The sequence below is a fragment of the Macrotis lagotis genome, chromosome 2 (assembly GCF_037893015.1).
Source record: "Macrotis lagotis isolate mMagLag1 chromosome 2, bilby.v1.9.chrom.fasta, whole genome shotgun sequence".
Lineage (NCBI taxonomy): Eukaryota > Metazoa > Chordata > Mammalia > Peramelemorphia > Peramelidae > Macrotis > Macrotis lagotis.
Genome location: NC_133659.1, coordinates 241,362,049 through 241,504,855, shown reverse-complemented (window position 1 = coordinate 241,504,855; position 142,807 = coordinate 241,362,049). Strand labels below are relative to the sequence as shown.

Sequence of the window (142,807 nt, the reverse complement as noted above, 5' to 3'; positions counted from 1 at the left end):
GGCTTTGGAAGTTCATCCCATCAGAGAGGATATTCTGTCAAGGGCACTTTTCTAATCAAGGCTGAGTTGTGACATCTCAGGACTTTCCCAGTCAGATTTCCAGGTTTGTTGAAGCCTCCTCAGCTGGGTGACTACTCTTTCTCTTTTATCTCATCTCTCCTTTACCTATGCTGATGTTTTACATATATATATATATATATATATATATGTATATATATGTATATATACATATATATATATATGTAAGTGTGTATATTCTTGGGTTATAAGCATATTAATCATTAAAATTCTGATTTAAAAACTTAAAAGAGAATGCATATCATTTTGGTACAGATTCAGACCAATTAAATTAAAAGTCTGTACAGAGCATAACCCTTTCTGTTACAGAATGTAATTTGGTTATTCATAATAGTCAAAATGCTTTGATCAAATAAAGTTTTTCTTAAAATAACATTGTTGCTACTGTATACAATATTCTCCTGGTTCTGCTTGTTTCACTTTTCATTATGTCTTTTCATATTTTTCTAAAATCATTGATCTTATCATTTCATATACTGCAGTAGTATTCCATCAAAATCATATACCACAATTTGTTTAGTCATTCCCCAATTGATAGGCATCTCAAAATTTCCAGTTCTTGGTCATCATAGGAGAGCTGCTATAATTATTTCAGGACATATTGTTTCTATTCCTTTCCCTCTAATCATTTTGGGTAACAGATATAACAGTGGTATTGTTGGTTCAAGGTTTTGAGCAGTTTTAGAACTTTTCCAGCCTATTTCCAAACTAGTCTTCAAAACTGTTCCACCAACAGTGAAGTAGTGCCCTAACTTTTCCACAATCCCTTCAACATTTGTTGCCTTTCCTCTCTATAATTTTAGCTAGCCTGAAAGGTATAAAATGTTATCTCAAAGTTGTTTTGATTTTCATTTCTCTAATCAGTAATGACTTAGAGCAGTCAATCAATAAACAATTTCCCCCCATTTTTCTGCTTTCCTTCTGATCTTGGCTACATTGCTTTTAATTGTACAAAAATTTTGCTCTCTTGTTTATTCATAAATTTTTAGTCTATTCCTAAATTTAATGAGTAATACATTCCATGTTCTTCAGATTTTCTTCTAATATCTCCCTTTATATCTAGATCAGGTATATTATTCATTTTGACCTTAACTTAAATGGTGTAAGATATTGGTCTATACTAACCAGTGTCTTTACACTTGTCAAACACAAGGTTGCATTTGCTGCTTTAGATTGTTTGTCTACTCAGTTCTATTGATCTACCTTTCTATTTCTTAGCCAATTCCAGATAGTTTTGATAGTTACTGTCTTATATTATGGTTTAGGATCTGGTATGGATAAATCTTCCTTTACAATATTTTATTTATCTTTTTACAAATGATATGAACTTTTGTTCTTCCAAATGAATTTTATTATGTTTTCTAATTCAGTAAAATAATTTTTGATAATTTAATTAGGATGGCATTGAATATATATATTAGGTAAAATTGTCATTTTTATTAATTGGTCTTGCCTACTTACACACACTAAATATATCTTCAATTACATAAATCTGATTTTGAGTAAAAAGTTTTTTTATAATTTTATTCATATGGCTCCTGTGTTTGTTTTAGAAGGTATACCCCGAGGTATTTTATACTGTCTAGAGTTATTTTATTTTAATTTTGGGGGTTTTTTTGCAAGTAAGTGACTTGCTCAAGGTCACACAGCTAAGTAATTGTCTGAGGTCACATTTGAACTCAAGTCCTCCTGACTCTAGGGCCAGTACACTATACCACCTAACTGTCCCCTATCTAGAGTTATTGCAAATGGGTATCTCTTACTAACTTCTTGCAGAATTTTGTTAGTGATGATTATATGGGCTTATTATATATAGCTACTTTGCTAAAATTATTAATTTTTTCAATTAACTTTTTAATTGAGAGTCTTTAGGATTTTCCAAGTCATCATATCATTTGTAAAAAAGACATGGTTTTATTACCTTTTTGCCTAGTCTGATTATTTCTATTTCTCTTTTCTCTTTTTGCTAGGATTTCCAGTAATAAATATTGAATAATACTGGTGACAGTTGGCATACTGTTTCTTGCCTGATCTTACTGGAAAGTCTTCTAGCTTATCCCCATTACAAATAATATTTGCTGATAGCTTTAGGTAAATGCTTCTTGTCAATTTAATGAAAAATCTCTTTATCTATACTTTTAAATGTTTTTTTTTTGTTTTTGTTTTTTGCAAGGCAAATGGGGTTAAGTGGCTTGCCCAAGGCCACACAGCTAGGTAATTACTAAGTGTCTGAGACTGGATTTGAACCCAGATACTCCTGACTCCAAGGCCGGTGCTTTATCCACTATGCCACCTAGCCACCCCATTTAAATGTTTTTAATAGAAATGAATACTATACTTTATCAAAAGCCTTTTCTGCATCTATTGATATAAGATGTTTGTTACTTTTATTAACAATATGATCAGTTATATTAATAGTTTTCCTTATGTTAAACAATCCCTGCATCCCTGTTACAATGTACAATCTTTGTAAGATATTATATTCTCCTAGCTAGAATTCTATTTAGGATTTTTGTATCCACAGTCATTAATGTGTGGATATGTATCAATATTATATTTGTTTCATAAAAGGAGTTTATTGAGACACTTAATAATTACCTAGCTGTGTGGCCTTGGGCAAGCCACTTAACCCCATTGCCTTTCAAAAACTAAAAAAAAAAAAAAAAAAAAAAAAGGAGTTTATAAACCCCCCACTTTGCCTATTAATTCAAATAATTTTTTTATTTAATATTGGAATTTGTTGTTTAAGTATTTGATAGAATTCCCTTATATATTTGTCTGGTCCTGTTTTCATAAGAAGCTCATTTCAGGTGCTTCCCAAACTTTTGAATATTATTGGGACATCCCCACAAGGACTTCAGATCCTTCAAGGCCTTATGAGAGGCTCTGACCACTCTCCTGGTCTGTGGGCTCTGGTCTTTGGATGACCGCAAAGCATTCCCTTCTACCCTGGAATTGTGAGGATGGTCTCTGTTCTGCTGTTGCAGTAGGAGTTCCCAGACTGCAACTGGGGTCTGATCAGAGTCCTGACCCAGGGATAGCAGAGAGACCTCTACGGTCTCCCCCCAACCACCTTACTTGTCATGGGCGCTCTGGAAGCAGCTGCCAGACAATTGCCCCTGTTGGGTGACTCCACAGGTGTGCTTCTGTTTTCCCAGCAAGGGCTGCACTAAGGGCCACACTGACCTGGGCTCCATGATCACTCTGGCAGAAGCTTCTCACTGATCTTCCAAATTATGCTTGGTGATCCCTGGGTTGGGAGGTCTGTAAAGCACTTCTGCTGTCCCAAACCCAGGTGCCCTAAGGGATCCAGATGTCTGTGGACTGTTCCTGGAAGGCTGGAGCTTGTTTGCTCAGGCACAGTGTGACCTTAGCTATACTGCTATCCCTTCTGACCCCAGTGGAACAGAGCCTTCCCATGGATTTTCCAAGTTACCTTGGGCTGGAGAATTGATTCACTGCATCTTTCTATGGATTCTGTCTCTCTAAAATTTAGTTTGTCATAATAAGAATTTGGAGTATTTTATTAGACCATTTGGAAAATCCTGCATTCATGCTGTCATCTTGGCTCCACTCCTGAGTTTGTTACATTTCAATTCAAAATGTTTTCATATTGTTTTCTTTGAAACTGAAGTTTCACCTTTGGTTTGGGGGATTCTCACAGTATGGTGAGAATTGCCTGGTTTTTAAGAAGCTGGATGGGTGCTGAATACTTATTCCTAGATTTAAGTATAGCATTTCTTTGGTGAAATAGTCTATTCGATCTCTGGCATTTTTGGTGAAGTGCAAAAAATTTGTCTGGCATCCCGGTCATATCTCCATTGTCTAATATATGGGGGATTTTTGCTTAATGTCTTATTGTGTCTTTTGGTGTTTGGTTTGGTGCATAGTTTTTGCTGTTTAATTGATTTTTGTATCTGATCTTGGGACAACCTAAATCTAGGATTAGAAATCCAGAAGAAAGGATACCCATTTTTTATATGACTAAGCATTATGCTCTAATGAGCATGTATTTTGTCAGCATTGGGATAAATTAACTAAGCAATGAGCCTAAATTATTTTGGCCCAGCTCAAATTGAACTATCTTAAAACAAAATTAATTTAAAAAACTATTAAGACTTCCAAAAAGGAACAGGAATGTTTCCATCACTGGTTTAATAAGATGCCTTAAAGAGAGCACAAAGCTGAAATTTCTTCATTAAAGGCTTGTAAAAAAGTTTCTTCTCCATCAACCACCCCTCCCCCGAGAAGATGGCTATTTTGCAAAACCTCCCTTCTGTTTCAATTTATTTTTCTCCTCTTGTCTCAACTCCTCCCGCTACTGAGCCACCAGAGCTTTCATCTTATCTACCTCCTTCAGCTTCTGTCCCTTCCCCTTATTCATTGCCTTCTTTACCTTTCTTTCCTCATCAAAATTATGGTTTTAGGGATCCATTCCATTTGTAAACCTGAGCCCTTCTCTACATCTCTTTCTGGAGTGGTTCTATGGATTCTTTTTTTTTTTTTTTTTTGGCAAGGCAAATGGAGTTAAGTGGCTTGCCCAAGGCCACATGGCTAGGTAATTATTAAATGTCTGAGACCAGATTTGAACCCAGGTACTCCTGACTCTAGGGTTGGTGCTTTATCCACTACGCCACCTAGATGCCCCCCTAAATATCAGTCTTAAAAAGACATTGAGATTTCTTAGGAACTTAATCTTATACATGATTTTCAAAATACTAATATAACTCTTACCTATGCCATGGAATGGTAACAAATTTAGATCAAAAGAGCAAAAAACTTTTCTACTTGCAAACAATTGCAATCATTTCAAAAAATTATCTTATAAATTTGGAAACTTAGTGAACCTTATAAAAATCAGATAGACTTTTACAAAAGTCTTTTTCTGAGTTGTTTTTAAAAAAAACAGGAATAAATATTCCTGATGTTAAAAAGACAATACATTAATTGGAAACTTATAAAGTAATAGCCAACTCTTATTCAATCTTAAAGCAAAAATAAATCTTAAAATTAGAATTTATCAGACCTAAATTTTGGGTATTATAAATTAATCCCACAAAGTTTTTCACATGTAATAAATATTAATTACCACAGAACTTCTAAATTCACTGAATTCAAAGGTATTTACAAAGGGAAGGGTCTATGGTTTAGGACAAAGAGAATATACCTAAATTACTCTTATCACAAATGACAAAGTTTACCACAGTCTTAAGATTTTTTCCAAATACAATTTTTCTTTAACCACAAAAATGGTTTATTTTAATAGCACTGACAAATTTGCTATCTTCCAACTGGCAGATTGATTTTTTTTTTTTTTTAGGTTCTTCAAAGCAAATGAGGTTAAGTGGCTTGCCCAAGGCCACACAGCTAGGTAATTATTAAGTGTCTGAGGCTGAATTTGAAATCAGGTACTCCTGACTCCAGGGCCAGTGCTCTATCCACTGTGCCACCTAGCCATCCTTGAATCTATCTTTTTAAGGTGATAAATAGACCCTGTCCTCAGATTGTTTCAACTACAGATGGAGAAGGAGGAGTTAGATCTGATATTAAGCTTTAGTATAAATTTAAGCCATTGGACAAAGGTGAATTACAGGCTCTAAAAAAAAGATTTCCCCGAATCCCATCAGAATCCAATAGGCTTTAGTGATCAATTTAAAATTACTCTGCAACCCTTTTGCCAGTTAACTATAGCCTTAGTTGGAAAAGTAGAGGAAAAGAACTTGTTCAGAAAGGTCATCATTAGAGCTACATTTGAAGAGGAAACAGTTTGAGTGGCTAATGCAGATTGGCAAAGGCACTATATTGATGCATGAGCTTGAGGGTATGCTTTAATAAACCTATTCTACTTGTTTTGCCCTGACCAGTGGATTTTTCAAAAACCAAAACTGTTATTCAAAAACAAGATGAAACAGCATTTTCAACTTTTTAATTGTCTAGCAAAGGTTTCTGATGTATATTCTGATCTAAAGCATGATCAGGAAAGAGGACAGACTCTCTCTTTTACTTTGTTAACAATCTTCAACCTTCTCTGTCATGAAATATTAAGATTACCCATCTAGAATCACAAACTAAACATCCCCAGTTCATAGTTGAACTAGCTGCTCAGTACAGAAGGAACAATTTAAACATATTTTCCTCTCCAAATTTCCTCAAATTTTCTCCAATAACTCAAATTATCAGTCACAATCTTCATTTAGACAAACAACCTTATGTCATATGCCTTTCAAGTATTGACTTTAAAGAGTAACATAACATAACATGATTAACCCATTCATATGCAATTAAGTTAATTAAAATTACCAAAATCATGTAGCTAAAATTGTTAAATGCCCATCTCAGACTTCCTTACAGAAAATTCTTGATAAAGATTTATTATCAGATGGTTCAAAATATCCCATTATTATGATTACAAGATTTTCTTTATACTTAACAATCTTATGAAATGCATAAATCAAAGTTAAAAAAAATTTTGTAGAGATTTAGTTTTTCTTCATTCATTCTGTTTACAGTACAATTTTAAACTCCCAATTATTGACCAAATTTTCTTAATATTTGATCATTCATGAAAATCATCAATAGCATAATCCAAATTATGCATTTTCAACTTAAAAACCTTTTAAGTTAATATTAAATATTTATATATTTAATATATTGCTTAATATACACCCCTATCCCCATCCCAGTTTTCAGGTTTTTGAGTTGAGGTCAATCAACTTTTAGGTCCTTAATTACCTCATCTCTGCATTCTCATTTTAAGGGTTCTTCAGAAGGAACAGAATTAAAAAGTCTAACCCTTTTGCAAGAATATCAGTGTTGTAAAATTCTGGCAAAATCCTTGCACAAAATGAGGAGTAAGTGTAATTTAAATCATCAAACTTCTGAGAATATATTTATATAAGTTTAAGTTGGAAGATAGCAAATTTGTCAGTGCTATTAAAATAAACCATTTTTGTGGCTAAAGAAAAATTGTATTTGGAAAAAATCTTAAGACTGTGGTAAACTTTGTCATTTGTGATAAGAGTAATTTAGGTATATTCTCTTTGTCCTAAACCATAGACCCTTCCCTTTGAATTCAATGAATTTAGAAGTTCTGTGGTAATTAATATTTATTACATGTGAAAAACTTTGTGGGATTAATTTATAATGCCCCAAATTTAGGTCTGATAAATTCTAATTTTAAGATTTATTTTTGCTTTAAGATTGAATAAGAGTTGGCTATTACTTTATAAGTTTCCAATTAATGTATTGTCTTTTTAACATCAGGAATATTTATTCCTGTTTTTTTTAAAAACAACTCAGAAAAAGACTTTTGTAAAAGTCTATCTGATTTTTATAAGGTTCACTAAATTTCCAAATTTATAAGATAATTTTTTGAAATGATTGCAATTGTTTGCAAGTAGAAAAATTTTTTGCTCTTTTGATCTAAATTTGTTACCATTCCATGGCATAGGTAAGAGTTATATTAGTATTTTGAAAATCATGTATAAGATTAAGTTCCTAAGAAATCTCAATGTCTTTAAGACTGATATTTAGTGGGGCCGCTAGGTGGTGTAGTGGATAAAGCACCAGCCCTGGAGTCAGGAGTACCTGGGTTCAAATCTGGTCTCAGACACTTAATAATTACCTAGCTGTGTGGCCTTGGGCAAGCCACTTAACCCTGTTTGCCTTGTAAAAACCTAAAAAAAAAAGACTTATATTTAGGGAGAAGTGAATAAACTTATGGAATAGAAATGTTCTATTAGCCTGTTGAGTAAGATAATGATATCTATAGTCACATTCCATCAAAATAGTGGAAATGGCTACCTCCTGATCAAATGAGGAATATTTTAAAGAGGTTCCAATTTCTGCCCTCTGAATATGAAGTTTCAAACCCCCCCCACCCCATTTTTCTTTTGGTTGGTATGTGCCCCATTTGACTTAAAATGGGAGATTGGTTTAAGACTTGGTATGATTTTTGATATAATTTTGTAAAAATTGTTTTGTATTTTTAAAATATAATGATAGTAATTTTGTGATAATTAAACATATTATTATAGATAATGTTCTCAACTGTGTGTGTGTGTGTGTGTGTGTTGGATTTACTATAAAAATTTTTTTATTTTATTACTTTTTCTCTCTCCATTTTCTACAATGATATCTAGATATTACCATTGTATGTGTGTTATAGTTTAAATTCAAAACATCTGAAGAAATGTAAGCAATATTTAAAAATCAACTTCTAAAAGGATTTTGGAAGCAATGTATGTGCATCAATCATATTTATTTGAACATGGATAATAAATGAGCCATATGAAAGTTGTTTTTATAACTTATGTTTCAAATCTTTTGTTGTGAAATCACCTTGTGCAATATGGATAAAATTTTGTGACTTTTCTATGATTTTTTTTATTGCTAATACTATATGATTATAATCACATGTGACATTTTCTGATCCTTTAAAGTTTAAAATTGAAACTATGTGATTATAGGAAATTTCTATTTAAAGATTTCATAGAACTGAAAATTGGCCTATCTTGAGTCTAAAATCCAGGTATCAGAGAAATACTGGTCACTCATAGTCTATAGAAACCAGAAAACCTAAGGCAGAGAGATTTGAACACTGCAGGTAACAGGCTCATTGGGATAATATTTGAGTGATTTTCAACAAGTTTTGAAATTGAACTCTTTCTGACTCAGTTTTCTAAATGTGACATTTGGAAAATATCTCACTTGGTAGACTTAAGGTCTACCAAGTTTAAGGCATTTGGCTACTTACATGACCTACCTGGAACAAACATCTAAATACATAAGGAAACATGTCCTTTTATGCCCCTGATCTTTATGGTAAATTGCTATGATCAAGTCAGGTGATCCATATTAAAATTAGTATAGAAATTTAAGTCATTTGGCTTACATATATCTAAATTCTAATAGCCAGACAGGCTAGAGTATGGTTTGGCATCACTTCTGTAGTGGAATACTCATTTTAAAGGAAGTTTATTTTTTTTAAGTGAAATAATATCCTCTAAATAGGGGAATAAGAATAATAATAATGATGATAATAATAATTCCAATTAAACTCTATTTGTAACTAATTTTCTGCGAATATCAACAAGGTAATTGGCAAATCAAATTGTAAATCATCATGATCAAAGGCAGGGCTATCCAAAATGTGGCTTGAAGGGCAATTTTATACAGCTGCCTGTAGGTTTACTAAATACTTTAGAAAATGAAGCTGAACTACCATAGAGCTCTCACTAAAAATTGCAAAATCAAAATATCTTGTCTAGACCTCCAGGTGGAGCCAAGATGGCAACATGAAGCTAACATGCTCCCAGAGCTTTTCCCTACCAAAAATAAATGAAGCCTCTACTCTGACATTCAAAGTACAGATCCCACCAAGAAAAAGACAAGATTCAAAGAAGTTTTCAACTGTAGACATCATGAAGGATCTTCAGTCAAGGTCTGTCTCTTGGGGGGGGGGGGGGGGGGGGGGGGGGAAGGGGAAGTAAGTCCAGGAAGCAGAAGAGCAGGAAAGCCAGCAGGAGGCTTTTAGTCAGAGTGCAATCCATGTCCTGACAGCTTAGCAACAGCAGAGGTCCTGGAAACTAGATAGCAAGCCAGCAGGGAGGACTCCAGTCCCAAAATCTGAATCCTGAGAACAATGGGGTAAAAGAAAGCACTGGGTTGGGAACAAACCACTGTTAAGTCAGAACCTGGAAATAAAGGAGGGGGGGAAACCTCTGCAAAGGCAAGGCCTAGACTGTGTCATGGCCAATGGCAAACCAGGGATCAGACCCCAGCCCCAGCAAAAAAAAAAAAAAAAAAAAAAAAAGCTTGGATCTATACTCCCTGAACTCCAGGAGCAGAACTAAAAACAACAAAGATACAAAGATGAGCAAAAAAGCTAAAGGTGTGCTCACTACAGAAAAAACTATTTTACAAACAAAAATGACAACAATGTCAACTGAAGAAGAAATCGGTGAAAATCACTCACAGGGGAAGTATCAAAACAGTCTAAAAGTTGGGCTCAAATACAAAAGCTCATTGAAGAGATTAAAAAATAATTTAAAAACCAAAGAATAGAGGAAGAAAAAAATGGAAAAAAGAAATGAAAGTCATGCAGGTAAATTATGGAAAATTCACCTAAGAAATCAACTCTGATAAAAGTAAAAATAACTAAGTGGAAAAGGAAACACAGAAGCTAATTGAAGAAAATAAAACTCTAAAAATTAGAATTGAACAAATAGAAACCAATGAATCTATAAAACTTCAAGTTTCTATCAAACAAAATAAAAAGGCTGAAAAAATTGAAGAAAATATAAATTACCTTTTAGGGAAAACAAATGATGTGGAAAATAGATCCAAGAGAGATAATATATGAATCACTGGACTACTAGAAAACTTGGATCAAGAAAAGAAGCTGCAAAACATGTAGGAAATTATAAGAGAAATCTGTCCAAATCTACTAGAACAAGATGATAATATAACCGGCTAGGAGTGGATAAAATGGATAAAATAGTGGATAAATCACAGGCCCTGGAGTCAGGAGTACCTGGGTTCAAATCTCATCTCAGATACTTGATAATTAGCTAGCTGTGTGGCCTTGGGCAAGCCACTTAACTCCATTTGCCTTGCAAAAAAAAAAAAAAGAATCCATAGAACCACTCCAGAAAGAGACCCCAGGATAAAAACTTCAAGGAATGTAATAGCCAAATTTCAGAACTCTCAAAGGAGAGAATATTTCAAGCAGCAAAAAGAAAACAATTCAAATACAAAGGAAACACAATCAGACTCACAGAGGACCTCAACACTGAAAGATCAGAAGACCTGGCTGGAATAGCATATTTTGGAAAGCAAAGGACCTGGGATTACAACCCAGAATGTACTACCCTGCAAAATTCAGCATATATTGTCAGGGGAAAAGATGGATGTTCAGTGAAATACAGGACTTCCATAATTTCCTGGCACAAAGACCAGAATTGAACAGAGAATTTAACCACCAAATACCCAACTCATGAGTTACACTTAAAAAAGGTAAATGAAAAATCAAAACCAAAAAAAAAAACTGTTGGTCAACACCATCAAATTGTATATAACCCTAAAAGGGAAGATAAAACACTATTAATTCTTTAGAACTTTACTTCTCTTAAGGTAATTAAAGGATAGAATATAATTGAAGAGAATGAACCCAAAGGATATGGGTACATTTGGGTCTTTCTCTAAATTGAAGAGGTCCAAGATGACATCACTATGTTTGAGACAAAAAGCCCTGAAGAAAAGGAGGGTGTTAACATTAAACTTAAGTGTCTCATTATCCTTTCCACAGTGCTTAGCACCTTGTCTAAGTTCATCAAACTGTGAGGACCTGAGTCAGTGTCTTTGTAACTTATAACAATTTGTAAAGTTCTCAGGTGAGACCTCCAGAGCCTCCCAGTGCTTAGAGATGATCAGGGCTTGACTTAATTGGTTAAGTTAACTTAACAAGGGGTTAAGTATCCTGGGGGGGGGGGGGGGGGGGGGGGGGGGGGGTGTAAAGTGGGAGAAAAAACAGGCCTTGCTTCACATAACAAGGCATTAAAATACCCTGGGTGGGAAAGGGGGGAGGGGGGGAGGGGGGGGAGGTAAAGTGTGAAAGGAAACAGGTCTTGCTTCACTTAACAAGGGATTAATTACCCTGACTCTGGATGGAGGAGGGTGAGTAAAGTGTGAGAGAAAATAGGCCTGTGGGGATGGACACACATAGTTCAAGAACTAATATAGCTTTGGATGATACTTTAGCTTGTCAAGAGGATTCTGTGTAATTGAAAAGGGGGTAAGGTAAAAAAATGATTTTAATTATAACTTGCTGGAATTTGAGTTAATGCTGCTTAGCAAGCAATCAAGTAAACAATCTGTGATATCTTGATAACTATGATCTTATCAAGCAATCAAATAATCAAACTGTGATTGGCAATAGCTGATTAATAATATTAGAGCAATAAATAACACCAAAGTTATTTATTTACCTAGGGAAGAGGCACAAAGCTTTGTAACTGTAGAGGGAAAGAAGGGAGAATGTGAATGCTGAATAAATGCTATTCAATAGATTTAGTGCAGTGAAGGAATAAGATACATTCCCACTTGGGTTTAAAAAATCTAACTTAATCTACAGGGCAGGGAGGGACTGGGAAAGGAAAAGATAAAGGAAGAAGGGACTGACAAAAGGGAAAGGAAGGTATAAAGTGAAAATAAACTGAAAGTTAAATTTTTTTAAAAGAAAAGTCAAGGGGAAAGGTAGTAAAATTTTGGTAAGGAAGAATAAGAGAAAAGGAAAGAAGAAAATATAAATGGAGAAATATAGCATGGAGGAAAATACGGAATTAGTCATCTTAACTGTAAATGTGAATGGAATGAACTGTCCCATAAAATGGAAGCAGAAAGCATAATGATTAAAAACCAGTATCCTACAATATATTTACAAGAAACACATCTAAAGCAGAGAGATACACACAGGGGAAAAATAAAAGGTTGGAACAAAATATATTATGCCATTCTACCAAAACTCAACTACCTGTTTAGTGCTCTACCAATCAAAATTCCAAAAAATTACTTTAATGTTAGAAAAAGTTGTAAGTAAATTCATATGGAGAAAAAAAAAAGTCAAGAATTTCCAGGGATTTAATGGGGGGGGGAGTATAAAAGGGGGCTTAGCCCTACCCAATCTAAAATTATATTATAGCATCAGTCATCAAAACTATCTGGTATTGGCTAAGAAATAGTGGTAGACCAGTGGAGTGGACTAGGTGGAACAGACTAAGTGCAATAGCAGGAAACGATTATAGTAATCTGCTGCTTGATAAACCTAAAGAGTCCAGCTATTGGGATAAAAGCTCTCTCTTGCTGGGGAAAATTGGAAGTTAGTATGGAAGAAACTTAGATTAGACCAACACCTCACACCCTTTACCAAGATCCAAATGGATACAGGATTTAGACATAAAAAACAATACTATAAGCAAATTAGAAGATCAAGGACTAGTCTACCTGTCAGATCTATGAAAAGAGAAGCAGTTTATGACTAAGGAAGAGATGGAGAACATCACCTAAAAAAAAAAAACTAGATGATTTTGATTAAATTAAAAGGCTCTTGCACAGACAAAATCACTGTAACTAAGATCAAAAGAAATGTAGTAAAGTGGGAAACAATCCTTACAACTAATGTTTCTGACAAAGGACTCATTTTTAAAATATACAGAGAACTGAATCAAATTTAAAATAAAAAAAAGTCATTCCCCATTTGACAAACGGTCAAAGGATATGCAAAGCAATTTACAGTTGAAGAGATCAAAGCAATCCATAGCCATATGAAAAATTGCTCTAAATCATTAATTATTAGAGAAATGCAAATTAAAGCTTCTCTGAGGTACCACCTTACACCTCTCAGGCTGGCCAATATGACCAGAAAGGATAATGATCATTGTTGGAAGGGTTGTGGGAAATCTGGGACACTACTACACTGTTGGTGGAGCTGTGAACTCATCCAACCTTTCTGGAGAGTTATTTGGAACTATGCCCAAAGGGCAACAAAAATGAGCATACCCTTTGATGCAGCAATACCACTACTGGGTCTATACCCTGAAGAGATGATGAAAAAGGGTAAAAACATTACTTGTACAAAAATATTCATAGTAGCCCTGTTTGTGGTGGCAAAGAATTAGAAATCAAGTAAATGTCCTTCGATTGGGGAATGGCTTAGCAAACTGTGGTATATGTATGTGATGGAACACTATTGTTCTATTAGAAACCAGGAGGAATGAGAATTCAGGGAAGCCTGGAGGGATTTGCATGGACTGCTGAGTGAGATGAGCATAACCAGAAAAACACTGTATACCCTAACAGCAACATGGAGGTGATGATCAACCTTGACAGACTCCCTCATTCCATCAGTGCACAATTTTGGGCTGTCTGCAATGGAGAATACCATCTGTATCCAGAGAAAGAACCGTGGAGTTTGAACAAAGACCAAGGATTATTAACTTTAATTTAGAAAAAAAAAACTGATATCTTATCATCTGATCTTGCGATCTCTTATACTTTGTTTCTTCCTTAAGGATATTTCTCTCTCTTCACATTCAATTTGAATCGACGTGTACCATGGAAACAATGTAAAGACTGGCAAATTGCCTTCTGTGGGGGATGGGGGGAGGGAAGTAAGATTGGGAGAAAATTGTAAAACTCAAAATAAATAAAATCTTTAAGTAGAGATATTTCTCTCTGCTACCACAAATATATATATGTATATATGTGCATGTGTGTATATATACACATATGTATACATATGTGCATAACATTCTAATCTCAGATAAATTAAAAGCAAAAATCAATCTCATTAAAAGGGATAAGAAACTACATTTTTTTTTTTGCAAGGCAAATGGGGTTAAGTGGCTTGCCCAAGGCCACACAGCTAGATAATTATTAAGTGTCTGAGACCAGATTTGAACCCAAGTACTCCTGACTCCTGGGCCGGTGGATAGGGTGCTCTATCCACTGCATCACCTAGCCACCTCCGAAACCACATCTTCTTAAAAGGCACCATTGGTAACGAAGCGTATCATTACTAAACAGGTATGCACCAAATATAGCATCCAAATTCCTAGCGGAAAAGCTGAATGAATTAAAAGGAGATATAGTGAAACTTTAATAATGAGAGACTTCATTCTACCTCTGTCAGAATTAGGCAAATCTAACAACAAAATAAACAGGAAGGAAGTTAAAAAGGTGAATGAAATCTTAGAAAACTTAAATATTGTCATATCCCTCTGGAGAAAACTTAATGGGGATAGAAAAGAACATACTTTTTTCTCAGCAATACATGGGACCTACACCAAAATTGACCATGTGCTAGACAAAACCCTTATAATTGAATGCAGAAGGGCAGAAATAATAACTATACACTAATCAGACCATGATGCAATAAAAATCACATGTAAAAGGGTCATAAGGAAGGTAAACCAGGAACTAATTAGAAATTAAATAACTTTATCTTAAATAATGGGTAGGGGCAGCTAGGTGGCGCAGCAGATAAAGCACCGGCCCTGGAGTCAGGAGTACGTGGGTCCAAATCTGGTCTCAGACACTTAATAATTACCTAGCTGTGTGGCCTTGGGCAAGCTACTTAACCCCATTTGCCTTGCAAAAAAAAAAAAAAAACTAAAAAAAATAAAAATAAAAATAATGGGTGGATCAAACAGCAAATAGGAATAACCAATAATTACATCTAAGAAAATGATAGTGAGACATCATACCAAAATTTATGGGATGCAGCCAAAGTAGTTTTGAGGGGAAACTTTGTCTAAATGCCTATATGAATAAAATAGAGAAAGAGATCAATGAATTGGATATGAAACTAAAAATGTTAAAAAAAAACAACTTAAAGATCCCCAATTAAATATCAGATTAGAAATTCTGAAAATCAAAGGAGATATTAATAAAATTGAAAGCAAGAAAAAAAATTGATCTCAAATAAAAGTAAGAATTGATCTTATTAAAAAAAGCCAATTAAATACACAAACCTCTAGTTAATTTGGTTCTCTTTTTTTTAAACCAGATTATCAGAATCAAAAATGAAAAGCATGAACTAACCACCCAATGAGGAGGAAATTAAAGAAATAATTAGGAGCTACTTTGCTGAACTGTATGCCAATAAATTAGCCTGAGAGAAATGGATGAATATTTATAAAAATACAAACTGCCCAGATTTACAGAAGAGGAAATAAATTACTTAACCTCATTTCAGAAAAAAATGAAGAAACCATTAATGAAAAAGTCTCTAGGTTCAGATGGATTTACAAGTGAATTCTACCAAACATTTAAAGAACAATTAATTCTTATTCTATATAAACTATTTTTAAAAATAGGAGAAGGAGTTCTGCCAAATTCTTTGACACCAACATGATGCTGATACCTAAACCAGGAAACACTAAAACAAAGAAAATTATAGACCAATATCCCTAATTAATATTGATGCAAAATTCTTAAATAAAATTTTAATAAGGCTCTAGCAAGTAATTATTATTATTATTATTATTATTGCTATTGCTATTACTTGAGTAATACACCTTGATCAAGTTGGATTTATACCAAGAAGGCAAAGATGGTTCAACATTAGGAAAACACTCAACATAATTAAACATATCAATAGCAAAACCAATAGAAATTATATGATCTCAAGAGATGCTGGAAAAGTCTTTGATAAAGGGGCGGCTAGGTGGCCCAGTGGATAGAGCACCAGCCCTGGAGTCAGGAGTACCTGAGTTCAAATCTGACCTCAGACACTTAATAATTACCTAGCTGTGTGGCCTTGGGCAAGCCACTTAACCCCATTTGCCTTGCAAAAAAACTAAAAAAAAAAGGTCTTTGATAAAATACAACATCCTTTCCTATTAAAAACCCTAGAACATTTGGGAATAAATGGAGTTTTCCTTAAAATAATAAGCAGTATCTATCTAAAACCATCAACAAATATATATAATGGGTATAAACTCAGAGCATTTCCAATAAAATCAGGGGTGAAACAAGGATGACCATCATCACCATTACTATTCAATATAGTATTAGAAATGCTAGCAGTAGCAATAAGAGAAGAAAAAGAAATTGAAGAAATCAGAATTGGCAATGAGGAAGCAAAACTTTCACTCTTTGCAGATGATATGATGGTATACCAAGAGAACCAGAGAAAATCACCTAAAAAGCTCCTTGAAACAATTAACAAATTCAGCAAAGTAGCAGAATATAAAATAAACCCACATAAATCAGCAGCATTTCTATATATGAACAAAGTCCTACAGCAAGAGATAGAGAAATTCCATTTAAAATAACTATAGACAACATTAAATACTTGGGAGTCTACCTCCCAAGACAAACCCAGAACTATATGAGCACAATTATAAAGCACTCCATACCCAAATAAAGTCAGATCTAAATAATTGGAAGAATGTCAAATGTTCATGGTTAGGTTGAGCTAATATAATAAAAATGACAATTCTACACAAATTATTCAGTGCCATACCAATCAAACTACCAAATAACTACTTTACCAAGCTAGAAAAAAAAATAACAAAATTCATCTGGAGCAACAAAAGGGCAAGAATAGCAAAGGAATTGATTTAAATAAATGTAAAGGAAGGTGGTCTAGCTCTACCAAAATCTAAAACTATACTATAAGGCAGCAGTTGTCAAAATTTCCTGGTACTGATTAAGAAATAGATTAGTGGATCAGTAGATTAGGACAGGTTCAAAAGAAACTGCAGTAAATGACTACAGCAATCTACAATTTGACAAACCCAAAGATATCAGCTTCTGGGATACCCCCCATTCTCTTGAAGGGAAACAAAACAGGCTCTCTTAAAGTTAACCTTATAATGAAGTATCTTTTACACACAAGCCTAAATTTGTGCTTTATAAGCTTATTTATCTCTTCTTCCAAATACACTTCTATTTTTTTTTTTAGGTTTTTTTGCAAGGTAAATGGGGTTAAGTGGCTTGCCCAAGGCCACACAGCTAGGTAATTATTAAGTGTCTGAGACTGGATTTGAACCCAGGTACTCCTGACTCCAGGGCTGGTGCTTTATCCACTGCACCACCTAGCCGCCCCTATACTTCTATTTTCAAAACAAAAAAAAAAGTCTCATTAATATCCAGTAAATAGTCTTATACATATGATAATTTCAAAAGCCCAATGTATACTTTTACCCATGCCAGTATTACATTTACATATATAATTTCTTCAGAAGAAGAAATAACAGATAATAAATAAGCTACATTGATCTTACATATAGATATTCCCTTTTATAAACATGAGGTAAAAAAAAAGTTCACAAATTCTCTGGGCCAAAAAAAGACCTTGAGAGACCTAACAAGGTATACTTTAGCTTTCTCATAACAAATCTTTACAGAGGTGATAGGTTAAACCTCAATTCATTGTTCATTATTGTAACACAATTTTAAATTCTCAAAAAAAAAGTTGTTTAAATCTGTTCTTATACAAAGTTTACTAATTATTCACTACATATTTCAATTTCATGTATATTCCCTTTACTCCCTAGAATTTTGCAATACAGAAAAATTCTTAAGACCAGTTGTTGCTAAAAATCCCTTTTTGTAATTACAAGATTTTCTTTATACTTCTCTTAAATTCTAAAAGTCATATTCAAAATAACCTTAAATCATTTTCTTTTCAAAGCCTAAAAAATGTTTGCAAAGTCTTTTTATCTTTATCAGTGCAATTCTAACTTCTCAATGCTTTAACTTACAAGAGTTTTATATCCTTACTGACCAACATTTCTTAATATTAGAACATTTTATGTTCTGGAAATTGGAGATTCCCCTCAATTTGAGATATTAAAGTAATATGTACTAATTCTTTATTGTCTATCATTAGTCACTCACCCCAGATTTTTTTCCAGATACATGAACCCCAAACATAGTTTGAATTGGTGTAAAATTTTACCTTCTCCTTGTTTAGTAATTCTAAAACTTGATTAAGAGCACATAATTCAGTCTATCCTGACAATAGTTTTGGCAGACTCTTTAGCCTCCACCAAGGCCATTCTGTCCCTATCTATTACAGCATTTCCATTCATTCTTATTTAAGCATCTCATTCCCCTTAGAACAAAAGTAAAATGCTAAACAATGTTAATACATTTTATTATTTTCAAATAACTGATGTTAAGTAGATTTTATTTTAGTCATATATTTATACATACATATATATATTCCCTTCCATAAACATGTGATAAGAGACAAAGATTATTACAAACTTTCTTCCTTTACCAACAAAAGACCTTGTGAGATTGTCAATGTATTATTAATATTGATTTAACATCAAAACAAATCAGATTACAAAATTTAATACAATATTTCTCTTCCCCAAAAGATATCAGTAAATATATAAACATATATTTTATATATATATGATTCAGTATTCCCAAATTCCATGACATACAATTTATTCCAATTATATTTGCCTTCTTAATAACACATATAAATTCTCAAGACTTGTTACAGAACTTTCAAAGGTGACTAAATTACTCTCATTTAGCTCTCAGTTTCCTTTTTTTAAACACTTGGTGGTGACTTTTTCCTATCAAAGGTCTTCCCGCCCTCTTTTCAAAGTCTCTAGAGGGCAGAAAGTCTACATTTACTAAACCTTAAAGTCTCAATTAACCTAAATTGAATACAATCAAGATTAGGTTAAACAAAAACTTAGCTCACAGTGGAGATCATTTCACAAAATTTGCCACTTAGGTGATAGGCTCTGATTCCAACTTCATTAATTACTTAATTTTAAATTATACCTTTTTAAGCAATTAAATTCAAAACCCACACTAAAAGGAGCAACATTTAACTTAGGTATCTGTAACTATTTCAGATCTGAATTACACACACACACACACACACCAACTCTTTCAAATTTCGGACTGCGAATTTACCAAAGTGAGATTTTTGGATACCCTGGCCAGCACCAAAAATCTCAAAATTTAGAAACATTTTCCCACCTCTCCAGGTCAGTGGATTTTTAAATATACACACATATATAAATATACACATATAGTTACATTATTTTTTAATGTATCAATTAAGACCAGTCAAAAAATAATGTTTAGAATCAATCTGAATTTCTTGAGAAACCATATATATCTTCATTAAGATTTTTGAAATAATAGTTAAAATTGAATGTATTCTTTTTTTTTTTTTGCAAGGCAATGGGGTTAAGTGGCTTGCCCAAGGCCACACAGCTAGGTAATTATTAAGTGTCTGAGACTGGATTTGAACCCAGGTACTGCTTTATCCACTGTGCCACCTAGCCACCCCTAAATTAAAAGTATTCTTAAGTAACTTTATAAAGTTCAGATCCACTTATTCTTTTACAAAGATATTAGTTTAGATATTAATTTAGTACAGGCTTAATTAAAAGATGAAATCTGGATTTCCTAGTCCCAGATAGTTATCTAATTATTTTTCTTTTTCTTAACTAATTGACCACAAGGCTTCTCGAAAATCAATCTGCAGGGCCACTAGGTGGGGTAGTGGATAGAGCACTGGCCCAGGAGTCAGGACTATCTGAGTTCAAATTCAGCCTCAGACACTTAATAATTACCTAGCTGTGTGGCCTTGGGCAAGCCACTTAACCCCATTTGCCTGGAAAAACCTAAAAAAAAAAATCAATCTGCCCATTTCCCTTACCCCTCCCAAGGGTGGGACTTTCTCAGCCCAGCTAAAAGGGGCTTGGAATAGATAAAATGTGTAGCCTAAGAAAAACGTGGTCCTTGCCCAACCCTCCTCCTTCACAAACCCTGAAGAAGGCATAGGGTTTCCCTTAAACAATGGGGCTAAAACAAGTTATGGGGGGATCTTACCCTTCTGCAATGAAGCATGCATTCCATCTGAGACATAGGTTTGATTTTCAAAGTTCTAAAAAGGAAGATTTTCTTTCTCCCTCCCTCCTCCTCTGCAGAGGGTGAGGGCAACAGAGAATGAGAGAGAGAGCATTTCAAAGAGAAAGAGAGTTACACCCAAAGATAATTTCCAGGAGCTCAGGTATTTTGCTTTTGTCAAATCTAATTCCTTCCAAGGAGCTAGCATGCAGCTGGGGGTGGGGGGGGGGGGGTGTCTTTGATACAAAATTTTCCCCTTGTTTTAATTCTCCTAAACTTCTAGATTAGGGAACAACACATCAGTTGGACATATGCCAAACATCCTTCCTTAACAACCCTCCACTCCACACGCCTCAGGGTTGCCATCATGTCAGCCTGAACAGAACACAGGGCAGGCCCACATAAGGGCTACTGCAAAAACACAACAAAGGAGGGCTAGAGCTTCAATAATTTTCCTACTTTTGTAAAAATCTAGGATCTAAAAAAGGAGTGTGCTTCTCATCTATGGAGCTGGATCCAGTTTCCCAAGTCTGGGCAGAGAATTTCTCCCAGCTGGCTCTCCATTATATGTAGTCACTGGCTACTTGAGTTCAGTTCTGCCTATGAGGAATCATTTATTCAGACTCAGGAAAGCAAGGTTGGAAAGAAAATAAAAATTATTAAAAGCAGTTACAACACATAAGAAAAATGGTAGGTAAAGAAAGACAGAGACAAAAGAGCAGGCAAGCAGAGTTGACTGGGCCAGAAAATCAGAGGAGACTCGGGTGCTGTGGAGAGGTCCCACCCAAATTTTTATAGTCTTGTCCTTATCCAGAAGGCAAAAGGTGGATTCCCTTTCCCTTTTGGACCTGGAATTAGGTAGAGCCTAAGGAGGTCAAGATACAAATTTTACATTAAACATTTAAACTAGGTAGTTGCTTTACATCTCAAGAGTGGGAGAGGGGTGGCTAGGTGGCTCAGTAACTCAGTGGATAGAGCACTGGCTCTGGGGTCAGGAGTACCCGAGTTCAAATCCAGCCTCAGACACTTAATAATTACCCAGTTGTGTAGCTTTGGGCAAGCCACTTAAAGTCCATTGCCTTGCAAAAAAAAAACCTTGTAAACAAACAAAAAAGAGTGGGAGACTTCCGCCAAATGTAACAAGATTTAACAGCCTTTAAAGTTACAAATTTTGTTTCTGCTACATTCATAATTCTCTTCATCTTCTGCAAAAGGCAGTGTTAGAGTTAGGATTCAAGCACAGATCTCACTCCAAACCTAGTGTCTTTAATCAATAAATAAGCATTTCTTAAGTTCATATTAAATACCAGGCAATGTACTGAGGATTGACACTACAAAAAGGCAAAAGATAAAGAAGCTAACACTAAAGAAGATGGCATTTTTAAATGGGACTTGAAAAAAAACCAGGGAAACCAGAAGGTGGAGATATGGAGAGCATTCCAGGCCTGGGGTACAGTCAGAAAATTTCAGGAGACTGGTGGTGGAATAACTTGTTTGTGAAATGGCCAAGAGGTCGGGGGGGGGGGGGGGGGGGGGGGCTAAGTCGGGCAAGATTTTATTGTCAAATAGGAAGTTTTTTTTTAAATTTGATCCTGAAGGTGATAAAGAGATATTAGGGTTTTTGGAGTAGTGGGGTAGGGTCACATGGTGGAACCTGAGCTTAAGAAAATCACTTTTGCTACTGAATGGAGGATAGATTGCAATAGGAAGAAACTTTCATACTATACTTTGAGGGTTTGACCAGTTTCTGGTCCTCAACCTGAACCCCACATTTCCTCACCTGAGCTCGACCTATGCCTTGTGGATATTGGTTTAAGTGATCCTCACCATATCCTGTTCACATCCTTTGTTTTGGGTAGGAGTCATAGGTGTAGTACCTGGGGCATAAGAATCCAAACATAGAGCGGAGTCTAGAATCATTCAAAGTTTCTGTCCACTTTAATCCACAGGCAAATCTTGATTTCATCCCTTTTCCATCTTAGTAAGTGTAAATCTAAGAGACTTAATAAGCCCCTGATGAATAAAGGAGTGCTGATATAGATGACCCCAAAACAGTAAAGCTCAGTCCTGGAATAGAAGGATAGTGAAACCTAGAAGATATGAAAAAAAAGGAAAAGAAGAGAAGATGGGGTTATGGCAGGGACACAGATATAACAACTTGTTGAAATCTTGGGGTTATTCTAGGTGCTTTGGATTTGGAGGAAAATTAGGAATCATGATGGGGAGAGTGAGTTCTTGAATTCAAGACATTCTGCCTATGGATGAGGGGGTTCTGAAAAGGAGTTTTTTTAGAACTGTCTACTCTATACACACACTCTCACTCCACAGAATATTAGAATAATCTTCTTCACAATCTGAGATGCCCCTGATCCCCAACATCCTAATTATAAAAGGTTTGATCCCTAGACATACAGAAGCAGTAAAGTAAAATATAAAGTCTCATTGGCTGGTAGATCTTGATTTTGACCCTCTGGAGGACCAGCAATGATGTCTCAGCAGAATGGACAAAGCACAGATCATCTCTGCTGATTAAGTGATCATGTGTTTCTTCTCATGTTTGGCAAGAGAGGGTAATCCAAAGATACAAAAATAAGTTGGGGAATTTTATATAACATGCCAAAGCATTATACCCATGTTGTCACAGTGATTGTAGCAAAATAGAGTGGAAATACCTTGGTCACTATTCTTGGGGTCACACAAGTGAACTTTATAACAGATAAATAAGTGATAAAGACTAAAATAATTTTAAGTTTAAAGTCTACTATAAGAATGAATCTATCTTAGTTCTTCTACATTGTATATGTGAAATATTCACTAATATGTTACTCCTATACAAATATTAGTTGACTAGTCTGAACAAATATTACTAAGTTAATATATCACTAATAATTGCTTATAATAATTACCCCTATGAGAATCACACTGAACAAATTAATATTGATTGGAATAAAATAGGGGTCCAATAAATCATTTCTCTCATCTCCTTTTCAACTAGCACTCAAGTATCCAGCTTTTTCTTGAATATTTTCAGTTACAGCAAACCCAGCTCTTTTGAAGATAGCACATTACACACATTAGGAAGTTATCCATTCCATTAGGTCTAAATTAATTTCTTTGCTGCTTTCATCCTTTCCTTCTAATTCTGCTGCTGCTTATTCAAGCAGAATAAATCTAATCTCTGTTTGGAAATGTCAGCACTTCAGACACTCAAGAGTGAAGCACATTCACGTCTTCCTTGGTCTCCTATTCTACAGACATTATGTTCCAGTTCTATTAACTGATCATTATCTGACTTGGTCTTGAGGTCTTTCATCATAATTAATTACTTTCTAGTTTGCCTGCATTGAATAGGAACACAGTATATAGAAGGACTTTCATCTGCTTGGTTCTGGTTACTCTGCTTTTCTTCCTTGGCCTAAAATCACCTTAGCCCTTCTAGCTACCATGTTATCCTTTTGGTCTCATACTGCGTTAACTGATCATGTTTACGGTAAAACTATCCATAGCTCCCGAGTCTGGAGCTTGCACACCAGGCATTTGAGCTCCCCCAACTCTCAGATGCCCTGGACACCCTCAGGATGGAAGCCTGAACTGAGTCACCTTTTCTGGTAAACCATCACTTCTGGGGAAAACTGCCTGCTTTGAAAAAATTAAAGGCAAATTAAGTACTTGAGCCTGTACACTCTCTCAAACTTCCTTGGCACAGCCTCAAACCTTTTTAATGGAGGAGCTCTCCCCATAACTTTCTATATTACTTCACAGTCCCCACCCTTCTCAGATTTTAAGAGCTTCTCCTTTCTCCACCTAGGTCTCAATGGGCTGGGAAGAATCTTCTGGGGATTTTCTGGAGTTGGGTAGATGGACTATCTGGGTGGGAAATAAAAGCCTTGGGGCATTTTGGAGACAAGAAAGTGGTTTTGCTTGTGGTTTGGGGGCACAAATATTGTTGTTGCCCTCTCATCTACATTGGGCCAAGTGCCAGAAAATAAGTAGCCTGTGTTCCTCTTTTCCTTTTCAGGGTTAATTTCCAGAATTAATCTAAGTGACTTCTATAAGCATTTATCTTAAAGATAAAGATGTTCCTCTTAGGACATGATTTCTAATCCTCCTTTCAGCTCAGACATACTATGTTTTATAACATAACTCACATAATTCTAAAGTTTTTAAGGTTTCCTCACAACCTTCCTGTAATTATTCCCATTAGCCTAAATAAAGTCACACAGCTAGTGTGGCTGTCAGCCAACTCAAGTCTAATGTTCATTTCAGTTTACCAAAAGTTGTATGTCTCTGTCCCTTCCCATCAGCCTAAAGCCTTGAGGAGTGAACTCTCAAACCCTATAGAGCATGCTTCAGGGAGAAGTCTGAGATTTTCAGATTGGGTGTTCAGGGATCCAGGTGAGCCTGAGAAGTTATGATGAGAGAAGCTGGCTGTTTTGAAAAGAGTAATTTGGGGGCAACTAGGTGGCATATAGTGGATAAAGCATCAGCCCTGGAGTCAGGAGTACCTGGGTTCAAATCTGGTCTCAGACACTTAATAATTACCTAGCTGTGTGGCCTTGGGCAAGCCACTTAACCCCATCTGCTTTGCAAAAACCTTAAAAAAAAAAGAGTAATTGGAAAGTTGCTCAAAGTCTGCCCACTGCTGTCCTGTAAGTCTCGTCAAGGCAGACTCAAGTCTCTTAGTAGAAGAATTGGAAATTGTAGGGCTACCCATTAAGTGGGGCCTGGCTAAACAAGATGTGGTCAGTGGTCATAATGGAATACTGCCATGCTGTAATTAATGATGAGCAGGTTTATTTTTAGAAAGACACTTTTCAGATGAGGAAATTAAAGTTATCTATAGTTATATGAACAAATGTTCTAAATCATTATTGATTAAAGAAATGCAAATTAAAACAACACTTCACATTTGGCTAAAATAACTAAAAAGGAAAATGAACAATGTTGGAAGGGATGTGGAAAAACTAGAACACTCATGCACTATTTGTGGAATTGTGAATTGATCCAACCATTCTGGAGGGGAATTTGCAACTATGCCCCAAGAGCAATAAACTGTGCAATACCACTATTAGGTCTGTATCCAAAAAAAAAAATCATAAAAAGGGGGAAAAGACTCACATGTACAAAAATATAGTGGTTTTTTTTGCAATAGCAAAGACTTAGAAGTTGAGGGGTTGCCAATTAATTGGGGAATAGCTGAACAAGTTATGGTATATGAATGATATATGAATATGGAATAATATTGTACTGTAAGAAATTATAAGTGGGCAGACTTCAGAAAAACCTGGAAAGACTTACACGAATTGATGCTAAGTGAGCAGAACAAGGAAAACATTGTAAACATTAACAGCAACAAAATGTGATGATCAATTATGATAGACTTAGTTCCTCTCAGTGGTAATCATGAAAAATTTCAAAAGACTTGTGTTAGAAAATGCCATCCACAACACACAGAGAAAAAAACTATAGCATCTGAATGTGACCAAAACATACTATTTTCACTTTTTAAAACTTATTTTGTTATTTTTCCTTTTTTTTCCCCTATAGTCCTGATTCTTCTTTCACAACTTGATTAATATGGAAATGTTTTTCTTTTAATTTTTTTTAGGTTTTTGCAAGGCAGTGGGGTTAAGTGGCTTGCCCAAGGCCACACAGCTAGGTAATTAGTAAGTGTATGAGGTAAGATTTGAACTCAGGTACTCCTGACTCCAGGGCCAGTGCTCTATCTACTGCGCCACCTAGCTGCCCAGTATGGAAATATGTTAAACATATTTGTATATGTATAACCTATATCAGATTTCTCACTGTCATGGGAAGGAAGGGGAGAAGTGAAGTATGAAGAAAATTATGGAACTCAAAAGTCTAAAGAAATGAATATTAAAAACTATCTTTGGGCAGCTAGGTGGCGTAGTGGATAAAGAACCCAGAAGTACCTGGGTTCAAATCCGGTCTCAGACACTTAATAATTACCTAGCTGTGTGGCCTTGGGCAAGCCACTTAACCCCATTGCCTTGCAAAAAAAAAAAAAACTTAAAAAAACCCATCTTTGCATGTAATTGGAAAAATAAAATAGCATTAAAAAAACAACTATAAATGACTTTTTCTAATTATTATAAATATTCAGATCAACTACAAAGGGCCTATGAAGGAAGTGCTATCCACCTCCAGAGAAAGAACTGAAGCATGCATAAGTATAATTTTACATGCATACCTGGACACACTGACAAAGACAGACAGACACATACACATACACACACACACACACACACACACACACACACGTGTGCAAAATGGTAGTCCTTTAGCTGTGGGATAGACTGTAAGGGAGGGAGGAAAAAAACAAAGCTTTGATGTAACTAAGTGACTTCTTTCTACTTTCTTTTCCTTAAAATGAAACCTTTCATGATAGGACAATATTTCTAATCACCTTTCTAGTTCAGACCGATAAAGTTTTGTTCCTCATTCTTGAAAAAAGACCAAGATGTCAGATCAGGCTTGTCATGACAAGCAAGGGAATTGGATTTGAGTGGAGGGGAGCTGTGCTAAGTCACCAGCCTCACTTTCCCCTCTGGAGCCATCTGGGTCCAGTGGCTACATATGGACACCTGGATGTGAGGCAATCAGGGTTAAGAGATTTGGCCAAGGTCACACAGCTTCTAAGTGTAAAATGTCTGAGGCAACATTTGAACTCAGGTCCTCCTGACTCCAGACTTGATATTATATCTGCTGCATGACCTAGCTTCCCACAGTCTAGTTCAGACTATGTTCTCAATAATATTCTACATAATTCTAGTTTTAAGATTTATCTAGTGCTTTCCTCACAATCCTTCTATAAGTTGCAATATTTCCATTTTTACAGAAGAGATGACTGAGACCCAGAGAGAACAAAATGACTCATCTAAAATCAGAGAACTAGTAAATAGTTGTTAGATTCCATCCTCCTGACTCAAGTCTAGTATTCATTTCAGTGCTGCAAAAGCTTTATTTATCTTTCCCTCCAACCTGAGGGCTTTAAGGAAAGGGCTCAGAAATGAGAGAGCTCAGAAATGAGAGAGGGAATGCTCAGAGAGGGCTAGGACTTAAGTAAAGGTGTCAAAGTGATGCTGGTGAACTTGAGAAAGCTGGTTGGGAGGGGCAGGAGGGCTCAGATGGTGACACTGTTCTCCACTCGGCTTGGCTGCAGGTATTCATAGGGTAGGTCCAGCTTAGCATTCCTCTCTATGATCTCCTGTTCTAAGATGGCCAAATCTTCCCTAAAACGACTCAGCACAGCCTTGGGTCCAGATTCTGAGAAGTACTCTTCTTTGTGCTGTCCCAGGGAAATCTGAGTCAAGCAAAACAAAATGTTTCAGCCCAAAGACCAAAGAAGAGATCCTCAAGTAACTCTAATGGGATCATAGATTTAGAGTTTAGAAGGAACTGTTCCGAAGGCTGCTTGTAATCCAATTCCCTTCTCAATTCCCCCATTTTATAGAAGAGATTCAGATTCAGAGAGACTGAGGTCATAAAGGTCATGTCAGAATTGAGAGTCAAGCCCAGATCTTCTCCCAATCTAGTATTTTTTGTTACTGCAACAACTTCAACCCAAGTTGAGGTCCAGTTACTACACCCCAACTTTAACCTGTACCCCTCACCATGTTTGGTTGAGCTCTACCCAGCTGCCATGTTAAAGACATCTGGAGGGATGCCTGGTGGACGTTGGGCAGAGTGGCCATCACCATCTCCAGTGTCACATCCTTTGTATTGGGTGGGGGCTTACGCATAGTGCATGGTGCATTAGGAACCCAGGCATACCAGTCCAGCTAGAAGGAGGAAACACAGGGAAGACTCAAGTCACTGAGAGAACCAGGCAGATGGTCTCTCAGTTTCCTGTCCAACCCCACTCTAGCCCCATCTCGACCCACAAGCAAATCCAGACTCATCCCTTTTTTCCCAGACTGGCTTCGTAATAGAGTAAGTGTACCTGTCCTTGGTGAACAGAGGAGTGCTGACCAGTACAAGTGAAGATGCACATGGTCACAAAGAAACAGAGATCATCCCTGGAATGGAAGGAGGTGGGGAAACCTAGAAGGAATGAAAAAAAAGGAAGAGGAGAGTGGGTGGAGTTGTGGCAGTCACAAACCTCTTTAGGTTTAGAGAAACTTGGACAGAATTGATGTGGGTGGGGTATGCTTTAATGAAACATCTGGGAAGGGGACAGATCTAGTCTTTTGGTGATTATCATTCATTCAATAAATATTAATTCAGATCCTTTTCTGTTCTCTATCTTTGATACATTAGGTACTAGGGGCTGGTTATTTCAATATTTAAATCTTTGTAATTTCATCTGTGTGAATAGACTCTTCAGCATTGTAGCTTGTAGCTGCCTTGTAACTTAATAGATGGTTTTCAAGAATTGACCTGGTCAAAAAAATTCACTGTTCAAAAAAAGAAAGAAAAGATAAAAAAAAATCACTGTTCAGCAGCCCAAATAGCTACTTAGGCTGGATCTCCTATGACACTTATTTAATACTGGAAGCCTTCCTCAACAAGTAGAACCTGTCAGAGCCTGGGCTCTGTCAGCGGAATTATATAGAACCTGGGCTGAAAAAGATGAGATAGCTGAGGAATGATTTAGAGGAGCTGGCAAATAATCAAGCTATGAAGCAAGTGTGCCTGCCCCCAAAGGGCTTACAAACAAAATAAAGAAAATAATCGGCCTGACCCTGTCATTTCATTGATATAGTGAGATATAGTAAGGAAAGCTTCCTCTTTTATTGCAGATCTCCTACTCTTCTAGGTATAGTTTTAGTTATCTGGGGCAGTGAGAAGAGAAATGACTTGCCCAGGGTCAGGAATCCAAGTCTTTCTGGTTCTGAAGTCCACTATTCCAACTAATCTCCTGCAGCTGCCTCCCAGGAGAAAGGATAAAATACCTAAAAGTACAAATCTTCTAGAACAACTTGCCTGGCTCTCCTTCCTAAAGCATCCACCATTTAAGAAGTATATTGATAAATTGGAAAGTATTAGGGAGAAAGCAACAAGGATGGTGAAAGGCCTTCAGTCCATTTTCTATGAACCTGAGTTGAACAAGGATCTCTTTGGGTGGCTAGGTGGTGCAGTGGATAGAGCACTGGCCTGGAGTCAGGAGTATCTGAGTTCAAATCCAGCTTCAGACACTTAATAATTGCCTAACTGTGTGGCTTTGGGCAAGCCACTTAACCCAATTTGCCTTGCAAAAACCTTAAAAAAAAAAAAAAAGGATCTGTCATGTAGAGGGAGGGTTACCTTGTTTGGTCCCAGGGATCAGAACTGAGGATGATACAAAATTGGCAAGGGGAAAAAAAATTCTTTCCTAACAATTAGAGCTGTCCAGAAGTTGAATGAGTGTGACCATTTGTTGGATGAGATAGAGTGGGGATTCCTTTTGAATAAAGGTTGGATTAAATTTCATCTAAAGTCCCTTTCAACTCAAATTCTGTGATTTCTTTATTCTTATCACTCTCCCTTCTTATCTGTTCATAATTCATATCCTTCCTTGTAGACTATAAGCTCCTTTTAGGTAGAGATCATTTAAATTTTTTATCTTTTCTATTCTATGCCCTACATCCAGTGTTTAATGTTTGTTGCATTGAATTGAGGACATGTAATTACCTTGTCACAAAGGTCCATATTCTCAAAACAATGGTTTTTCCAGGAGCAATGTGAGAATGAGACTAGAAGGAAAGCTGAGCACACAGAATCAACAATGTTGAATTATAGTAGAATTGAATTATAGTTGAATTTTCCTAGACTAGTAGATAGGTTGAAGGAGATATCTGACTGAAGAAATATGAGGTAGGTAGTTAGGAATTGATGGGGTGACAAAGAGAGTTCCTAAGGGGAGGAGATGGGGGAGGTAGGTCATAGGGAGGAGGTAGGACTTAGGGAAGATTATATGTTTTACCACGGTCCTGAGCTCCATGAAGTCCAATCTCAGTAATTTCTTTGCACCAAGCCTGTAGCTCAGGATCATTTCCCACAGCCTCATCCTCTGGATAGTAGAGATGGACTATCCCCTCCACATACCTGCCCACCAAGGAAGAATATAGCCACGAACGAGATGTTAATTATGGGTAGAGGAAAGGGATAGTTCCAAACCCTAACCACTCTTCCCACAAATACATTCCTATTCATCCCTCCTTGGCTCCTTATCTTCAATCAGAAAGGTTTACCTTTTGATGATCTCCCAGAGCCGGAGGGCATCATGAGCATAATAGCAAGATGGCACCCCTAGCAGCTTTCGATCAGCCAAGTCATGGGGTGGACACAGTGATCTATAGGTCAGAGAATTCCCTGCTTTCTGGAGTACAGTGACATGTCCTCCACCTCCAGTACTTACTACCTGAGGAAAGGGTAGGGATGAGCCTGAGGCAAGGAGTGATAAATCAGAAGGAAATTATTGATTAAACTAAGTTTAGGGGGTCTTTAAACCATTAGAAAATTACATAAGATTCAAATTCAAACAAGAAGGAATCTTGAGATCAATTAGAAGGAAAGAAATCTGGAAAGGGTATGAACTAGAGCAGAGTCAGTGAGATTGGGGGAACATCCCTTAATTCATTGAACACTGGAATTCAGAAAAATATCAGCCCTCTTTGAAGTTTTCCCATTATATCCCCAAAGTATAGACTGAATCCTTAATATAACTTCTGCATATATTTCCCTGAATTCACACTTCAGGATTTAAAGCAAATCTCCAGTTTGCAAAGAAAAAATGGAGGAAAAAAAGACTTGTTTTTCTCCCACAACTTGCCCTTTTCCCCCTCTTACCTGATCAGATAATTCCCCATTCATCCTCATACCTGGTCAAATACTCCCCCATCAGAGACAAGCCCTGTCCGGGCTCTAATGTTGATCTCCAATGTGTACCGAAGATGAGGGATCAGGATCTATTTATGTATAAAGGGTACATGTTAATGGAGAAGAGAGAGGAATGGATGTTTAGATCCCAGAGAAGTAACAGGCTGACAGAACTGTGGTCTTTCTGAAAAGGAGTACTAAGGAGAAGTAATTTGTGATAAGATGAACAAGATCACTCAAGAATAAAGGAATCTAAGTTTCTTAGTATGGTCACTTTTGATTATTTTCAATAAATCTTTTTTGTCCAGACTTTCAAGCTTATTTAAAACATGTCTATTTCATTTGAATGTATCCCTAGAATCAGGTGAAAAAACTCTACCTAATTCTACCCTCTGTTGTTTGTTTATTTCCTCTCTCCCCCACTCCCCTACCTTTTGTAGGCAAAGTCTCCACTGGAATTATATAATCAAAAACATTAGAATATTAAAGTTATAAGTGATGCAGAAAACATTTAGTCCAATTTCCTCAAAAAACAGGCTTCCTTCTCTGGCCTCAGCTTCCTCACTTCTAAATGAAGAATGAAGAGGTATAAGACTTCCCAGAGAAAGAAGCCTATGTTTATTTTCTGTTTTCATGGTTCCTTCTAATTGTGCAGAGTGCCTTAAAACATTTATTGTTCATTTATTTCTATAAGATGTAGCATCACATTGTGGATAGAGATTCCATCCCAGAGATAGGGCTGAGCCCTCCCTCTGATTGGTCCTGATTGTGAGACTCTAGGCAAGTCCTAAGCTCTCAGTGCCTCAGGGAACCCTGGGAAAGATTACAAGTGAGACAATTGGTATTTATCTGCACCTTGCTTTCTCCAGAGCTTCCTCACAGCAGTGGTCTCCACATTTTTTTAAACGTTGCATCTATGGGTTAAAGCATGTTTGAGCCAACACCCCTTGGTTCATGCAATCTTTAGCTTGAGTACTACCTTGAGCATGAAACCTTTCCTGATTACCCCCCACCATCTGCTAGTGTTATCTCCAAATTATTTTGTACCTTATTGTATAAAATTATATGTACAAAAAAATATTTATAGCAGCCCTGTTTGTGGTGGCAAAGAATTGGAAATCAAGTAAATGTCCTTCAATTGGGGAATGGCTTAGCAAACTGTGGTATATGTATGTCATGGAACACTATTGTTCTATTAGAAACTAGGAGGGACGGGATTTCAGGGAAGTCTGGAGGGATTTACATGAACTGATGCTGAGTGAGATGAGCAGAACCAGAAAAACACTGTATATCTAACAGCAACATGGGAGTGATGATCAACCTTGAAGGACTTGCTCATTCCATCAGTGCAACAAGCGAGAGCAATTTTGGGCTGTCTGCAAAGGAGAGTACCATCTGTATCCAGATAAGGAGATGTGGAGTTTGAACAAAGTTCAAGGACTATTCCCTTTAATTTAGGAAAAAAACAGATATCTTATTGTCTGATCTTGTTACCTCTTAGACTTCTTGTCTCTTCCTTAAGGATATGATTTCTCTCTCATCACACTCAATTTGGATCAAGGTACAACATGGAAACAAACTAAAGACTGACAGATTGCTTTCCGTGGGGGGGGGGGGGATTGTAAAACTCAAATAATATCTTTAATAAAAATAAATTTAAAAAACATATGTACATATTGTCTCCACAGACAAGGATTGTTTCATTTCTGTATTTATATTCCTAGTGCCAGCACAATGCTTGGAACAATGTAGGCAATTATTATTTGTTGATTGATTTTCACCTCCTATCAGCCCACCAGGTCCTGCAGCATAGCCATTGCTGCTTCCTCTATTATTGTTCTCTCACAGTAATCTTGGCCCTTGCTCTGCCTTCATCTCTTTCCATCACCACCATTATCCCCATCCCCCAGGACATGGAGATAGGGAGGTGGGGTCAGAAGGGAGGGAGAAGGTAGGGAGAGAGAAGAAAACCAACAGGACCCATGATTCACACTGTCTCCTTGACCTCCCTTCTGCAGAAGCTGAAACCCCTGGACAATTGGGTCTGGGTCTGGTAGGGCAGCTGCCACTCACTACCCAGGCCTTTCAATCAGCATCAGTCTTTCTCTGATGCCAGTGCTACAGTTTTTGGAGGGAGCTGGTAGAAAAGAGGGATCAGAAGCCAACCAAAAAAGAGAGACACATATCAGAAATCTGCTGTGCTGTGTGGGCCTTCATTTCAGAGACTACCCTCTACTAATGAAATGATAAATAGTATTCAAAACAAAGCAGAAAACAACAACAAAACCCATAAGGTTCAGATAGTAATCTCCAGTTGCTTCTTTGAAAACATTAAATGAATCTCCTTATAAAGATGCTTACATATAATGTATAGTGAATGCTCACTCTTTCCACCTAACTGTGTAAAACTGGGCAGTATCTCCTGAGAGTTGCATGAAGGTGAGATACCTTGAAGATGGGATGCAGTGTTGGGAGGCATCTCATAGTGGCCACTGAGATCACCTCAGCCATCAGATGTCCTCTCAGGAGGTGGTACTGTAGCTGGTGAAGTTGGAAGTCTGAGCTCCTGACCCAGGCTTTGGCAAGGAGCCATGCCATGGGGGGATCAGAGGGCAGGAACACTGGTGGTGTTGGTGAGCTTGAGGAAGGTAACTGAATCTGGAACAAAAGGAATATTCTGAAAGCCCTAAAGTGGTGAGGTTAGAGGAAAACAGGGAATAAGTGGCCTTTGTGTGTATGTGGCTAGGAGAATGCAGTCACATGGGATCTAACTTCATCAAAGCCTTTCTCTCTATTTAGCAGTTGTTTTAGTTAGCTCTTGTGGATTGTTTAAGGCATTTTTCATGCTGGCTATTACATATTTTTCCCTTCTCAAGTCTCCCATCCCTTCCTTGATCTACTTTCCCAATTTAGGGTGAACATCAAGGCCAGTCGGTTGGGCAGTTATTCATTTATCTGAAAATCTCTTTTTATCTTTGCCTATCCTCAACTCTAACCCTCCTTTTCTAGAGAAAGAATTTTTCCTCCAGAGGAGGAGATCTAAATAAATCTTTCCCATGTGCCCTTGATTCTACATCTCCCTGCCTTTTTAAAAGCACTGGTGGTGCTCAAAGACAGGATGGTGTAGCTAATAGAGAATTGGCCTCAAAGCCAGGAAGGTTGAGTTTAGTTGAGTTCATGCTGGGCAAGTCATTTAACTAATTTAGTCGCTCTCACCCTCTAACTAAAATTTTCAGAGAGGTGCTCACTTTTATGAATAGAAGGAGTTTCTTTGCCAAGGATATCACTATATTAGTGAAATCACAGATCTATTCCTTATCCCTATTTTCTTCTTTTCTCCTGGCTTTTTCCCCCTCTGCTTATAAGAAGAATTGACACAGTAGAAATGAAAAGAGAGCATCTGAGTTTGAATCTAGCTTCTACCACTCAATATCTTTATCTGCAAAATGAAAGGGTTGAACCAGATGATCTAAAAGGGCATCTCCAACTCTGAATCTATGATCCTATGAAACTGAGATTGAAAAGATCTTTTTTATATTCTATTGATCTATGCAAATTGAAATGATAACAGAGTAGGATGGGAGATTTGCTTTCTGTCTCAATGAAAGAAGGTCTGGGTCTTCTTACTTGGATGGCTATGGGCATCAGATTCCCATCTGGATCCAACTTCAGCATGACTAGAGGAGCTGCCAAGTATTGCTGGCAACAGAGAATTACATTGCTCTGAATCCCATTCAGGAGAGAGAAATCAGCTTCAAAAAGTGAGCCTATCTGTAAGTGGTAGAGAAGAGAAGATGGTAAGGTGGAGGTTAAAAGCGAGTACTGGAATCTTCTAGTTCTGCTTTATGGAGCCCTCTGATCTACTCTCCCTCCTGAAAACCCAGTCTCTCATTTCAAACATAATCCCAGTTTCTACTTGCAGTTACCAAGACCCTAGTTTGTGCTCTATATTTGATCCTTTTACCCCGAGTATCAGTGAATGGGGGATACCCCCCCCCCATCAAAAATGGGCTTATCTTCTTCTTCTAGGTCCCCTCAGGGCCAATTACAAGGACTGTAGCCATGAACTGCAGATTTTTTACAGACCAGATCCATAGTTCCTCCTGCCCTAATTTCCACTGACTCTTGATGTATCTCCATTTCTGTTTCCTCTGCTCTATTCTTCAGATGTGTGTGTGTGCATAATATATATATATATATATATATATATATATATATATATAATATATGATCTTAGCATCAGAAGGGACCCAAAAGACTGTCTTAGGCAGCCTATAATCTCACTCTTTAAAACCTCCCTAAAAGTGGTCATTTATAGATTTCAAGACTTTAAGTGAGGAAAAACCACTACTTTTCCATGGTGGCCCATTCCATGTTGAGATATCTCCATTTATGGGTGGCTAGGTGGCAGTGGATAGAGCACTGGCCCTGGAGTCAGGAGTACCTGAGTTCAAATCCGGCCTCAGACGCTTAATAATTACCTAGCTGTGTGGCCTTGGGCAAGCCACTTAACCCCATTGCCTTAACCAAAAAAACTAAAAATAAAAAAAGAGATATCTCCATTTATTAGGATTTTTTTTCTTCCTTACATTGGGCATAAATCTGCCTCTCTGCCACATCATTCATTACTCCTTGTTTTGCCCCTTGGTGAGTATCAGAACAAATCTAACACCTCCTTGAAACTCCTGTATTCAAATGTCTGAAGATACCAAACATATCTCTCTCCCTCAAGCTAAACATTCCTGGAGTTCAGTCTTTAAATGGCATGATCTTCAGACACATTATCAAACTGGCTGTCCAACTCTGTATCCTTTCCAGTTTAGCAATTTCCTCCTTAAAGCATGGCACTCAGAACTCAACAGAATAGTTCAGATGAATAACCTGAGCAGAAGAGAGTCCAGTTAAATGTTCTAAAACACTTGCTTAATACAATCTAAGAGTGAATTAGTTTCTTCTGGTTGCTGTCACAACAGCTTTAATTACCAATCACTGAGCATTGTATTACTACTATGTTTCAGGCACTTTGCTAGAACAAGGTGAACAATAGTGAAATAATTCCTGTCTTCAAGAAACTTATAAATAAATTTAACTGCATAAATTTAAAGATACATTTTTATATATGTGTGTGTATTATTATATGTATATATGTGTGTGTCACACACATAGACACAAACACAAATGTGAGGACAGAGGAATTCTAATATTTGCAAGCATCAGGAAAGGCTTCATGTTGAAGGTATTACTTGAGCTTGGAGCCTTGAAGGAAACTGGGGATCCTAAGAGGCAATGGCAAAGAGGGTAATATTAAAGGCAATGGTAAAGAGGCATCCTAAAGGGGTGGTCACCTCAGCCAAGTCAAGAAGACAGGAAATGGAGTACCCTATGCCGATTAGAGAAGCATGCTATCAGTGGCTTCAACTAAGTAATAGGTGAAACTGTTAAATATCACAGGGTCAAAGAAAGATCCTTGGGGATACTCCACTGGAGACTTCATTTTGAGTTAATTTTAATTTAACAACTATTCTTTGGGATTAGAGAAATGCAAATTAAAACAACTCTGAGGTACCACCTCATATCTATCAGATTGATCTCAAAAAGAGAAAATGATCAGTGTTGGAGAAGATATTGGAAAACTAGGACACTAATGCACTATTGGTGGAGTTGTGAACTGATCTAGCCTTTCTGGAGAGTAATTTGGAACTATGCCCAAAGGGCAATAAAACTGGGCATAACCTTTGACTCAAAAATACCACTACTAGGTCTGTATCCCAAAGAAATCATAAAAAAGAAGGAAAAAAACTCACATGTACAAAAATATTTCTAGCAGATTTTTTTGTAATAGCAAAGAAATTGAGGGGTTGTCATAGGTTGGGAAGTGGCTGAACAAATTGTGGGATATGAATGTGACAGAGTAGTACTGAAGTAGTACTCACAAGTGGGCAGACTTTCAGAAAAGCCTGGAAAGACTTACATGAACTGATGCTGAATAAAGTGGTTAGAACTAGGAGCAGCATTGTATGATGAACAAGTATGACAGACTTAGCTCTTTTCAATCAGTACAATAATCAAAGATAGTTCTAAAGGACTTGTGATGGAAAATATTATCTACATCCAGAGGAAAAAAAACAAAGCATATAATTTTCAATTTTTAAAATTTGTTTTGTTTTTCCCTTTTCCGCTTCTTCCACAATATGACTAAGAAATATGTTTAACATAGTTATACATGTATAACTTATATCAGATTACTGATGTAAAAAGGGAAGGGAGGGAGAAAGGAAAATGTGGAACTCAAAATCTTACAAAAATGAATGTAGAAGACTATTTTGTATGTAGTTGGAAAAAATTAATTAATTAAAAAAAAACTATTCTTTGGGTCCAGCTATTCAAGTATTTCCAAACTCACCTGACCTGTTCTATTTTCCAGCCCTCTCTCCTTTTATCTTGTTTATAAGAGTAACATGAAAGAGTCCATTCACTATCACCTTCAAGTCATTTGCTTCACTTAGTTTAAAGGTTTTACTAACTGGAATCCAAGAAGCCCAGGCTTTCCCTTTTTATTTCATAGCAGGGAGTGAAAAATCATAGACTAGTTATAAAAAAAAAAAAGGTATGATAAAAGAAGGTATGTACTTGGAGATGTCTTTCTAGCTCTGCTTGAAGCTCCTCTGAGCCAGGAGGCAGCTTTAGTCGGGATGGGAGTTCAGTAGATCGTCTCAAGATCATAGGATTAGCACCATTCAGGAACTGGTACCCAAAGAATGCATCCTCCTTCCAGGAATCCCGAACTTTCTCTGTGGAGAAATGGAGAGATGATTCACAGCCCAGTTTCTGAGGGGATGGGGAGCATGAATTTGCAATCAGAAGATCCCAGTTGGGGCGGCTAGGTGGTGCAGTGGATAAAGCACTAGCCCTGGAGTCAGGAGTACCTGGGTTCAAATACCATCTCAGAACCTCAATAATTACCTAGCTGTGTGGCCTTGGGCAAGCCACTTAACCCCATTTGCCTTGCAAAAAACCTAAAAAAAAAAAAAGATCCTAGGTATACCATTTATTGGTGTTGCAACTTAAGCAAGGAACTCACTTTCCCTCTATAGGCTCCCAAAATGGACAAGAATTTGAGATAATTAGAATGAGCACTGGGATTTTTATCACTAGATATATGTTTAAATCTAGGCCCTCAAAATTTAAGTATAAATAGTGTCAATTCTTTGAGAAAGAATTTTCAGTCAGGCTGACATAATAAAAAGAACATTGGATTTAGAGTAAGGAAGTCAATCCTGTGACTGTGTAATGGTCACTTTTTTTATTGTGAGCAAGACACATCATGTCTCTGGGGCCATCACTTACAGTTGAAAACTAATCATTTGATTAACAAGAATACTGTTCACTTCACAAACTTGTTTTAAGGATCAATTGAAATAATTCATGTAAAAATGTTTGGTAAATTAAGATGATGATGATAATGAAGATGATGTTGATGATGATGTGAGGTCCTTAAGGAAGTGGTAGGTGTCACTGACCTGCCAGCCTACTCTGACCAGACCAGAAAATTCGGTTGAAATCTTCTAGGCTCTTCCAGGAACTCAGGATGTTTAAAGTATCCTTGATAGCAAGGTCTTTAAGCCTGCGAGTGAGGGTGGGGGGGGGGGGGGTAGGGGTGGAGAAAGAGGGTTAAGGGAAAGGTGAGAAGGGAGAAAAAAGAAGTTGAGGGAAGGGGTCAAGAAAAGACAGTATCTCCTGTTCCTGAGATTGAGGGCATCAGAACCCAGTTTTCTCCCAACCTGGAAAACTATAATTTCAATTCACTCACCCCTTGGCCAGGGAGCATTCAAAGTCAATTCTCTTTTCCTCATGAAACCTCTCATCCAAAGGAAGATCAGATAGAGTAGCCCCAGAAACTGTCCGGATTACATTGTCCTTCCAGGAGTGCCAACTATGGTGGTTGAGATGAAGGTTCAAGGGTTAAGGCTTGGAACAGTTTGGCTAACTGAGTGGTTAGGATCAAATGGGTTAGGATTGAGGCTTAGTCCAGAATAGTAGTGACTGGTCAGCAATGAGAAATCAGAATAGGGAAGGATCTGAGCTCATTGACAGGCTCAAAGTGTCTTGGGTGAGGTGGGTGAGTGGGAAGTTGGAGAAGAAAATTCAGGACTGAAAGTAGGAGGTCCCCTGAAGGGAAGGTGAGGTTTTAAGCATCACAGTTGAAGAGCCTGCCCTTTTTCACCTGTATTGCTTCTTTCTCTCCTTCAGCTCTTCCTCCCTGTATGCCTTGAAGAATCCTTGGGGATCATCCTTGACTGTCCGGGCTTAGAGGACAAAAGAAGGCCTTTATTTAAAATCTGTGTCTTGACCCAGCTTCCTCCCCAGCACTCTCCTGTCTCCTTTTTCCCCTCTCCCCCTGTCCACCCACACACGGTTCCATCTCTATTATTGCTCTCAACAACTCTTCATCTCTTCCCAATAGGATTCAATTTCTCTTAAATGCCTACTAGATGAAGAAACATTTTGCTTGGCGATGGAAGTGAAAGAAGAGATAGTCTCTGCGTTTGAGAAGTTTGCAGTCCACTGGATTTTAAAATACAGAGTGTGCTAGAAGCAAAGGGGAGATGCAGAGAAAGTTCTAAGGTGGCAAAATAGCTTTCATCTTACTGCAAGTGGTCTCAATCCACAGAAAAAGGTCCGAAATGCATCGTGGCAAAAAGATAAGAGCAGGTGTTGAGGGCAGCCTCGCAGGAAAGTCTGAGAGCAGTAAAAGGCAGGTCTAGAGTGGGAAACTTTATTGTTGTTTTGTCCTTTCTTCTCGAAGGAGACCTTGACATCAGGGAGGTGATGCCACCACAAGTGCCAAGTGAGTTAGAATTAAGTGAGGGAGGCTGTGCCAAGTCACCAGCCTCACCTTCTCCATTTGGGTCCGGTGGCCAGAGAGGGATCAGGAAGACTGGGGGGGGGGGGGGTAGCCCTGGATGCAGTGGGGGACTGCCAGGTCTTCCCAGGCCCGTTCAGTGATTAAGGTAAGAGAGGGATAAAGCAAAGCGAGCCGACCACTCCCGAGACAGAAAAAGGAGACAAGTGTCGTGGGAAGGGAGAAGCTACGGTGGCGGTGTAAAGGCGCAGCCGCGGAGCGGGCGGCCTCACCGGTGCCTTCGGGGAGGTGCACGGGGCCCCCGCTCCGCACCCAGCGGTAGCACGGGAAGGCGGCTTCCAGGCCGCTGTCCCCGGGGCCCTGCACGGTGACGCCTTCACAAAACCAGCTGTCCTCCGTGAGGAGGCGGCGCTTGCACACCTTCACGAACAGGAGGGGCCCCAGGATCTTCTTAACGTCCACGCTGAATTCCTCTACCTGAAGGGGAGGAGGCGGGGGAGGTCGGCGCGCCCGCCGCGCGGGGAGTGGGGGGGGGCCTCGAGGGAAACGTAAAAAGGGAAGGGGGCCAGGAAGGCAACTGGGTTCTCGGGGCTGCGGCAAAGCCCCAAGGGCGGGGGGCCGGAGACCCCGGCCGGGGCTTCCAGGGGAGACGCGGCCCCCGCCCTGCTCCGACTGCCCCGAGGCTGGGGTCGCCCGGGCGCACCCCGAATCTGGGAGACCGGAAGCCCCGCGCCCCCCGGGGCAGGGCCCGCGGCCCGTGGTGGTCCACTGTGGGTTTGGTTTGGGGACCGCCGTAGGAGGGCGACGTTGGAAAAGGCCGCCCCGAAGCTCCGCCCGGGCGCCTGACCCTAGCCCCTCCGGCTCCAGGCAGCCCCGCGCCCCAGACCTTTCCCCGCGAGGGTCGCAGCCGCAGCTCCAGCGCCTCCTCCGCGAGCTCTCCGACCAGCCACAGCTGCACCTGGTTGTTGGAGCCCGCGAAGGCGGAGCCGCCCGTGGCCACGCGGACCCGGTAGCGGCCCATCGCGAGCGGCGCCCGCGAGCCGCGCGAGCCGCGGTTTAATAGGGCTCGAGCGGGCGGGGTCCGGAAGACCCTGCGGGACGGCGGGGCTCGGCCCCGGAGTCGTCTCTTAAAAATGAAGGGTTGGCGGCTGCACTGAGAGCGCGGCGCGGGGCCCGCAGCCAGGACCCAGCCCCATCTCCGCGCTGACCCCGCCGCTTTCCTCCATCACAACCCCGCCCCCTTCAGCCCTAACTGCGGAGAGGAGGGAAAGGGGGAGGCTGAAAGATTCAAGAAGAAAAGAAAGAAAAGGGGGACAGGGAAAAATAAAGAGGAAGGCAAAACAGGCAGGGGGAGACCAGAGACGGGCAAAAGATGACGCGAGGAAGGAGAGATAAGGAAGCAGAGGAAGGAAAAAACCAGGGCAAGGGAAGGGGATGAGACACATGAGAGATGGGCAGAGACATCAGGAGACAAAGGGAGGCAAAAGGACAGAGATGGGGAAGTGAAGGGGAACAAAGGAGAGGGGAAAAGGATTCTATAGCATCATAAATCTTAGAAGGAAACGAGACCTCAGGCCGTGTGGTTTATCCCCTTGTGGAAGCATTACTAACGTCCAGAGGCCAGGGTTAAGGAAAATAAAACCTAGCAATGATAAACATTTAGCATTTAGTCAAGCTCTAAGGATACAAACAGAAGTGGTTTCGAGGAAGTTGAAAAAGAGGGAAAGAAGTTGGGTAAAAATAGGAGGAAAAGTCACATCTCTATTGTGATATCTATCTTAACCAAAAAGTAATATACATGATCCGGCAAGAACATTACTTATCAAAAGTTAATTCATTTTTCAAAATTGATGTTTGGGGAAATCTGGGTCACATAGTCATCATTTTTAATCCAGTTTTTTAATCCAATCTTGGTAAATTTCATGATATCATTTCACATTTGTCCCTTTCTATTCCCCATAACTAACTCTTGAGTCTACACCCACTTCTACCTTATGCCAAGTTTGCTGAAATAATTGGTTGTCTTCTTTCCAGTCTTTCTCATTCTTTCATTCTCAGGACATCAATTTTTTTCTTTTTTAAAGTTATTTTATTTTTTGCAAGTACACGCAAAGATTAGTATTCAACATTCATCTTTTTGTAAGTTTTTGAATTCCACATTTTTTACCACCCTCCCTTCCCTACCCCCTCCTCCTCATGGCAGTGAATAATCTGATGTTATACCATCTTGTTTAACATATTTCTATATTACTTATATTGTGAAAAGAAAATTAGAACAAAAGGGGAAAATGAGAAAGAGAAATATCAAAGGAAGTTTTAAAAAGTGAACATACCTTGCTTTGGTCCACAATCAGAATCCATAGTATTTTCCTCTGGATACAGATGGCATTTCCCATCACAAGTCTTTTAGGATTGTCCTTGATCACTGTACTGCTAGGAGGAGTGTATCATCATAGTTGACCATCTTTCAGTGATGCTGTTAGTGTGGATGATGTTTTTCTGATTCTGTTCACTTCACTCAGTTTAGTTCATGCAAGTCTTTCTAGGCTTTTCTGAAGTCTGCCCACCCATGATTTCCTACAGAACAATATTACTCTATCACATCCATATACCATTATTTGTTCAGATTTCCAAATAAAAGAAAATCTACTAATTAATATTTTTGTACATGTGAGTCTTCCTCTTTTTTATGATCTCTTTAGGATACAGACTTAGGAATGGTATTGCTGGATCAAAGGGTAAAGCAGACCTTTATAGCTCTTTGGGCATAGTTATAAATTACTCTTCAGAATGGCTGGATCAGTGCAATAGTGTAGGACATAAATATTTCTAAAACATTATTCTCTGTTTATCAGGTAGAAATTACACTTTAGTTTGAACATGCCTTTATAATTTCATGCTATCTTTGTTTCCCACCATCCCAAACACATATCAGAAAACAGTAACAACTGTGCTTCAGTTAAAGAAGTCCTAGAATTGTTATATCCCATAAATTGCCATATAAAAGAGCAATGATAAAAAATACTTGGCATTGGATTAAAAGGAAAGCAGAAAACTGGAAAAAAAATTATAGCAAGTTTCTTCTGATAATGGTCTCAGTTCTCAAATAGAGAATTGAGTTAAATTTATAAGTCATTCCCCAATTGATAGTCAAAGGAAATCAATAGGCAATTTTTTTTAGTTTTGTTTTTTTTTTTAGTTTTTGCAAGACAATGCAGCTAGGTAATTATTAAGTGTCTGAAGCTGGATTTGAACTCAGGTGTTCTATCCACTGTGCCACCTAGCTGCCCCAATAGCAATTTTCAAAAGAAGATATCAAGTCTTATATGGTTATATAAAAACTTGCTCTAAAATCACTCTTAGAGAAATGTAAACTAAAACAATTCTGAGGTACCATTTTATACCTATCAGATTGGTCAATTCGACAGAAAAGAAAAATGATAAATGTTGGAGATGATATGGGAAAACTGGGACACTATTGCACTTTTTGTGAAATTATGAACAGATCCAACCATTCTGGAGAGCAATTTGGAACTATACCCAAAGGACTATCAAACTGTGTATACCTTCTAATCCAGCAATACCACTACTGGGCTTGTATCCTAGAAATTTTAAAAAAAGAAGAAAAGTAAAAGAGATACAAAAATATTCATAGCACTGTTTGTGGAAGCAAAGAATTTAGAGGATGCCTATCAGTTAGGAATGACTGAACAAATTGGTATATCATTGTGATGGAATGTTATTGTGCCAAATAATAATGAACTGGATGCTTATAGAAAAACCTGAAAAGACTTACATGAAGTGAGCAAAGTGAAGTGAGCAGAATTGGAACAGTATTCCCAGTAATTTTGTATTGTAAGATGTATTGCATTGTATGATGATCAGCTTGAATGATTTAACTATTCTAAGCAATTCAATGATCCAAAACAGTTCTGAAGGAACAGTTCTGAAAAATGCTATCCACCTTCAGAGAAAAACTGATGAGTCTGAATGCAGACTTTATTAAACTTTATTTTTGTTTTTTTTTTCTTTTGAACATGGCTAATATGGAATTATGTTTTACATGATTGCACATGAATAACCTATATAAAATTACTTGCCTTCTCAACTGAAAGGTAGGGAAGGGAGAATTTGGAGCTCAAAATTTTAAAAAACATTAAAAATCATTTTTACATGTAATTAAGAAAAAGTTTTTTTTTTTACACATAAGCTGATTTCAAATAAAAGACTGACACTGTTTAAAAAATAGAAAAGTAAGGGAGGCGGCTAGGTGGTGCAGTGGATAGAGCACCGGCCCTGGAGTCAGGAGTACCTGAGTTCAAATTCAGCCTCAGACATAACTGTGTGGCCTTGGGCAAGCCACTTAACCCCATTGCCTTGCAAACACCTTAAAAAAAAATAGAAAAGTAGATCACACTAGCCAAGCCTATCCAAAAGCAATCTATTATAGTAGCTTAGAGTTTGAGTAAACCTAAACTCAAGATCACAAATTACTAGGATAAGAATTCTGCATTTTACAAGAACTCATGTGAAAACTGGAAAATAATTTGGCAGAAATTAGAGTTAGACTAAATCTTACACCACATACTTCAACTACAAATGAAGTTATCTTTTTTTAAGGCTTTTTTTTTGCAAGGCAATCAGGGGTTAAGTGGCTTGCCCAAGGCCACACAGCTGGATTTGAACTCAGGTCCTCCTGACTCCAGGGTCGGTGCTTTATCCACTACGCTACCTAGCCGCCCCTTGAAGTTATCACTTAATAAAAAAATTAGAGGAGAATTAACTTGCACAACTATTGCTAGGGGAGAATTTTTAACCAAAGGGATAGATATGATCAAAAAAGATAAAATATAAAAATCATGATTAAATAAAATTTAGAAGCTTTTGCACAAACAAAATTAACGTAGTTAGAATGGGAAAAGAAATTGAAATTGATTTGGAGAAATCTTCACATCAATATCTCTAACAAAGGTCTGCTATTCAGGATACATAGGGAATTAATAAAAACAGATAAGATCAAAATTCAGGCAGTTTTTAAAAGACAAAATATAAACTATCAATAACCATATGAGGAACATTTGAAATAATAACAATAAATACAAGTTAAAACATCTTGGAGATTTTACTTTACCTCTCTCATCCTGATAAAGGTGACAAAAAATAATGATAAATTTGGAGAGGCTGTGTAAATTTGTCCAGTGTGGAAAACAATTTGTTTACTAGAAGTCACCAAACTCTATATACCCCTTAATCCAGAGATATCACTATTACACAGATATACCAAGGAGACCAAAAACAGAGGAAGTCCCATATATATAAAAATATCTATTACAGCATTTGCTATGCTAACCAAAAAGAGGAAATGATGTTCCCAAGCACTCCAGAAATAGATTTGTTAGGATATCAAATATTTAACTTGTAGTTAATTCAGGCAGAGTTGATCAAGAGAACCTCTGATGAATTTCTCTCTCTCTCCTGTTCTCTCTCTCTCTCTCTCTCTCTCTCTCTCTCTCTCTCTCTCACACACACACACACACACACACACACACACAACCCTTGATAAGGTTAGTATGAATTAGACATTTGACCTTGTTCAAATTAAACTATTGGTTCTCATTGATAAATATTTTGAGCATGATTTGCCATTCAGAATCAGGCAAGGACTTAAACTTTGTATTTGAGATTTTGGGGTTTAAGACCATGGAATAAATGAACCAAAGAAAGGGAACATAACTCCCTTGATGGGAAGTGAGGCCACTAGGATTGATCTTGGGTCCATATGAAGCTAGTAAGAGTACCCTGGGTTAAAAGTGACCAAAAAATTCAGAGAAACTTGGGAAAGACTTTTGTGCCTTCAAAGGATTGATGATCCACTTCTCAAAAGAGAGGGTTTGGACTATATTCATAAAAAATGAGGCAAACAAAATCAGATAGGGCCAGTGGGTGGATTTGTTTTGTAACCAGGGAGAATTCTAAGTGGGGATGGAGTCACTGGGAATGCTTTCTTATGAGTTGTGAGGAATGTCTACACCAAGCATGTGAGGTCTTCTACTGGTGGAATGGGTAGAAGAGAACACTTTATTCCATGACCATGAAGACAGCTGAAGCAAGTGCTTGGAGTGCTTGGAGTTTGGTTAGACATCGAAGACACCAAAGTTAACCACTGCATCTAGAACCATCACCAGTTGTCTTCACTGTGTCTTGCCATGCTGGATCATGTTGACTTTGGAAGAGAGTGAGATAGATGACTTCATGCAACTCTACATCACTTAAATCCAATTTACTCATGCATCAAAAGACATCAACTATACTACTTCAAAGTCCCATGGCAACAGGCAGATACAGCAGATACAGCAGATACAGATACACTGAGAGCTGCAGCCACAACCCTGCACAAAGATGGCCCAGGTCATTACATCATTTCCCCATTCAGCAGTAAGATTTAGCAGCCCCCTGGGTGACTGAACAGCCCTTTTAAGGACTGCACTGCTTATCTCCTGATGTGAGGAGGAAAGGGCTAAAAAAGGTAGACTAAAAACTGTCTGCTTACCTAATCCTAACCTGATTACCACAGCAGGGAAGGATCCCACAGTACAGTTGAGACAAAAAAAAAATCTACAAAAACTTCTTCAAAGAACATTTCAGGGGGCAGCTAGGTGATAGAGCACCAGCCCTGGAGTCAGGAGTACCTGAGTTCAAATCCAACCTCAGACACTTAATAATTACCTAGCTGTGTGGCCTTGGTCAAGCCACTTAACCCCACTGCCTTGAAAAATAAAAAAGAGAGAACATTCCATCACCATCAGTGCATGAAATGCATGCACACTCATAAACACAAGATCCAACAGACTTGAAAGAGTAACAGCTTTTATTTCAAGAGAACTCAGAAAGTATCATATCCAAATAGCAGCCCTGAGTGAAACAAAGCTGGTACATGAAGGTCAGCTAACTGAAGTCAGAGAAGGATACTCAGTTTTCTGGAGTGAAGAGAAATTCATGAAGCTGGGATAGGTTTTGCAATCAAAACTAATCTAGTCAGCGCTCTTGAATGTCTACCAAAAGGAGTGAACTGTTAACAGGCTTATAACAATGAGATTGCCACTTCCAGGAAAACACCATGCCAACATCATCAGTGCCTATGTTTCCACTATGACAAACCTTGATGAAGTCAAAGAAAAATTTTATGAAGACCTGGAGACCCTCATCATTAATGTACCCCAAAAAAGGATAAGCTTATAATTCTGGGTGATTTAATGCTAGAGTAGGCTCCGACTAGGGCAACTAGGTGGTACAATGGATAGTGCACTGGCCTTGGAGTCAGAAGGATGGGAGTTTGAATCCAGCCTCAGACACTTGCCACTTAATAGCTGTGACCTTGGGTAAGTCACTTCACTCAGACTGCCTCTCATCCAGGGTCAGCTACAGTTGTTCTGATTTATATCTGGCCATTGGACCCAGATGGCTTTGCAAGAAAAAACAAGACTGACAACTCAGCACAACACCCTCTCATTCATGGCATGGCATGGCATGGCATGGCATGGCATCAAACGACCCTGATGTCAGGGTCGTCTTTGAGAACAAAGGACGAATGTCATAACCCTCAGATCACCAAACATGACAGGTAGTCCTTGGGAGGAATGGAGGTGGAAAGAGCAACAGCAACAGTCACCTACTACTGAAGATTTGCACATCTCATAACCTTATCATAAATAGTCTTCTGTTTATTTAAATGTAATAAAACTTCCTGGATGCACTCCCATAGCAAACATTGGCATCTAATATTCTATTGATTACAAGGAGAAGAGACAGACAGGCTATGAGAGTGACAAAGGCAATGTATGGTACAGAGTGCTGTACTGATCACAGACTCCTCTCTAATCTAAACATTCACATTCAACCAAAGCTGCAGCCCCAAGGCAAAATGACTGTCAAGAGATTAGTATCACTGAACAGAACCAATTTGTTGCTAACTTGTAGGGAAAACTGAGCCAACACATATTGGTAACAGTGGAGCAGAAAATGTGTGGACAGCTTTCATAGATCTGGTGTACAGCACTGCATATGCTCATTTGAACACTCAGAGCATCAGAACACTTGCAAATATCAAAACTGATTAAAATGATGGAGAAATACAGAAGCTGCTAAGTGAAAAATGAGAGCTCTATGCACATAATTTACCAGCAGGACAATTTCTAAGAAGGCAGCATTTAATTCCATCAAGAGTAAAGTACAATCAAAGCTTAGAGAGATGCATGACTCTTGCCTCAGTAAGAAGGGAGATAAAATTCAGTTTGGTGCAGAGAGTAATAAACCAAAGTGCTCTGATGATGCCTTGAAGGCTATTTATGGGCCAAAGACCCATGGTTCATCTCAACTACTCAGTGCTAATGACCTTAGAAAGAAGGGCTGAACACTTCCATAGTGTTCTTAACAGACCATCATCAGTCAATGCAGAAGCCATTGTCCATTTACCTCAAGTTGAAGTCAATTCCACACCTAGCTGAAGTTCCAGCTGAAGAAGAGGTCTTGAATGCCATTAGTTCCTTTCAAGGGACAAAGCACCTGATGCGGATTCTATTCCAGATGAGAGCTACAAGATGGGAGGTCCATTGCTCATCCAAAAGCTGACTAAAATTTTCCAGAAGGTTATCCCCAAGAATTCAAGAATGCCTACGTTGTCCATCTCTAAATTGTCCTTTGACAATCACAGGGGTATTTCTTTTTTAGTCATTGCTAGTAACATCCCTGAGAGTCAGTGTGGCTTCAGAAAGTATAGTGTCAATATGTTGTTTGCTGCCCAACAACTCCAGGAAAAATGTCAGGAACAGAACAGTATATAGAACATTTGGAGATCTGACCAAGACCTTTGATACTGTCAGTTGTGGGGCTTATGGAAAATTAAGTCAAAATTTGGTTGCCCAGAGAAGTTCATCAGTACTGTACTTCAATTTCATGATGAAGGGCTTGGATAGTAGATGATGCTCTAAAGATTTCCCAGTCATAAATAGAGTGAAATAAGGATGTGTCCTTGCTCCCATGCTTTTTAGCATGATGTTTTCAGCTATGATGTCAAACTTCACTAAGAATGAAAACAGCCAGCACCACACCATTCATATGTGGAACCATAAATTACAGCAAATGGAGAAGTTTTGAGTACTGTCCTTTCCAGAGAGGTACACATTGACAATAAGGTTGCCAGTGTGGGAAAGAAGAGGTAGTACACTAAACTACCAAATTGAAAGTCTACAGAAGCAATGTGCTGACCTCATTGCTATATGCCTGTAAAACCTGGACAGTCTACCAGCACCATGTCAGGAAACTAAATTGCTTCCATTTAAATTGTCTTAGGAAGATTCTGAAGATCACCTGGAAGAAGATAGCAGACAATGAGGTTCTTTCTCAAGCTAAATTGGGACTAGCATTTCCACATTACTACAGAGAGTGCAACTACAGTGGGCTGGGCATATTGTTAGAATGCCAGAAGTGTGCTTGCCAAAAAGACCATTTTATGGAGAACTCATACAGGGCAAGCACTCACAAGGAGGTCAGAAGAAGCAATACCAGGACACCCTGAAGATCTTTCTTAAGAACTTTAGAATTGATTGTACAGCATGGAAGACACTGGCACAGGACTGCCCAGCATGACTCACCTCACTAGTGAGGGTGCTGCACTCTATGAGGAAGGCAAAATTGAAGCACCTCAAAGGAAACATGACATTCGTTAAGTTTAAAGCACTCCAGGTGTTCACATGAACTATTTGTGCCAAATCTGTGGTAGAGTATTCCAAGTTGTACTGGGTTGATTAGCCACAGTAGGACACAAAGTAATTTGACTCAAACATAATAACGTCATTTGGTCTTCTTCAATAATGAAGGACATGGGGCGGCTAGGTGGCATAGTGGATAAAGCACCGGCCTTGGAGTCAGGAGTACCTGGGTTCAAATCCAGTCTCAGACACTTAATAATTACTTAGCTGTGTGGCCTTGGGCAAGCCACTTAACCCCATTTGCCTTGCAAAAAAAAATAATGAAGGACAGCTATACCAAGATAAGATCAAAATGGATTTAGACATAAAAAATAATATTATAAACAAATTAGGAGATCAAGGAATAGTTTGCCTTGTCAGATCTATGGAAAGGGAAGCATTTTATGACCAAGGAAGAGATGGAGAACAGCATTAAAAAGAAACTAGATAATTTCAGTTGCATTAAATTAAAAAGCTTTTGAAAAAGCACTGGAACCAAGATCAGAAGAAATGTAGTACATTGGAAACAATTTTTACAACTAGTACTTCTGACAAAGTTTCATTTCTAAAATACACAGAGAACTGAGTCAAATTTAAAAAAAAAACCAAGCCATTCCACAATTGAAAAATGGTCAAAGGATATGCAAAGGCAATTTACAGATGAGGAAATCAAAGCAATCCATAGTCATATGAAAAATGGCTCTACTAAATCACTACTTATTAGAGAAATGCAAATTAAAGCATCACTGGGCCACCACCTCACACCTCTCAGACTGGCTAATATGATGAGAAAGGACAATGATCAATGTTGGAAGGAATGTCAGAAATCTGAGATATTAATACATTGTTGGTGGAGTTGTGAACTCATCCATCGTTTCTGGAGAGCAATTTGGAATTATGCTCAAAGGGCAACAAAAATGTGCATATCCTTTGATCCAGCAATATCACTACTGGGTCTATACCCTGAAGAGACATTGAAAAAGGGTAAAAATATCACTTGTACAAAAATATTCATAGCTGCCCTGTTTGTGGTGGCAAAGAATTGGAAATTAAGTGAATGTCCATCAATTAGGGAATGGTTTAATAAATTGTGGTATATGTATGTCATAGAACACTATTGTTCTATTAGAAACCAGGAGGTATGGGAATTCAGGGAAGCCTGGAAGGATTTTCATCAACTGATGCTAAGTGATATGAACAGAATCATTGTACATCCTAACAGCAACATGGGGTTGATGATCAACCTTAAAGGACTTGCTCATTCCATCAGAGCACAATTTTGGGATATCTGCCATGGAGAATACCATCTATATCCAGAGAAAGAACTGTGGAGTTTGAACAAAAACCAAAGACTATTATAACCTTTAATTTAAAAAAAAAAAACTAAACTGTTATCTTATTATGTAATTTTGCTCTCTTATTTTTTTATTTTTTTTCCTTAAGGATATGATCTCTTTCTCTCTCATCACATTCAACTTAGATCAATGTATACCTGGAAGCAATGTAAAGACTAACAGACTGCCTTCTGTGGGGGCGGGGGGAAGCAAGATTAGGGAAAAAAATTGTAAAATTCAAAATAAATAAAATAAATTTTTAAAAAACCCAAGGGGGTGGAGCCAAGATGACAGCATGAAGACAGCATTTCCTGGGAACTTCTTCCCTCCCAAACTCCAAACACCAGCAAATGATGACTCCAGCCAAAATTTAGAGGGGCAAAACCCACAGAAAGACTGAGTGATACATTTTCCCAGTCTAAACATAACTTAGAGGTTCCACGGGAAAGGTGTGTTTCACCAGAACCGGGGTTTGGAAAAAAAAAACCATGGCCGCAGCATGGCACAGCCCAGTCCAGCCCAGTTCAGCCCAGAGATCACCAGCAACAGCTTGAAAAGGTGGGGAAGAGAACTCTGCCATACCAGAATGAGTGTGGAGTGAGTAGCACTGGCTGCAGAATCTACAGCGAGAATCTGGAGAAAGCAGCCTGCACTCCCAGAGACAGTAAGGGAAGTCTGCTAAGATTTCTCTGCTCTCCCTCGGAGTAGGACTCTGCAGTTTGCCCACACTCAGATCCAGGTTGCAGTTTGGGCTTCCATACTAAGATAGCAGAACTCTCCTTATAGCTCCAGGGCAGAGGGAACTATAGGCTACAGACAAGAGAGCATAAGACCTTGAAGGAATAAAGGTCCCAGTGGGGTGTCCCCCCCCCCCAAAAAAAAAGCCTTGGAAGTGCTATCCAGGGCTGAGGAAATGAATAAACAACAGAAAAAGAAGAATCTGACCATAGAGAATTACTTTGGTCCCATGGAAGATCAAAAAATATACTCAGATGATGGCAAAATCGAAGCTTCTATATCCAAAACCTCCAAGAGAAACAGAAAATGGGCTCAGGCTATGGATGAGCTCAAAAAAGACTTTGAAAAGCAATTAAGGGAGGTGGAGTAAAAATTGGGAGGAGAAATGAGAGCAATGCAGAAAAATCATAAAAACCAAATCAACAGTTTGGTGAAAGATATATAAAAAATACTGAAGAAAATAATATGTTAAAAACCAGTTTAGGCCTAATGGAAAAAAAGCAAAACAGAAGGTAAATGAGGAGAAGAATGCCTTAAAAAGCAGAACTGGCCAGCTGGAAAAGGAGATAAAAAAGCCCTCTGAAGAAAGTAACTCCTTCAAATGCAGAATGGAACTAAAGGAAGTTGATGTTTTGCATGAAGTCAGCAAGAAATAAAACTCTTTCAAAAAAAGCTAAAAATTATAAGAAGATTTGAAATATCTCATTGGAAAAACAACTCACCTCAAAAACAGATCCAGAAGAAATAATTTAAAAATCATTGGGATATCTAAAAGCCACGATCAGGAGAAGAGTCTAGACTTCACTTTTCAAGAAATAATACAGCAAAATTTCCCTGAGTTCCAAGAAGCAGAGGGTAAAATAGAAATTGAGAGAATTCACTGGTCACTTCCTGAAAGAGATCCCAAAAGAAAAACTTCCAGGGATATCATAGCCAAATTCCAAAACTCCCAAACCAAAGAGAAAATTCTAAAAGCTGCCAGAAACAAACAATTCAACCACTGAGGCTCCATAGTCAGGATCACACAGGATCTGGCAGCATCTACATTAAGGGCTTGTAGGGATTGGAATATGATATTCCAGAAAGCAAAGGATCTTGGTTTACAACCGAGAATCAACTACCCAGGAAAACTGAACATCCTCTTTCAGGGGAAAAGACAGACTTTCACTGCAGGAACTTTCAAACTTTTCTATTGAAACAACCACAGCTGAACAGAAAGTTTGATCTCCAAGTACAGGACTCTGGTGAACCATAGAGGGAATGGAAGAGAAGGACTAACTATGAGGAACTTGATGATGTTGACCTGTTTGTATTCCTGTATAGGAAGGAGATATTGATAACTCATATGAACTTTCTCATTTATAAGAGCTGATAGAAGGAGCATATATACAGGACATTAAATGGTATAATATAGTAAAAAGATGGAGTCAATGAGTGATAAAGGAAAGTACTGGGAGGAAGGGAAAGGAGATGAAGAAGCTAAGAAATTTCACATACGAGTCAAGAAAAAGCTTTTTCAATGGAGTGGAAAGGGGGAAGGCAAGGGGGAATGAGTGAGTCTTCATTCTCATCAGAAATGGCCCACAGGGGGCAGCTAGGTGGCACAGTGGATAAAACACCGGTCCTGGAGTCAGGAGTACCTGGGTTCAAATCTGGTCTCAGACACTTAGTAATTACCTAGCTGTGTGGCCTTGGGCAAGCCACTTAACCCCATTTGCCTTGCAAAAACCTAAAAAAAAAAAAAAGAAATGGCTCAGAGAGTAAATAACATACACATTTAATAGGGTGAGGAAATCTATCTTACCCTAGAGGAAAAATAAGAAGAAAGGGACGGGATAAGGGGAAATGGGGAGAGTGAAGGGGGGAATAGGTGATAGAAAAGAGGGAAGATTGAGGGAGAAGGTACTCAAACTCAACACACTTTTGGACAGGGTCAGGATGAAAGGAGAGAGAGAATAAAATAAATGAGAGTGGGGAGAAATAGAGTAGAGGTGCAGCTAGTAACAGCAACTGAGGGAAAAATATTGAAGCAACTTCTCTGGTGGACTTATGATAAAGAAAGCAACTCATCGGGGCAGCTAGGTGGCGCAGTGGATAAAGCACCAGCCCTGGAGTCAGGAGTACCTGGGTTCAAATCCAGTCTCAGACACTTAATAATTACCTATCTGTGTGGCCTTGAGCAAGCCACTTAACCCCGTTCGCCTTGCAAAACACCTAAAAAAAAAAAAAAAAAAAAAAGCAATTCACCCTAGAGACAGAACCATTGGAATCTGAACACAGACTGAAATACATTTTTTTTTCTTTCTCTGTTCTTGAGGTACCTCATCTTCTTGGGGGGGGGTATGTTTACTCTTATAACACATTCAATTTCAATCATTGTATAGCATAGAAACAATGTAAAGACTATCAGACAGCCTTCTGTGGGGGGGGAAGGGGGGATTATAAAATTCAAAACCTTACAAAAAATGATAGGTACATAATACTATTGTATACAATTGGAAAACAAAGAAAATGTTAACAAATTAAAACAACAAAAGACAAAAACCATACTGGACATAGAAGATCATGATATTGATCTGTTTTTTAATCAAGCTCCAACATTCACATTTTCCCAGAAGCACCAATTACTTCAGAGATGTCTGTCTTCCTGGCCCCTTCAAGACCAGAATAATATTTTTTTTAATTTTTTTTGCAAGTAATGGGGTTAAGTGGCTTGCCCAAGGCCATACAGCTAGGTAATTATTAAGTGTCTGAGGCCGGATTTGAATTCAGGTACTCCTGTCTCTAGGACCGGTGCTCTATCCACTGCGCCACCTAGCTGCCCCCTAGAATAATATTTTTTAATCCAGAAATATATTCTTCCTCTATAATCCTAAAAATTCAACTAATAATTAATAGACATAATAACTTTAGTAAAGTAGCAGGATATCAAATGCTCCCCCAAACATTAGTCTTCTTGTTCATTACTAATAAATTTCAACAGAAAGAAAAAGAAATTCCATTCAAAAAAATTTTAACTGGGAATTCACTTTTGAATACACACACACACACACACACACACACAGGAATTATATGAATAAAATTACAAAACATTCTCAGAAGCAGTGGACAACTGGAGAATTACAATGTTGCCTAAGTTAATTTACAAATTCTGTGCCATGCTACTCAAAATGCCAAAGGATCACTTTACAGAATAACAAAATCTTTCTGAGGGAACAAAAGATCAAGAAATGAAGATCTACCAGCAGTAATAAATCTCAAATTATATCATATGGCAAGAATCATCAAAATAATTTAGTTCTGGATAAAAATTTAAATAGTTGATCAGTAGAACAGGTCAAGAATATACAATTAAGAACACAATACTGAGACACTTAATAATTACCTAGCTGTGTGGCCTTGGGCAAGCCACTTAACTCCATTTGCCTTGCAAAAACCTAAAACAAAACAAAACAAAAAAACCAACACAATAGCATAGTGTTCATCAAAGCTAAGGACAGAAACCATTGGGGTAAGGACTCATATACAAAAACTACAGGAGGGGCAGCTAGGTGGCGCAGTGGATAAAGCACCAGCCCTGGAGTCAGGAGTACCTGGGTTCAAATCTGGTCTCAGACACTTAATAATTACCTAGCTGTGTGGCCTTGGGCAAGCCACTTAACCCCATTTGCCTTGCAAAAAACCTAAAAAAAAAAAGACTACTGGGAAAGCTAGAAAACAGTCTGAGAGAAATTAGGCACAAATCAACATCTAACACCATTTGCTACAATAAGCACACAATGGATATGACATAGATAGAAAGGGTCATACAGAAGATGGAAAGAAATACTGCTTATACTTATGAATAGGGAGAAAATTATTGACCAAACATATGATAGATATGATTACTGGAGGCAAAATGGATAATTTTTATAATATAAAATTGAAAAATTTTTGTATGCACAAAAGCAATAGACAGTTAACTTGGAAAAAACTATTCAGCAAATTCCTCTAATAAATGTCTGATAACCAAAATATAAAGGAATTGGTATGAATATATCAGATTAAGGGCTATTTCCTAGCCTTCACTCTCATCAGAAATGGTCCAGAGAGGAAACAGCATACACACTCAATAGGGTATAGATATTTAGAGTGAAAAGGAGAGAAGGGGGAAAGGGGGAAGGGGAGAGATGTGTGTGATAAAGGAGAGGGCAGATCATAGGAGAGAATAGTCAGATATAACACATTTTCTTTTTTAATACTTGCAAGGGGCTGGGATTGGGTGGCCTGTCCGGGACCACAGGGCCAGGTGGTAGGTAGCTGGGTCTCAGGGGTGGTATGTGGGCTCGAAGCCTCTTGGCCCCTGGGTCGATGATCAGTCCACTGCGCCACTGTTACCCTACAGCACATTTTAGAAGAGGGACAGAATGAAAGGAGAGAGAAAATATAATATATGGTAGTGCGGAGGAATGGATGGAGCAACAGGAACAGTGGAAAAATAGGGAAGTAATTTTTATGATGGACTTATAAAGAATGCAATCCACCCGAGACAGAGCTTGATGGTATCAGAACACAGACTGAAACACATTTTTTTCTCTTTATTTCTCATGAGGGTCTATATTTGGGGGGGGGTATTATGTTTACTCTTAAGAATATTTTAGTAATATATAAGAAAAAGTCACTTGTACAAAAATATTCATAACAGTTCTGTTCATGGTGGTAAAGAATTGGAAATTAAGTAAATATCCTTCAACTGGGGAATGGCTTAACAAAATGTGGTATAATGTATGTGATGGAACACTATTGTCCTAGTTCTATTAGAAGCCAGGAGAGATGGGAATTCAAGGAAGCCCAGAAAGATTTGCATAGACTGATGCTGAGCAGAACCAGAGGAACATTGTGCATCCTCTAGCAGCAACATGGGGGTAATGAGCAACTTTGATGGACTTGCTCATTCTATTAGTGCAACAATGAGGCATAATCCTTTATTTTTCTTCCTTAAAGATATGATTTCTCTCATCACATTCAACTTAGATCAAAATATACCATGGAAACAATGTAAAGACTAACAGACTGCCTTCTGTGGAGTGGGGGCAGGGAAGTAAGATTACGGGAAAATTAAAAAAAATCAAAATAAATAAGTTATGTATTTTAAAAAAAGAGCTATTTCCCAGTAGATGGATGCTCAAAGGAAATGAGCAGGCAATTTTTAAAGGAAGAGAGGAAGGGAATGTAACAAGTATCTATCACAGGTTTGGTCCTTGTCCTTTATTCTTTTTTTTAAGTTTTTGTAAGGCAAATGCAGTTAAGTGGCTTGCCCAAGGCCACACAGCTACATAATTATTAAGTGTCTGAGGATGAATTTGAACTCAGGTACTCCTGACTCCGCTCTATCCACTGTACCACCTAGCCTTTTCCTTTATTTTTTATATTCTTTTTATTGATATTTCATTTTATTTTACAAATTATATTTTATGAAAGTTTTTCAACATTTATCCACTAACATATTTATAAGTTACACATTTTTCTAACACCCTCCTTTCCCTCCCCACTTTTTTACTTTTTAATATTTATTCTCATTTTGTACAAATGTTTTTTATACATTAATAAAATATTCTTGTTTAAGAGTAAACAAAATACCCCCTCCCCCCAAAAATATAGAATTGCTTGAGTGATAAAATAAAGGGGAGAGAAAAAAAAATTTAAATTAAAATTAAAAAAAATAGTAATAATTGTAGGTGTGGCCAGGTGGCGCAGTGGATGGAGCACCAACCTTGGAGCCAGGAGCATCAGAGCCCATATCTGGCCCCATACACCCAACAATCACCCAGCTGTGTGACATGCAAGCCACCCCAACCCCACTGCAAAAACCAAAAAAAGAAAGAAAAAAGACCTAAAATAAAATAAAATAGTAATAATAGTAGGGGCGGCTGGGTGGCGGACAGAGCACTGGCCCTTGAGCCAGGAACACCCAGGTCCAAATCTGGCCTCAGACACCCACGATCACCCTGCTATGAAGCCCCAGGTAGACCACCCAGCCCCATTTGCCCTGTACCCCCCCCCCCCCCCGCAAAATAATAACAAAAAAAATGTGCTTCAGTCTGTGTTCCAGCACCACCAACTCTGTTGCGGCTAAATCACATTCTTTATGATAAGTCCATTACAAAAGTTACTTCCATATTTTTCCACTGTTGCCATTGCTGATCGCAACTCCCTCCTTTCGTATTTCTCCACTACCATGTACTATATTTTCTCTCTCCTTTCACTCTGACTCTGCTGTAGGGTAGCTGAGTGGCGCAGCAGCCAGATTCCTGGCCCTGGGGCCAAGAGGCCCTGAGCCCCCATACCACCCCTTAGGCCCAGAATCCACCTGGCACTATGGTCCCCGACAGGCCATCCAATCCCAGGCCCTTGCAAGAAGTAAAAAAGAAAATGTGTTCTATCTGACCACTCTCCCCCCATGGTCCATCCTCTCTTCCTTCATTCACATCCCTCCCTTCCCCCTGTCCCCCTCTCCTTCTTACTCCACATGTCTATACCCCATTGAGTATATATGCTGTTTCCTCTCCTAGCCACTTCTGATGAGCAAAGATTTCCTCATTCCCCCTTACCTTCCCCCGTTCCATATCATTGCAATAGCTCATTGTAATAAAGAAAAATCTTATTACGTGAAATCTCTTGGCCTATTCCCCCTCTCCTTTTTCTTTCTCCCATTACATTTCCCTTTTTTCTATTGACTCCATTTTTACACCATATTTTTATCTTCAAATTCAGCTTTCTCCTATGCTTCATCTATAAAAGCTCCTTTTATGTGCTCTATTAAATGAGAAGATTCATATGAGTATTATCAATGTCATTTTTTAATACAGGGATACATGCAGTTTATCATCATTAGGTCCCTCATATTTTCCCGTTCTCCTCCAATCTCCATGCTTCACCTGAGTCCTGTATTTGAAGATCAAACCTTCTGTTCAGCTCTAGCCATTCCAACAGGAACATTTGAAATTCCCCTGGTTCATTGAAAGTCCATCTTTTTCCCTGGAAGAGGACATTCAGGGCCTGCTAGGTGGCGTAGTGGATAAAGCACCGGCCTCGGAGTCAGGAGTACCTGGGTTCAAATCCGATCTCAGACAATAATTACCTAGCTGTGTGGCCTTGAGCAAGCCACTTAACCCCATTTGCCTTACAAAAAGCTTTAAAAAAAAAAAAAAGGAAGAGGACATTCAGTTTTACTGGGTAGATGATTCTCAGTTGCATTCTAAGCTCTTTTGCCTTCCGGTATATTATATTCCAAGCCCTCCGACCTTTTAATATAGTTGCTGCTAAGTCCTGTGAGATCCTGATTGCAGCTCCATGGTATTTGAATTATGTCCTTCTGGCTGCTTGTAATATTTTCTCTTTGAATTGGGAGTTCTAGAACTTGGCTATAATATTCCTGAGGGTTGGTTTTGTGGAATCTCTTTCTCAGGGGGATCGGTGGATTTTCTCCATTTCTATTTTGCCCTCTGCTTCTAGGATATCAGGGCAATTTTCCTGTAGTAATTCTCTGAAAATGATGTCAAGGCTCTTTTCCTGATCATGACTTTCAGGTATTCCAATAATTTTTAAATTATCTTTCCTAAATCTGTTTTCCATATCAGTTGTTTTTTCAGTGAGATGTTTCACATTTTCTTATAATTTTTCATTCTTTTGGTTTTGAAGTATTGAGTCCTAATTTCTTGTAAATTCAGCTATCTCCCTGAATTGTATTCTTTGTCTGAAGGATTTGTTTTCCTCAGAGAGCTTTCTTATCTCTTTTTCCATCTGGCCAGTTCTGCTTTTTAAAGCATTCTTCTCCTCCATAACTTTTTGAACTGTTTTATCCATTTGACCTAAGCTGGTTTTTAGCATGCTATTTTCTTCAGCATTTTTTTGGATTTCCTTGACTAAGCTGCTAACTTCATTTTCATGTTTTTCCTGCATCTCTCTCATTTCTTTTCCTAGTTTTTCTTCTAACTCCCTCATTTGATTTTCAAAGTCTTTTTTGAGCTCTGTCCTGGCCTGAGCCCAATTTCTGTTTTTCTTAGAGTCTTTAGATGCAGGAGCTTGTGCTTCCTCATTTTCAGACTGAGTGTTTTGATCCTTCTTGGGCTCACAGGCAAAATATTTCTCAATGGTGTTCTTCTTGTTTCTCTGCTTGCTCATTTTCTCAGCCTTAGCCTGTTTTGGGGGTGCTTCCTGAGCTTTTGGGACACTCCCACAGGGATCTCAGTGTGAGAGGCTCTGTCCTCCCTCCTGGTCTGTGAATGACCATAAGCGCCCCCCCTTGCCATGGGGCTGAGGTGGGAGGGGCCCTGATGTTCTATGGGGGGGGGCCTAGACAGTGATCAGGATCTGAATGTGGTCAGAACCCCAGAGTCCTGTTCCAGGGGCAGAGCTTGTCAGTCTCCTGTCACTCCCCTCCCTAGGTTCCATGGGCTTATGCCCTGGGGGCTCCTGCTTACCAGCTCTGCCTGCTTCTGTTTCCTGGATCTGGACTGCCTTGGCAATGCTGCTAGCTGTGTGCCCTGAGGGCTGGGCTTCACGTGCTTGCTCTGGCAGAGGTCCTCTGCTGTTCCCCCAAGTTGTGCTCATTGCTCCCCAGGGTGTAGGTCAGGAAACTCCCCCATAGCTCAGTGGCTCTCAGCACCCTGGGGCTGCCTCCAGGAGGCTGAAGTTCTTTTGCTCTGCTCTTTTCCAGGTTACCTTGAATAGGAGAACTGCCTCACTGGGTCCCTCTGTGGGTTCTGTCTCTCAAAAACTTAGAGTACTTAGTGTATAAGTTTAATGAGAGAGCACCCAAGAGAGGACCCCCTTGTCCTTTATTCTTGAGGAAGACCAAAATGACATCACTATGTGTGACTCAAATTACAGTATGTCCAACTGTGGTTGATCAACCCAATATGAGCTCAGAATGCTCTACCACAGGTCAGGTACAAATAGTAAACACCTAGGTTGGGTACTCTAAACTTGGGTATGTCACGTTTCCTCTGAACTGCTTCAATTCTGCCCTTCTCATAGAGCACAATACCCTCACTGATGAGGGCATACCAATGATAGACGGTCTCCCATGTTGCACAATCAATTCCAAAGTTCTTAAGAGAGACCTTCAGGGTATCCTGGTATCACTTCTTCTGACCCTGCTGTGAGCACCTGCCTGTTGGATTTCTCAACAGAATAGTCTTTTTGGCAAGTGTACTTTTGGCATTCTAACAACATGATCAGGCCATCATATTTGCACTCACTGTGCTGGAAAGCTAGGCAGTTTAACTCCAGAAAGCAGTATCTGTTATCTTCTCCTAATAGGTGATCTTCAGAATTTTTCTAAGACAATTTAAATGGAAGTGATTCAGTTTCCTGATATGGTGCTGAAAGACTGTCCAGCTTTCAAAGGCATATAGCAATGAGTTCAGCACATCAGCTCTGTAGACCTTCAGTTTAGTTTAATACCCCTTTCCCCCCCACTTTCTTTCAGAAGCCTCCCAAATACTGAGCTAGCTCTAGCAATGCATGTGTCAGCCTCATTGGCAAAATGTGCCCCCTTGGAAAGAACATTGCCAAGGTTAAGTGAACTTGTCCACAAACTTGTTCAAAACTTCATTTGCTGCAATCTATGGTTCCACATATGGATGGTGTGGTGCTGGCTGATGGAGTCAGCTTTTTGTTGCATCTCAGCTTCAGAGGCCACATTGTGAGGGCACAATCACCTGCAAACAGAAGATCATACACCAACACTCCCACCACTTTGGTCTTAGCATTTCAAGTTGAAGAATTACCCATCAGTGCAGTAGCTGACTTTGATGTCATGTTAATCCTTGGTGAAGGTGTTTGATAACATGGCTGAAAACATGGGAGCAAGGACACATCCTTGTTTCACTCCACTGATGACTAGGAAATCTTGAGAGCATCATCCACCATCCAGAACCCGGGCATGCAAATCATGAAACAGAAGTACAATATTGTTGAACTTCTAAGGACAATCAAATTTTGATATAAAAGTAAAGTACAAGTTAAGCTTAAAGAAATGCAGGACTCTTGACTCAGTAAGATGAAATTCAATTTTATGTAGCCAGTAACAAACCAAAATGTTTTTATGATGCCCTGAAGGTTATTTATGGGCCAAAGAACTATGGTACATCTGAACTACTCAGTGATGATGGATCCAGTAGATTAATGAGAGATACTTGACCTCAGAAAGATGGGCTAAACACTTCCATAGTGGGTATTTTGGCAAAACAGTAGGGTTAAGTGACTTGCTCAAGGTCACACAGCTAGGTAATTATTAAATGTCTGGGGCCACATTTGAACTCAGGTCCTCCTGACTCCAGGGCTAGTGATCTATCCACTGCACCGTCTAGCCACCCCCACAGTGTTCTTAGCAGACCATCATCAATCAATGCAGAAGACATTGATCATTTACCTAAAGTTGAAGTCAATTCACGCCTAGCTGAAGTTCCAGCTGAAGAAGAGGTTTTGAATACCTTTAAATGGCTCCTTTCAAGTGGCAAAACACCTGGTGCTGATTCTATTCCAGCTGAGATCTACAAGGTGGGGGACCCATTATTCATCTAAAAGCTGACTGAAAAGTTCCAGGTTACATGGTATGAAGAGGTCATCCCCCAAGAATTCAAGGATGCTTCCATTGTCCATCTCTATAAAGGTGAAGGTAATAGATTGTCCTGTGACAATCACAGGGATATTTCTTTTAGTCACTGTTGATAAGATTCCTGCTAGAGTCCTCCTTGGAAGATAGTCACCTCCCTGAGAGCCACTGTGGCTTCAGAAAGGGTTGAGAAATAATTGATATGTTGTTTTCTGCCTGACAACTCCAGGAAAAGTACTAAGAACAGAATAGAGATCTGTATACATTTGTAGATCTGACCAAGGTCTTTGATACCTACCATATGCCAAATGTTGTGGTATTATACAAATATTGTCTTATTTTGTCCTCACAACCTGGTGTGCTATTGTCTTTTAGAATTGGAGAAGCTGAGGCAGCTTGCCAACACAGTTAAGAAGTTTCTGAGGTTGGATTTAGATCTTCCTAATTCTAAAATCATCACTCCATATGATGTACCACCAGGCTGCCAAACTATCAACAATCATGTTTTGAATAAATGCACCAACCTGAGTTCAAATGTGATCTGAGACACTTAATAATTACCTAGCTTTGTGACTTTGGGCAAATCACTTAATCCCATTGCCTTGCAAAAACAAAAGAAAATGAAAAAATAGAAAATGTATCTCATCAGAAAAAAACTGGTCTGGAGTATAGACTGAGAAGAAATAATAAAAGAAGGGTCAGACTGTGTGAAAATTATAATTTTAAAAAATCTCGATACAATATTACAAGAAATTACCAAGAAAAATTCCCTTAAGTTCTAGAACAAGGCCAAGTTCCCAAGTTCCCAGGTTAAGGAGAAAATATTGGAAAGAAGGAAAAAAAAACAAATTATATATCATGGAGATACAATTTGGCTTACATGCAGTGGATAGATCACTGGCCCTGAAGTCAGGAGGACCTGAGTTCAAATCTGGCCCCAGACATTTACTAATTACCTAGCAACTACAAGACTATAGGTCTTAGAATATTATATTTCATAGAGCAATAGAGCAACTTAACCAGCAAAGTATAATCCTGAATGGAAAAAAAAATGGACATTTAAGGGTCTGAAAGACTTTCAGGAATTTGTGACACAAACAGCAGAACTTAAGGGAAATTTTGAAAGACAGCATCCAGGAGAAATATAAACATTAAGGACTCATTATAAGAGACTCAATAAGGCCCAATTGTTTATTTCTTATATATATAAAAATATTATCAGTTCCTTTGAGACTGTCATTTTTATTTGAGTAGTTTGAAAAGAAAGGCTTGGGCTGAGCTGAGTGTGATGGGGTGATTCTGAAAAAATAGAACTGCATAGGAAGACATAAAACAAACAATTATCTCATACAAATGAGGCAAAAAAAGGAAAATTGATAAAGAGGCTTAGCAAGGGGAGGACTGTGCTGAAACTTATTTTCATTAGGAATGGGTAAAAGGAAACCACATAAATATCTATAAAGGTAAAAAGTCTTTTAAACAGAAAGAAACAAGAGGACTAGGGGATACAGTGGGGTAAGAGAATAAGGAAGGGATTCTTGGAGGGTTGGGTAAGTACAGGAATAGGAGGGTAAGATAGAAGTAAAGCAGAAGTAAATGGGGAGGGTCAGCTAGGTGATGAAGTGGATAGAGCACCACACCTGAAGACGAGGATCTGAGTTCAAACCTGACCTCAGACACTTAGTAATTGCCTAGCCATGTCCAGAAAATTTCAAAGGAAAAAGCTTTGGATTGATATTGAAAAGAAGCTTGAAATATTAAAAGAGACAGGAAACTTTATGAGGCTAATCTGTATGAGGAATTCATCTAGTTAAAGTGAAGAACACTGGAAAGATGGTATGTATGGGTATATCTCAGCTTGTTCTCTTATACAGAAAAGAAGGAATGGTAGTAGAAGTCCTATGACCCCAGAGGCCTAGTCTTTGAAGAAGAAACTCCTCATTTCTGGCAAAGGTAGATTGTAATTCCATCATAAAGGTCCTTGCAGAGAGGCATGGGGTTTGGAAAAATGAAAACATTTTGAGGGTTTCAACTCTGAACTGTTATTCCCACCTTACCAGGTGATTGAGTGAGAAGTAATCTCAGTCCAGGGATCCCAGTTAAGCTCTTCTGTGTTCCCTGTCCCTACATAGTTCTCCAGTCTAGGAAGGAATTTCAGGAGCAGAGTTGTCTGCTTGCCTCTAAGTTTGTGGGCATGGCCCACGGGATGTTCCTACAAAAGCTTGAGGTAAGACAATTAGGGTACTATATTTAGAGAGCATTGGTCACTCTTGAGGTACTTTAACTGCCTATAAATAACAATCTGTCACCTAGGAGGTTTTTTTGGGGGGGTTCTTTTAGTCCAAATCTGTGATTTCATCAGCGCTAATGGGGATATTGTCTACCACAGCCTTTTAGAGTTCACTACAATGCCAAGTGTTATGACTTCCCTGTGGTCACACAATGTGCAAAAGGCAGGATTTCAAGTCAACTGAAGTACTGACTCTAAATCAGTTCTCTATCCTCTTTGGCATGCTGTCCCCAGTAACACTTGGTTAGTAAGTTATTAGTTAGTAAGAATAACTAGTTAATATTGAAAGCTAACTTATTCTGCATTGCACTGTGCTCTCTCTACCTAGCCATCTGATTTTCACAAGTGTCTTCAATTCTCAGAGATCTCTTTACCTCCTCCTTCAACTAAGGGTGATTTTGGAACCATTTGCTCCAGGCAGAAAAACTCCTCATCTGTAAAACAGATATAAGGATTTGTTGGGAGCATCCTAAAATGCAAGCAAATATTTTTCTTTTTCCTGGAAATCTGGGGTTGGGAATGGGCAACTATCTTAGGAGGTTCAAAAGCAGAAAATAACTGCACTAAACCACAAAAAACATCTTATCAGGAACTCTGGGGTCCAGCATTGACCAGTGAGAAAGTGGAAGTAAATCTGGAATAGCTGAGAAACTGGAGGAGGAACTTGGAGACAGAAATGGTGGAGATAGCAGGAGATTCCTATAAATGATGGATAGTCTTTGAATCTGGACAGAAAACTGCAGACCTAAACAGCTATACACTCATAAGTTTACACTCTAGGGTTTCTTGGAGACACAAGATTTAGGACACAAAGAAATTTTTCTCATTATGTTGCTCTTTATGCATTCAAATTTTTATTATTTATTATTGTAGCCTTTGGTAGAACTTTATGATGCTATACTTAAGTGCATTGATAGACATACCAATCACCCACCCCCTGCCACCAGATCATCCCCTAATTATCTTTCTCCAGATCAAAAGTAGACAGGCTCTGACATATTCTCAAAAAATACCCATTTCGGGGGCAGCTAGGTGGCGAAGTGGCTAGAGCACTGACCCTGGAGTCAGGAGTACCTGAGTTCAAATCCGGCCTCAGACGTTTAATAATTACCTAGTTGTGTGGCCTTGGGCAAGCCACTTAACCCCATTTGCCTCGCAAAAACTACAAAGTACTAAAAAAAAATAACCATTTACAGAAACTCTTTAATTGGTTCGGCCCTCATTCTCAAGAAAAATGAGGAAATCTTTTCCCATGGGATAACTTTGATTCTCTCAAATCCTGAACCAAGAGTTTATGGTCTTTGAAAAAAAAATCATTGTTAATGATTGTGTAATTTGTTATTAACAGTCTAAAATATTACAGAAACACAAATAAGCATTCTAATAAGTCTATGATGGAGCTCACATCCTTCTGTCTTCCTTCAACCTGCTGTCAGCCTGAAAGGACTTTCAGAAGGAAAAGAATCCAATTTCCATTCCCAGATTTGTGCTGTGGGAAAACAAGGAATAAAGAAAAATCTGTTGACTGCCCTTAAGTCACTCCAACTGCAATGGACACATTCATTGGTTCAGCATAGTCTCAATCACTTATGCACATCTTTTTTTCTCCTCTTCTCCAGTTTACAAGCTCATTCATTTTATACCTCTTATATCAACTCCCCTGTCTGATGACTTCCACCTAGTGGAAATCTCTTTCTTATGGTCAGTGGAATACTAAGACAAACAACTGTCCAGCAGGTTACTCTTAATGAGTTCAGAAGTTAAAAGCACTAGACTCCAATAAAGAATAGCTTTGTTCTGTACATCTCAGGACTTCACTTTTCTTGGCCGTAATTTCCTCTTCCATAATTTATTTTTTGTGAGGCAACGGGGTGAAGTGACTTGCCCAAGTTCACACAGCTAGGCAATTATTAAGTATCTGAGGCTGCAATTGAATTCAGGTCCTCCCGACTCTAGGGCCTGTGCTCTATCCACTGTGCCACCTAGCTGCCCCTCTTCCATAAACTACTGAGGCTGAACTAGATGATCCATTTCCAAGTCTCTTACAACTCTAACTCTATTCAGGACTCCATAACATTTTGAAAAAATAAGACACTGGGCCTGTGCTATAAGAGCCAACACAAGGAGCACAGGCAGGATACCACAAAACCTAAGAGAGAGAGATGGGTTACTGTGGAATGGATCAGAGAAGTTTAAACAATACATTTAGATATCGAGGCAAGTCTTGAGAGCTATACAGGACTGTGTAAGCCAAAGGGAGGGCATTCCTAATGGAGTGAATGCTAAGCTAAGGCCTGGAATTAGATATATGAAGGGTATGTTTAGGGGGCACACCCAAGTCCAGCTGAAGTCCACAAGGCTCTCATGCTAGCCTGCTAGCAATATAGAAAGATAAGGGCTAGATGACAGTCTAGACCCAGAATAGTTATTTAATCTGTAAAATCACTAGTAAAGTGTTCAAGAATCTACCTACCTTCGACTGTTTTGTTAACATTTTTACCCAAATAAAGAGATACATGGCTACTATTCAAATCTATAGATGATGAAAAGCTAGGAGCTTAAAATATTAGATAAGGAAGTCAGGATTTTTAAAACCTGAATACAGTCAAATAATGGAGCCAAATAGATGAAATTTACTAGGAATAATTGTAAAGTTCTCCACTTACATCTAAAAACAAAGCCAAAAAACCTCAGCTGCACCAAGACTATATAGAGGTGGGGATAGGCAAAAAAAAAAGATCATTTCAATCAATACATGAATTAACTTTGTGATAGTGTGACAAGCACACGCATACACAAACTCTTACACAATTTGCAAAAGAAGAGGTTATGGCCCTCTTTTACTTGGCCTAACTCAAAGCACATACCCAGGATTTTACGTTTTTTTTAGGACCATATTTTATGGATAATGACAAAGACTTGGTGATAATTGATAATCAGGTGAAAAAATTGAGAATATTTAGGAAATGGGAAGTGTTAGACAAAGACCTGATAGGATCAGATTCCTGCTTTACTACAGGACTGGAAACAGTGGTAGATATTGCATTCAGCCCAATTAGAAAGAAATCTGAGTAACCACCTGATACCCAATTTCTAGCTCCTATAGACACATGCCTACACAGGGACAGTCCCTAGCCAACTCTAAAAAAGCAGCTGAAAGGGACCAGATTTACTGCCAGGGCAAAGGCAGGAAATGGGTGGGGAAGATTACTTAGTCATAGTTTTATTAAATCTGAGTTAGGAGGACCTTTGAGATAATCTAGTCCAACTCTCATAAAGATAATGAAAAATTAAAGCACCTTATCCAAGGCTGTAAAACTAGTCCAAGGAAGGGTTGGGACTAGAAGCCAGGCCTCCAAATTCCTAGGTCACTGCTAGATTTTCTCTGGAGAGGAAACCCAAAGTGCCATCAGCAGTCCCAAGAAATTAACATTTGTCCAGCTGCACCAACAGCTGGAGTTGAGGTCACACCCATTCTTCAGAGTACTTTCAAAGATCCCCTAGTTCCATCACCTCTATCCCACTCATTCCTTTCATATTTTGTAAACTTCAACTTCCATCACCTTTCAGATTCACTTGTTCTAAATGAAAATTCCTAACTTTAAATCTATCCCTAAACGGATAGTAGGGACCTAATAACATATGGCCTGAAAGGAATACTAGATTGAGAGTTGAGGATCTAGGTTATAGCATTAGCTGAATCACTTTATCTCTCAAGTCTGCCTCCTAATAATCCTAAGGGACTGTTCCATATCATACCCAGGGTCCCTGACAACTTGAACATTCTATGGATAACCCAATGAAATGTCACCTCCCCTACCAGATCACAAAGTTTCTTAAGTGTCTTAAGTGTACTCTTGACCCATCATCCCTCTTCATCTACAGGAATAGGTCTGTGTACCCTAATATAGTGTATCCCCAGTTCCTCTATGGGACTTTATGTCATTTCTCTTCTGGGTCTCAATTTTCATTCCAGAAAAATGGGAACAGTATTGACTTCCTAACCTAGTTTACCTAAGGCAAAACTGTAGTCCTATTATTATTGTTTATGAAGGTTAAATCAAAGACTATGAATTCTGAAAGAAATCTATGAAAATGCTGATATGGTCAGTCAGAGGTCAGAACATCTATTGAAAGGAAAGAAAAGATGAGGCTATTGAGTTGTTTTTTTTTAAGGCTTTTGCAAGGCAAATGGGGTTAAGTGGCTTGCCCAAGGCCACACAGCTAGGTAATTATCAAGGGTCTGAGATGGGATTTGAACCCAGGTACTCCTGACTCCAGGGCCCATGATTTATCCACTGCTTCACCTAGCCGCCCCAGCTATTGAGTTTTGATGGCTGAAGAGATTAGAGGGAGGAGAGAAGAGGGAGAGAGATGGAAGAAGAGATGAGCGGAAGAAGAGATGAGCGTAGAGTCAGACAGGTCAATCTGTCTCCTTCCATCAGGCCTGAGATATCTTCTAAGACAAAATATTTGGGGGCAAAAGCAGAAGCAGAGGCTGTGGCTGATATACAGATAATGACTTTATTTCAAGTTGGAGACCTGGGAGATGTGAGGTGGAGGGAATGCTAAGAGTCAGGCTCAGGTGGGGGTGTTGGCTTCTCTTCATCAGGGGGGCAGTCAATGAAATCGGCCAGCATAGCGGCTGTGTCATCTTGTTCCTTCTGGAGAGGTAGAAAGTCACAGACAAAAGGGAAGTATAGATAAGGTTGGAAGCTATAATGAGCCTAAGAAGCAGCCTCTTCCTCCTCCACCCACCCCCAGCACCACCCTCCTGTCCTCATCCCTCTTACCTCCCCAATGGGTGGCGTTTCAGTCTCTGTTGCTGTTGCCTCAGCCGCCTTGGCTGGGGGAGGCTCTTGATTGCTCCTCCCATTAGTTCCTTCCCCACTTAAGGTAGGGGGCTCATTTCCAGCCAGCTCTTCAGCAGGGGCTGTTTCTGGTACAACTGTTCTACCTTCCTCCTCCCTTCCTCCTTGAGGGGATGAAGCCTCAAGGGCCAGGGGAGGGGCACCACCACCCTCCTTTTCATCCTCAGCACTGGGTTCTTCTACTTCCATCAGGAGACCAGGCTCTGGTTCTTCCTTGGGAGGTTCTGAGGGAGGGGGAGGGGGAGTAGAATCTGGAGGAGGGGCTCCCCTATTCTCTACCTCACCCTCTGCTGCTTCAAATTCTACCTCCTCCAGCTCTTCCTCTTCTTCCTCTTCTTCCTCCTCCTCCTCCTCTTCCTCCAGCTCTCCTTCCTCTTCTTCCTCAAACTCTTCTTCAAATTCTTCTTCCTCTTCTTCCTCCTCTTCAAAATATTCTTCCTCTTCATCCTCCTCATCCTCATCCTCTGGGAAGTCTTCTTCCTCCTCCTCCTCCTCTTCCTCCTCCTCCTCCTCTTCCTCATCACTGCTGTTGATGTTGATAACGGTTAGATCTTCTTCCAGTGAAGGGGGTCCCCCACCAGGTGTCCCTTCAGCCACCAGCTGAGGCGGTGGGAGCGTTCCAGTTCCTGGTGGAGGTGGGAGGGGTCCAGGGGCAGGAGGCAGCTCCTCAGGCTCTTCTTTGGGTGGCAGGGGTGGGGAGGCAGCAGTAGGAACAACAGGTGGTGCTGGAGGTGGTGTGCCACCCTGGGGAGGAGCAGGAGGCAGGGGCAGTAATCCCTCTGGCACAATCACCACACTGTCATCTGAGTCACTCTCCAGAGAGATCTCTACATCTGATGTCTCCTCCTTCTCATAATGAACAAATGCTGGTCGGGGAGGCCTCCCTCCAAAGGCCTCATCTGGGGGCTGAGAAGGTGGGGGTGTCCCAGTAGGGGCTGGGACAGAATCTTCACTAAGGGCTGCTCGATGATTTTCAGGGCCAGGGAGAAGGCGAGGGGGAACAGACACCAAGCCTGGGACAGGGAGGCCCAGATGGTTAGCTGTGGCAGTGGTTGGGGGTCGAGGACCAGGGGGGTGGAAAGGTGGGGCCCGGAAGGGTGAAGGAGGCTCAGGCTGAATTGGTGGAGCAGTTGGGGGACTGGAGGGACTTGGGGACTGGAGAGGAGGGACTCGAGGGTGGGCCAGGGCAGCACAGGTCACTAGTGCCTCAGAGCAGAAAGAAGAGACCTGGAGGGGGGAAGGAGAGAGAAAAAAGGGACTATTATCACCATGGGAGAGAATAAGGGAAGGGCAGGGAAGAATCTAAGAGAAGCTAAGACAGAAAAAGGACCAAAAAATGAGAAAAAGAGAAGCTGAGCTCCAGAGTAAGGGAAGACTTGAGATGTGACATAGAAAAAGAGAAAAGAGCAAGGAATATCCAATAGATAAGACTGGGTTTCCCAAAGATAGGCAGAAAATCTAGGTCAGAGGGTAGAAAAAGGATAAGTGAGGGAATTCAGAGGTTGGTACCTCAAGGTTCTCCTCACGCTGGCCAAGGGAAAAGGCTTGCAGGGCACAGGTGAGTGGGGGAGGGCATTGTGGTGCTGGTGCCAGCAAAAGAGCAAGGAGTAGGCGGTAGAGCTCTCGGCGACAACGGGCACTGGTATAGGGAGAACCTCCGGGAATCTCACCCTGTTGGGTACCCATCACCATGGGCAATGTCAGGTCATGAAGTCGCTAAGGGAGTCAAAAAGAGAGGTCACACACTAAGCGACAAACTCCCCACTCCCTCTCCTCCCTCAATTCTACCACCAAAAACAACATATTATAGGGGGAAGAAGACAGCAAAGGCCAGACACTCCAGTCACAACAATCCAGGCTTCACCCCTTCACCCCCCACCCCAAATCCAACATCCCAATGCAAGGGACCAACTCTGTGAGTCTCTTCCTTGATGAGGGGCCCGCACATGAGGATGGTCCGGCTCAAACCTGGGAGGATGGGAAGGGGTTCATGTGAGTGACGGAAACCGGGCTGACTCCCCCAAATTAGAGAACATTTCTCCCAGTGCTATCAAGGAACCTCACCTCTCAGGGCAGTGGTACAGACATCACTATTGGCATTGCTATCCCCCTTCCTGTGCATGGGTGGGACCACAGCTTCCCCTGAGTCCAACTTTAGTTTCTTGGGGGCACTAGGCTTCCCAGACTGCAATCCTCCATCCTGGGTAACCCGGGGACCACGAAGCTTGGGAACAGGGGAGTGTGGAGGAGGCAGAAAAAGTATTATTAGTTAGAAAATAGGATAAATAAAAGTTAGTTATAAAGTTATGTAAGTTAGAAAGTATGATAAATTTTAAAAAAAGAGGAAGAGAGCAGGAAGTGAGGAAATGAGAGGCTTTGGGAGAGACTAAGGCTGAAGATTAAGGCCTCACCTTGAGGGCATCCGCAGGTGGGAAGATGTCACTAAGCAGATGAGTGAGCAGAGCCTCAGACTGAGCTCCCCCCTGGAGTACCCCAGCCCCAGCCCCACAGGTCTGTACCCATAGTTCCAACACTGAGTACACCTTTGCCCGAACTGCACTGGGAGACAAAGGGAGAGAGTTATGGGTATGAAAGGCATCTTTTCTTTCCACTCACCCCTTTGAACCCACTTCTCACACAATCCTCTTGGTCCCCTTCTTCCTGTATCCCATTTACACTCCCAAATGCTGCTACAACATCCTAGAGCTTCATTACCTATAAGGTCTCTCTTGGCCAGGGGGAAGGGGGTCTCGCCCAGCACTCCAGGTGTTAAGGACCTGGGGAAGCAGGCGGCAGATAAGTCCCCCAAATCGAACAAGTCGACTCCCACACCTAAAAGAGTGAGGGGATAGTATAAATACTGAGATCATTGCCCAACTCCCTTAACAATTCCCCCATCCCCAATCACACTCACGAAAGGATAAGGGCAGAGAGCAGATCCAGGGCCTCCAGATGGATAGAGGGCAACAGCAGTAGCCTTAAAGGACCATCCCCCAGCCAGCTCTGGTCAGGAGAGAAATCAGTTCATGTTTAAGGGGCAAGGGCAGGCTGAAGGTAAAGTAGGGGAGTGAGAGACAAGGAAGGTAAGGAGACAATGGAGAAAGGAGATAAGGAAAAATGAAAAGGTACAGGCATTTTTGGAGAAGAAGCTAGAGAGTATAAGGAACCCTGAGTCTTAGGGAGCCAGGGAAACCTAGAGTAGATGAGGACAGCACAGATGGTTTATGGAGATAAGGTTGAGTAGTTCTTCACTTACAATGTTCTTGCCACTAACACTGAGGGTCCGGCAGATAATGTCCAGTATATCCTGCACTGGCACAGACACTGGTGCCCCAAATTCTGAGCTGGAAGTGGAGGCAGGGACAGGATACTATCAGTCTTGGGTTCTCCAAGTGACCAGTTCTTTTTTCTCTTGTCCTTTCAGTGCTTCCCTGGGTTTTTGTCTAGAGTCATTTCTTATGTCTTCCTCAAACCCAAGGGCACCCAAGTAAGAGTTGAATCCTAATTCCTGCTGACTCTGTCTCTCACTCTGCTTCTTTCCAGGTCCTCCCCTCTTCAACCTTGATCAACCCTCCCCCCTTATCCCCTCCATTCCCACCTCCCCATACCATATTATCCCCTTTCTCACACCTGAGCATGAGCCCCAGACATCGGGCCAGCCCTGAAAACCTTTGTCGAAGCTGGAGAAGACCATGAACATCATTATCTGCAGGGGGTGGCAGCAGCAGCTCCACTCCAGGTCCTTCATATTGTATCGGGGCTGGACATATACATATACATATACACACACACACACACACACACACACACACACACACACACACACAGAGTGACAGCCAATAAACTCCCTACTAAAGAGTCATCCCTTTGTCAAAATGTGCCCCCCTTTTCCAAAAATTCAAATCTAAGATATTTTCCCAGATTAACTCTACCCTGCTCAGATTAAGTATCCTTACACTCATGTCCAAAATAGGCATGCTGTTCATTTCCACATGTTCTATTTCTTTCAACAAAATGAGAGCTTCTCAACTTTTCCCAGATCCCACTTGTATTTTTGCCTTAAATAAGGAGAATTTTTCCCCACAAGAGGCTAAGAGATAAATCAATGAATGAATGACCCTTACCTATCATCCCCCCAAACCCCAACCATGCCATTCTGGCAATAATCTCCACCCCCCCATCCTTCTCATCACCACCTTCCCAAGGTCCACAGCAATCAAACCCTACCAACCCCACCATTCTCCCAGCCACTAATCCTGATCCAACCATACCAGTCTCAGCACCCTCGTAGAGGGCCCCCAAAAGGCCATGTAGTGAGGCCAGTAGACAATGTAACTCTTGTTCCCAGCTCTCTGTGTGCTTCAGGCCCTGGGAGAAGCCAGCCCCCAGGGCAGGCAACCTCGCGTAACACTCACACGCCAACTATAGTAGGGAGGAGAGTCAGGAACTGGGTCACCCAAGGGAATCACTCTGTGATCCTCCCCAAGTACCAGTGAGAAACATGGAATGGGGGTGGGGAATGGTGGTGGAAAATCGATTCTAAACCTGAGAGAAACAAAGGAAGAAAGGAAGACCAACACACAATGAGCTCAGAAAAAGACAGACATAAATAGGGGAGAGACAAGGAAGTAGGTAGAGGTGTCTATGTGGATTGGGTAGGAGGGAAAGAAAAATCTTAGACTAAAATTAAGTCAGAAAAATTTAAGGGGAAAGACTGTATGGGCAAAGATACAGAATCATCCCAATACTTTGGATCTTGTATTCTATATGACTATCATAAAGTTAAAATGCAAGGAGATCTAACCTTTTCTGTATTCTTACCCACCCTACCCTTTCCAGCTTCCATGATTCTGTCCTCCCCATAACCCTTTTACCTGCTGGAGTTGAGGGCTCAAGGCTTCAACTCTGGATAGGAAAAAGGAGGCCAGTTTGCCCTAGAGGGAAAGGGAATTATTGAGAAAGATAAAGGAACTTGTCCCCCCTCCCCCCACAATATTATCCTTATTAATCTTAATTTAGTATTTACCAAAAAAGAGAGTGAGGAACACTGAGAGGATCTCTTATTGTCTAATGGCAACAAATAACCCGTCTTATATACTGTGTGGATCACCAGAATTGCAGCTCTTGTGAAAGTGGTAATAACTCAGTAAACCCCATTTCTATTCTTTCTCTACAATCAAATGTCTCCATTCATTCCCTGCTTTCCTCTTCTAACATTTTTCTAGAAAGGAGTTAATTCCTTAACTGTTTTGAAGGATGAAGGAGAATTTAGATGATGAGGGAAAAGAAGCAAAGAAGAGGGCATCCCAGGCAGGGACCAGTTATTTATTATTATTACAACAGTAATTACAAAGTATGTTAAAGAAAAATGAATAACTTGGTCACTGAAAAATATGATGGGAAAGACAATGAATGACCTGAGTATAAACTGTCTTCTTTACAACATGTCCAAAACAAGACAATCTTCTGTCTCTATTTCTGTAGAGGGTATCTCCAACCAGCTTCAAAACAAACAATCCCTAGGCTTGGATGACCCCAATTCTGTTTCTCTCTCCACTAGCATGACTATTACTCTATCACCTTCTGTCTGAACTTGTGATGAACAGTTTTCCCTCTCTCTCCTCTCCAAACCAACTTCCACACAGCCACAAAAAAAAATCCTCCTAAGGCACAGGTCTGAACACATCACTCAGAGACAGTTAATGGGGCAACAGATAAGATTTCTGGGCATGGAGTCCAAAAGACCTGAGGTTAAACAGACAAACACCAGCTTCATGACTCTGGGCAAGTTGTTTAACTTCTGCTTTATCTCAGCTTCCTCAACTGCAAAATGGAGATGATAATAGCACTTACCTTACAGAACTGTTGAAGGATCAAATAATATTTGTAAAAAGAATCTTGCACAGTACCTGGTATATAGTAAGGGTTATATAAATGCTTATTCCCTTCAGTGGCTGCACATTGCCTCTAGGCTACACCATAAATTTTTCTGTCTGGAAACCTTTCCATGACCTGGCTCATCATTTCATTACTCCTTTTTATGCATTCTGGATTCTAGCCAAACTGGACTAAACACTTCCAAACTCCACCTCCTACATCCTACATCTGGGCACTTGTACACGCCATCTCCCATGTCTTTGATCTCAGAAATCTCAGACTCCCTTCAAGGATCAGCTCAAGATACAACCTCCTCTGAAACCATGTTGTTCCACCATGGTTTGATACTCTCTCCCTTTTCAGATTATTTGAAGGCTGTGGTAACTTTTGGCAGATCAGGCACAAGAATCCCAAAAATCAAAAGAACCTCAAAGAATATTTATTCCAACTCAAACCCAACTAGAAACCTCTTCTTCAACATCTCTGACAAGCTTCCACTCTAAGTTGAAGGGATGCTCATGGACTCCTGAGCAGTATATTCCATTTCTAGAGTTATTTCTCCTTAAGATAGAGTTCAAATTTTATTATATGACAATGAATCTTAATATTTTCATTACTTAGACTGAAAGACAACAGTTATAGAGAGTAGATGGAAAGTCCAGAAATCATTTTAATTTTGATCTCAAAAGCATTTCTGTGCTTGACATGGATATTACTGAGAACTCATACCTAATAACAAATGAGAATTCTAGTTTTCCAATAGATAGTAACATTTCTCAGATAGTTGCTAAGACCTACAATAATTAACAAAGCTATACCTCACTTGCAATAAAATTAGTCAACAATTATACTTTAACCTAAGATCCTGGTCTGAACAGAGAAATTTGTTGTGAATGAACTAATATTTACTTGTTACATTTAATTTCTAAAAATTTGACTCTGCCTTGACCAAAAGTCAAAACAGCCTCCTCCCAATTCTGAGGAACCGTTTTAATGCTTTAGCAAGAAAGAATGGGTGGGATAAGTAAGAGATAGGGTTGGAATACTACCTACAAAGTTGGACAATCTTCCCTTCAGAGGAATCATTAGGGACTGAAGTTTATAGGGTTCTGAGCATTCTTTGGTCACTCAGTGCAAGGAAAAGAGAGCTCTCTCATCTTTCTTGGAAGTGGCAAACATGCAAAATTTCTGAGAAATTCAAACCCTTGGGGAAATTGCAAAAACAAACCCTTATCTTGGGTGTTGGCAATCAAGAGGTCAACTAGATACAGCAAAAGTCAACCTAGAAAGTCAGATACTAGTAAGTTCTGCAAAACAATGAGGGTTTTATTGAAAAAAAAAACAGGGCATGATTTCCTTACATTAAACACACTTAGTGAGGGGTATAATTTAGCTAGAAAAGTACCCTCCACCCCATTCCTCATTAATGTATTCAATCAAAAGCTGACATGTACAAAGCTAATCTGAATCACACTTTTAATTCACAAATAGCTTCAAAAAAGGAGATTCACAGAATAATAGAACTAAAAGAGGCCTTAAATATCAACCTCCCTTATTCAGAAATGAAGAAACAGATCCAAAAAAGGGAACTGACAAGTTGGTGACAGAACTGAGCCAAGGGACTAGCTCCAAGGCCACAGCACTTCACTGCAATTTAATTGGAAGTCATAGGGGTAAGACATATCTAAATGGCAGATAAGTCAAAAGACTATGACTACTTTGGATGTTAAGAGGAAAGTTTAGAAGCTTGAGGAAAAATTATTGTTTCAAAATGGATCTTCCTCCATACAAATTTGGTCAAGTCTGGCTGTTTTTCTTGACTTTGTTCCTTGAGTTCCATTCTCCCCTCCATTATGCTGTGTGCCGGGCTATCCATCATTTAGAAGAATCCAAACTCCTAAGTCTCCCACTAAAAGGACAGTAAAAGTAGTTTTCTAGATATATATGACCAAAACAGCTATTTGCGTAATTTCTGCTACCATTCTTAGGGAGGATATATGTGGTGGTTCCATAGACCCAGATGTAGAAAAGTTTGTTAAAAGGCTTTTGTAAATCTTTTTTAGTTTCCTCTGGTTTGGAATCTTCATTCTATTATGAATATTCTTTGTTGCTGCTGCTGTTTAGTCATTTCACATCCAGTCTGACTCTTTCTAACCCCTCTGGAGTTTTCTTGGCAAAGATAATGGAGTGGTCTGCTATTCCCTTTCCAGGTCATTTTACAGACAAGGCAAATGATTAAGTGCCTTACCAGGTCATACAGCAAGTAAGTGTTTAAGGCTGGATTTGAACTTGGGAAGAGGAATCTTCCTGACTCTATCCTCGCTCATAGGATTACTTTAAACTACATTTTACCCTCCACTGCTTCTTTCAGTTTTTCAGTTTTCAGTTTTATGAAATGATACTGCTCCTGAAGGAGTTTACAGATATTTGCTGAGTTTTCCAGGTTTCTATGTTGTGCCAATTAATTTACATTGGTTAAATTTCTGGATAAAATTATTATAGTACCAATGTCATTTCTGATAGCCATTTCTTTTTTTTTTTTGGCAAGGCGACAGGGCTAAGTGACTTGCCAAAGGCCACACAGCTAGGTAATTATTAAGTGTCTGAGACCACATTTGAACTCAGGTACTCCTGACTCCAGGGCCGGTGCTCTATCCACTGTTCCACCTAGCCACCCCCTCTGAAAGCCATTTCCAAGTCTTTATTTTCAATCACTTAATAGTTCTGGGTTAAGTTGTTTCAACTATTTCTCCTTCTTGTTTTTTGTAAAACTGATACTAGGGGCGGCTAGGTGGCGTAGTGGATAAAGTACCTGCTCTGGAATCAGGAGTACCTGGGTTCAAATCCAGTCTCAGACACTTAATAATTACCTAGCTGTGTGGCCTTGGACAAGCCACTTAACCCCATTTGCCTTGCCAAAAAAAAAAAACTGATACTAGGATGCTAAAGACACCAACACCAAACTGAATATAAGATGATCTGTAAAATCTTGCGAAAGATGATGAGGAACTGTTTCATAAACAAAAAGGTAACTGAGGAAAAAGTCATTTTAAAGAAAATTTTATGTGGTACAAAAATCATTCCCAAGGAAAGAAATATCATGAATTGCATTATGTTTTTCAAGGAAAGTTATCATTTTAATCTGAAATATCTGCTGTTAGGAATGTTGCCAAAGAGAAGTTCAGTCTTTTTTATTTGAATGAATACTTAAGACTCATCTGCTGCCATCCCTACCTCCCCAAAAAAGTTCATGATGAAAACATCTCCTTTCTTAAAATTTCCTTCAAGACCAAAACAGCTATTTGCGTAATTTCTGCCGTAAGTTTAAAAGCTACCATTCTTAGGGAGGAAAAGAAATATTCTCAATCAAGTAAATTATGTTTACCAAAGTAATTTATTGAGATGTTTTCCACATTGTGCCAATAACTTCAAGAAGCAAAATGTCAGTAAATAAGCATTTATTAAGGGATAGTACTAATAAGTACTTGAGGATACAAAGAAAGGCAAAGAACAAACAAAAAAACCACTAGTTTTCACAGATCTCATATTTTAGTAGAAAACATGTAATTAACCACCCCCCCCACCAGTTGTGAAGAGTTTTAAATGTCAAATACTGTTATTTAGTCATATATGACTCATAACCCTGTGGATCAAAGTACAGAAATGCTGCCCATGGGGTTTTCTTGGCAAAGACATTAGAATGGCTTGCCATTTGCATCTCTAAAAAGACAAACTTGCTCAGGGTAAGTGTCTGAGGCTATATTTGACTTGAGTATTTCTGACTCCAGGCTCAATGCTTTACCCACTTCCTCCAAATGCCAAATAGAAAATTTTATTTTTTGATCCTGGGAGCTAAGAAGGAACCACTGAAGTTTATGGGGGGGGGCAGTAGTCCAGAATTTGAGATAAAAGTGGTCAGAATTGTGGTAACTGAGTGAAAGATATATTAGAGTGGTGAAAGGGACTTGAATCAAACTGACCAATAAGACAGTTATTGCAGAAGTCCAGGGGAGAAGTGATGAAAGCCTATGAGTGGGGAAAAAAAAAGAAGATGCATATACAAGATGCTGTGAGAGTGAAAATAGTAAAATATGTGAATATGTGGAGTAGATGAGAATGATGATGAAACTGAGGATTCAAGGTTGGGAGACTTGAAGGATGGTGCTACCCTCCCTCATCAACAATAATAGGCAAGGGGCAGGTAGGTAGTACAATGGATAGAGCACCAGCCCTGGAGTCAGGAAGACCTGAGTTCAAATCTGATCTCAGACACTTAACAATTACCTAGCTGAGTGAACTTGGGGCAAGTCACTTAACCCCACTGCCTTGAAAAAAGAAAAAGAAAAAAAAAACAATGGGCAAGATAAGTTAAGGAAAAAATTATAAGTTATATATTTTTATTCAAAAAGCAGTTGATATTCCCCCAGTTCTCCTTAACTAGAGAGAGAACATAGAGACACTTGATTTCTCAGGATGCTTAAGCTGACAAAAGAAGAAACAGAAATCTGTATCTCTTCTAGCTAGCAGGGATGGTTGGATCAGGTAAGGTTAAGAATAGGGGAGTTATAAATAGGTATATAAAGAAAAGATAAAGACTAAGGGGAATGATAACCAGGATGAATCTCCTAGAGGAGGGAACTTTAAGGATATATGAAATCATTTGCCTTGGCAAGGAGAAGGGTATGAAAGAGGAAATAGTGGGTGAAGATGAACAGTGGAAAGCCTTTGCATCAGGAAGGATAAAGTGGAATGTTATGGAAAGAATGGATTCTGAGTCAAGGAACCTAGGTTCAAATCCAAGTTTTCAATCAAGTAATTAATAATGTTTATCAAAGTAATTTTCCAAGCAGGTCTTTTTCTTTATTACAATTGTTATACTTTATCCTAGTCCCTGCAGGTATAATTCACATTAAGTCAACACCACATAATAGTGACATACCCTTGAATAAGACACTTGAATGCTCTATATCTGTTTCCCTATTTTGCTGTTAAATGCTGGGGTGGGGGGGGAATGTTCAGAACTGGACCTACAACTAACTAGCTTTATGACCTTAGACAAAGTAACTTGACTTTCTCTGGATCTCAATCTGTACAACTATAAAAATAATCTGAAAAAGCTAAGACATTTATTAAATACCTTCTATGTGCCAGGAATATAATCTACATGCTGGAGATTTAAAAAGAGGCACAATGACAGTTCCTGTCTTGAAGGAGCTTACCATCTTGAAGGAGCTTACCATCTAATGGGGGAAGCTAATAGGCAAAAAATATATATACAAAGTTAGATACAAGATAATTAACAAAGGAAGGCTCTGGAATTAAGAAGGTCTGGGGAGGTCTTCCAATAGAAGGTAGAATTTTAATTGGGGAAATAATGGAAACCAGGGACTAAGCTGACAGAATACCTACTATCTTCCTCCTCTTGGGAAAGGGGGCTTAAGAATGTTTTAGGAGACTAATTAGGAACTTTGGCTAGCTTTTGTTTTTTTGGTAACTGGAAAGGGTTCAATGGAAAGTGGGATGGCTAAGTGTTGATCCATAATCCATTTGAAAAGCTGACATCATTTATCTAATACTGTACTGCCCCCTGGAGGTACAAAGATTAATAACAACTAGCTTTAAGGTTTTTTTGGAAGTGTTTTGTTAAATGATTTCATTTGGTCCTCACCCTGGGAGAAAGATATTACTGTTTATACATACACATTTTAGAGATGAGGAAACTGAGGCTAAGAAAAATTAAGTGATTTATCCTGGGTCACACAGCTAATAATTTTTAATCCTTTCAAAGAGCCCTTGAAATATCAGAAAAAAGCAATCACATGTGTTCTCTTTCTCAAGACTCCCAGAGGTCCCTAAATTGTTTCTAAAATGACAAAGTCTTCAGACATTACTAGACTGGTCCCTCTGGTTGTACTTATTTTTGCCCGAAACCAAACACAATACAATCTGACCAGAACAGAATGCAATTTTGTAAAGATTTTTCTATTCTTAAGTAATGGTAGATGCTTAACAAATGCTTGCTAGATTAGAAAAATAAATACAATGAAATAGGCAATATTAACCTAATTGGGAGGCAGCTAGGTAGCACAGTGGATGGGGGGGTGGTGGTTAAGGGTGTTGGAAATAAAAAGACTCATTCTCATGAGTTCAATTCCTCAGAAACAGTACGTGACCCTGGGCAAGTCATTTGATCATGTTTGCCTCAGTTTCTCAAATATAAAAAAATGAACTGGAAAAGGAGATTGCAATATTTTTTAAAAGAAAATTCCGAGGGGGCAGCTAAGCGGTGGCGCAGTGGATAGAGCACCGGCCCTGGAGTCAGGAGTACCTGGGTTCAAATCCGATCCTAGCTGTGTGGCCTGGGGCAAGCCACTTAACCCCACTTGCCTTGCAAAAAAAAAATAATGAAAGAAAATTCAAATAGGGTCCTAAAGAGCTGAACTCAAATGAACAACACCAAATTTAATTTTTGAAAGGAATGTCATAAATATATCTGCATTTCAGGAAGTGAATTGACAGTCTTTCAAAATATCCTCGTGGACTAAATCAAGAAAATCTGAAATGAAGTCCATGAAATAGGTTGAGATTGGTTATGTGACTAGGTCTCCTAGGGGCTCTTTATGCTTTCTTGATGAATAAGTGAGAGAGATGAGGTCACCAATAGAAGGTTAATAACTAAGATAAAACCAGGAGTGATAGCTGACACATCCAGAAAAAAGAAATAGGATCCTAGAAAATTAAGAAAAATGGGGGGGGAAGGTATAATAAAAAAAGGGTAGTAGTACTACTAGACAAAAGTTTAACTAAAAAATATTTGGGCATTTTAATGGGCTCCATATGAACATAATAAGAACTTCATTTCTACTGTGATTAAAGTGTTTATAAACATAAAAAATATTATTTAAAGCATAAGTTATTATTATTATTATTATAACCAGTGCATTTAACATACTCAAATCATTTGCAGGTTCTTTATCAGCCCTCACTGACATAGCAAATAATTCATACACTAATTTCAAATGGCTCATTATTTATTCAATACAGTTCAGCAGAAACTCCAATTGTCTACAATTGTATAGCTATTTGCTTTGTTCTTCTATATCTGCTTGAAAATAACAGGACAAATATGATAGTAAGAACTTGTGATAAAAAAGGAGGAAGCAAAGAGAAGAAAAGGTATAAAAGAACAGGCTAAATGGAAGCAAACAATGATCATAACTATGAAAGATAAGCATACCTATAAAATGGGAGAGGATAGCAAAATGGATAAGACAGCAGAAAGAAGAATCCAAAGATACACTGTTTACAAAATACACATTTAAAACATAAAGATAGAGTTAAGATAAGGTATTGAAGCAAAATCTATTATGGTTCAGCTGAACTCAAAAAAGCAGGGGAAGTGACTATGATCTCAGACAAAGAAACAGCAAAAATTCATTTGATTAAAAAAAAGATAAAGTGGGGAAGTAGTTTGAAGGGTAAGAGACATAAATTTCAATATTAAAAAATACACACATATATAGTTGCATAGCATTTAATTAAAGGAAAAACCACGAGTTACAAGTAGAAACAGTTGGTAAAGTTTAATAGCAGAGAACCTCAAAGTAACATTCCCAGTGCTAGACAAACAAAAAATTAAAAAGATATAAAGGACCTAAATAAAATTTTAGAAAATTCAGATATGAAAGACCTTTGACAATTGTTGGATGGGAGGAATATACATATTTCCCAGTTGTGCATGGCATATCTACAAAAATCAGCCATGTGTCAGGGTCAGGGTATTCAATCTTACTTTTAGAAGTTATTACTGAAAGAATAGAAAATATATTTTGATATGCCATTGAGTGAGAGTAGTTCAACTTTACTAACTAAAGCATTTAATAAACCCACAGACAGGCCACATAAAATGGCACTGAAAGCCTCATTTTGGATAGCCATGTAATAGGGCATAAAAACATCACAGAGAAAGGCAAAAATACTAACCATATTTTTTAACTAAACACAAGTCAATAAAAATATATTAAATAAGGGACAATTAAAGAAGGATTAAAAATTAACTGGAACTGAGGCCAATATCATTAACAAATAAGCTAGCTATTCAAAAGTCTTTGACAACAATTCATCCAAGAAATCACATACTACAATAATTCATTCAAGAAATCATGACCCAAGCTGGAATTATATAGGAATTCATGTATGGTTCAACATTATGAAAGTAATCAACACAATTAGTTAGCTAAGTAGGTAAGTTTACAGTGGATAGACTAGAGATTTGGAACCAGAAAGACCTAAATTCAAATCCAGCCTCAAACAGAAGCTGTATGGCCCTTAGCAAATCACTCTTCTGTTCTTTTCCCTCAGTTTCCTTACCTGTAAAATGTTGGTGAGACAACATTTTGGAAATCTTAAATCGTTATATAAATACTAGCTAGTCCTATTTTTATGAAAAATCAAATGAAGAATAAATAACTCAATCTTAAAAAATTGATGGGTCATAAAACAAATTATTACAAAGACATTAAAGAAAATGATAACAATGAGAAACAACTGAAAAAAAAATTTAGATGGAGCCAAAGCAGGTTCTAGGGGAAATTTTCTATCTCTAAACACTTTCAGAAGAAAATAAGATCAGATCAATTGGGCACAAAACTATAAAAATAGAAAACTAACAAATTTTTTAAACTGTGATTAAAGACCAAAATAGAAATCATAGAAGAGTTTAACAAAATTGAAAACAGAAATTGTTTAAATCCACAGTGAATTGATAAATAAAAGGAACTGAGAGATGATGGGGGTGTGGATTAAACTATTAGCTAAACTAATTAAAAAGGAAAACCAGTTTATCTGTATCAGAAACGAAAAGGGAGAATTCATAACAAAATAAAGGATATTATTAAAAAATATAATAGCCAGACTAACAGAACAAGAAATAATTAAACTCTACCTCAGAAAAAGAAACTGAAAAAGCCATAAATGAACTTCTAAAGAAAAAACACCAAAACCATACAGATGTACAAATGAACTACCAAACACTGAAAGCACAATTAATCCATATTTCATACCCTATGGCAAATAAAGTCGAAAAGGGTTTAAGATTTAGACATAAAGGTCAGTACCATAGACGAATTAACAGATCAAGAAGTATTCTACCTGTCAGATCTATGGAAAGGGGAGAAATTTATGACCAAGCAAGAAATAGAGTACATTATAAATTGCAAAATGGGTCATTTTGATTATATTAAACTATAAAGGTTTTGCACTAATAAAACCAATGCTGACAAGATTGAAAAAAACAGAAAGCTAGGAAACAATTTTCATAGTTAGGGGTTCTGATAAAGGTCTCATTTTTAAAATAGAGAATTGCATCAAATTTATAAGGTTATAAGTCATTCCCCAATTGATAAATAGTCAATAGATAAGAACAGGCAATTTTCAAATGAAGAAATTAAAGCTATATAGAATAATATGAAAAAATGCTTCATGATTAGATTAAATAAGGGACAATTAAAGGATTAAAAATTAACTGGGGGCGACTAGGTGGCGTAGTGGGGGCGGCTAGGTGGCGTAGTGGATAAAGCACCGGCCTTGGAGTCAGGAGTATCTGGGTTCAAATCAGGTCTCAGACACTTAATAATTACCTAGCTGTGTGGCCTTGGGCAAGCCACTTAACCCCGTTTGCCTTGCAAAAAAAAAAAAAATTAACTGGAAGGTAAATTTAGGCCAATATCATTAATGAATAGCTACCTATTCAAAAATATAGGACAACAGTTCATCCAAGAAATCACATCCTACAATAATTCTTTCAAGAAAAAATGTAATGGGGCAGCTAAGTGGCGCAGTGGATAAAGCCCCGGCCTTGGAGTCAGGAGTACCTGGGTTCAAATCCGACCTCAGACACTTAATAATTACCTAGCTGTGTGGCCTTGGGCAAGGCACTTAACCCCATTTGCCTTGCCAAAAAAAAAAAGAAAAAGAAAAAATGTAGGGGCGGCTAGGTGGCGAAGTGGATAAAGCACCGGCCCTGGAGTCAGGAGTAACTGGGTTCAAATCCGGTCTCAGACACTTAATAATTCCCTAGCTGTGTGGCCTTGGGCAAGCCACTTAACACTGTTTGCCTTGCAAAAAAAAAAAAGAAAAGAAAAGAAAAATGTAAATTAAAACTATGAGGGTCTACCTCACAACTATCAGATTGGCTAAAATGACAAAAAAGGAAAATGGTCAATGTTGGAGAGGTTGTGGGAAGACTGGGACATGAATGCATTGTTGGTGGAGCAATAAAACATCATAACCTTTGACCCAGCAACATCAACATTAGACCTATATCCAGAAGAAATCATAAAAAATAGGAAAAGTCCCACATGTTTCAAACTATTCACAGCAGCTCTTTTTGTAGGGGCAAAGAATTGGAATTGGGGAATGGCTGAATGTTTTAGAGTACTATTGTTCTATAAGAAATCATGAATGGCCAGACTCTAGAGAAGCATGGAATGAATTACAGAAACTGATGCTAGCAAAGAGAGCAGAACCAAGAGAATATTAACAACACACTGTGAACTGATCAACCTTGATAGATGCAGCTCTGAGAAATTCAGAGAGCTAAGACAATGCTAAGAGACCTGCTATGGACAATGCTATCTACATCCAGAGGAAGAAAAACAAAACAAAATAAAAAACCAGAATCGGAATGAATACTATATTCACTTTTTAAATTTCTCTTATATTTTTCTTTTCTGTCTCATGGTTTTCTTTTCCCCCTAATTCCTCATACAGAAAATGATTAATCTGTAAACATGTTAAATATAAATGTATATGTACAATATTCACTAGACTGTTCGCTGTTGAGGAGAGCAGGAATGTGAAGAGAGGATGGAAGGAAATTATATAACTTAAAAATATGATGTTGAAAAACTTTCGTAACATGTAACTGAAAAAATAAAAAATAAAATAAATCAATGGGAAAAAGAAAGCACTATTAATTTCAGTCTTAGACAAACTATAAAGTAGTAAAATAAAGCATCCTACTAAATTCTAGCTATGATATAAATATGATCTTAATCCTTAAACCAAATCAAAGAACTAGATAATTTTCCTAATGTATATCAATACAAAAAGTGGGTATCTATATATGTATATAATTTACACATTTATAATACTTAAGATGCATCCATATGTGTTCACACACACACGCACACATGTATGTAAAAAGGCAGTTCTCATTTTAAGTAACTGGAGCATTCTGCAGACCTTTTAAAGCAATAGAGAGAGGAAGATAGGAAAGGGGCTTGTAGAAGGAGGGTATCCACTACATAATTCAAGGACACATGAGAAACAGGAAAGAGAAAACATGTGGGGAGCCAGACAAGGATATACAGGAGAGAACACAGATAGAAGTAGATGGGTGACAAGCAAGGGGTGGGAGAGGTGAGGGGTAACAAATGCTGTGGGAAGACGAAACAAGTAGGCAGAGAGACACTGGTAGACACAGTAAGAAAAAGTTCTGGAGGTCTCCAGTCAAGCACCCATTCTAGTGATGGAAGTTTCTCCATATGTCCATTCTTCTGCTTGCACAAAGCTTTTTTTGGGGGCTTTTGGGGGGGGACTGAAGTGGGGGATTGTGACACTAAACTGAGGGGCAGGAGCATAAAGAAAGCACAATACTGTTCACAAAACTGTAACAAAGACTTTTTTGAATGCAGATTTCTTTTAGAATTCTTTTTACACGAAGATGAATTTGTATAATGTAAATTTACATAAACCCAAACTGCCTATATATTAAATATATCATATGTATATCTATACATACACATACATATATATATATATATATATATATATACACACACACACACACACACACACACACACACACACACACAAAACCTAATTTGATATGACAGAAATGAAAGGTTGGTTTAATATAAGGAAACACTAGAAACATAATTGACTACATCAGTGCTCACCAAAAAACCCTATTATCAATATATCAATAAAGATAAAATCTTTTGAAAGAAGAAAACTCTATTTGTTTTAAAAATTCTAGAAAGCAAACAATGGGCCTTCTCCTAGCATAGTACATTGTACCCAAACAGTATCTAAAATGAAGAATCAGTATTATATATGAGGATAAAACAGAATCCTTTTCAAAATGATTAGAGTAAAGCAAGGATATTCATTATCAGCCCTAGTATTTATTTGATAGTGTGTTAGAAATATTGGCAATAAGAAAAAGACATCAAGGAAATAAAAACAAAAAGAAAAAACAAAATTATCCCTTTTGTGCAGATGGTTATTATATGGTGCATTTAGAAAATTACTGGTAGAAGTGATGGAGAAATTCTTTTAAAAACTAACTAAAGAATGTATAAAATACTTAGGAGTCTATCAACTAACATACACATTATCTTGTAACTATAAAACTGTTTAAGGAAATAAAGGTAGAATCAAATAATTGATACACAAACTGCTCATTAGGTAAGCCAATGTAATTAAAACTTCAAAACAAACTAAATTAACTCACTTATTCAGTGTCACATCAATCTAAATAACAATGAATCCCTTTATTAAACTAGAAAAATAAGAAAAAATTAAACAAAATGTCAAAAATCTCAAGAGTAATAAATGGGGTGGGCTAGGTGGCGCAGTGGATAGAGCACCAGCCCTGGAGTCAGGAGTACCTGAGTTCAAATCTGGCCTCACACATAGCTGTGTGGTCTTGGGCAAGCCACTTAACCCCATTGCCTTCCAAAAATCTAAAAAAAAAAAATTTTTTTAAAAACAACTATCAGTTCCAGATCATGTACTGTACTACAAAGTATATTTTTTTTCTAGTTTTTGCAAGGCAGTGGGGTTAAGTGACTTGCCCACAGTCACACAGCTAGGTAATTACTAAGTGTCTTGAGGTCGTCATGACTCCAGGGCCGGTGCTCTATCCACTGCGCCACCTAGCTGCCCAGCAAAGTATAATCGTTTAACTATCAGTACTATTTAAAGAGAGGAAGGTCACTGGAACCAATTAAGTATACAATACACAGTAGCAAACAGTAAGCACAGTATCTGATAAATCCAAAGATTCCAGTTATTGGAGGAACGATTTACTCTTTAACAAAAATTGTTGGAAAAATTTGACAGTAGTCTGTAAGAAATTAGGTTTATATCAATACCCCTCACTATATATGTTTTTGGAGAAGTTAATAAATGAGAAGTGAAATATCCCAAAAAGTTTCCTCAAAAAAAGAATATAGGAGGGCGTCTAGGTGGCATAGTGGCGGCTACGTGGCATAGTGGATAAAGCACCAGCCTTGGAGTCAGGAGTACCTGGGTTCAAATCCGGTCTCAGATACTTAATAATTACCTAGCTGTGTGGCCTTGGGCAAGCCACTTAACCACATTTGCCTTGCAAAAACCTAAGGAAAAAGAAAAGATTATAGGAGCTCTGAGAACAAAGGGGAAAAGGAAAAGGGGAGGAGGGAAAAGAAGCAAAAGAAGAGAACACAGAACAAGTGTATGCCTAGAACTGGAAGCAAAAGAAAAAAAACAGACAAGAGGATTAGGATCCTGTACATTAGAGGACCAAACTCCAAATAGATAATTCTATATACCCCAATTGTGATTAACCAAATCACCCTTCTTCCTTTTCACACCTATAACATAGCTCCTACTGTATACTAGGAGCTGTGATAAGTCTTTCACAAATATCTCATTTAATCCTCACAACAACCCTGGGAGGAAGATGCTATTATTTCCATTTTGCAAAAGAGGAAATTGAGGCAAACAGGATCAGTGACTTGTCTAAGGCCTCACACTGTTTAAGAGAATTTGAACCCAGGTCTTCTCATCTCCAGACCCAGTATTCTATCCACTGAATCCACTTAGTGGCCTCTAATAGAGCATCAGGTTGTCCCTTTGAAAAAATACTTTCTTGCAATTCCTACTGTCCCATCGCCTTCCAAATTCTTCTCTTTTTAGGGGCAGCTAGGAGGTGCAGTAAATAGAACACTGGCCCTGGAGTCAGAAGGACCTGAGTTCAAACCCTGCCTCAGATATTTAATAATTACCTAGCTGTGTGACCTTGGGCAAGTCGCTCAACCCCATTGCCTTGCAAAATAAAACAAAACAAAAAAACAAATTCCTCTCTTTTTATATCAAATAAACATTTGATATCCAAGATATAGAGACAACTAACAAAAAACCATGAGTAAAAACCATTCCCTAATAAAGTAGTCAGAGGGAACTATTACTCAAAAGAAAAAAACATGTGAACAAATTAACACATTTTCCATATCACTAATTATCAATGGAAACAGTCAACATTGATTGTGGAATTGTGTGTGCTAATAATGCATTGTTGGTATAGCAGTAAATCAGGTTCAACTGTTTTAGAAAGTAATTTAGAATTATGAGGTGATTAAAATGTTCATACCCTTTAACTTCTGTTACTAAGCATATACCACAAGGTCATTGAAGAAAAAAAATGATATTGCATTTACATAATGGATTATTGTTATGTTCCAAGGAATGCTTAATATGTTAACTAGAGAGAAGCATGGAAAGATATGAACTGATGTAAAGTGAAGTAAAGCAGAACGAAAGGAATACACACTACAAAATGACTCTAGCAATGTCAATGAAAAGAATAATAACTCAATACTTCAAAATAATAATGGAAATGTCTGGCCTCAAAGATTCTTTTTTTAAAATTTTACTTATTTATGGCAATGGGGCTAAGAGTGACTTGCCCAAGGTCATACAGCTAAATAATTATTAAGTGTCTGAGGCTGATTTTGAACTCAGGTCCCTCCTACTCCAGGGCCGGTGCTCTATATACTATGCCACTTAGCTGCCCTTAAAAAAGAGATTTCTAAGAACACACAACCCACTGCTTTGCAGAGAAGGGGAAAAATTGATGATTTAAAAATAAGATTCCAGTAAAATTTTTTAAGACTTCAAACTTCACTTCACCACAAATTTTCCTGTCACATTCCTTCACTCATTACAATTTGTCTCATCCTTACCCTGCTTCCCTCCCACATAAAGAAATTCCTACCATAAACTTCCTCTAGCTCAGCTCCTGCTAAGCTCAGAAGTCCAGTACATTCTTCCAGGGAGGATAGAGCATTCTTCTTGCCTGCCACCTAAGGTTCTTAGATCCTTTGTTTCCTTTGATCAGTAATGGCACCGGAGGCTGTATTATATGCATTACTAATACTGATTTGGACCCACTAAGTCATTCTCTCTATTTTCTCTACTTCAGAACCTGGTTTGGTCTTTTTCTATTTAAATTCCTGCTCTTATGTACAGAATCATAGATTTGGCACTTCAAAGGACCTTATAGTCACCTACCTTTATACAAGAGAAAACTGAGGTGGAGAGACTGCTTAAGGCCATGTGATTTTTGTGGAAGTCCAGATAGATATAGATAGATAGATAGATAGATAGATAGATAGATAGATAGATAGATAGATAGATATGTTGCTATCCTTTCTAACAGCCTAGTTGCTAACCCTTCAAATAGCCTAGCCACATACATGGCACCTCCACTTTCTTTCCTCTCACTAATTTTTTTACCCCCTTCCTTAGACATCATCCCATCTCTTAATTGCCAAATCCAACCACCTTTTCTCCATCCTCATCTTTTTTTTGAACTCTCTACAGACTTTGACACTGTCCATCACCCTTCTGATTTTCATCTATTACCTGAATGATGGGAGTCTTCTCAGTCTCCTTTGCTGGTTCTTCATCTATTTTGCAACTTACTAATCTCACTCTAATAAGGAGTTCACCTTCTGTCATGCCCCACAATGTCCCAGTACATTTTACAGGGGAAAAAGTAGACTTTTTCTGTCCTCTCACATGCCAAATTCCCTTGGGATCTGTCCTGGGTCCTATTCTTTTCTCCCTCAATAGTATTTTGTTTGATGATCTCATCAGATCCCAGATTCAATGATCTCTATGTAGATTCTCACATCTATTTGTCCATTTTTCCTTTTTATCCTAACCTTTCCTGTGAACTTCAGTCTTGCATCTCCAATCGCCTTTTCAACATCATCAATGAAACGTCCCACAGACATCTTAAACTTAACATGTCCAAAAGTGAATTCGTTATCTTTTCTCCTACACCTTTTCTTTTCCCAAACTTCCCTTTTACTAATGAGGGTGCCACCATACTGCCAGTAACCCAAACTCTACTCCCTATCTTCACTCTCATACCAATATTGCTGAGTGGTGTCAATTTTGTCCTTTGCAACATCTCACCATTCTCTCTTCTGAAACTGTCAACACCCGTAGACAGACCCTCATCACGTCACACCTGGACTTCTGTAGTAGTTTTCTGTTTAGTCTCCCTATCTCAAGTCTCTCCCAACCCTAGACCATCCTCTACTTAGCTGTCAAATTCATCTTAAAACATAAGTCTGACCATATCTTCTCAAATCACAATTCAATCAACTCTAATATCTTCCTTTTACCTCAAGGACCAAATATAAAACTCTAGCTAGTTTTTAATAAAGCTTTCATGATGTAATCTTCTTGCATTTTATTCTCCCCCCCAATTTATTCTGAAATCCAATGACAACTATCCTTACTGTTCCTCTCACAAGACACTCCATGTATTTTCATAGGCTCTCCCTCCTGTCTGGAATGTTCTCTCTTCTTATCTATAATCTCTTGGCTTCCTTGCAGTCCCAGCTAAAATTATCACTACCTACAAGAAACTCCTTCTGATCACCCTTAATACTAATAAGTGATTTCCCTCTTTCCCTCCAAATTATTTGGCATAGATTTTGTCTGTCCATAGTTGTTTGGTTTGTTAAACTAGGAGCTCCTTATTAACAAAGACTTTTTTTTTTACCTTTCTTTATATCCTCAACAATCTGCAAAGAGATGGTATTTAAGAAATGCTTGTTTACTTGACTTGTTGATCTAGTGCACTCATCAACCTACTTAATTCCTACAACAAGCACCATAATTCTCACCATTATACATAATCACTCCTCCTTTATGATCCAGAACCCAAGTACAACTCTTTCCATTTCTAATTGCTTGTAAATGTTTTCTTTGTTCTTATACAATCTTCTAGGCACTCCATTACTCCCTCGAACCTGTTTCCTCCCTTAAAAGAATCTTGTTTCTATAGGTAATAAATTCAATTAAGCTCTCTCCTTCTCTCTCCAATCCCCTGTCCTATCACCACCCAAATCCAAGTGTTCCTCTCATGTATATGTGCTTCTCAAAATAAATCACACTATCTTATTGGCTGGGATTACTATAAGTTTATCTTAACTGTGTCTTCACTCCTACAAGGTTATTCTTTTACATTCGACTTTCTGTATCATTCTATATGATGGCTATTCAAATCTTTTTTCAGGTCCAAGACTTCAATACCACCTCTTCCCTGCCTCTCTGTGAGAAGAGGTTTTAAACTCAAAATTTAGCCAGAAAACAGAAACCACACCCTAAGTGCTGTTGCTTCTTCTCACCCAGTAAAAAAAGGTTCCTCCACATAAGCCATTATTATCTCCTACACAGTTGAAATGCTTGATTAAATTACTTGCATAAAAGGTTAATCCCTCCAAATGTTCACCTACCTTCATTTCAACCTCCATTTATCACTCCCTCCTGGTTACCCTTATCTTCAATCCTCTTCTATTTACAAACATACACAAGACTTTCTTATTCTTTAAAAAAATCTCAGGGGCTGCTAGGCGTCACAGTGGATAAAGCACCGGCCCTGGAGTCAGGAGTACCTGGGTTCAAATCTGGTCTCAAACACTTAATAATTACCTAGCTGTGTGGCCTTGGGCAAGCCACTTAACCCCATTTGCCTTGCAAAAACCTAAAAAAAATATTTAGAATTTCCTCAGGTTATCATCCTATATGTATTTCAAAGACAAACTCCTAGGAAAAAGCTATTTATGCTTGCTGCCTCCTTCTCCTTTGTTCCGGTTCATTTCTCAAAATCTTGCACCTAGGTAAAAATACCTCATCTCTCAAATCAAATTAGTTTTCAAGATTATCAACAATACTAACTCAAAAGTCTTCTTAATGTCTCAATCCCAAATTCATCAATCCCAAACCCAGGTTGTCCCCCAAGGGTCTGTATTGGACTTTCTTCACTCTATACACAATCCTCATCAATTCCCATAGGATCAATTATTCTCTCAATTATCCTACCAGGGCAGCTAAGTGTAAAAGTGGACAGAGCACTGACTCTGGAGTTAGGAGGACCATGCCCTTGGGCAAAAACACACAAAAAATAAAACAAAAACAAAAAAGGCTTCAAAATCACACCCTAGACCAGCTCAATAAAGTTCCAGTGGCTCCTATTACCTCTGGATCAAATACAAACTATTTGGCATTTAGAGGCATTTCCAGCTTGACTCCAGTCCACCTTTTTTTTGGATTATTACAAGTTACTTTGATCCATCTACTCTACGATACAGAAAAATTGGCCTTTTTTGTTGTCCTTCACAAACATTCCTTTGGCTCTGGCTGTTGCCTAATGCCTAGAAAGCATTCCTTCCTCACCACCTATTTTCCTTCAAAGTATAACTACCTCTCACATAAGAACTTTCCCAACTCCACGAACTGCTAGTGCCTTCTGCTTCTCTTATTACCCAATTTTTTTTTTGTATATTTTTCTACATATATTTGTTGCTTCCCTCCAATATAATGCAAGTTCCTTAAATTAAAGCCAGGGACTATTTCATTTTTGTCTTTGTATTGCCAGGCCCTGACAAAATATTGAGCAACTAATAAGTACTTAACAAATTCTATTAAGATATGACCTCTATGCAAAATGATTTCAAACCTAATTTCAAATCTAATCTCTCTTCTGTGCTATATTCCCTCATTTCACTCTATTCATTTCACCATCTAGAAGGACAGCACCATCTATTAGACAGACTCTCCAAAACAGAATTCAGTCTCTTTTCCTCAGACCTACTCCTTTATAGTAACTTCCCTGTCTGTTGAGAGATAAGAGCGCCATCATCCTTTTAGTCACACAGGGATCCAATCTTAGCATCATTTTCAACTAGTCCCTGGCTCTCAATCCCCAAATTCAATTAATTTATTAAGTCTGAGTTGTGACCTAATCCAACAATTTTGGAAAGCAATTTTGAACTATGCCCAAAGGGCATACCCTTTGAATCCAGCAAAATTACTAGGTCTGTTTCCCAAAGGGATCAAAAAACAAAGGGAAAAGGACCCACATGTACAAAAATATTTAGTAGCTGTGGCAAAGAATTGGAAATTGAGCTTGCATACTGGGAAATGGCTAAACAAACTTTGGTAAATGAAAGTAATAGGATACTATTGTACTATAAGAAATGATGAGCAAACAAATTTTAAAATAAACCTGACCCTTTGACCCAGCACTACCACTACTGAGTCTATACCCTGAAGAAATGATAGGAAAGGGTAAAAACATCACTTGCACAAAAGTATTTATAGCAGCCCTGTTTGTGGTGGCAAAGAATTGGAAATCAAGTAAATGTCCTTCCACTGGGAAATGGCTTAGCAAACTGTGGTATATGTATGTCATGGAATACTATTGTTCTATTAGAAACCAGGAGGGATGGGATTTCAGGGAAGCCTGGAGGAATTTGCATGAACTGATGCTGAGTGAGATGAACAGAACCGGAAAAACATTGTACACCCTAACAGCAACATGGGGGTGATGTTCAACCTTGAAGGACTCACTCATTCCATCAGTGCAACAATCAGGAACAATTTTGGGCTGAATGCAAAGGAGAGTGCCTTCTGTATCCAGATAAAGAACCATAGAGTTTGAACAAAGTTCAAGGACTATTCCCTTTAATTTAGGAAAAAAACCAGATATCTTACTGTCTGATCTTGTTACCTCTTAGACTTCTAGTCTCTTCCTTAAGGATATGAATTCTCTCTCATCACATTCAATCTGGATCAGTGTACAGCATGGAAACAAAGTAAAGACTGACAGATTGCTTTCCATGGGGGTGAGGGGAAGGAAGTAAGATTGGAGGGGGGAAATTGTAAAACTCAAATAATAACTTTAATAAAAATAAATTTAAAAACAAACAAACAAAAAAACCTGGACTTACATAAACTGATTCTGAGTGAAATGAGCCAGAACCAAGAGAACACTGTACACAGTAATACCATTGCTGAGCTCTTCTCAGCAATACAATGATTCAAGACAATTCCTAAAAACTCATGATGGAAAATGCTATCCATAGCCAGAGAAAGAACTAATGGAGTCTGAAGCATTTTAATTTTCACTTTTTTGTGTTTATCCCCTCTTTTGTTCTGTTCCTTCTTTCACAACAAGACTAATGTGGAAATGTTTTACATTATTGCACATGTATATTGGATTGCTTGTCATCTTGGCAAGAGGAGGGAGAAAAATTTGGACCTCAAAATCTTTGAAAAATGAATGTTGAAAATTGTCTTCATATGCAATTGAAAAATAAAATAGCATTAAAAATAAAATAAAATAAAGTGATAAGTCTGGTCAATTCTACCTCTATAACATACATCTCTACCATCCACCTGGACTATTGTATCAACTCTTAATTGGTCGCTTTCAGCCTTTGCCTTCTCTAATCCATCCTTCACAGAGCTGCCAAAATAAATAATCTTCCCAAAACACATCTGATATTAACCCCTTTCTTTAAAGAGCTCAATAACTCTTTATTGCCTTCAGGATAAAATATTTTGGATTTAAAATCCGTCATGATGTGGCTCTAACCTATCATTCAGCCTTATTCATATTACTCCCCCTCACATATCCATTCAGACTGGCCTACTTGCTATTTATAGTGCTTAGTTCTTGATTAAGCATTCAATAAATGACACGCATTCATTCTAAATCAAATCATCTTTCTCCTGACCCCTTGTTTCTGTATAGACTCTCCTCCATTCTTAGAATATACTCCTTTCTGACTGCTGACTCTGAATTCCTGTTTTTCTTCAAGGTTCAGCTCACTGGTCTCCTCTGATAGAAAGTTTTTCCTGATATGCCTAGTGCTTAGAGCCTTCTCCAACTCTAAATAATTTGGTTACATGTTGCATCTCTCCACTTCTTTCCACAAGAAAAACATAAGCTAGATGAGAGCAGGGATAGTCTTATGTTTTGTCTTTGTATCCCCAGAGCTTATCTTGGTGCCTTAGCTAAGTATATATGGAATTGATATAGAGAGATAACAAGCCACTTGTTTTTTGTAAGAGGTAAGTTGTTGTCATTGGTACCAAAACCACTCTAAAGAGCAACTGAAAGAGACTGAGATTCTGGTTAAGAGAACAGAGGTCTGGTCATGTACAACATCTTCAGGGAATCAGTGCATTACTTATTAATTTCTAACATGAAAGGGTAAAAATCACAGAACTAGCATAACTGACAGGTGGCAGTGGTGACAAAGTGGCCATAATCACTTACTCTGAGAGAGCCACAGGCCCGGGGGAAGTAGGTCATGCAGGCCTTCATTCCCTCCAATGCTGACAGCTCACACTATGAGGAAATAAGAAGAAAAGTGATCAAGAATATTTCCCATACCTTAGTGCTTTCAAATCCCCACCTGAACCCCAGAATATTCTAAGCCTTCATCCCTATTTCTTTATTTATCCATTACTCTTCCCCCATTTCACTTTTCCCTCTGAGGCCAGGCCCAAAGGGTATAGACCTTACCTCAGGCTTGAGGCCCAGCAAGGATGTCAGCAGGCCAGGCAGGTGGTTTGTGGAGATATCTCGGGAGAGCTCAGGGAGCTGGGATGAGTATCGGAGCAGATCTCTCAGAATGGCCACAGCCAACTCCATGGTAGGGGCTGGATCCTGGGACTGAAAAGGAAGAGGTAGGAAAGAAAGATGAGGTCGGGAAAAACCTTAAAGGGAAAGGACAGCACAAGAGATTTTAGGAAGGATACCATAGCTGATCAGAGAAGACAAAAGAGAACAAGAGGAAGATCCCTGGATTTAGAGGTGGCTAGTCAGTCAATTATTGTTTTATTGAGCACTTACCACATGTCAAATGACATGATTACAAATAGAAAGACAGTCCCTGACCTCAAGGAGCTTACATTCTAATGGGAGAAGACAATATCCCCCCCCCCAAAAAAAGAGGCTGAAAAGGGAGTTGGGAGAGAGACAAAGACATAGCAGAGAAGAATCAACTGTTTATAAACTTTCATATCCTTTCCCAACCCTGATAAAACAAGTTCGAGATGCATCTGAGTCGGAGAACTGACAGTCTGCCTAGTTTCCCCTCTGCATACCTTATCTGAACTCTTTTTAGCAAGCTATTTCCTTCAGAAAATGACCAGAAGCCTCTCCCAGACTAAAGTTTGAATCTTTACATTTTTTTAATGATATAAAGTTCGAAAGTGCTTTTGTTGTTGTTGTTCAGTAATTTCAGTCAAGTCTGACTCTTTGGTTTTTCTTGGCAAAGTTACTAGAGTGGTTTGTCATTTCCTTCTCCAGTTCATTTTACAGAGGAGGAAACTGAGGCAATTAGGGTTAAGTAACTTGGCCAGGGTCACATAGCAAATGATTCTAAGCCCAGGACCCTATTCATTTCACCACCTAGCAGTCCATTTGATCCTCACAAGAAGATTGGTGATGTCTACTATTAATTCCCCTCCCCTTCCATCTAGGTCACATATAAGTATCTATGGCAGAATTTAAACACCAGCCTTCCTAACTTCATATTTAGTACTCCAGTCACCATTCGATATTGCCTAAAAAAGCATCAGCTTGAACAGGGCTTATTTCTAAGTTTCCTGGTTCATACCTTTCCTAAGATCAGGAAGGGAAAGGAGAGCTTAGATTTCAAAATTCTTCACTGTAAATGAATATTTTAAGTATGGAAGAACAAAACTCAACCCTTTTCTCTAATCAGGCTCCTACCAGTCTATTAGAGAGGATTAAAAAGATAATAAGAATGTTAATAAAGAAAGCAAGCCAAGGTAGAGATATCTGTTGAAATGTTAAAACGGGATATGTTTTAAAGGAGTTCATTTAATATAGCAGGTAATAAGGTCAAAGAAGTTAGGTAAGTGCAATGGCTAAGAATGACAGCCAAGAGCTGAAAACAGCATTCCTGTCCTATGATCACTTTCTTTCCACAGCAGTTTGGGTCTTATTCCTCTACCAGATTCTCGTCCCAAAAGGAACCCACCATATTCAGGAAATGAGGGGGGGTAAGGGCAGATGGAAGGGAGACATTCTTACCTGAAGGACATGCTGAATACTACGGAGCCAGGAAACACTGTGCTGCTGGAACGTCTCAGTGGGACTCTCCGCCACCAGCAGGGAAAGCAAACACAAGCCCTCAAACCTGGCAAGGGGATGAGGAGGGGCAATGTCTGAGAGGATGGGCTAGATTTCAGAGAATAATATCTCCCTCTCTCTACCTATCTCCAAGGACTTAAGTCCTATCAGATATTGAGAAAGAGTTCCAGCCTGAGAAGCAAAAGGAAAAGAAATACTCCTGTTTTGGTAAAAGAAAGACTGAGTAATAATGTAAACCTGGAAATGGGTAAGAAGATAATATAATCAGATGTAAAATTTAACTTCCGATCAAGGGAAGTTGTAAAAATCAGGAGTGAAGCTCCCAGAAGAAGTCACCACATCCAAGATATGGAAGCAGGAAGATGGACAAGGAGGAACTAGGAGGCACCTTCACAAGCCCCAAGGAAAATTGGAAGTATATGTGATTGAGCTGCTGGATTTGTGGTGAAGGAATCCTAAAACTTGGTTAAAGGACTCACCGAGTCTTGATGGAGCCAAGTCGGGCATTGCTGAGACCCACGAGTGCTCCCATAGCTGAGAGGTTCTATGGAGAGAAAGAAGAGAGGAATCAGGGTTAGATGGGGAAAGGAAGTAAGAGAATCCAACCTGAAGAGTCCCAACTATTCCACAACTCAATAGCCTAGATTTAACTTAATTCTCCCAGAAGCCTTCATATCAAGACTAATATCCACTTATGTAGATAGGCCTTGGTCTCTTGCCCCCAACTGATAAAACTCTTTAGTTTCATGCTTTACTTAATTCAATATGTATTTACAAAATGCCTACCATGAAGAATAACATAGGTTATACAAGAGAAGCATGACAAAGTCTTGGTTTTCATGGAGCTTGCCATATTGTTTGGTAACACAAGAAGGGGCCTTCAAGATAATTATATGAAAAACTATTAAAAATACTCAAGAGAATAATTAAGTCCCCAAAGAATGGTATAGAAATCTCTTAGAAATCAGAGGGCAGGTCAAAAAAGGAGACCAATTATCATGGAAGTAGGGAAGAATGTGGGGCATTTACATAAATAATGTGGAGGAAAGGAGAAAGTATTTCAGATAAGGGGAAACAAAAGAAGTAGAAGACAATAAATTTGGAAACAAAGTTGGAGGTATGCAAAGAGGAAGCAAAAGCTTTGGAGATTTTACTATGAATATAATGCTATAATAGGAAGTCAACATAGGTTCTTGGGCAGGGGTGAGAAAGGATGGAAATGGTGTAAAAATGGTGTCTGGTCATAGTATGATAGATGATTCAAAGTGGGCAGGATAAAAAAGAAATGATAAATTAATCAAAGTATCAGTGAATACTTACTAGTGACTGAATAACATTGAACTAGACAGTATAGAAATACAAAGAAACAAGGCAAAAAAATCTCTTGCCTTCAAGAAACACAAAAATCTTACCTGCAGAAAAAACACATAAATAGGAAGCATGCTAATAACAATAAAACTCAGTATATAAATAAATGATAAATAAATGGTAAAACAAATGCCACAAGAATTTGCAGAAGAGCTAACCTGACTACAGTCAAGAATAAAGTTAAGTGAAGCACAGAGGTGGGATCCAAAGGAAGAGGAAAAGAGGAAGGAGTAAACAGCAAGAGCAAAAGCTCAGGTTTGTATGAACTTAGTATGGTGGAATAACAGTGACCAGATCTGAAACAGTTCAACCTTAAAAGATGAAATTGAGAAATCCAAAACAGAAAAGGGACATTGGACTGGACTAGGAAAAGCAAATCATTAAGACCAATCTGGGCTTTGGACAATGGAAAATCAGTGTGAGTGTATGAGCATTTAAATATCAAATAAGTAACATAAATGAATGGAATACTGAAACAAACTAGATGGATTCCAGACATGTAGAGAAACTGGTTAAAGGATGAAAGGTATAAGATTCTTATATAACTCCAGGCAAAGAGTAACATAAGCCTAAATATACCCATGAGAGTGGGAATGGAAAGGATTAAATAAATTCAAGAGCAAAGAGCTTTACAACTTGACTCCAGTGACTCCAGTTTCTCCCCCCATCCATTCATATTCATTTTTTTAAACACAAGACTTGATGACATAGTTATATAAAACAAAGGAGAAAAGGATCTGAAATGATCAAATGAGAGTCAAAGACGCATCTAAAATATAAAGCTAGAGTAAATGGGAGTACAGTGGAATCAGAAAAATTAGTGACTTTTAAATGGATTTAAAGTAAAATAAGTTGTACTGAAAGGGAGGGGACATAGATCATTGGTTCAAGTCACTCATTTTATGGAAAAAACCTAAGACTAAGATATGGAAAGTGGCTAGATACTGTGTCCTGGGATGTATCATGTTGCTTAAAAAGGACATTAATTATAAGTTTCTAGAGTCTGAGGTGATATTTGGAAATCCTATTGGAAATTATGGGAATGGAAATCTGGGGAGCAACGGTCCCTAAAAATGATCATGTGATAATCAGCCGAGAAGAAAGAAAGAAAAAACAATCAACAACTAGAAGCTATCTTTCCAGCCTCCTCCAGCCTCCGGTACAGAGTTCATCTAGTTCTTACTAAGAACCCATTATCTTGAGGATCCTCCCTACTTATCTCTTTCACCAGGGCCTCCCCCCTCCAGATTTCGCCCCTCAGGTCCCACTCGCAAGCTCACTTTGACCCCACCTTCATCTACTTCAACCCAGCCCCACACTCTAAAGCTCACCTGCTAGGGCCCCCCTGGCTAAAGCTCCCCCCCCCACGACCCGCCCACCGACGCTCGACTTCACCTGGGCCCCGCCCATCATCCCGTGCAGTCTCAGCAAACGCACGAGCCCTGGCACCAGCGGGGCTGTGGGGGGCGAGGGAGGCGCGGCAGGCCCGGCCCGAGGCTGCAACAATCCGGACACGCTCTCCAATAATAGCATGCGGAGACGCGACCCAGGACCCGCAGCCGGGAGGCCGCCTGCCCCGCCCGGACCCCCAGCCCCAGAACCGGTGGGGCTCCCGCTCAGCACGGCTGCCGCCATCTTCGCCTGCACTCTTGGCCGCTGCGCACTATGATGATGTCAATACGCTGCGACGGTGCGGCGAGAGGGAGTGAGAGGAGCTAAAGACATGCGCACTGAGGAGCAGAGGGGGCCGGGCGCCGCCGAGAAAGGAAGAGGCTGCGCGTGCGCGTTGAGGCTGGTGTGGGAATGAGTGAAAAGGATGGGACGCGTGATTTAATTAATATTGATGAGTATTTTCTAGGAGGGAAGGCCGGAGGAAAACATCTGTGGGTATATAGGAGGGAGAGGGGGCGGGAGGTCTCTCCTCCTCAGCCCACGATAAGTTTTTGAGCGTGCCCATTCCTTAAACCAACGCCACCAGCATTCTTAGCTCTCTAAGTATGCTTGCTTGCGATCAGGTTGGAGCCAGGGATTTAGCTGGGAAACCACTAAAATGACTTAAGGCCTAGAACATCATTCCTAAAGGAAATCCTTTATATTTACAAAGTTCACTTGCTTACTTCCCCTAAAGCCATACACCTAACAGCCGGACTGTGAACTCTGAAGGACCATGAATTTACAAGGGTGTAAGTTCTTCCACTGAGATCAAAGTACCACCTGAATTTAAAAGAAAAAATGTATCTGATAAGTCTAGGAGGGAGCAGGAAATTGGAAAACCAGATAGGCAGTGGGAGATACGAAGGATGTAAGGTAGAAGAATCATAGACCAATAGGCACCATAAGAACGGCAAGCCACCTTAGAGATAATAGCTTCCATTTATAGCAGGAAAGGCTGCAAAATGCTTTTATATGTGATCCCATTTTTTTCCTAATCGCAGTCCTCCAGGTAAATATTACAGGCATTATCTCCATTTGGAAAACAAAGACACAAGCTTTAGAGAGTTTGAGACTTTGTTCATAGACACAGAGTTAGAAGCTGCAGCACTATTCCAACTACACTGTGCTACCTCTCTAAGAGGAGACATAGTACGGAGATCATTTATAATTCAGTGTTAAATTGTGATACTTGCAAATGCTAAAGGATTTCGGGGTGGGGGGATCCTTTTGTATAATAATTGTCTAGTGATTTAATATCCAGAGATACTAAATGACTAGCAAACCAAAGTCTCCTGACTGGGTCTTTTCGCTATCTCAAAGCTGGTTTTCCATTAGTTTGTTAAAAATTTCTATGATTCAATTAATGATGAAGATGGGGGGCATACATGAATATAGAAGAGGAAGGTGGGAAGAAATAGAAGGAGGCGGTCCGAGATGACAGAGATAAGGTATCGGGTAAGGCCCTGCTAAAAAGAGGCTACTGGTCCTCCGGAAAGATACTCGTTTTCGCTCAAAAGCATGAGTGCTGAACGTACACCATATGTAAATTCCTCCTCTCCTGACCCTGGTCCTGCGATCACTCAGATCCTGGGAACCAAAGCCGGGTAGAGAAGAGAAAACTATCTCTTCTGCCAACGGGCGCGTGAGCCAGAACGCCAAGAGCCAATAAATGGGCTAGTCTGGACTGGCCAGGGATGGGAACGGGGCGAAGCCTTCCTTCCAAACGGGCAACCAGAGCTGCCTGGAGATGCGGAGAGGCTGGGAGAGCAGGGCGGAGCGGCGGGGAGCTCTCCCGAGCTGTTGCTGAGGAGGCGCCAATCAGGGCCTGGCAGGGAGGTGGGCTGCGCGGCACTGCCCAGTCACCCAGGGGAAGCGGAGGTTCTGCCGGGAGAGGGGGGTGCCATCCCCACCTCCATCCGCGCTGACGCGTCGGACCCGGGCTCTCCGGGATGGGGAGGGGAGGGAGGTGGTAAGGCGCCTGCGCAGTGGCGGCGGGGAGGAGCTGGGCCAAGCAGCGGGCGAGGAAAGCTCGGAGCTACTAGCCGGGAGGACGGCTGCACGCATCATGGGGGAGAAAGCGGGGACCAGGTGAGCGGGATGGGGTCTGCAGACGAGGTGCATCGCTCCAAGGCCTGCGGAAAGCGCGGCTGCGGGCCCCCTGGGCGGAGAGCACGGGCAGGAGAGTGGGGACCGGGCGCCTGGGAAGGAGGATGGGAGTGGGGGCAGGGGCGCTGGCAGCACCAGGCTGGGGGGCCGTGGGGCGCGAGGTGGGCGGCCGCTGCACGCATGGCACACTGCGACGAGCACTCGGAAGCCCGTATTCCGAAAGTGCGAAAGGAAGGGGGCGGGGGGGGACGTCCAGGCGGTCTGGGCGCTGGGATGCCGGGACTGAGAGGAGCAGCAGGTGGCCTGCCACCCCCAGGGACGGTGCAGCGGCGGGGAAGCCCAAACCCCCAGAGACAGCCCCCCTTCTTCTGTCTCAAACCAAACAAACAGGAAGTCGTCTGCACAGTAGTCCCCCGCCCTGGAAGAGTGCCCTCTACCTGCATCCCAGCCTGTGATACCCACATATTTTGTCTTCACCCCCCAGGATTACTAGAGGCAGCGCTTTACGGAGAAGAGTGTGTGTGTATATATATATATATATGGGGCCGAGAGTGATGTTGCTCCTAACACGCACCTGTGTCTCCATTTGCCTGTAGCATAGCCTTTCCCCCATATCATTTAGCCAAGGCCCTTTTCATTCTCTGTACCCCAACTTCTGTTTTTTTGGATTCCAGTATAATCTACTTCCTGTTGTGACCCAATCCCTATTCAGAGACCTAGGGCTATTGAGGGTGGATGTCTCTATTTCTGATAGGAAAGGGGGGGGGGGGGGGAGAGACTCCCACCTACCAAAAATAAAACAAACAAAAAATTGTAAAAACCCTGGAAGAGCTGAGACTGTGTCCTAGCAGCCTGCTCTGTCATATCGTTTGCAAATTGCAGTCAAACCTTTTTTGGTAGAAAGCAGGAGCCTAGTTTCTCACCCCCAAGCTGAATATTTTGGGTGAAGGGAAGATACAGTTCACAAGGGCAGGCTGTGGGATATGGATGGGTTAGGATCCCAAGGGGAAAAAGGAAGTGGTTGGCTTGAAACTGTGTCCCCCTTTTCTGTTCTTTGGGTTTTGGGGGGGGAGTGGACTAAGGAGGAGATTGCTGACATGGCACAATTTATCACACATACTACCACTACCCCTTCTTTAAGCCACAGGAAATGAAGAGAATAGCAGGAAATGAAGGGGGGGGGCACCTGCTAGCCCTCTCCTTTGGGCAACTCCCTTGATCTCCCCCAGTGATCTTCACCACTCTTCAAATACATGAACTCCTTGTAGATGGGGGCAATTAACCACATTCAACAGCTAAACAAATGTTTATTAAGCTCCTGTGTTCATAAAGCACTATGCACAGTACTGATGGATACAGAATCACAAATGAAAAACAAATAGTGTCTGCTCTCAAGGATGGATCAGAATCTTCTCTTGGGAAAGGGCTTCCCCCACCCAATAATTAGTATCCAGTCAGATACTATCCTGGGGCCTCTTAAGATGACAGGATCATAGAATTTAGAGCTTCAAGATTTGAGAGATAATGTAGACTGCAGTACCCCCTCCTTTTACAGAAAAGGAAAGAAGCACAACAACACCCCAAATACATTTGTGTGTGTGTGTTAAGTAGCAAATCTAGGATTTAAAGACAAAGTCTTTGATACCAAATAGAATATTTATATATATATATATATGTATATATACATATATATATATATAGCAAAAAAATATATAGAAAAAACCCTTTGAATCTTTTGGAGAATATCAAAACAGGTTCCTTTCCATGACAACCAGAAGAAAATAAATGGAAGCTAACATTTGTTGTTCAGTCATGTCCAATTCTTTGTGACTCCATTTGGGGTTTTCATGGCAAAGCTACTAGAGTGAGTTGCCATTTCCTTTTCCAGCTTATTTTACAGAATGGGGAAACCAAGGCAAATAGGTTAAGTAACTTGCCCCAGGTCACACAAGCTTGTAAGTATCTGAGGCTAGATTTGAACTCAGGTCTTCTTGACACCTAGCTCTATTCATTGTGCCACCTAGTTGCCAGTTAGTCTATTGAAATGTCATTCTGTTTTTCTGGAGAGGCCAGAATGGGAGAATGAGAAAAGGACTGAACCTGATTGGTTCTCATAATTTTCACTTAATAGACTAAGGAAATTTGACCTCTGGGAGACCAGAAAAGAAATGGGGAACTGGAGTTTGGGAAAGCTTGAAATAATTATCATTCAATGTTGACCACCTTAGGTTTACTATCATGTAGTATAGTACATGGAGTCAGAAAGACTTGTATTTGAATGCTGCTTTCAATTCTGACTATCCATTTAACTGTATGCAAAATTGCAGACTCCTTAGCTTCTGTTTCCTACTCTTTAAACTGAGATACAACCTCCCCCATAGTACCTACCTCATAGGAATGCTGTTACAGAAATCTGATTTCAGCAACTGCCATAGTGGACTATATCAAGAGAAATGTCTGCCTCAGGCAGACAAGGAGGATGGGAAAATGTCTGGGTAATAGATTGAAATCTCAGGTAGTCACTATTACAGCCTCTTATTGGTATCCTTTAGGGTGAGTCAGCCTCTGAAAAGAGGAGAGAAAATATGGTTTGAATTTGGGGGAAGGAGGGTGGTTAGTCCTAGATAGTGACTTTTGAAAACAATAGCTATGCTCTTGGTTGTCTCCCCTCTCCTATGAGGGCTGGTGAATAGGGTGAAAAGGAGGATAGGGTTGGGTAAGGATAGGTAGGTAGCAGGGCCAATCCCATTGCTCTGACAATTATTTATAACTGACATATTAGAGGAAGAACTGCTCATCCCTCCTACCCCTACTCCCCCCACCAGGCAGGCAGACAGACAGACACACACACACAAACACACACACACACACATACACACATACATATATACACTCTTAAGATAGAAGGGGACAAGGTGGGTCTGGATGGTTGCCATAGTAGTGACCTTCCAAATCCCATTAGTTTCTGGTTCAAAGTTGGGACCCCCTTGGGGACTTTGGTTTCTTGGAAGGTGAAGCAAATGAGGGAAAGGTTTGTAATAAAGGGAAGTAGGGTAGGGGAGTCCTTTAGCAATCCGAACATGATCTTGTTCTCCTCTTTTGTTTTGGTAGGGTCTTCAAGAAGTCAAGTCCTAACTGCAAGGTGAGGCCCCCATGGCTCAAAGCTTCCTGCTCTTTCCCAATCTGCTTTCAATAGTCTCTTCTTCCTACAAAGGTTCCCCACCCCTTCCCCCCAGCTCCCCACTTCCTGTCATATCTAAGAGCTAACTTCCCCTCCCTTCTTGCCACTATAGTATAGCAACATGCATGTCTGTGTGGTCTGGGGAAACTGAGGGTAAATATTAGAAGAAGCAGGTGCCTTGGTCTCTGGGGTCAAGAGGGAAAAGGGAGAAGCCAAGGAATCTAGGTAATATCTGTTTACCCTATTCCAGCATTCCTAGTGGGGAAAGAGGATAGGCCCTGGAGGTATTTTCCTTGTCCCTAAGATCTTTTTGCCCAAGGAGGGTCTTGTTTGGAGTCAGGGGTGCTAGGTAGCTGTAGGGAAGCAGGGAGGGGATTTGGGGGGCATCTAAAAGAAACGGGGTTGAATGCAGTGGGTTGAAGATGGGATTCTTTTATGGTACCTAGGTCTGGGAAAGAGAATACTGTGAGTTTCAGAGCTTTCATTTTGATTTGATCTTGATACCTTACCTCAACCCCTCTGTCTTCCTGTCAGCTAACAGTGTACTTGGGCAAGAGGGACTTTGTGGATCACCTAGATCGAGTGGATCCTGTGGGTGAGTAGATGGAAAAAAGCTTTGACTAGCCCTGGATATAGAGAATTAGAAAGCTTCTGGAGAGGGATTGAGTCAATACATTATTTTCCCCTCTGACATCCTTAAATACCAAGATAAGGTACAGATTTTGAGGAGAGACCAGGCAGGGTCTGAGGTTATACTGTGGGTCTTCTTTACAGATGGAGTGGTGCTAGTGGACCCAGACTATCTGAAGGACAGAAAAGGTGAGGAGCCTCAGGGTTTGGGACCTTTAACTAAATGCAAGAGGAAGTAGAAGGGGAAGCAACTCTTTTTTAGAATTAGTAATGGAACAGACATGGTAGGTGTATGGGGGTTCGGGGTGTTTAACAGAAGAAAGAAATGAACCTGAGAAGACAATGTCAAACATCAGAAGGTCTGACTAAGAGAATCCAAAATGGGCTCTTTAGGGAGAGGGGAGGATTTCTTCCTAACATCTTTTTCTCCTTCTTGTCCTCCCCCAACCCCTCATAGTATATGTGACATTGACTTGTGCCTTCCGATATGGTCGTGAGGACCTGGATGTTTTGGGCCTGTCATTCCGAAAGGATCTGTTTGCTGCCACATACCAAGCTTTTCCCCCCGTCCCTGACCCACCCCAACCCACCACTCGCCTTCAGGAACGACTGCTGAGGAAGCTGGGCCAGCATGCTCACCCTTTCTCCTTCACAGTGAGGATTTTGTTCACCTCTAACCCTTCAACACTCTCTTGCCTGTCAGGTTCAGCCTGATTACTTCTCTACACAAGTCCCTTAGGATCCCTCCTCAGGGTAGCATGAGGTCTGCCAATATATGTTTGGGAAGACTAGAATACTTGATTGTTAATAGACTTGGGATCTAGACATAATATAGATAGCTAAGGCCATCTAGGGATGTAGAACTAGAGCACAAATATTGTATGAGCCAGTATTCTCCCTATCAGTTTTCAGAGAACCATCTAGTAAGGCAGCTTGAGATAGTACAGAGAGTTGGCTTTGGGGTTAGGAAGACCTGGATTTAAATCCTGCCTCCAAAGTATACTAGTTTTCTGATGCCAATCAAATCACTCTGTGCCTCAGGCAACTTCCTGGGTACAAAATGCAGTGCAGACACTGGTCTGTATTAATAGAGTTGCTCCTCAGAAATTCCCTACATTCATGAAGTAAAAAGTCTAATCTAAAGACCCCTATCCATTTGGGGTTCTCCTAGCCCTTCCTTTTATCATTATCTTATTTTTATGTGCTTTTCAGAGAAAGGGTTGTGGTCTCAGACACTTGGGGAAGGATTTTTTTTTCTTGAGGGAGGGGAAGGTCAGGGGAAACTTGCCACCTTCCCATCTCGAACCTCTCCCAGATTCCACAGAACCTGCCCTGTTCAGTCACACTGCAACCTGGACCTGAGGACACAGGAAAGGTAATGGGATCTAGTGGAGGTGGGTATGGGGAGCAGAATAGAAAAGCACTGACCTAGACTTGAAAAGCAATGTTATGAACTGAATCATAAAAGGAAGTAGATCTTTTTAAAGAGTATGGATAATGAAAGAAGATAGTTATGCCTCTGGATTTATGATCTGAGAGACAGGAGTGGGGTGGGGAGTGGTTGAGGGTAAGGGTGAGGAAAAAAAGGATAAATTGATTAAAAGGTCTATTAAGGAAGATGTGGATAGAGGAATAAGAAGATGCTGACAGGTAACATCCCTCATAGGGTGAAGAGGCAGGTGGAGGGAGGGCCAGTGGTTGAGGTACTATTCAGAGAACTGACTCTAGCTTCTGCTTCTTCCCATTGAGGCTTGTGGCGTAGACTTTGAGATTCGAGCTTTCTGTGCCAAAACATTGGAAGAGAAAATCCACAAGAGGTGAGGGGACCAATACCATTCATCTGTCATTTCTCAGTCCCCGTTCCTGGTCATTTTGAGGTGGAAATCAGCATGGAAATGTCTTGGGTCCGTTGAATGCTTTGATAATTTCCAATCTATCTACAATATGACTTGCTTGTACCTAGTCATTTGCTTGTGTTCTCCTCTAGACTATGAGCTCCTTGAGAACAGGGATGGGCCTTTACCTTTCTTTGTATCTCCAGCACTTTTAGTACATAAAAAGTGTTACTGGTCAGGTTGAGGAGAGATGGCATCTTGGAAAGTTAGGGGAATTCACTCACTACCAACAGAGTACCACCTATCCCACCCCTGATTTCCTGGCCTAGGAATTCTGTGAGGTTGGTGATTAGGAAGGTACAGTTTGCCCCAGAGACACCGGGTCCCCAGCCCACTGCCGAAACTGCTCGACACTTTCTCATGTCTGACCGATCCCTGCACCTTGAGGCCTCACTGGACAAAGAGGTGAGGAGGAAAGAGGAGATCCTTAATCATAATGAAGGGACTTAACACTCCCAACAGGGAACTTTGGGGGGCAGTATCTGTAAAGTATTTAGCACATAATAAGCACTATTATAGTTGTTAGCTATTGTCTCCACTGAACAAGGCCCAGATTGAAGGATGGGGCTGGATTAATGGGGAAGCATAGACTGAGAAAATATGGAGAGGGTCTTTTTGACTGTTGAAGGAGGGACTAACCCATTTTTGATAAAATAACAGCTCCGGGGCAGCTAGGTGGCATAGTGGATAGAGCACTGGCCCTGGAGTCAGGAGGACCTGAGTTCAAATCCAGACTCACATACTTAATAGTTATCTAGTGGTGTGACCTTGGGCAAGTCACTTAACCCCGTTGCCTTGCAAAAACCAAAAAAATAAAAAATAGCAACCCCATCAGGTATAGTGTAGAACAAGGTCAGTTAGGCAGCACAGAAGATAGAGCACCAACCCTGGAATCAGGAGGATCTGAGTTTAAATCCAGCCCCAGATATTTGATACATACTAGCTGCATGATCTTGGGCAAGGTACATAACCCCACTGCCTCACCCAAAAAAACAGCAACAAAAAATAGAAGTGTAGGGTAGAACTCTTGATAGGAACTGAGACAGACAATGGGTTAATGGGTTCCTTTCCCCTTCCTGTCTCCTAGCTATATTACCATGGAGAGCCACTTAGTGTTAATGTCCATGTCACCAACAACTCCACCAAGACTGTCAAGAAGATCAAAGTTTCTGGTATGAAGTGAAGATGAAGGGCTTTGGATAGGAAGTGTGGGAGGCTGGAATAGGAGGGCAGTGATCAGAGAAGAGAGATTCTGAGAGAACCCTAATAATGTGAGGAAGACCCTGACTGGAACAAGCTAGAGAATGTGGAGGCTATAAGAGGATTCATGTATCACGGTAGGAGTGGAACAGAATGTGGGAGAACTTTTACAAAGTGCAGGGACCTCTATTATGAGGGTGATGAATCAAATAGACAAGAAATTTGGGAGTTATGGATAAAGGATAGATCTGGAATGGAGAAGGGTAAAGGGAGGATTGTGGAAATGGGGGATTACAAGCTGTCTCCCTATCTTTTGGGAATGCTATGACCCAACTTCTTTCCTACCCCTCATTCCCATTCTTTGCCTGGTGTTTTCTCCTGGTGATTCACCTGCTCTCCACCACAGTGAGACAATATGCTGATATCTGCCTCTTCAGCACTGCCCAATATAAATGTCCAGTGGCTCTGATAGAACAAGAGTGAGTATAATGGGGCCCTCCCCAGTAGCCCAATTTTGGGGGGAAAAGGAGAAATGACAAGGACCAAGAAAGAATTCTCCAGACTGGGTGGGAGAGGGAGGGACTAGATTATACCTAAAAGGGTACAAGGGACAATATAATCTTGAATCATCCATCCATGCTTTGAATACTTTCAATGATGGGGAGAGCTCACAAGGTAACCACTTTAATTTCTAGAAAGATCTTCCTTAGAGCAAATATCTTCTTCCATTGTAACTACTACCCATTAAAGATTAGTGACTAATGTCAAAGAAGTAAATTTTAGTGGCGGTTTGGAGTTCCAAGAACTGGAATCAAGCAGTGCTCTCCCCTCCAGCCCTAACATCCTTTATAAATAACCATGCTTTCTCTTTTCAGTGACCAGGTGTCTCCCAGTTCCACATTCTGTAAGGTGTATAATATAACCCCACTGCTCAGTGAAAATAGGGAGAAACGAGGACTTGCCTTGGATGGGAAGCTCAAACATGAAGATACCAATCTGGCCTCCAGTACTATGCAAGTGGGCAGGGGAAAACTTGTTTCTGTCACACCTATTATATATTCTTAGCTAGTTCATATCTCTGTTTCCCCCCCCCTTCTTATTTCCCATCTCCTTTTCATTTTTCTGCCTTTAGCCTGCTTAAGAACAGACTTGAGGTTGCACTTCTATTTAGTCTCTTGATAGAAGCTGCTTCAGTTTAGTGAAAAGTTTTTTAGAGTGACAATTTGGGGGGCAGCTAGGTAGCATAGTGGATAAAGTACCAGCCTTGGAGTCAGGAGTACCTGGGTTCAAATCCGGTCTCAGACACTTAATAATTACCAAGCTGTGTGGCCTTGGGCAAGCCACTTAACCCCATTGCCTTGCAAAAACCTAAAAAAAAAAAAAAAGTGACAATTTGGATAACTGGGTTCTAATCCAGTCCATTTGGGGAAGTCAATTCATAAATTCAAAATTTATGGCTGTAAGCGACCTTAGAAATTTCATTTCCTAGGAAGTGAAGCCATTTGCCCAGGGTTATAGATGAAAAGCAGAACTGACCCCCCCCCCCCACTTCCTGCTGACTCTATTTTCTTGACCTCAGGGTTTTGCCCTATCACATTAGATGTTTGAACTAGATGGAAGATTCTTCCAGCTCCAAGTAATGTGTGGTTAATTCAAGACCCCAAGTCCACTGGAAGTTGTTCTTATAGTCTGTATTAGGCACCCTTGAGGCTTATAGGAGAACTAGGGGTCCAAAGTGAGGGGTGGGGCAGAGGGCCAGTTCACCAGGTTGGTGTTTATCCATGCTCCAGTCCTTAATCCTATACTGAATACCTTCTCCCTTGCAGAGTGAAGGAAGGCGCAAACAAGGAGGTACTAGGCATCCTTGTGTCCTATAGGGTCAAAGTGAAGCTGGTTGTGTCTCGGGGAGGGTGAGTATCAGTTTTCTATTTTATTTCTTTTTCCCAGTGTCTACAGCTGCCTGTCTTTTTCCCTCATAGTGTTTCTCTCTCTAGGGATGTTTCAGTGGAGCTCCCTTTTGTTCTTATGCACCCCAAGCCTCATGACCACTCCACCCACTCCAAACCTCAATCAGGTGAGATTCCTGCACCCACTCAAGTTATTTCCAGGAATTAAAAGAATAGAATGGGAAAGGGCTCTAAAGAGGAGTTTAATTTTCTCTAGACCCACCAACTAATGGTTCATCCCCTTCTTTTTTCTTTTAGCTGCCCCTGAGATAAATGATCCAGTGGACACCAATCTCATCGAATTTGAGACCAAGTAAGGAAGACCTCTGCCTTTACCCCTCCTCCCCCTATCTCCATGGAAAAGGAAGAGGACTCCTTTTTGCTTTAAGTCTACTTTCCTCTACCCTGCTACAGCATCAATTCCCTGCCCTCTCTATTAATGGGTGGGGGTAAAGGGAGAAGAAGAATCGGAGGGATGAGGCCTCAACAATTCCTGGCTTAGTGAAGAGTCTGCCCAGCAGCTCAACCCTGTCACTGCTAAATCTCCGTGTCATCTGTAGCACCAGCACTCTTGCTTCTGTCTTTTGGTTGGGTGGTGGGGAAATCTGGAGCCTCTCTATCTCATGCCCTCCCTCACTTCCTTTCCCAGCTATGGCACAGATGATGACATTGTGTTTGAGGACTTCGCCAGGCTTCGGCTCAAAGGGATGAAGGATGAAGATTATGATAACCAATTCTGCTAGGGAGGGAAAGTGGAAGAGGAGGAAAGAGATACTGGGGGGAATAAGAGCAAGGCCATGCTCCCTATTCTAATTGGGGTTCCATGTCACCCTAGGCATAAAAACACTGTACAGAATTTTTGATGGAAGCTGGGCATTAATTTTAAGCTGCAGTGACCCCCCCCATAGCATCAGACTATGTATCTGTATTTGGGGTTGTCGTCGTCGTCATTGTCATCGTTGTTATTGTTGTTGTTGTTGTTGTTTTTTGGGGGGGGGTGGGGAGCGGGGTGAGGAATGATTGGGGAGAGAACCCTCACCTTCTACACATATATCTGTCACTGCCTCTATAGAACCTCTTCTGGACTGGAAGACCCCTTCATTGGTGGGGGGAAAGTGGTCCTCTGGAAAATGGGGGAGTTGATATAGATCTAAGCAAAAAGGAGAATAATTTTTTAAAGCTGAAAGTGTATGTGTTTTCTCTGACTTGGGGGGTTAAAAAAATTATGGGGGTGTAGAAGAGGTAGTAATAATACCATTTCATTTTTATTTTTGAGAAGATCAAATGATCAGAATTTGGAAGCACAACAGCCCTCCGAAGGAGGGGTCGCAAGGGTCACACAGGCACACCAGTAGCAGACTTAGTGCTCTTGAATCGGAGTAGGTGTTCATCACTTAGGAAAGATCGAGCCTCTAGTTCACCAAGTGCAGAAACTCAGCTTCATCTCTTCACTCTAAAGAATATGGCCTGGGGAGGCATGGATTCTTAGGGTGTTAGTTCGCAGGATTCAAACCTCGATTCTGAGATGAAGGTGTTGAGAGGGAGGTTGACTTGCTTAATGTCACCGAGGTAGTGACTTGCTGGGCAAGATTCCAATCCAGGCCTTACTTATTAATAATTAATTTATAAGTGCTAGGTTGCACAATGGAAAGAGTATCTGACCTGGCATCAGGAAGACTCCTCTTCCTAAATTTAAATCTGTCCCTGAGTATTTACTAGTTAGTTGTATGTCCCTGGGTAAGCCATTTAGTTTTCTCATCTGTAAAATGAACTGGAGAAGGTAATGGCAAATTTCTCCAGCATCATTCCCAAGAAAACCCTAAATGGGGGTCACAAAGAAGCACAACCGAACAGCAGTAACCATTAATATACTGCTTTCTAAGAGCATTCGGTTTTCACCACAACCCTGGGATGCAGGTGCTGTTATTTGACAGATGGGAGCAGAGAAAAGAGCGTTTAAGCGACTAGTTCAGAGTCACAAGTGTCTGAAACCACATCTGTATTCAAGGTCTTGCGGACTCCGGGTCCAGTGTAGCCACTGCGCTAATCCGGCTGCCCAAGATCTAGTCAAAAAGGAATGCACTTGCAGGCCGATCCTAAACTAACAGACCTAAGAGGCAAGCAAGGAACATAATCATAAAAACTGGTCAGAAGCCGGGGGTGCGGCTCAGCCTGGGGAAGGGTTCCTGGGGAAGGCAGGTTTCCTTACACCTAAAGAATGTAAGCGTCCCAAACCTTACCCTAGTTCTGTCTGTGCAGCTCTAAGCATCTTGGGAGTTGTAGTCCACCAGAAGTCAAGCTGCGCGGGGCTTCTAGGAAGCAGTAGTTTACCAAGAAGCTGGTTAGGGCTGGTCGGCCGGAAGTTGTAAGGGGGAGGGGGAAGCGTCAGCGTCTACCGGGAGCTGCCGGGGAGGCATCGCCGCGCGGCGCTCCTCGGGAGTTACAGTGCACCTCCAGCGGGGGGAGGCCGGCTTCTGTCGGCTCCACGCGAGCAAGACTCGCGGGCTTCCCAGTCCGGTGGCCGCCGGGCAGCAGTTGCAGCAAGCATTCCCATTACACTCATGGCGACTTATAGCTTGGCGAACGAACGGCTGCGGGCCTTGGAGGACATCGAACGGGAGATAGGAACCATCCTGCAGAGCGCCGGTGAGTCGGCTTCAGAAGCCCCAAGCCCTGCCTCGCTGCACATGCGCTTCGCTCTCTGCCTCTTAGCGGTTCCTTCTTCCCGGGCAGGGCGGGGCCTCCTGGCCGGGCTACGGCTCAGGGGGCGGAGCTCCGGCTCGGGGTGGGGGCGGGGACGGACTTCCAGGGGCGGAGCTCCGGCTCGGGGTGGGGGCGGGGACGGACTTCCAGGGGCGGAGCTCCGGCTCGGGGTGGGGGCGGGGACGGACTTCCAGGGGCCGGAGCTCCGGCTCGGGGTGGGGGCGGCCTTGCAGGGGGCGGGGCTCCGGCTCGGGTGGGGGCGGGCTTGCAGGAGGCGGGGCTCCGGCTCGGGTGGGGGCGGGCTTGCAGAGGGCGGGGCTCCGGCTCGGGTGGGGGCGGGCTTGCAGGGGGCGGGGCTCCGGCTCGGGTGGGGGCGGGCTTGCGGGGGAAGCTCCGCCCCCTGAGCGAAATCTCGGGTTTCTCCGGGGCAGGGAATGTGATCTTGGAGCTGTCCAAGGAGAAGGCCAACGAACGGCTGCTGGACCGGCAGGCGGCAGCCTTCACCTCTTCCGTGCAGCACGTGGAGGCGGAACTGTCAGCCCAGATCCGATACCTGACCCAGGTAGGTGCCTGGGAGAGTGCCCTGCTCCGGCAAGGCTCAAGGCCTGGGAGCTGGAATTCGAGCTTTGCATTTGGGCACTTGGTTTGGGTTGTTGGCGGTGTTTAAAATCTAAGCAACCCAGGTATCTTCTTCACCCTCATCAGCTTATCAGGGAAAAAAAAGAGGACAAAGAGGCCCTTGTGCTGATCATTGCCCCCAAGTAACCCAAAACTGAAGGATGTCAAGAAACTGAATGGTGGGCTGATTGCATCCCAGTCAAATTCACTGATTTCAGTCCCAGAATCTTGTTTATTTTTAAAGTTACACACCCCCCCCAGTGACTTTCTCCATACAGCTAGGTAATTACTAAGTGTCTGAGGTCACATTTGAACTCAAGTCCTCCTGACTCCAGGGCCACTGCTATCTTATCTACCTAGCTACCCCTATTTTATTTTATTTTATTTTATTTTATTTTATTTTATTTTTTTAGGATTTTGCAAGGTAAATGGGGTTAAGTGGCTTTCCCAAGGCCACTAAGCTAGGTAATTAAGTGTCTGAGGTCAGATTTGAACTCAGGTACTCCTGACTCCAGGGCCAGTGCTCTATCTTATCTACCTAGCTACCCCTATTTTATTTTATCTTATTTTTTTTAGGATTTTGCAAGGCAAATGGGGTTAAGTGACTTTCCCAAGGCCACACAGCTAGGTAATTATCAAGTGTCTGAGACCAGATTTGAACTCAGGTACTCCTGACTCCAGGGCTGGTGCTCTATCCACTGCACTACCTAGTCACCCCTCGCTACCCCTATTTTAAAGTTCTAAATACCTGAGTATTATGGTTTGCAGTAACAGGACTGCCAAGGGAAAGGAGAAAGGAACACTTGGGAGCCAGGAAGACCTATTTTCAAATACTGTCTCAGAGTTAGTATTTGTGTGGGTCATTTTATTGGTCTGTACCTTATTTTCCATAATTGTAAAATTATGGGGTTGGACCCAGTAACCTTTAATAACACCGCTAGTTCTAAATCTGTGACTCAAAATCCTCTGACTTCCTTTCCATTTCAAAGTCAATAACCCTAAAACCAAGCTGGAAAGCAACTGGAAGGAAAGATACATTAAACCATAAGTTTCATAAAGATAGTGACCAGTTTAATATTGTATCACTCCCAGTATCTTGAACAGAACTTTAAGCAAATGCTTAATAATTATTTTTTGAAGAAATTAGTGAAGTAACTTTATATCTGGGTTTTCAATAGATATCTAGATCCCTCAAGACAATTAGAGGTGGGATATGAAATAGGATGCAGATAAGAACCATTTGACATGTGTATTCATTCTTAGGTAGCAACTGGCCAGCCTCATGAAGGATCCAGCTACTCATCACGAAAGGACTGCCAGATGGCTCTAAAACGAGTAGATTATGCACGATTGAAACTAAGTGAACTGGCACGAACCTGTGAACAGGTGCTGGAGACTTAAAGTAGGGTAGAAACCCTTCCTTTCCCCTTTTTTCCATACCTCAGGCCATGATACTAAGTAAAGAGAAGACGGAGGAGAAGAAAATGGTGTGCCACCAGATTTCACCATTAAGAAAATCCAAGGGAAAGAAACAAAATGACTTTTTCACCTAAGAACTCTCTACACATTGCCCTCTTTAACCAGGACTTGGAGATACTAATTTATAACTTCCTTCTTCCACTTTACGTTTCCATTTTCTAGTGATATTTTGTATTCTTCTTGCCACTTTGGTCCAACTCAGACACATAAAATAGAAAATCTGACTTTTAATAAACAAACATATTTCATACATAATAAGGTAGGTGGGGATAGATGCACCTAATTAGGCAGGGGATAAAAGGAAAACAGCTGGAAGACTAGTAGGGTGGGGGAAAAGAGCAAGGCAGTACCTTGAAACTGAGGTGGGAAGCAGGAAGAGTAAATTAGCTAATTTCACTTAGGTTCATCCTAGATAGAGCAGAACAGTGTAAGGAAAGATATTGATGAGAAAGACAGAATTGTCAAACAGAAGAGGATTTCTGGAAGACATTGACTGCAAAATAGATTCAGAAATGAGAAAACAATCACATTTAATTAAACTAATACCAAACATTATTGTAGAATAGTTGCCTTAGAAGAAAAGTCTAGCTGTGTCCATATGACTGAAGTATGATTTACATCCAGGAGTCAGGAGGATTTGTCTCACAAGGGATTATCAGCTCAAAACCTAGAAAGATGAGAGAGAAGGGAGACTGGATCCCTGAAAATGGGAGTTGTGGGCAGTGTGTTGTGAGAAATATTCTTTAAGGCTGTGAAACTGGGCAACAAAACTGTACAATCTGGATCCTGTATTCCTCTCCAACATTCATTTTCTACTTCTCCCTTCCTCTGCTCTAGCAAAATTGGTCTATTCATGGATCCTAGAACATGTCTAATATCTTTATTCAAAATAATTCACCCATCCTACAATGTTTCTATGCCTACTCTCAGTTTATCTAAGTCCTAAGCCCTTCTTTTTATTAAAGATTTTATTTGAGTTTTACAATTTTCCCCCCCAATCTTACTTCCCTCCCCCAACCCCCCCCACAGAAAGCAATTTGTCAATCTTTCCTTTGTTTCCATGTTGTACATTGATCCAAATTGAGTGTGATGAGAGAGAAATCATATCCTTAAGGAAGAAACAAAAAAGTGTAAGAGATAACAAGATCAGAGAATAAGATATCTGGGGTTTTTTTCCCCTAAATTAAAGGAAATAGTCCTTGAATTTTGTTCGAGCTCCATGGTTCTTTATCTAGATACAGATGGTATTCTCCATTGCAAACAGCCCAAAATTGTCCCTGATTGTTGCACTGATGGAATGAGCAAGTCCATCAAGGTTGATCATTTCAAAAGCCCTTCTTAAGTCATATGTGGAACTTTTCACAACTGGCACCATCTGGGCTAAAACTGACTACTACCATTGGTCTTGTTAGGCATCTTTTTTTTCAGGGCTAAGTCCTGTTTGCTCAATCAGGTGGTAAGCCTCTCAAAATAAAAGATGTCTTATGGTTTCTTTGAATTCAAAGAGGCCCAAATGGTGCTACAAATACAATAGGTACTCAGTGTGTGATGATTGTTGTGCCACTCAAAATAAAGCCATAGATTCAATGTCATAAGACCACAGTCTTAGACATGATTCTGCCACCAACTAACCAGTAGGGATGATCTCAACTGAGTCTTAGAAATTGTTTCTTCCTCTATAAGGTGGTTGCTTAGAAGGATATAATATAAAGGATAGAAGTAATATACTCAACTGCATCAGCAAAACCTGACTTCAGTTCCTGGTTCTGCCATTTGGATTGTAGGATTTTGAGTTGGAAGAGACTTTAAATTCCTTGTACAGATGAGAATGAGGCCCAGAAAAGAGGAACTGATTTCATAGCATCATATGAGCTTAGCAAGGGCTTCAAAAGTCATCTACTCCAAGGCCTTCATTTTATAGATAAGAAAATGGGGACCCATAGCCATATAGTGGCAGAGTCAAAATTTTAACCTAGGTCCTCCAATTCTTAATCTAGGGATTTTTATAGTATAATAGGCAGCCTCTGAATTGAAGGACCAGAGACTGGAAAGGGAGCTGAGACCAGAAGAGCAGATTCTCTTGGTCCTTGATATAACTCAGATTTATGGGACCAGAACACTTGGACCCCATGTTTACCTTTGGTATGCTGCTTTGAAGATTCTACAGGTACTCTCTTCCGACACAGGACATAAGCAAGAGCTCCAATAAGAACAAAGACAATCCCAAGTAGGCACAGGACAGGTATAGTTGCAGGGGTACCCAGGTGGGCCATCTGTTCCTTCTCTGCTTCCCACTTCAGGTTTGTGATGCTGCTGTTCTTCAAAGGGGCACTGGTGGTGTCATTGAGATACCTATTCCTCATTCCTCTGGGCTGGGTTCTTGATGACTGGTTAGTTTGAGAGACTGGATTGGTGGTGGTGAATGGTGAGTGAGCCAGTTCTGTTGGCTTAGGGCCCTGGATCCCAGTAGTGGGGATATCATCCTGGGTACGCTGTTTTCCACATTCTGGGAAGACAAGATGAAAGAAGTCTGGGAGACTGAAGAGTAATATGAAGAAATAGAGAATGGAAGTAAAGGAGCTAGTAGAGATAAGGTGGGTAAGAGATTTAAGTAGAAGACTCAATGTGGAGGGGGGAGTAGATGTTAAGAGATATAACTCCTTACTCCAGTGTTGCCAACAATCTTTCCTCCTCAATCAATAAGTATTTAATAAATGTTTATTATATAAAGAACTGTGCTAAAAGCAGAGATAAAATGAAAAAGAGAAAACCTAAACCTGCCCTAAAGGAGCTGACATTCCCTTTGCCCCTCATTTAAAAACAAAATTAAGGCAATGGGGTTAAGTGATTTGCCCAAGGTCACACAGTTAGGTAATTATTAAATGTCTGAAGCTGGATTTGAACTCAGGTCCTCCCTACTCCAGGGCTGGTACTCTATTCCCTCATTTTTTTTTTAACATTGTTATTGCTAACTTTTGATTTTTACATTGCCAGAATGTCTTCTAGTATTTCCACCTCTCTCCCAGAGAGCTACCATTCCACATAAAATATTTTTTAAGAAAGAGGAAGAAGGGGCGGCTAGGTGGCGCAGTGAATAGAGTACCAGAGAGGAGTACCTGAGTTCAAATCTAGCCTCATGTACTTAATTACCTAGCTGTGTGGCCTTGGGCAAGCCACTTAACCCCATTTGCCTTGCTAAAAAAAAAATCTTAAAAAAAAAGAGGGGGGTCGGCTAGGTGGCACAGTGGATAAAGCACCAGCCCTGGAGTCAGGAGTACCTGGGTTCAAATCTGGTCTCAGACACTTAATAATTACCTAGCTGTGTGGCCTTGGGCAAACCACTTAACCCCATTTGCCTTGCAAAAACCTTAAAAAAAAAAAGAGGAAGAGGAGAAAAAAATCAAACCAAGCAAAACTAAAAATATATGGTAATTTACATCCATGGATCTATATCATCAAAGGAATAAGAGGGTGTCAAATCTATTCTTCAGGGCCATACTTGTTCTCTAATTTTCCAACACTTGATTTTTTTTAGCAGTTCTTTTCATTATCATTTTTTAAACATTATGTGTATTACTTTTTTATTTTACTTCACTTTGTATCAGATCATGTAAATCCTTTCACAATTTCTTAACCAATAAATCTTTCTAATTCAGTCTTTTCCTTCCTGACCTATTCAGCATTTGACAGTGTTATGACTGATGGTAGTTATTCTCTCCTCCCTATGTTTTTTGTGTGTTTGTTTGCAAGGCATTGGGGTTAAGTGACTTACCCATGGTCAGACAGCTAGGTGGTTATTAAATATCTGAGGCTTCTAATCACTGCAACACCTAGCTGCCCCCTCTTCCTTGTGTTATAGCTTTCTGAATCTCATATGACCAGGTGATTGTTTCTCATTTTCCTTTGCTGCATCATTCTCTATGTCCCTTCTTTGCCTAGATGTATACCTATGGCTCTATCCTGTGAACCTCTTCTTTTTCTATATCCCCCTTTCTTTAATCTCATCACCTACCATATGTTCATTTATTATCTATTCAAATGATTCCCAAATCCATGAAGCCATCTCTCACCTCTTTCCTGAACTCCAAACCTTTAACTCAGCCTTCAGTTCTTTTTGTTCAGTAATGTACAAGTTTTCTTGGCAGAAGTATTTTAGTAATTTGCCATTGCCATCTCCAATAACAGACAAGGAAACTGAGGTGAACAGGGTGAAGTGATTTGCCCAGGATCACATAGCTAGTAAGTATCTTGAGGCTGGATTTGAACTCAGAAAGAGGAGTCTTCCTGACTCCAGGCCTGGCACTCTATCCACTCTGCCACCTAGCTGCACATATCTTGGCACAGTTTCCTTCAAAGCCCAGCTCATTTGTCCTCTTTCCTGATCAGCCCAGTTATTAGTGCCTTTTCCCCTGAAATGTCTTTGAATTTATTTTGAATGTTGTTTCCTCCTTGTAGACTGTAAGGTCAAGATTTTTGTCTTTGCATCCTCAATATCTAGCATAATGCCTGGCTCATGGTAGGGTTTCAATGTTTGTTGAGTTGCTCAGTCTATGCCTATTAAATTTAACTGAGAAAAGGAGAGAACTGGAAGGAAGATTATAACCTGAGAGAAAGCAGAAAAGCAGTTGATTTGGAAGACAAAGAGATGAGGAATTCTAGGAAACAACTGATAGGAAGAAGAGAAGGAACAGGTCTAAAGATGATAGGACTCTTCTTGAAAATAGAATATAGGATAAAGAGAAAGTTTTAGAGAAATGTTAATAATGGAAAGAGGAGGGAAGAAATTTAGTTATGTAGACTCTCACCTTGATTGTCAAAGCAAGTCCTCAGCTTCTGGACCCAGGCTTTTTTGGAGCTCGAACACAGAGTTCTTCTTGGTAGGTGGAACCTGGTTAGGCATTGGAGAAGGTGTACTGCCTCAATTCCCATTTTTTTAGTTTCAGTTTTGCTCTTTTTAAAACTACTAGAAACCTAGTTCAACTGACCCTTCCTTATTCCTTTTTTTTTTAAGAAAAACATTTTTATTTCCTGAAGCTATTGTGGAAACTTACTGTTTTGCCATGCTGAAAAGGACTCTAATTAATATAGGGGAAAGAAATATCAACATGATCACAAAACACATTGAGAAATGACCAACCTGATTATTTTTTGACATCTCCAACTTTGAAAAAACTGTTCTTTATAATTATTTTAACACTCATTTTTTCACTTTCGGTTCCAAATTCCTCATTCCTAAGCAATGAAACAATACGGGATTCCCCAGCTACTGGGCAAAGTAGAGTTTACTTGGTGGGAGGGGAATTTAAGAGAACCTGGTGATTATGGATTCTGGGAGATACACAGCCAGGAAAGGTCTGTTAGGAGCAAGTAAGCAGTTGAAGGTAGGGAGAGAAAGGGGGGTGAGGATGAGCATTACCTTATGTAGTTGTGGCAGCTTTCATATTTCTGTAGATTAGTAATGAGTACTTGCCAGAGTTTGGGATTCGGGGTATCATTCAGCTTCCAGTCACAAGGGCAACTTCCAACAATACTGCCCTGGTTTCCAGTGACTAAAGGGGAGAAGGAATAGTGGCCAATAGTTATCTCCCCAATTTCACTTGCCACATCGACCACAACCACTATCCCAGTCTACCCATCTATCTCCATGACTTAGGGGTCTTAACTAAGGGTTAGGGTGTCTTGACCAGTATTCCCAATGGTCAATCAACACCTCTATCCTGGAGGAAGACCTAAAATCCCAGCTTCTCCCTGCCGCCCCCTCACACCCTCACTTTTTTCCATCGACCTTCGCCTTAGCCCTCCTATTTTCCTCTGCAAAGGGTATCAGACTCACCTCTTACATTATGTAAATTCCTACTCCCTGTAGGAGCCCACAAGACCTGTCCCTTGAATCCGACAACTTCTTTGTCACGTAACTAACCCTTATCTATGGTCTACCCTAAACCACAAGGACATTTTACTCTTCCCAGAACTCTGCAGTTCTTGGTCCCGGGACTCCTCCCACCCTCCGCTCCACTTCTTTTCTCAATCCACGCTCCCCAAATGGAACCCATCCATTTGCCAACCCCTCACACCTATCTGGATCGGCATCAACAAGAAGAACATCAAAAGTGTCCTGGAACTTCTCATGCTCTGGTGCCCCTGGATGGCTAAGCCAGAGCTGCCAGCCATAAACTCTGGATTCCTGGAGTTACTAGGGTGGCAGTGGGGGGCGTGGCCCCAGGAACTTCTCTTCCACTTGTTCCCGCCCCCGAAAAAAATTCCGGGGAAGAAAGCTCCGATTTAGAAGACGCCTTTTCTTTTTGAGGCTGGGGTGTTGGGTTATCTTTGGTTTCGGTGGAAGGTGAAAAAAGAGGATGGCGTGGGAGGCCAAGCGACCACAGGGCAGACAGATTTTGAGAAAAAAGGAAGCACACAAACATGCAGGGACAGGCAAAGAAATGGAAATCGACCCCAACGAGCCCAAACTTGGAGTTGCTGAGCTTGGGAAATACCCACAACCATTTTCCCCAAATTCATGAGTGGATGTCACCTGGAGAAGTGACCTGGGCAGGGAGTAGGGGTATGGAGGGAGTGCCCCAAGGGGTCTGGAGTCTTTTGCAGAAGTATTTTGATAATCCAAGGTACTTTCACTTCCTCTTTTCCCAGGGTTAGGCGCCTGTAAATGGGAACTTACAAGCCTGGAAGAAGAAATAGAGATTAATTAGACATTTTTTTTAAATAAAAGAAGGAAACAAAAGTACTTGAGTGTTGACCTCCGAAGACTCGACTTGGCTGTAGGGGGACTCTAACTTCTAGATGGGGGTGGGGCGTTCTGCGCGAGGGTGCCAGGTCTAGGTTGGGGGGCGTGATGTCACAGCCCTCCCCCACGCTACCACAGTATTTACCTTCGAACAGAGACGGCCGCTGCAGGTGAGGTCGATGGGGTGGAGGAGAAATATGGGAAAGAGAGCCCCCAAAAATACATATCCAATCCAAATTTGATCTAGACCATGGACTACCTGGCTCCCTTGCCTTTTACTTTCTGATTATAGGCCGTTATGAGATTCACCTTTCCTAATGATTTCCCGTCTTTCTCCCTCAAAAAAAAAATCAGCCCGAATGAGATAATCCGCACCCTAGATTCAATTTCTGGGTTTAATCCAGTCCCTAATAATTTATATGTCCAGTCCCTATTCCCTATTCTCGGCAGTTAATGTCCCTTATTTACAGCCTCTATTCCTAACCTTAAAATAGCAAAACCTCTTAAACTTATGCTAAACTGTAGCCCTATCTTCCCCAATTTCTTTTGCACTTGATTCTTTCAACCACCTTCCCCCAGACCCCTATCCATGGTCCAATTTCCTATTTAATTTTAACCCTAGCTCATCCTTAAATCATAGTTTCCACTTCCCTATGTTTCACTCCCTCCTTTCCCACTCTCACTCCAGTTTCTCACATACTGTTTCCTGTGTTCCTTTTCTCCCTCTGTGGTGACTCCTTTGCTCTACTAGAAATCATGGAGTTTGTATCTGGTTATCGGGATGAGTTCCTCGACTTTGCTGCCCTTCTATTTGGCTGGTTCCGCAAGTTTGCCTCAGAGAGAGGAAATGGGGTCGGTGGGGGGAATGGGCCTGAGGGAAGATCAAGGTTGATGGAGGCCCAGGTGAGACGGTTGCCACCAGACCCTGCCCTCTGGGTCCTTCACATCTTGCCCAACCGTAGTGTGGGGATCAGCTTGGGGCAAGGTGCTAAACAGGGACCTGGACCAGGCCTAGGAGCTGCCCGTCTCTTGGGAGATGAGCCCCCTCTCTGTCTCAGAGACCTCAGTCCCTATGTCAGCTTTGTTAGCCTGGAAGATGGAGAAGAAGAGGAGGATGGGGAGGAAGAGGGTACAGGTGGAGAGGAAGGCAACCTGGAGGAAGAAGGAGAGCAGGCCACTACCAGCCGGGAGCCTACACAGGATGCTGAGACACCCGGGGAACCAGAAGATGCTGAGGAAGAGGCAGGAGGAGAAGACAGCAGTGGAGGGGACACCAGAGAGGATGGAGGAGAAGAAGAAATGGGGCCAGAGAAGAGAAGGGGAAAGAGAGGTGGTGAGATGCTCAACTATAACCTTACTCCCAGTTTTGACCCAGCTGCTCACTCTCTCCCAAGAATGATTGTTCCTACCCTTACTTTACCAAGCATTCTGCCAACATTTCCTTGCTGTTTTTGACCAGAGCCAAATTTAGGGCAAGACTTTTTACCTAGGCACTCTCAGCAAAGGAAGCACTCCATGCTGCTGTGCTCCAGAGACCATTAGTCCTGGAATCTTGTGCTTCTTGATCATCCACTAGCCCATGCCCTTGTTGAGATTAATGTGATGCAAGTCAAGTCCCAGGTCAAGGAATGGGGTGTCTAAAGAAAAAGTATTAATATTTTTCTCCATGTTGTAAGAAAATCCTGTCAGAAACATTTCTTTAAATTACTTTTCCATCTATAATCCAAGCCTTATTCTGCTCAGAGATGATAATTATTCACATTGGCACAAATTTTCTTATGTCCTTGGACATTTCTCTCTATCATAAGACATTCTGAAGTAACATTTATAGGAATACTCAATGTGGAACATTTCACGATATAAATTATAGTTAAATAAAAAATAAGGTTAACATTTTATATCAACAAATGGGAAAATAGTCAATCTTTCAGGCAAGTCCCTAGAGAATGAAACAGTCACTTTCTTCAAAAGCTCCCCCCTCTACAAGTCCCAGGTTACTTGAAGCAAACAAAAAAGATCTTGAATTGATTCTTTTATCCCTTTTGGGATAACAGGAACTAAGGGTAATGTCCTTAAGTGGGTCATCTCTCTAATCCTTCCTTAACCTATTTTCTTGGACCTTTAACTTTCTTTCTCTACCCTTTTTAGCTTTTCCTGAAGGAAAAAAGATTAGACTTAAGAGAAAGAGCAAAAATATTTTTAGTGGAAGATATTATTTCCTGAGAAAGTTAAGAAGTGATCAAATTTTCTTCCTTGTGGTAAATATGAAAACGACTAGCCTGGAGAAATAATTCTTAATATTTCCAGTTGAATTAAAAGAGATTTTAATGTGTAAGAGTGAAAGGTGGAGGCGGCTAGGTGGCGCAGTGGATAGAGTACTGGCCCTGGAGTCAGGAATACCTGAGTTCAAATCCAGACTCAGACACTTATTACCTAGCTGTGTGGCCTTGGTCAAGCCACTTAACCCCTTGCCTTATAAAAATCTTTAAAAAAAAAAAAGAGTGAAAGGTGGAGAGTGAAGTATGTTTACCTGATATATGAGAATTATTAATTACACCTCTGCTTCTGCCTCTCCTCAGGATCCTTCTCTTCCAAGACCTTCTCCCCCAGATTGTCTTCCTTTGTATATCAACTCTACTTTTCATTGATCTTAATCTTCCTTCCCTTTCACCTGACTTCTCCCCTCTCTTCTCCCAGATGCTGCCCCTCTACACCTGGCCTGCCTACTTCTAGTGACAGATGAACATGGCACTATTCTGGGCATTGACCTGCTGATGGGCGGACCCCAAGGAAGTGGAGGCAGAGCCACTGGGGCTGAGGGCCTGGCCCAAAGAGCTTACACTCTCCTCTGCCACAGTATGGCCTGCCCCATGGGAGCTGGAGACCCTAGAAGACCCAGACAACTCACAGTGGGAGACCCTCAGCTACATCGGTACAGAGATATGGGTCACAAAATGGTGTGGAAAATGGCACAGGGAGAAGAGAGGGGAAGCTTGGGGTCCTAAATGTATTGGCTTCAGTAGGGTATGGGAACTGAAAGGTGTGTATACTTATGTCTCTAATGAATAAAAGGACTAGAAATGGAGCCTGGGACCTGGATGTCCCATGCCACATCTCCTGATTGGTATGGGAAATTAGGGTTAGAGAGCTAGATGCCCATGCTGGAATTCTGACATCCTTCTCCACTCAGGGAACTGGAAAGTCTGGTGCCAAGGCTTGGGGTGAAGCTAGCAAAAGCCCCAATGAGGACATGGGGCCCCCGTCCTGGATTCACTTTTGCCTCACTCCGTGCCAGGGCCTGTCATGTTTGCCATAGACACAGTTTTGAGGTGAAGTTGATGCCCTGGTGAGTAGGAGTTATAGACATGGAAGAGGTCTATAGAGGCAGTTCTATTAGGTTATGTGTCCTATCCTTCCCAGTAACTATTTCACCCTCCATTCCATTTCTTCCAGCCCCCAGTGTGGTGCAGTCCTATATTGTGGGGAGACCTGTGTCTGGGCTGACTGGCGACGTAGGCCAGATGATGTGAGCCATCGATTCTGGTGCCCAAGACTTGCAGCTTTCATGGGGCGGGCTGGGGAGCTGGCAGCCTTGCCCTTCACCTATACTGCTGGTACCAGAAATATCTTAGCCCCTATCTTGGTCCCCTGAGGGACCAAGAATTAGGCCTTTAGAGAGTATAGAAAGGACCAAGGAATTGGGAAGGGGAAAGATGCTAGGTCTCCTAAAATAACACATTATAGGGTTGGTGAGAAGAGGAAAAGAATACTCTGAGATGAGGGGTCAGAAAAGGGGCATCTTGGGTGGGGACTCATGTACAAAATACAAGTATCTGTGTTAGCATGACAAAACTCCTTGGGGCCAGAAAGATAGATATCTGGGCCCTCACCCTCTTCTTTGCTCCTCCAGAGGTAACAAGTGAAATGTTTAACAAGGAGGCATTTCTGGCCTCCCGAGGTCTCACGCGAGGGTATTGGACTCAACTCAGCATGCTTCTCCCAGGTCCTGTTGCCCCAGGATACACCCCAGGCAATGGGCCTCCCCTCAGCCTCCTCCTCAGTGGTTAGTAGAGTATCCTGGGAGGTTGAGGGAAGCTGGAGAGGGGGACTGTGCCCAATTCTTTCCCGTCACCTCCTCCCAGCCTTGCTTGTATTCATCCTGCCCAAAGGCCATAGGGAATACAACTATAAAAATGCTGGAGGGTATTACAAGGAGGAGATAGTAGGAGAACAAGAGGATGTCCTAGGCAACGGGCAACAAGTTCTTACTAAGTGCCCAAGAGTATACTGAGGCTGGAGATACAAATAAGAGCAAAAAGAAAAACAAATTCCTGCCCTCAGCATTCTAATGGAAACTGAGGTGGTGGGTGGGAAAGGGAGAGGAATTTCAGAGGAAACTTCCTAGCTCCCTCCAAATCCACTTGAGGGTCACCTCAGGGTCATCCTATCCCCAAGTATCTTTGCAAGCTAGCATCTATCCTAGCCCACAAAAGTTTCTCCCCCTTAAGTCTCTTCCCTCCTCCATCCTCCAACCCCACTCCCCAGTTCTTATCCAAATTCCTCTAAGTGTAACTTCAGATCAGCTCTCTGTGGTGATGAGCAATTTACTTCCCTCATTCCTTAAAGCCCCTCTCCCTCCTTCCAGATCTAGAGTTACAAAATCATAGTTCCCCAATCTCCAAGGGATAAGGAGGACTAGACTAATGGGGGAATCCCTCCTCCACCCTTATCTACTTTTCCTCTCAGGAGACCCTTATCAGCTACTTCAAGGAGATGGACCTCCCCTGATGCCCCCAGTACCTCCTGACCCACCTCGAGGCCCTTTTGGTGAGGAGAAATGACCTTCATATCTGAAATGAAGAGAGGATGGTGGGGAAGACAGGAACCAGAGAGATCTGGTTGAGTGTCCTGGTGGGGAGAAATGTATAGAAGGGAACAAGACTGGAGGCCTATATCTCACAATAAGACTTCATCTATCCATCAATTTATTCCTTCTCTTCTCACCACCACTACCACCAGGTTCCTGGCAGGATTATTATGCATGGCGTGGCCTGGGCCTGGATTCTCCCTTGGCTGTTCTCCTTACCTACCCACTGACTGTCTACTATGTTATTACCCATCTGGTACCCCAGTCTTGTAAGAAAGGAACTGAGAAGATGGGTGGAATTGGAAGGGACTATAAATGGGGGAAATAGTGGAGGAGGTTGGGGATCAGACTGGAGTAAGAAAAGGTAAAGAACCAGAAGGTTGGAGATAAAGAGAACTGAGATGGGAGAGTTAAAGGATTATCATTTTAATAAACTGTCCCTCCCCCCTTCCCCTCCACATGTACATCTAGTCCCAGAGCTGAACATCCAGAACAAACAATCTCTGAAAATCCATGTGGTAGAGGCTGGGAAGGAGTTTGACCTCATCATGGTGTTTTGGGTGAGATCCAATTGGAAATCAGGTGGAGTGGATGGGACTAGGTTTCTGACATAGAACATACTGAGGAGGCAGATGACTGAGATGCTAAAGAAGAAGGTTCTGGGAGATTGAATTATTCAGGTCTTTGTTGAGAATGATCTGAAAAAAAACAGACACTGGGGTCTTAGAAGAGGGGACAGGAAAACTTGACCCTTATCAAGTAGGGAAACTGAGGAGACAGTAACTTAAGACATTCAGAAGGAACTGCACTGGAGCAATGTGGGGAAAGGACAAGTGTATTGTGGTAGGGGGAAAGGGGTGGACAGTCAAATGTGACATTCCCCGTTCTTCTGTCTATCTAGGAACTCTCTGTTCTTCTCCCTCATGTGGCCCTGGAGCTGCAATTTGTAGGTGGTGCTTTGCCTCCTGAGAGTGACCAGCAACATTTCACCCTTCAGAGGGTATGATGGTCTTGGGGGGGGGGGGAGAGGATTACTCTGATCAGAGAGGATCAGATACAATCCAGATATAGTCTCTGCCCCATGAGAGTCACAGAAAACTGTGCTCTTCTTTCCCATAATCTTTTCTCTCATTTTCATTTCTTCCTCTCTTGATCTATATCCAAGCTGTCTCTGATCTCCTTCTACCAGGATGGATCAGGAGTATCTGTCCGCCCAGGCTCTGGTGTATCTACCCGTCCAGGCTCAGGAGCTAAGGAGAAGGGAAGTCGCAGGGACCTTCAGATCAAGGTTTCTGCCCGGCCCTACCACCTACTGCAGGGGCCCAAGCCTGACCTAGTGATTGGTGAGAGGCCCAAATATTTGTGTGTGCATGCATGCATGTATCTGTGAGTGTCTGTGTGTTTGTGTGTGTGTTTGGGGGGGGGGGAGCTAGAGTACTCTACTCTCTCCCTTCTTCCTCAGGATTTAACTCTGGCTTTGGTCTCAAGGACACCTGGTTGAGTTCTCTGCCTCGATTACAGGTTTGGAGAGTAGAAAGGAAAAGAAGAGTAATGGAACTATGGGGAATAGTATCCCTTTCTTTCTTTTTGTTATTGACCACTCTTGGTCACTTGTTTACCCTTTAGATATGTTTAGGTATCTCTTAAGTCTGTGAATCACTCATAATCTCCCCCTTTTAGATTCTTTTCTTTTGGGAGTGGAGTGGTCTTAGATCTCTCTCTCTCTCTCTCTCTCTCCCCCCCTAAGACAAGGATCTGGGGTGGAAGTATACTTCCTACTTGGGAAGGCTTAAAGAGGCTCCTAATCCTGAATATTCTCCTCCAGTCTCTTAGAGTCCCTGCGTTTTTCACGGAGAGCAGTGAGTACAGCTGTGTCATGGATGAGCAGACTATGGCTGGGGCCACAGGAGGGGGGACCAGCCCCCCACAACCCAATCCCTTTCGCTCACCCTTCCGCCTCCGGGCCGCAGACAACTGCATGCCTTGGTGAGGGGCTTTTCTGATGCTTGAACCCCATCTACCTTGAAGGGGGGAATCCCTTAATCCCCAGCCCTTTACTTCCTCATCACTACTTTCTCTACTCTAACATTCCCCTATCATCATCCTAAACTTTCTATTCCTGGGCTTGTAGACTTTCCACATTTCTTCTTCTTCCCTCAAGAGTTTTTTGACAGGGCCAATTTCCTCCACCCCCTTTAACACCCATTCTACACACCCAGATTTATAATCACATCTATAGAATTCCACTCAGAGACCTCACCTACCTTCAGTCCTGCACCCTCTCATCCACACCCTGGCCCTGATCCTTCTCCTTAGGTACTGTAATGCCTTCATCTTTCACTTGGTCTACAAGCCTCCTCAGGGGAGTGGGACCCGGCCTGCCCCTGGGCCTGCCCCCCCTGTCCCAGTCCCAACAGTCCCTCTAGTCCCTGCCAGAAGACGAAGAGGAGAGAAGAGACCAAGTCGTGGAGGCCGAAGGCGAAGGTGAGAGTCAGAGCTGGAATGATCATTTCCCAAAAAATTTTAAAAAGAAGAACCTTCAGGCAGAAGGGAAAGATAGCTGGGGAAACAGGAAAGGTGAATAAAATTACTGGTTTAAGAGGCAAATGAAACAGTGTGAACTGGTCCACTTTGTCTCATTAGATCTTCTAGACAGCTGGGTGGCACTACGCATAGAATGCTGGATTTGGAGTCAGGAAAACCTGAGTTCAGATCCAGCCTCAGACACTTCCTAATTCTATAACCCTGGGCAAATCACTTAAATGCTATGTGACTCAATTTTCTCACCTGTAAAATGAAGATAATAATAATAGCCACATACTTCCCAAAGTTGTTGTGAGGATCAAAAGAGATAATGTTTGTAAAGTGCTAAGGACATTTGTTCCCCTCTTCCTTCCCCTATATAGAATCAATTAGTTCAAATATACACTGTCCTCTACCACAGATTCCTTGACACCTTGTTCTATTGACTTATATATTACCTAACCTGGTATATCGTAACCTATTCTCACTACTCCTTTCTGTGTTCCTATGTTTCACCCCAAAACTTCACCCCCAAACTCCATTTCCTCCAAGAAAGAGATGATCCTTCTTGATAAGACCAATCCTGATACTTGTACCCTTGGTACCATTCTCTCCCCCCCTTTTCCTCTAGAAATTTGTCATATCTATCATTCCTTTTCTTTTTCATTCAGTATATTTTTATCTACTAGATTGCTCCCTGATGCCTATAAAACATGATTTGATCTTCATTTTATATGCAAAAATAGAACAAAAAAAACCAAACCTGTTAGCCCTTTAATTCCCTTAATCAACCCATGATATATCTCTTCTTTTATAACCAAGTTCCTAATGTAAATCCTGGGTTCCAGGAAGAGAAGACATAAGAACAAGGTTCCAAGGTGTTTATGCATATATCAGAAATCCTTAACATCAAGCTAAGGTTAACCTAAACTACTTCAGAACAGAAGGTACTCCCAGGTAATAACTGTACCAACACCCCACAACTGTGGAAATTAACAATTTTCAGACTTCTTCAGTCATAAATCTTTCTGGGTTCAAAAAGGAAAGGTCTTGGCTATGATCTGAACATTAAAATATGAATTCTGAAAGATTATTATTAAAAACAAATATTCTCTCTAATTGGCTCTGCCTCCAATCTGATCTGAATTTTAAAAATCCTCCAATTCTGGGGTGGCTAGGTGGCATAGTGGATAAAGCACCGGCCTTGGAGTCAGGAGTAACTGGGTTCAAATCTGGTCTCAGGTACTTAACAATTACCTAGCTGTGTGGCCTTGGGCAAGCCACTTAACCCCATTTGCCTTGCAAAAAAAACAAAAAAAAAATCCTCCAATTCTTTTTGGGTTTGACTATGCTACTCTTAATCCCACTCCACTTATGCACAGTCAAAATATTTGAAAAAAAGAATAACACCTGAATTTTAAAAAAACAGCATTACATACCATCTAAATGAAGTAAACAAATGAATAAAGCTAACAAATGATTACTGCTTCTGTGGTAGCTGAAAGGGGACAAAGAGCTTTCTTTCTGCCTAAACACATCCATTGGTTTGGAGGAGAAACAGGTTAATAAATAATGAACACATACATAGATCAGCTCTCCTACTTCAGAGATGGCAATGGAAGAAAAAGGTAGTGGACTAAGTTTGTTCATCTCACCACCAAACAGCTGCCCAATCTGTTGTTCTCAGCTTCCTATCTGGTCTTTGTCTGGATATTTCCTATACTCCAACCACCATCTCTTCTATCCTCTACTGTCCTTTGCTCTCATTTGTCAAATGAGTAATGACTACCATTGTTCAGCTATGTGCTTTAATAGTTCTGAAGAAATACTAGAAGGTTCTCTATACTGCCATTCTATCATCCCACATTGCCTCCATTCATGCTCCTCCATATGGTTACCACTTATCTGCAGAAGTCCCTTCAAGGTCAAAAATCATAGGAACTTCAGGAATTCTGTATAATGTCTTTCTATTCATGAGCATATGCTTCTAGAGGTCTTATAGTACAATGGGAAAATGCTAAATTGGAAGTCAGAGGATATGGCATCAAAATAAACATATCTTAAAATGACAAGGATGATCAGCTTGACATCAATGGTAACTGTCATTTGCATCAAAATTCAACTAACACTGTTCAGTCATGTCTGACTACATGACTCCATAGATGTTATTGTTAAGGTTTTCTTGGCAAAGATTCTGATGTGGTTTATCATTTCCTTCTCCAATGTGTCTCCATTTTACAGGAACTGAAGCAAATAGGGGATAAGTAACTTGCCCGGAGTCGCATAACTAGTAAGTGTCTGAGACCAAATATGAACTCAGATCTTCCTGACTCCAGGCCCTGTCTGAACCACCTAGCTGCCCCTTCAGCAGACATAGCTAAATTAAAAGTATCACATCTGTTACATGCAGGTCATCATCAAAGAAAAATATGAATACTTCATTGAAGATACAAATCTGCCAAAATAAAATTTTTATTAAATATTAATCTAATATATAAACATTTCTAGTTTAAAGAGAGAAATGTCCAAACTCTCCTAGACCTTTCCGTGCCCAAGAACTTTAAGGTGACAAAGGAAGCTTGAACAAGAAAAATATAGTTTTGGGTTAACATTCCAGAAAAATAAATTTAATCTTCAACCTAGAACCAACTCAGTTTCTTCCTTGATCATTTCCCTCAAGGAATGAAAGAGAATTTCCTCCCTGAGATCAATATTGATCTCCTGAGATACATTCTGATAATAGAATACATTTCCCTTGGTAGCTCCCTGGGCAAGGCAAGGAACCTAGCAAGAGTTAGAACTGGTTATCCCTCTTAATCCATTTCCTTAAGAAAGGCCTTACCTTTTGTCCTACCCACTTTCCTAAAGGGAAAAATCTGGAAATGGTTTTAGATGAGAGAAAATATTACTTCTTAATATCTTCAGTCGAACTAAAAAAGTTTTTTTTTAATGCTTCTATAATGTATTACATGTTGACATTGTGAGAGTGCATTTAAACAGTAAAAAAGCAAAAATATATTTAAAAAAAAACACAAAGTTGTCAATAACATTAATAGGTCTAAATAGTAGCAAGCATGTATAAACACTAGCATATATGAAAATTAACAAAGACTAGGACTGCACAGCTAAAAATAGTATACATACAACAAATACATGACACTAGCACATTAGCAAAGAAGTTAAAACAGAAGCATAACTGAGAAGCACAAAGTTATTAATATTTGCAACTATATATGCAATTATATGCAAGACACACCTCTAGGGCAGTCATCTCAATACAGGTACAGGTAACTACCAAATATTACTGTGATCAAAGATAAAGGGAGCCCTCTTATGACGTGGAAACATTTCTGCCCTAGTTGATGGCATGGACAATCACCACCATCAAATCTGGGTGCCAGGGACGGCTAGGTGGTGCAGTGGATAAAGCACTGGCCCTGGAGTCAGGAGTACCTTGGTTCAAATCTGGCCTCAGACACTTAATAATTACCTAGCTGTGTGGCCTTGGGCAAGCCACTTAACCCCGTTTGCCTTGCAAAAACCTAAAAAAAAAAAAAGGCATAGGATATTAAATACAAGAACTAACAAATTTAATTGAGGGGAAGGAAAAGTGGGGGTTTCCTGAATTAAACTAAAAGGAAAAGAAGGATTAAGTAATTAAATAAAAGAAAGAAGATGGAATAAATTAAACAAAACTCCAAAACTAAGGGAAAGGAATGACTAAGGGGAAAGGAGAGTAAGAAACGGAAGAAAAGTGAGAACAGGGTTGCCCTCAAATAGAATAACCTAAAAAAACTGAAGAGACAAAGTATTATACAGAAGTGGGGGGAGGAGAGTCCTAATTCACTGACTCTTCTTTCTTTTAAACCCCTCTTTTGGTTTCTCCATAGTTTTGTTGAGATATGATCTCTCCTAATCTACCCTTCCTCTTATTAACCTCTTAAAAGAGGCTCTTCTAGAAGAGGTCCCTTCTATTCTCTGACAAGAAAAATATTTCTGCATCTAATCCCTTGTGTATTTTTTTCTTTTGAACAATTTATATGGAAGTTCCTCTCTCCTAGTCCCTTCCTCCTTTGTTTGTATAATCTTTTAATATTGCAACCCAAAAGTGAGATAACCCAAACCTAATTCTCCTCCACTCACTCCACTTTACTTGATGCTCATGTGAAAATGATAAAAGGAAGGCCAAGCCCTATTTCTATTTCTCAGTGCCATGGCCTGAGGAAAGGGGGTTGAATGGATGGTAAGTGTCCCTCGGGCCCTACCCTGCAGAGAGAGGAAAAAAAAGGAGAGGAGGAAAAGGCAGGGGAGGGGAGGAAGATAGGAACATTATATGCTCCAATCACATAATTTTAAAGATATATATTTCTGGCTACACAGCCAAATCAAAGAAGCTGCTCCCAACCACATGGTTAGCCAACCAGAATATCTCCTCGTGTGCCAGTCCTCTTCTTTCCAGTACTCCCACAAAAGTGATGTCATTTTAGGTTGATAAGGGCATGCAGCAAACTCCTATTAGACTGTGTTCTTCCAGGATCTCAAAGACAGCTCAAACAGGAGATCTTGCAAGCTTTTAGTAACTCCAAAATAAATCCAGAAAAAAGTCTGAGATCTGCCTTTGTTATAAATGAATGAAAAGAAAAACCTTCTAGAGTGAGAGAAAATTGTACATTTTATTCACGAACCTTGCAAGATACAGCTTACAAGGTACAGGCACCTAGGCTTGAAGCACAAATTAGTCTTCAAAGTCAGGTAATTTATGGTCTTCAGAAACTCTTTCCCCTCCCTCTTGGATGTTCATAGGCTCTCAGAGTTTGAGTTACAATCTAAGAGGTCCACCCATTCCATGACATGCTCCTAATTTGACCCCCCCACACCATTGGATTCATGATATGCTAAAGAACCCCAATCCTCACAGGGGGGTGTGTGGGTTAATATTCAATTACCTAATTGTGCAAACTCAGTAGCATTAGGTCAAGATCTCTAGGTCACTCTTGACCAGTTGAGAACCGGTTTGGAGTTTGGTATCCTGGAATGGGATTAGGAAAACTCTCCCAGTTTTGCGATTGGCTGGGCCATTCCCCCTTTGTAATGGATTCCCTAAAGGCTCCCCTCCACACCCTGTGAAGACCAACACCCTATATTCCTCACAGTCTTCTTAGTTTGAATTCTATAATCTTCAGACCTGGGTTTGGGTGTGAGCATTGGGCTTGTCCTGGTTGGAATTCAGTACCAGGGTCTTCTGGAAGGTTTGGATGATTCAGAGGGAAAATGGATCAGTCAATAAATATTAAGTTCTTAGTATAAGTGCTTGGCAACTAACTAAGATTGGGGATAGAAAAGCAAGAGATAGTCTCTTCCCTCCAGGGGTTTATATTTTAATGGGGAAAACAGAACACACACACACACACACACACACACACACACACACACACACACACACACACAGAAAAAAGCTAAAAGGAGGAGGAGGGAGAGAGAGAAAGTGTATAGTAGAGAAGTCAGGAATAATAGTTTGAAGGTAAGGAAAGGAATAAAAGTTCCCCCTTTGTCTTGGAATTCCTGTCTTGGTTATTCTGCTGCAGGCTTCAGATCTGGGGAGGAGAGGGGGTCTAAAACTGAAACCCTACATACCTCCCAGGATCAGTCAGGCAGCTGTATACAACCAGTCTAGACAATAGCTCGAAAAGTTGGACTTGGAATCAAGAAGCCATGAGTTCAAATCTAGCCTCAGACACATATTAGTTGTGTGACCCTGAGCAAATCAATCTCTATTTGCCTCTGATTTCTCAACTTTAAAATGATAATAGCATTTATCTTATAAGGTTGTTTTAAGAATGAAATAATATTTGAAAAGTGCTTAGCATACTGCCTGGGACAAAGTAACTTCTGTGTAAAAGTTGTTGTTTCAACAGTACACAGTCTAGGGTCAATGACCACTGCTTACCTTGAACTGCCAGCCTTCAGCACCAGAACCCATCTCAGGTCCCCCAGTGGATCTGGGCCCCAGAACTGGACAGTGAGTTAGTGACAGAGCTGCCAATTGGCACCTGTCCAGAGCCATTCAGTTGCCTCCTGGCACAAGGTCAAGTCCCATCTTTATGAGTCTGGAACCTCCTCTGACTAACCTGGGTTCAAGCAAATCGCCATTTGGTGGGCAACTCAGATATTGAATTCATTCAATAATTGAGACTGACAAGAGCTTTCTATAAAGAGGTTTAAGGAAGAGAGTCCTAGATAAACATGACTGGTAATTTAAACAAAGCTCCATCTGGTGGGCAATTTGGGCATTGAATCCTTTCATTCAATAATCAAAGAGTGGCAAAATTGTCTTTTTATAATTTTAAGAAATACGAAGGAGGCAGCTAGGTGACACAGTTGATAGAGCACCAGTCCTAAAGTAATGAGGACCTGAGGTCAAATTCTAGCTCAGATATTTGCTAGCTGTGTGACCCTGGGCAAGTCACTTAATCCCATTGCCTTAAATAAATCAAATTTAAAAGAAATACAATGATTTCTCTCTCATCATATTCAACTTAGATCAATGTATATCATGGAAACAATGTAAAGACTAACAGACTGCCTTTTATGGGGAGGTGGGGGAGGGAAGTGAGATTGGGGGAAAAATTGTAAAATTCAAAATAAATTAAAAAATTAAATTTAAAAAAAATACAGCACTTAAGTCACAGTCAAACCCAAAGGGGCCCAGCTAGGAGGTCAGGGTCAGAAGTATAACATATAAAAAAAATATTTTGTAGGTCTGAAACTTAGATGAGTTGTCAGAATCAAAGGTATAAATTTGGGAGTAGGTACTTCACAGATAGTAATTAAACCTTGGAAGTATTTGAGGTTAACAAGATAGACAGTATAGCTCTTCTCTGAAGAAAAGAGGGTGAGGCATTGAACTTTAAAAGGTTGGAAAGTGGATGAGGAAGCAACAAGGGGACCGAAAATAGATAGGTATGAGCAATGGGCTTGTCCTGGTTGGAATTCAGTACTGCTCTGGTCCTCTGGAAGGTTCAGACAGTTCAGAGAAAAACAAGTAACCGATGGCAGGAGAATAGAAAATAATAGCAAGTATGGAAGTACATTTAAAAGTTTTAAAAACTTTTTAATGGAATTTTTTCCAATTATATGTGAAGATTTTTTAAATTCATTTTTATAAGATTTTGAGTTCTAAATTTTTTTCCCTTCCTCCCCTCACCTTTCCCAAGACAGCAAGAAATCTGATATAGATTACATATGTGTGATCATGTTAAACATATTTCCACATTAGTCATGTTTAAAAGAAGAAACAAAAGGGAAATCAAAATCAAAAAATCAGAAAAGAGTATGCTTTACTTTGCATTCAGACTCTATGGTTATTTCTCTGGTTATAGATGGTATTTTCCATTGTGTTCTAAAAGGTTTTCTTAAAACCTAAAGTAAAACTGGAAAAATTAAGAAACATTTTCTCTGCTCTTAAAAACCCTTTTTCAAGACTCCTTGGGAAGGTTTCTTGAAAAAGTAAGAGAGAGATCGAAGACAAAAGGGAAGGCAATGGTTTAATGGTTTGAACAAAGATGGTCTTGTGTTCTTTATTGCCAAGAGAAGTACCTTCTATTACATTTGAAGGAAAGTTCCCTCTTAAGTTATTCAGAAGAGATTCTCAATACTCTGGGAAAAGTCCCACTGATTCCTTGAACACTATGGTCAAGAAAGGAATCAGATAGTGACTTTTTACCTCAACTATTCTGTAAAGTTAATCCAGACTCAATTTGTATGTCTGTTTTTGCAAGGAAATAGGGTTAAGTGAGTTGCCCAAGATCACATAGCTAGTAAGTATCAAGTGTCTGAGGTTCAATGTGAACTCAGGTCCTCCTTCCTCCAGAACCAGTGCTTTATCCACTGTTACTTAGCTGCCTCAAATTTTTACATATTGTGATTTTCTTCTTGAAAATTTCTATAAATGTTGCCTAAAATTTCTTAGGATAGAGACACATATTGGAGGGAATGGGAAAATTATGACAGTTTGGACATCTCTTGACAAACTAGAAGCGCTTGGATGTTAGATTAATATATTTAATAGTCTGATAGACTTGTACTTAAATACATAGTAAAGTATTAATATTTTTCTTTTATACTAATATTTAATATTTTAAACTTTACCAAGTTCCTTACATACACTATCTGATTCTTACAATAATCCTATACTATAAAAGAAATTGAAGGAATTAGAATTGGGAAGGAAGAGACAAAACTCTCACTTTTTGCAGATGACATGATGGTCTACCTAGAGAATCCCAAGAAATCATCCAAAAAACTACTGGAAACAATTAGCAATTTTAGCAAAGTTGCAGGTTATAAAATAAACCCTCATAAATCCTCAACTTTTCTTTATATGTCTAGCAAGATACAGCAGGAAGAGCTAGAAAGAGAAATCCCATTCAAAGTAACCTCAGACAATATAGAATACTTGGGAGTCTATTTGCCAAGACAGACTCAGAATTTTTTTGAAAACAATTATAAAACACTTCTCACACAAATTAAATCAGATTTAAATAACTGGGCAAATATCAACTGCTCATGGATAGGTAGAGCTAATATAATAAAAATGACAATTCTACCAAAACTAAACTATTTGTTTAGTGCCCTACCAATCAAAATTCCAAAAAATTACTTTAATGAGCTAGAAAAAATTATAAGTAAATTTATATGGAGAAATAAAAAGTCAAGAATTGCCAGGAGCTTAATGAAAAAAAAATGCAAATGAAGGTGGCTTAGCACTACCCGATCTAAAATTATATTATAAAAGCATCAGTCATCAAAACTGTTTGGTATTGGCTAAGAAATAGAATGGTACACTGAAACGTGCACATTTGAAACGTGCACCCAAGCACCTGCTATTGCCTTGAGAATGAGCCTAGCCGCGGGCTTACCTCTCTCCGAGGTCTTCGGGTGCACTCCGGCTTCCGCCCTGGGGGATGGGAAGGAAGTTCACAGCCACACACGAGCCTGGTTTACAACAGCAGCATCTTTATTCATGAACAGCAGAAAATGGCCCCCCGAACTTTTGCACAGCGCTCTTTTATCCAGTAACCCTTTCTTCCCGGGGTACATGCTCCTCCCAAGTTCCAACCCATGGGCGGAGCCACATCCTGTTAGCGAAGCCGTCCCAGTACCCTATAAGATACCTTACAAGGCAGGTTCAGACTTCCAGGGGTCTCACGGCCCAGGTCATATGACCTTCATGGGTGGCCCCGGTCCAGAGCTTCCCCTTACAATTCCCCCTTTTCGTTAACAACAGGGGGGGTAAAAGGTGACAAAGGAAAAAGGTCTCCTTTGAATCGTTCCAGGGTTATCTTAAGAAAGGACAAAAGGCATAGGGTCAGTCCAAGATAGAGCTTTCAGCCATGGTGGAGAGGGGATGAAAGCCCAATACTTTTGATCAATAACCATCATTCCAATTGTTGCGCCTAAGTTGGCGAACAGTATCGTCAAACCCAATGTCATTTCAGTCCTTTTTCTGCACACCTGTAGCCTCCTTTCTCGTCTCAGTCTTGCTCGTTTCAGTCCTCTCTGTCCTCTCCTTGTCTTTCTGCGCCATAGTGACTTCTCGGACCCATTTGATTGGCACCCAGACTTCTTCTCCATCTGGTCCATCTTCGGGCTGTATGGATAGAAAACCCTGTCCTCTGAATCGTACTATTCCAGGGCCATGCCAAACACCCTCATGATCTTTCCAGTACACTTTTGTGCCTGGAATACATATAGTAGGGGTGTGTGAGATTTTTGCCATATCTGTGCCCTGAGACTGTGGATGAGTAAAAAAGACCATGGCAGGAACCAAACCCTCCTCAGAAATGGATAAAAAATTATGGGTATAGAGGGCTTGTGCCAGGCGTGCCTGCAGAGAATTCTTTATGCCCGGGGAAATTCCCCCTTTTTGTTTTTCAAGAAGGGTCTTTATAGACCTGTTGGCACGTTCTACTATGGCTTGGCCAGTAGGATTATAGGGAATACCAGTGATATGTCTTATAGAAAATTCAGAGCAAAACTGTGTAAAGGCATGTGATTTATAGGCTGGACCATTATCAGTTTTTATAGATTCGGGAACCCCGAAAGAGGAAAAACAAGTAAGAAGATGGATAATAACTGACCTCACTGTCTCCTTAGGTTGGACAGTGGCCATAATGAATTTGGAGTATGTGTCCACACATACATGTATCAAATATCTAGTATAGTGGGTTACATCCATTTGCCAGAGTGCATTAGGGTAGGCACCCCTGGGGTTAACAGCCATTTCCTTAGGTTTGGGAAAAAAAGGGACACAGGCAGAGCATCTTTTTACTATAGCTCTGGCCTGCTCTCGAGAAAGGCCAAAGAGATGTCTTAAAGATCTGGCAGATAAGTGGTATTTAGAATGTGCCATAGAGGCTTCCTTCTGCAACGGGCAAAGTAAAGCTTTGTCAACGACGTCATTTCCTGCAAAAATAGGACCAGAGGAGGACACATGTGAACGGACATGAAGAACATAGACAGGAGAGGTCCTTTGCAATAGTAAGGTCTGAACTTTGTAGAGCAGAGGGGAAATAGCAGAAGAGCGAAGATTGAGCTGAGCTTCAGGAAGATTGTGAAGAGAAATAGCACAGTAGAGGCTATCCGTGATAAGATTAAAGGGTTCATGTTGTAATAGTTGTAGAGCAAAGATTATAGCTTGAAGTTCATTTTTCTGAGCAGAAGAATATTCAGTTGGGAAAACTTTCAAGATTTTTCTGGAAGGAACATAGACAGCTGCCCGGTTCTTTTTTGTAGCATCAGTAAAAACATTAGGGCCTTCCACAGGGGACAGAGCTATAACAGATGGGGGACGTGACAGTGGAAGTAAAGTCCATCCCCGAAGGGGAGGTGGTAAAGGAAGCGAAACAACAAAACAAAGGCAGAGTAGAGAAGCCCACTCGGGGATTTCTTCTGAAAACGAGCGTAAAGAAAGCTCCGAAGCAGCAAGATTTAGAACAGGATATCGACCATACAAGAGTAAGGAACGTTCTGCAATAGAGAGGAAAAAGTTGGCTAGCATTTTCCATTTATTTGGTAAAATGCGTTTTTGTTTCTCAGGATAGAGCCACTCCAACACCCCATGCATTTGGTATAGACAGCCAATCGGGGTATCATCCATTAAAATGGTGGCATATATGGGCTCTTTTGGATCCTGTAGAACCACAACCGATGTAATTTTTTCTAAAATACTATCCATCTGTTTT

At 40.2% G+C, this 142,807-nt stretch overlaps 6 protein-coding genes across 11 annotated transcripts; 3 read left to right on the top strand and 3 right to left on the bottom strand.

The window, feature by feature from the left end:
• Window positions 1–25,554: 25,554 nt before the first annotated feature.
• LOC141514526 (polyunsaturated fatty acid lipoxygenase ALOX15-like) lies at window positions 25,555–42,724 on the bottom strand. 3 transcript variants are annotated; one of them, XM_074225430.1, is made up of 14 exons: window positions 42,490–42,724; window positions 40,429–40,633; window positions 39,518–39,599; window positions 39,104–39,226; window positions 38,814–38,917; window positions 37,924–38,084; window positions 34,921–35,064; window positions 33,742–33,951; window positions 31,296–31,382; window positions 30,666–30,835; window positions 30,398–30,519; window positions 28,436–28,536; window positions 28,107–28,274; window positions 25,555–27,796 (listed from the first exon to the last, which is right to left on the bottom strand). In XM_074225430.1, the coding sequence occupies exons 1-14, from the start codon at window positions 42,550–42,552 to the stop codon at window positions 27,617–27,619; spliced, it is 1,920 nt and encodes a 639-aa protein (XP_074081531.1). In that variant the 5' UTR covers window positions 42,553–42,724; the 3' UTR covers window positions 25,555–27,616. The 3 variants fall into 3 exon arrangements, with proteins under 3 accessions (XP_074081531.1, XP_074081530.1, XP_074081532.1); XM_074225429.1 differs by lacking the exon at window positions 42,490–42,724 and adding an exon at window positions 41,043–41,192; XM_074225431.1 differs by lacking the exon at window positions 40,429–40,633 and having other exon boundaries at window positions 42,490–42,595.
• Window positions 42,725–63,510: 20,786 nt separating this feature from the next.
• Window positions 63,511–115,336, bottom strand: PELP1 (proline, glutamate and leucine rich protein 1). 2 transcript variants are annotated; one of them, XM_074225422.1, is made up of 17 exons: window positions 114,873–115,336; window positions 99,352–99,416; window positions 98,813–98,918; window positions 97,274–97,423; window positions 97,025–97,096; window positions 74,610–74,669; window positions 74,007–74,157; window positions 73,366–73,495; window positions 72,992–73,079; window positions 72,650–72,738; window positions 72,451–72,567; window positions 72,147–72,294; window positions 71,800–71,959; window positions 71,648–71,703; window positions 71,245–71,451; window positions 69,658–70,962; window positions 63,511–69,528 (listed from the first exon to the last, which is right to left on the bottom strand). In XM_074225422.1, exons 2-17 carry the CDS (start codon window positions 99,402–99,404, stop codon window positions 69,433–69,435), a joined length of 2,988 nt encoding a protein of 995 aa, XP_074081523.1. In that variant the 5' UTR covers window positions 99,405–99,416; window positions 114,873–115,336; the 3' UTR covers window positions 63,511–69,432. The 2 variants fall into 2 exon arrangements, with proteins under 2 accessions (XP_074081523.1, XP_074081521.1); XM_074225420.1 differs by lacking the exon at window positions 114,873–115,336 and adding an exon at window positions 101,636–101,917 and having other exon boundaries at window positions 63,512–69,528.
• Window positions 103,655–113,610, top strand: ARRB2 (arrestin beta 2). Its single transcript, XM_074225425.1, has 15 exons — window positions 103,655–103,762; window positions 106,892–106,922; window positions 107,496–107,556; window positions 107,736–107,780; window positions 108,049–108,245; window positions 108,907–108,966; window positions 109,341–109,408; window positions 109,756–109,891; window positions 110,574–110,658; window positions 111,093–111,165; window positions 111,562–111,699; window positions 112,513–112,596; window positions 112,681–112,760; window positions 112,891–112,945; window positions 113,282–113,610. The coding sequence occupies exons 1-15, from the start codon at window positions 103,740–103,742 to the stop codon at window positions 113,373–113,375; spliced, it is 1,230 nt and encodes a 409-aa protein (XP_074081526.1). The 5' UTR covers window positions 103,655–103,739; the 3' UTR covers window positions 113,376–113,610.
• MED11 (mediator complex subunit 11) lies at window positions 114,873–121,836 on the top strand. The gene is made up of 3 exons (XM_074225428.1): window positions 114,873–115,278; window positions 115,767–115,901; window positions 117,221–121,836. Exons 1-3 carry the CDS (start codon window positions 115,194–115,196, stop codon window positions 117,352–117,354), a joined length of 354 nt encoding a protein of 117 aa, XP_074081529.1. The 5' UTR covers window positions 114,873–115,193; the 3' UTR covers window positions 117,355–121,836.
• Window positions 117,938–124,144, bottom strand: CXCL16 (C-X-C motif chemokine ligand 16). Of its 2 annotated transcripts, XM_074225427.1 has the most exons (5): window positions 123,507–124,070; window positions 122,849–122,981; window positions 122,238–122,320; window positions 119,570–119,938; window positions 117,938–118,099 (listed from the first exon to the last, which is right to left on the bottom strand). In XM_074225427.1, the coding sequence occupies exons 1-5, from the start codon at window positions 123,601–123,603 to the stop codon at window positions 118,047–118,049; spliced, it is 735 nt and encodes a 244-aa protein (XP_074081528.1). In that variant the 5' UTR covers window positions 123,604–124,070; the 3' UTR covers window positions 117,938–118,046. The 2 variants fall into 2 exon arrangements, with proteins under 2 accessions (XP_074081528.1, XP_074081527.1); XM_074225426.1 differs by lacking the exon at window positions 117,938–118,099 and having other exon boundaries at window positions 118,459–119,938; window positions 123,507–124,144.
• Window positions 124,145–124,188: 44 nt separating this feature from the next.
• On the top strand, window positions 124,189–131,673 carry ZMYND15 (zinc finger MYND-type containing 15). 2 transcript variants are annotated; one of them, XM_074225424.1, is made up of 14 exons: window positions 124,189–124,344; window positions 124,926–125,504; window positions 126,872–127,106; window positions 127,365–127,520; window positions 127,628–127,788; window positions 128,085–128,237; window positions 128,921–129,001; window positions 129,194–129,310; window positions 129,513–129,601; window positions 129,943–130,041; window positions 130,231–130,384; window positions 130,504–130,562; window positions 130,867–131,027; window positions 131,358–131,673. In XM_074225424.1, exons 2-14 carry the CDS (start codon window positions 124,931–124,933, stop codon window positions 131,527–131,529), a joined length of 2,211 nt encoding a protein of 736 aa, XP_074081525.1. In that variant the 5' UTR covers window positions 124,189–124,344; window positions 124,926–124,930; the 3' UTR covers window positions 131,530–131,673. The 2 variants fall into 2 exon arrangements, with proteins under 2 accessions (XP_074081525.1, XP_074081524.1); XM_074225423.1 differs by having other exon boundaries at window positions 124,190–124,344; window positions 124,926–125,507; window positions 131,358–131,672.
• The last annotated feature ends 11,134 nt before the right edge of the window (window positions 131,674–142,807 follow it).

Bases quoted from the DNA above. Each gene is read 5' to 3' on its own strand.
- PELP1 (XM_074225420.1), bottom strand. From the start codon at position 101,875: ATGGCGGCAGCCGTGCTGAGCGGGAGCCCCACCGGTTCTGGGGCTGGG. The intron at 74,670-97,024 runs GTAAGTGATTAT...CTTTCCCTCTAG, and splicing joins GGGCCTGTGGCTCTCTCAGA to GGCAAACTGGCCTCCTTTTT. The intron at 73,496-74,006 runs GTATGGTTGGAT...GTATATGTCCAG, and splicing joins CTACGAGGGTGCTGAGACTG to CCCCGATACAATATGAAGGA.
- CXCL16 (XM_074225426.1), bottom strand. From the start codon at position 123,603: ATGGCTGGCAGCTCTGGCTTAGCCATCCAGGGGCACCAGAGCATGAGA. The intron at 122,982-123,506 runs GTGTGAGGGGTT...TCTCCCCTTTAG, and splicing joins GTTGATGCCGATCCAGATAG to TCACTGGAAACCAGGGCAGT. The intron at 119,939-122,237 runs GTGAGAGTCTAC...TTGTCTTCCCAG, and splicing joins GACTTGCTTTGACAATCAAG to AATGTGGAAAACAGCGTACC.
- MED11 (XM_074225428.1), top strand. From the start codon at position 115,194: ATGGCGACTTATAGCTTGGCGAACGAACGGCTGCGGGCCTTGGAGGAC. The intron at 115,279-115,766 runs GTGAGTCGGCTT...TCTCCGGGGCAG, and splicing joins AACCATCCTGCAGAGCGCCG to GGAATGTGATCTTGGAGCTG. The intron at 115,902-117,220 runs GTGCCTGGGAGA...ATTCTTAGGTAG, and splicing joins CCGATACCTGACCCAGGTAG to CAACTGGCCAGCCTCATGAA.
- ZMYND15 (XM_074225423.1), top strand. From the start codon at position 124,931: ATGGAGTTTGTATCTGGTTATCGGGATGAGTTCCTCGACTTTGCTGCC. The intron at 125,508-126,871 runs GTGAGATGCTCA...CTCTTCTCCCAG, and splicing joins GAGAAGGGGAAAGAGAGGTG to ATGCTGCCCCTCTACACCTG. The intron at 129,602-129,942 runs GTGAGATCCAAT...CTGTCTATCTAG, and splicing joins ACCTCATCATGGTGTTTTGG to GAACTCTCTGTTCTTCTCCC.
- LOC141514526 (XM_074225429.1), bottom strand. From the start codon at position 41,177: ATGGGCCGCTACCGGGTCCGCGTGGCCACGGGCGGCTCCGCCTTCGCG. The intron at 33,952-34,920 runs GTAAGAAGACCC...CTTTTGTTCCAG, and splicing joins TGATGCCCATAGCCATCCAA to ATTCAGTTACCTTCCTCAAG. The intron at 28,537-30,397 runs GTAAAACATATA...CATTCCTTCTAG, and splicing joins TCATGGAGCTCAGGACCGTG to GTTTCCCCACCTCCTTCCAT.
- ARRB2 (XM_074225425.1), top strand. From the start codon at position 103,740: ATGGGGGAGAAAGCGGGGACCAG. The intron at 107,781-108,048 runs GTGAGGAGCCTC...AACCCCTCATAG, and splicing joins CTATCTGAAGGACAGAAAAG to TATATGTGACATTGACTTGT. The intron at 108,246-108,906 runs GTGAGGATTTTG...AACCTCTCCCAG, and splicing joins CTCACCCTTTCTCCTTCACA to ATTCCACAGAACCTGCCCTG.